The sequence below is a fragment of the Antechinus flavipes genome, chromosome 5 (assembly GCF_016432865.1).
Source record: "Antechinus flavipes isolate AdamAnt ecotype Samford, QLD, Australia chromosome 5, AdamAnt_v2, whole genome shotgun sequence".
Lineage (NCBI taxonomy): Eukaryota > Metazoa > Chordata > Mammalia > Dasyuromorphia > Dasyuridae > Antechinus > Antechinus flavipes.
In genome coordinates this window covers 229966099-230110277 of record NC_067402.1, presented here as the reverse complement: position 1 = coordinate 230110277, position 144179 = coordinate 229966099, and the positions used below count along the sequence as shown (strand labels likewise).

At 36.4% G+C, this 144179-nt stretch overlaps 2 protein-coding genes and 2 non-coding genes across 8 annotated transcripts; all 4 read right to left on the bottom strand.

Annotated features, from left to right (window-relative positions):
- Positions 1-42181: 42181 nt before the first annotated feature.
- Positions 42182-82860, bottom strand: KANSL2 (KAT8 regulatory NSL complex subunit 2). Of its 4 annotated transcripts, none has more exons than XM_051961139.1 (10): positions 82758-82860; positions 81668-81926; positions 73534-73712; positions 72758-72872; positions 68297-68464; positions 67900-68062; positions 66768-66864; positions 62287-62540; positions 50959-51078; positions 42182-48336 (listed from the first exon to the last, which is right to left on the bottom strand). In XM_051961139.1, the coding sequence occupies exons 2-10, from the start codon at positions 81916-81918 to the stop codon at positions 48199-48201; spliced, it is 1485 nt and encodes a 494-aa protein (XP_051817099.1). In that variant the 5' UTR covers positions 81919-81926; positions 82758-82860; the 3' UTR covers positions 42182-48198. The 4 variants fall into 4 exon arrangements, 3 of the variants coding, with proteins under 3 accessions (XP_051817099.1, XP_051817098.1, XP_051817097.1); XM_051961138.1 differs by lacking the exon at positions 82758-82860 and adding an exon at positions 82186-82751; XM_051961137.1 differs by lacking the exon at positions 82758-82860 and having other exon boundaries at positions 81668-82179.
- On the bottom strand, positions 52391-52526 carry LOC127539509 (small nucleolar RNA SNORA2/SNORA34 family). Its single transcript, XR_007947944.1, has one exon. It is a non-coding gene; the product is annotated as a small nucleolar RNA SNORA2/SNORA34 family (small nucleolar RNA).
- LOC127539511 (small nucleolar RNA SNORA2/SNORA34 family) lies at positions 66535-66671 on the bottom strand. Its single transcript, XR_007947946.1, has one exon. It is a non-coding gene; the product is annotated as a small nucleolar RNA SNORA2/SNORA34 family (small nucleolar RNA).
- A 22373-nt stretch (positions 82861-105233) lies between the features above and the next one.
- CCNT1 (cyclin T1) lies at positions 105234-131238 on the bottom strand. Of its 2 annotated transcripts, XM_051963436.1 has the most exons (9): positions 131045-131238; positions 128780-128861; positions 116109-116237; positions 115030-115090; positions 112832-112894; positions 111862-111907; positions 110457-110620; positions 108924-108994; positions 105234-107019 (listed from the first exon to the last, which is right to left on the bottom strand). In XM_051963436.1, the coding sequence occupies exons 1-9, from the start codon at positions 131194-131196 to the stop codon at positions 105631-105633; spliced, it is 2157 nt and encodes a 718-aa protein (XP_051819396.1). In that variant the 5' UTR covers positions 131197-131238; the 3' UTR covers positions 105234-105630. The 2 variants fall into 2 exon arrangements, with proteins under 2 accessions (XP_051819396.1, XP_051819398.1); XM_051963438.1 differs by lacking the exons at positions 115030-115090; positions 128780-128861; positions 131045-131238 and having other exon boundaries at positions 116109-116206.
- Positions 131239-144179: the final 12941 nt, after the last annotated feature.

Genomic DNA, 144179 nt, shown 5'->3' with positions numbered 1-144179 from the left:
AAATCAGTTCCAATAGAGCAGTAATGAACTGAACCAGCTACACTCAGTGAAAGAACTCTGGGAGATGACTATGAACCATTACATAGAATTCCCAATCCCTCTATATCCACCTGCATTTTTGATTTCTTTCACAGGCTAATTGTACACTATTTCAAAGTCCAATTCTTTTTGTACAGCAAAATAACTGTTTGGACATATATACATATATTGTATTTAACTTATACTTTAACATATTTAACATGTGTTGGTCAACCTGCCATCTGGGGGAAAGGGTTGGGATACAGAGGGGAAAAGTTGGAACAAAAGGTTTTGCAATTGTCAATGCTGAAAAATTACTCATGCATATATCTTGTAAATAAAAAGCTATAATAAAAAAATAAATGTTTGGTAAATCCATTTGGCCTTGAAGATTTTTTCTTAGGGAGTTGGGAATAGCTTGTTTTTTTCTAAAGAAATTACTCTTCTGTTTATCTGTGCAATCTATGTTTTTCTAAGTATTCAGCCTTCATTTAGATTATCAGATTTATTGGCATATAGTTGGGTAAATAAAATGTTACAATTTTATTTCCTAATTATTACTCTTATTTCCTCTTCGTTAATGAAATTTCTTTTTCATTTTTGATGCTAAATTTGATTTTTTTTATTCAAATTAACTAAAGACATCGATTTTGTTGGTTTTTTTCATAATACCAACTCCTATGGGAGATCATTTTATATCCTGCAAATTTGCTAAAATTGTTAAACTAATCCCCCATAAATCAGCATTTCTATGTGTTACAGAGGCATCCTAATCCCATATATATGGAGATATATATACATGAGTTATACTATATTCACAAGCTAGTTTTAATCGAGTTTTCAACTTGTTTATATGATCTCCTAATCACACACTAATCACAATTGTTCCATTAAGTTAGTTCTTGTTTTAACTCATATTTATTCTTTAAGAGCTTGTGAGATCTGTGAATTGGATAATCTGAATAGATTCTGTATAGATAGCTGAAACAGCAAGTTAATCAATAATTATTATAGTTGCTAGATAGAACTCCAACAGTAAGTTAACACATCTCCATTTCCTATTTCTATTGTTTTCTAATTTTCTTTCAATGCTATCCCAAGCCTGTTCACCTGCTGACCTATACCAATGGTGATTAATTTTATTATGTACCATCAAATAGAGTGGATATTCAATAAGAAGAACCACAGGTAATGAATTAGATATACATTGGGGTAAAACCCAATTGTAACATTTTATAATATATTCTCCTGGAACATTCATGATTTGGATTCCAGTGCCATTTTTTAAAAACAGTATCTGTAGTTAGAAACATTCATGGATATTTTATGTATGCCTGTATAGTGTATTTATGAGGGGCCTAGAACATCATGTAATCCTGTATGTGAGATGTGAAAATTTGTCCCATCATGTGAAAATTTGTGCCATCTTAAGTCCCAAATACAGTGTAACAGGGGACCCATCCAGACATTGGATAATTTGGAGTCCATTCACCAACCAGTTCCAGTTCCTTCCAAAACCAATGGGGCCCAAAGTCCTCTTGGGGCAGGGGTGATGAGATCACAGGGGTGATCTTTTGAAACTACTTCCTGCTGAGAATGGATGTAGAGCCGAGTCACCTACTGTGTCCCGCTGTATTTTGGAGGAGGTGGTAAGCTGGAACTGATTGAAGTATCCAATGACTCCTGGAAGCTGGTCAATGTAGCTGAAACTGACCAAATCTAGAATAAAAAATCTAACAAAAAGAGGTTAGGATAATATGAGATAGAAAAACAAGCCCACAATGACTGCTATAAGATGTAGAGGCACCAATATATAGATTGGCTAGCAACTTTTCATGTAAAGAAATATATTTGTTTCATAAGACACACAATACATACAAATTTAAAGATGTTTCAGCTTTAGTTTCAAAAAACAGTAAAATAAGTTAGGCTTTATAGTCAATCATGTTAATTGTTCTTACATTATTTTTGAAACCTTATTTTATACAGACATATCTAGTAATAGATGACATTTACCAAATTATTTAGAATATAATGACTATTTTCAGATTGAAATTAACAAGATATTGTATAATTAAAATGTGTTCATTTGTCTTCTATTGACCATTTGATCAGATTATAGAAATTTGCTATAAGAGGAAAATACAGGGGTATGATTATAATACCATCAAAACTGCTCTTCAGGCCTCAGCCTGGGAGCATACACATGGTCAGTTAAAGCATCCTTAGCTCAGTTTGATATCCAATTATAGCCTGACTCAAGAATAATCAAGGAGACACAACTGGGGAACTGAGTCAAAAGAATCCCACTTTGAGTGGAGACCAAGGTTGTCCTCCCAACTCTTGTGCAGATACAGACCTGCACTTGTAACAATCCAGGATCAAATTTCTGTGAATAGCTTATGATATTTCTCTCAAGTGCTCAAGTTACTGACCTAATGATCAGGCAATCAAATTCAAAACTCATTATCAGTTATAGTCCCAAGAGATTTTATCTCTAATATTAAATTCTACTAATTGCAACATAGGGCTAAATAAATGATTTTTTGAAAGTTCGCCAGAACTTACACACATAGATTTTAAATTGTTTTACTCATCCTGGAGCAAATAATCATTAAACAAGCTTAGGTTCTTAGTAAACACTTTTCTTGTTTAGGAACTATACATCCTAAACAGGCCCATTGCTCAGGACTAATGATCTTACCTTGATGGTTTCAAGAAAAGTGCCAAGCCTAAGAAATAGATTAGTTGATCAATGGAATAGATTAGGTTCAAAGGACAAAATAGTCAATAATTTTAATCTAGTGTTTGACAAACCCAAAGACCCCAGCTTTTGGGATAAAAACTCACTGTTTAACAAAAATTGCTAGAAAAATTGGAAATTAGTATGGCAGAAACTAGGCATTGACCCACACTTAACACTGTACACCAAGATAAGGTCAAAATGGGTTCATGAACTAGGTATAAAGAATGAGATTATAAATTGGAAGAGCATAGGATAGTTTACCTCTCAGACCTGTGGAAGAGGAAGGAATTTATGACCAAAGAAGAACTAAAGATCATTATTGATCACAAAATAGAAAATTTTGATTATATCAAATTGAAAAGTTTTTGTACAAACAAAACTAATGCAGATAAGATTAGAAGGGAAGCAATAAACTGGGAAAACATTTTTACAGTCAAAGGTTTTGATAAAGGCCTCATTTCCAAAATATATAATTAACTCATAAGAAATCAAGCCATTCTCCAATTGATAAATGGTCAAAGGATATGAACAGACAATTCTCAGACAAAGAAACTGAAATTATTTCTAGCCATATGAAAAGATGCTCCAAGTCATTATTAGAGAAATGCAAATTAAGACAACTCTGAAATACCACTACACACCTGTCAGGTTGACTAAAATGACAGGGAAAGATAATGCGGACTGCTGAAGGGGATGTGGGAAAACTGGGATACTGATACATTGTTGGTGGAATGTTGAATAAATCCAGCCATTCTGGAGAGCAATTTGGAACTATGCTCAAAAAGTTTTCAAACTATGCATACCCTTTGATCCAGCAGTGTTACTACTGGACTTATATCCCAAAGAGATTTTAAAGAAGGGAAAGGGACCTATATGTGGAAGAATGTTTGTGGCAGTCCTCGTTGTAGTGGCCAGAAACTGGAAATTGAGTGGATGCCCATCAATTGGAGAATGGCTGAATAAATTGTGGTATATGAATATTATGGAATGTTATTGTTCTGTAAGAAATGATCAATTCTGATGGATGTGACCCTCTTCAACAATGAGATGAAACCAAATCAGTTCCAATAGAGCAGTAATGAACTAAACCAGCTACACCCAGCGAAAGAACTCTGGGAGATGACTATGAACCACTACATAGAATTCCCAATCCCTCTATTTATGTCCACCTGCATTTTTGATTTCCTTCACAGGCTAATTGTACACTATTTCAAAGTTCAACTGTTTGTATACAGCAAATTAACTGTTTGGACATGTATATGTATATATGTATATTGTATTTAACTTATACTTTAACATATTTAACATGTATTGGTCAACCTGCCATCTGGGGGAGGGGGTGAGGGGAAGGAGGGGAAAAGCTGAAACAAAAGGATTTGCAATTGTCAATGCTGAAAAATTCCCTATGCATATATCTTGTAAATAAAAAGCTATATAAAAAAATTTAAAAAAAAAAAAAAAGAAGAAGAAGAAGAAAAGAAAAGTGCCAAGCTTAAAAATTAAAGGGAGTTGACAGAGAGTTGACAGTTGACTCTGTGTCATACTGATATGGCTTTCACCTCCTCCCTCTTTTTCCACACATAGTAATTTAATTTACATAGACTCAGAAGTCATTTATCTCAACATTGGCATTGTATGTTGGTCACATTTAAAAACCCATATAAAGTTATCAAATATGAAGCAATTGTACCCAATAAAGCAGATAACATATAGCTTTTATGCTAAGTACTTTTGCAATCATGTGATCTTCACAACAACAATCATTATTAGTTCTCTTTACAAATCAGAAAACTGGGAGAGATCGAATAATTTGTCATAACTTAAATAGCTAATATATGTGACTGAAACAGAGAATGGTGGGCTTACCAAAATTTGGGATAAATGATTTTTGTGTGTATGCAAATTAAATTAAGCAAATTCAACTAGATTAAAGCTTCACCAGGACTAGGAGGATACTTCATAAAGGAAAGAAAGTCTGTTTCTCTTTCTTCTCCCTTCTCTCCTTCTCTGACTACAGGTCTTTCTCCCCTCACACTGCAATGCTAGATGCTGCCAGGAGTACCCGGATTTTTCCCAAGCAGTTGCTGACAGTCCCTGCTTAAGGCTGGGGTAATCTGGTGCCAGGATCTCCCTTTGGTGGTAGTTTTCAGGTGTCAGGGCTCAGAGAATGCTGACCATGGGGCCTGATCATATTCAATTCCCATTCCCCCAAAGCTGGGTTGGGGAGGTGTTTGGGCAAGGTTTGTGAGAGGCCCTCCCAGCTGTTGCCACTTACCCCATTTCTACGGGTGAAGCAGAATTTGAATTTCCCTATCATTCTTCATCTCTTTTCTTAATCTTATCTGAGATGAGGGTTAGAAAAAAAGAGGGATTTGGGCTATATCCATCTTGTTAGCTATCCTTACAACTGATATACTCTCAGGATTCTGGGAAGTAGTGCATGTTGAGCGATCAATGTAGAGAGGTTCTATACTTAATATCTTCTGGGTGCTTTCCCAATGGAGTAGAAGGACATTTCAGACAAGATACAAGTCAAAGAGGGGTTAGTAAAAAGTTGCTATTTTCCTAGTTGTTATTAGTTTTTATTTTTGTTTTTGTTTTTTGCAATCTTACAACTAGTTGCCAAATTTCTTAATCATTTCTCTCAAAACCTTGAGAATCTGCTATCATTTTTGCACTTCTATAATTTTAATTAGTTAACTTTATTTCTATATCCTCCAGCTTGGCCAGAACTGGGTTCCACAAAAAAGTCAGGCTTTTTCCTTTTTTTAAGGTGGGAATTAAGGATGTTCTTAACATCCTTTCCAGGTAATAAAATGTAGCTCACAGAACAAACATAACACAGACATTCTGTGCAGAAACACAGACAGACAAAAATGACATAGAATTAAGACTGTTCCAGCTTTGCCAAAATCCAAAAATTTGAAAAATAGTATCAACTCAGTTATTAACACTGTGCAAACATAAAGCATTCTTTTATACAATAGAAACAATTAATGTTAAAAGAATCTCATTTAACCACCAGGGGGTCCAGGACTGGGACTGTTTCTATGTTATTAATTACATAAACAGCATATATAGTATCTGAAAAAATACTACGTTTCTTGAACATTATACAGTGCAGTTATAATTGCATGTAACTCATTCTGCTGTGTAGATTCAAATGGGGTGTTAAAAACATATTTAGTAGATGGAATATATATAAAGAGGTTAATTGTTTATTAGTAGTACCTGAAATTACCTTCTGCTGCTTGCAGCTGATCCTCAGACTTTTTTGAATTAGGTTAAAATCTCTTAAAATTTTGAATAATTTTATCAATTCATGTATTCCCAAATTCAAATACAGTTTTATCCAAGTAATATCCTCCAACAATTTTTGATAATCATTTAGAGTAACTATATTTTAAAATTGCAACTATCTATATTCTCAAAACCTTCACCACTCTGAATTTTTAAATATTTTTTGTACTTTTTTGTAAGGTATTATTAGTAACTGTGCTAACCTCTACCCCTTTTTTATTAAAATATTGTGATGAGGAGCGGCATAGCAAAGAATACATATTTTCCCCAAAGAATCAGAATCTCTACTCTAGGCACAACCCATAACCCTAGCAATGACTGTGAACTGCATCCTAAAATGAGACTTAGCATACTAGAAGGAAGATGACCTGATACTCCAGTGGGGAAAAAACATATATTTCCATATTATCAATAATCCCGTGAGACACCCCCTTGGTGTAAATTAATTAAATCATGTCATTAAATCGTGTACTGTCAACAAGTCAGATTTAAGGTTATTGTTTGGAGGCACCGCTTGAGGGGGGATAAGGCAAAGTGCAGCTCCCATTGTTTGACAGTTCTGGAGCTATCATTCTATCATTCTGAGAGCGACATTCAGAAACCCAATATCTGCCCTTCCTGCATTTTGTACATAAAGTCAAAGGTTTACCTGCTGAATTGCGATGAAGTACAACTTTCTGAGTAGTACAATTTTTCCTCATATGATCCAATTGTCCACAATTATAGCATCTATGAGTATTTGAAAAAATTTTGAGATTGAGATTTTTCCTGATTTAGCAGAGCAACCATTACAGCAGTTTGAACATTCCAACACCTTTGGATCATTTCTACTAAATACATTTTTGGTTTTCCCCCAGCTAATGCTTTCTTACAATAGGCATTAGCATTTTCAAGGGTAAGTTGTTTCAATAAAATTTAAGCTGCTTCCCCATGCTGATTGAAGGCTGAATTGCCATCATTAAGGAATTGACAAAGTCAGCAAAGGTCTCATTGGGTCCTTGCATAATTTTTGTGTAAAATATCCCACTGTCCCTGCCATCTGATTGATTTTACCCTATTCCAATTCAATATGTGTACTATATTGATATCAGCTGGACAAAAATCAATGTTATATCTTATATTTTATGTCTGATATCTTATATTTTATATTTTATCTGATATTTTATATCTCAGTCCTTTTGTTAGCTTGGTGATAAACTACATTTATCTCTTGCTTACCTTCTTTTTCTTTAATCATTGAACTCATCAAGAAGTCACTTTCCTGCTAGGTTACTCAAGTGCCTATTCTAGGCACCAACTATTGGAGTCCAGCTCCAGGGAATACCAAGAATGTAAATATGAACTGAATATTTCACAAGCCAGGTGGAAAAAAAATGCTTTGCAATTTTTTGTTTATTAATCTGAGAGCTAGAGTTTATATAATTTTAAGCTAGAATTGCATTAACACCAGCTACCTCCAGGTGGCACTATGTACACTCTAGGGTTAATGTACCAGGGAGCTTCAAATATTTTAAATAGGGGGCCAGTTCACTGTTCCTCACACTGTTGGAGGGCCGGACTATAGTAAAAACAACAACTTTGCTTTGTGCCTTTAAATAAACTTCATAGCCCTGGATGAGGGGGATAAACGTCCTCAGCTGCCGCATCTGGCCCGGGCCGTAGTTTGAGTTCCACCTTAAGTTAGGAGTATCAAGGTATCTATCATAATAGGGTCAAAAATAACAGTAACTATTAATAACGATATTTGTCAAAACAGTTTAAACAGCATGGTTCTGCTGCTTGTTCCTGTCACATGCATTCTCCATCAAGATTAACCTAAATTTATCTGGAGTATGTTTTTCATTCATTGTTAAGGGAGATGGTGAACCAATGCTTTGAATTATTTGATCTTACAGAGAGCAGGTCTCAAGTAATACCTGAATTAGACTCTTACTGTACTTATTTAATACTGATCCTCTACAAGCAAGTTGTAAAATGAATATTATATGAAAATGTCAAAATATTCAGTTCATAACATGGAACAACTATGACAAGACATCACATCCATACAAAGTTATGCTATTTATTATATGCATTAACAATGGAAAGATGAGTTCCCTATTGGAACTCACAAATAACCAGAAGGAAGGAACCATTAGAGGGAAGAATGCTATGAGGTGCAGACTACCTCAGAAGGGGCTTAATTCAACAAAAAATCTTCATCATAAGCATACTTTTTATAGGGGAAACATAACAGTATGTGAATTCACACAATTTCAGGGGAGGAAGGCAAAGAAAGACAGAAACAAGGATTTATATTGAGATGTTGAGACTGCTTTGAATATACTAACAAAAACAATCTGGGAAAGCTTGGGTTCACATCATAGATATCTTAAAGATGCTAATCAAGGCAATCTAGGCATATTATGATTGCCTTACCTATAATAATAATTATTGTCTGGGATATAATGTCTGGGAAACTTAAGTTCCAGCATGAGTGTTTAAGCATTTCCTGACAAGGGAAGAGAATAAGCTAGTTTCAGAATTCACATCAAAAAAAGACTATTACTTTTCTTAAATGGTGATACCAAGCTTATGGAGACTGAGAGTAAAGAAGGCAGAGGGGAAAAAAAAAATTTTTTTTAATGTGGATTTACACTAGGAAAAAAATCTTAAATCTTCATTTACATGGAAATATTTTAAAAGCATAAAAGTGATAAAGAAACCTGTAAAAATAGGTTGGCTTCTTCTATTTGTTCTTCAAACATTTAATTTCCAGTCTACATTGTTTTACATGCCCAGGTTCTAATTTAGGAATTTCTAAATGAGGCTGAAGATCGACTGATTCTTCTTCCAATTGTCTTTTAACCATTTCCAGGATGACATTTTTCTTTTGCAAGCTTTTCATAGAAAACTCTTTGCCAAGATTTTTAATCAACACTGCGAGCCATATATTTTTGAAGATATTTCTTCCACCTGTTGTGTAAGATCTTCATTCTGTTTCTATAAAATATCAATTTAACAAATTATACAAGTAAAAGAAAAGTCTTTCAATTTAAATACTAATTTTAAATTATTTGCAAATCAGTTGTAATAAAATGTATCATTATCCTTCCTTACAGCTACAAAATGTTTTTCCTAAAATGATTATACCTAATTTACAAATCCAAAGCAAAGGTAAACTTGAAGGAAGAAACCATGAAGTTACATTACTAGTTTTTATTTAATCTTTGACCCCATATTTTTCTTCTGGGTTTTCTCATTTTTCATGTTTTTTCCCCTGCCCAATTCTTAGCACACAATGAGCAGATACCAAGAAAATGCATAATAGATGGTTATCAAAAAATCCTTACACCTTGCCTTAAGTATAGAGCAAACATAGACCTTAAAAGGAATTTTGGGGAAAAAGATTCCTTTTTTATCATTTTAACAGGAACCCAATCTTCTGGGAGTGAAGTGCCAAAGAAAATAATGTGTTTCTCGTCTACAAAACTCTGGTAAGAGTACCCTAGGTATACACTACATTTCCCAGAGATTTTGTTTGTAGTTACCTTCTTCCTGCTCCCCAAGTGCTCAACAATATAAATCAACAAGCTTAGAAGAATTTCTTCCTGTTTTCTTGTAGTCTCAGGAGTTAGATGACTGATTGAAATAAGTGATTAAAAAAAAAATATATGACATTACTGAGTTCTAAAGAGCACAAAGTCAACAAATGTTAAGTCAATTATTTTTATATTGACGAGAACTGCAAGACAGCAAATTAATGATAGTAAAATAAAATATTTCTAAGGAGTCAATTGTCATTATTTTAAAATACAAACAACAGGGTTAGAGTAGCAACTCCTAGTTTGCATATGTGAAAAATTCACAAGGACGTTCTCTTTGTGAAAAGGTACCTTTATTTATGTTTAGAGACAAACTGAAGAGGCACCAGGAGGGGTAAACAGAAATTTGGAAAAGCAACATTTAGCAAAAAAAGATATTTGGAAGATGCCATTAAAGGAAAATGCCATTAAAGGAATATGCTACACTGTGAATATACTATTGAATGGCAGGCTAAATCCATAGAGGAACTGAACAGTCTAACCAGAGTTAGCAACAGTAAGGAGAAAGATCTTTAAAAGATGCTATGGGGAGGGAGAGAGTACCTCATAACTGGCTTAGTCCTAAAAAATATCTTAACGAAAATCATCATAAGCACACCTTTGACCTAATATATGGTCAAGGCGAGCTAGAGGATTTGCTAAGTACCATGCTAAATTAGGCAACTGACTTAGCACTTTGTAAGGATTCTAACAGCTAAGGAACTTGAATGCAGCCAAGAATAACTTACCCACCCAAAATGAGCTTTTTTTTTCCAGGGAAGAAGATGGACATTCAATGAAAAGGCGAATTCCATCTATTTCTGATGAAAAAAACAAAACTAATCAAAAAGTTTGATCTCCAAATATAGGACTCAAGAGAAACATAAAAAGGTAAAAAGAAATCTTGGGAACTATGTTTCTGTTATGAGTATACATAAAGAATAAATGTTTAATTTGGTTTTACTATTATGATATAAAAAGAAGCTAGAAGTGGAAAGGAAATTGTACCACAAAAAGGGAAAAGTGGAGATACTACAACACATGAAAAGGCAAAGGAAACCTATTATATCTGAGGGAAAGAAGGGAGGGAGAATGTGGGGTGATTTTCTTCTTTTAAAATATAATGGTTGATATGAAAATATGCTCCAAATCATTATTAATCAGAGAAATGCAAATTAAGACAACTCTGAGATACCATCACACACCTGTCAGATTGGCTAGATAAGTCAGAATTGGCTTATCAGGGAAAGATAATGTGGAATGTTGGAGGGGATGTGGGAAAAGAAGGATACTGATACATTATTGGTGGAATTGTGAATACATCCAAGCCATTCTGGAGAGCAATTTGGAACTGTGCTCAAAAAGTTATCAAACTGTTCATATGCTTTGATCCAGCAGTGTTTCTACTGGGCTTATACCCCAAACAGATACTACAGAAGGGAAAGGGACCTGTATGTGCCAAAATGTTTGTGGCAGCCCTGTTTGTAGTGACTAGAAACTGGAAAATGAATGGATACCCATCAATTGGAGAATGGTTGAGTAAATTGTGGTATATGAATGTTAAGGAATTATTGTTCTGTAAGAAATGACCAGTAGGATGAATACAGAGAGGATTGGCGAGACTTACATGAACTGATGCCGAGTGAAATGAGCAGAACCAGGAGATCATTATATACCTCAACAATGATACTGTATGAGGATGTATTCTGATGGAAGTGGATTTCTTCGACAAAGAGATCTAACTCAGTTTCAATTGATCAAGGATGGACAGAAGCAGCTACACCCAAAGAAAGGACACTGGGAAATGAATATAAACTGCTTTCATTTTTGTTTTTCTTCCCAGGTTATTTATACCTTCTGAATCCAATTCTCCCTGTGCAACAAGAGAACTGTTCGATTCTGCACACATATATTGTATCTAGAATATACTGTAACCTATTTAATATGTATAGGACTGCTTGCCATCTGGGGGAGGGGGTGAAGGGAAGGAGGGGAAAAATCAGAACAGAAGAGAGTGCAAGGGATAATGTTGTAAAAAATTACCCTGGCGTGGGTTCTGTCAATAAAAAGTTATTAAATAAAAACCTTAAATTCAAATGCAGAAAGGCAGAAATAGTAAATGCATCCTTTTCAGATCACAATGCAATGAAAATTACATTCAATAAAAATCCAGGGGAAAATAAACCAAAAAATAATTGGAAACTAAATAATCTCATCCAAAAGAATTATTGGGTGAAATAGCAAATCATAGACACAATTAAAAATTTCACCCAAGAAAATGACAATAATGAGACATCATACCAAAATATGTGGGATGCAGCCAAAGAGATAATAAGGAGAAATTTTATATCTCTAGAGGCCTACTTGCATAAAATAGAGAAAGAGAAAGTCATTGAATTGGGCTTGCAACTAAAAAAGTTAGAAAAGGAGTAAATTAAAACTCCCAGTCAAACACTAAACTTGAAATTCTAAAAATAAAAGAGAGATTAATAAAAGTGAATGTAAAAATATTATTGAATTAAAAAATAAAACTAAGAGTTGATTCTATGAAAAAAACAACAAAATAGATAAATAAATAGATAGTAAATTTGATTAGAAAAAGAAAAAAGGAAAATCAAATTGTTAGTCTTAAAAAGGAAAAGGGAGAACTTGCCACTAATGAAGATGAAAATTAGAGCAACAATTAGGAGTTCTTTGCTCAACTTTATGCCAATAAATTCGATAACTTAAATGGAATGGATGAATATCTTCATAAATATAGCTTGCCCAGATTAGCAGAGGAAGAAGTAAATTGGTTAAATAAATTTTAAATAAATTGGTTAAAGAGTCCCATTTTAAAAAAAGAAATAGAACAAGCTATTAACCAACTCCCTAAGAAAAAATCCACAGGACCAGATGGATTTACATGTAAATTCTACCAAACAGTTAAAGAACAATTAACTCCAATGTTATATAAACTGTTTGAAAAACTAGGAATTGAAGGAATCCTACCAAATTCCTATTATAACACAGATATGGTACTGATACCTAAACCAGGTAGGTTGAAAACAAAGAAAGAAAATTATAGACCAATCTCCCTAATGAATATTGACGCAAAAATCTTAAATAAAATATTAGTAAAAAAAAAATTACAGAAAACTATCCCCAGGATAATACACCATGACCAAGTCGGATTTATACCAGGAATGCAGGGCTGGTTCCAATATTAGGAAAACTCTTGATTGACTATATCAATAACCAAATTAACAAAAACCATATGATCATCTCAATAGATGCAGAAAAACATTTGATAAAATCCAATATCCATTCCTATTAAAAACACTTGAGAGTATAGGAAGAAATGGACTTTTCCTTAAAATAGTCAATAACATGTATTTAAAACTGTCGTAAGCATGATATGTAATGGGGATAAACTGGAACCATTCCCAAGAAGATCAGGAGTGAAACAAGATTGCCCACTATCAACATTACTATTCAATATTTTATTAGAAATGCTAGCTTTGGCAATAAGAATTGAGAAAGAGATTAAAGGAATTAGAGTAGGTAATGAGGAAACCAAATGATCACTCTTTGCAGATGATATGATGATATACTTGGAGAACCCCAGAGATTCTACTAAAAAGCTATTAGAAATAATCCATAAATTTAGCAAAGTTGCAGGCACATAAATCCTCAGCATTTTTATACAACACCAATGAAATCCAACAACAAGTGATACAAAGAGAAATTCCATTTAAAATAACTGTTGATAGTATAAAATATTTGGGAATCTATCTGCCAAAGGAAAGTCAGGAACCACATGAGCAAAACTACAAAACACTTTCCACACAAATAAAGTCAGATTTAAACAACTGGAAAAATATTAAGTGTTCCTGGATAGGCTGAGCAAATATAATAAAGATGACAATACTACCTAAACTAATTTATTTAGTGCTATACCAATCAGACTCTCAAGAAATTATTTTAATGACCTAGAAAAAATAATGACAAAACATATGGAAGAACAGTCAGAAATGTCAAAAGGTGTGAATTCGGATATCTCATACTAAACCCTGAAATCTCCCAAATGTGTGAATTCCAATGAGTAAAGGTGTGAACACAAGCATTGTATCAATTAGTTCTATTTAGTACCTTGTTTCAGCTCCTGTCCCAAACCATCTCCTTGTAAGATTAGAACAAGGATACTGAACCATGCTAAATTAGATAATTATTGTCTCTATCAACTCTAATGACTTAACAATTTGTAAAGATTCCAAAAAGAATGAACATAGTGTATATCTTACTTGCATCAGAATTGGCAAGGAAATTTCAAGGGAACTAATGAAAAATAAATCAAAGAAAGGCAGCCTAGCTATACCTGATCTAAAACTATATTACAAAGCAGTGGTCAACAAAACCATTTGTTATTGGCTAAGAAATAGACTAGTTGATCAGTGGAATAGGTTAGATTCACAGGACAAAATAGTCAATAATTATAGCAATCTAGTGTTTGACAAACCCAAAGATCCTAACTTTTGGGATAAGAATTCACTATTTGATAAAAACTGCTAGGAAAACTGGAAATTAGTATGGCAGAAACTACGGATGGACCCACACTTAACACCGTACACCAAGATAAGATCAAAATGGATCCATTATTTAGGCATAAAGAACAAGATTGTAAATAAATTAGAAGAACATAGGATAGTTTACCTCTCAGACTTGTGGAGGAGGAAGGAATTTGTGACCAAAGAAGAACTAGAGATGATTATTGATTGTAAATTAGAAAATTATAATTATATCAAGTTAAAAAGCTTTTATACAAACAAAACTAATGCAAACAGGATTAGAAGAGCAGTAATTATAAAGGGCTGAAACTCTTGAGTCAATTCACTGAGGTCAGACAACTGACCACTTAAGGCTAATTATCTATTGGACAATACTCTATAAGCATATGCTTGGAAAACGTATTAGTGTCCCTGTTTTCCCACATCCTCTCCAACATTGTGCATTATCTTTCCCTGTCATTCTAGCCAGTCTAACAGGTATGTAATGGTATCTCAGAGTTGTCTTAATTTGCATTTCTCTGATTAATAATGGCTTGGAGCATCTTTTCATATGACTAGAAATAGTTTCAATTTCTTCATCTGAAAATTGTCTCTTCATATCCTTTGACCATTTATCAATTGGAGAATGGCTTTATTTCTTATAAATTAGAGTCAATTCTCTATATATTTTGGAAATGAGGCCTTTATCAGAGCCTTTGACTGTAAAAATGTTTTCCCAGTTTATTGCTTCCCTTCTAATCTTGTCTGCAGTACTTTTGTTTGTACAAAAACTTTTCAATTTGATATAATCAAAATTGTCTATTTTGTGATCAATAATGATCTCTAGTTCGTCTTTGGTCATGAATTCCTTCCTCTTCCACAGGTCTGAGAGGTAAACTATCCTATGCTCTTCCAAGGATATGAACAGATCAGATGATGAAATTGAAACTATTTCTACTCATATGAAAGAGTGTTCCAAATCACTATTGATCGGAGAAATGCAAATTAAGCCAATTCTGGGATACCACTATACACCTGTCAGATTGGCTAAGTTGACAGGAAAAGATAATGACTAATGTTGGAGGGAATGCGAGAAAACTGAGATGCTGGTGCATTATTGGTGGAACTGTGAACGGATCCAAATATTCTGGAGAGCAATTTGGAACTATGCTCAAAAAGTTATTAAACTGTGCATACCCTTTGATCCAGCAGTGTTACTACTGGGCTTATATTGCAAAGAGATATTAAAGAAGGTAAAGGGACCTGTATGTGCACAAATGTTCGTGGCAGACCTTTTTGTAGTGCCTAGAAACTGGAAATTGAATGGATGCTATCAATTAAAGAATGCCTGGGTAAATTGTGGTATATGAATGTTATGGAATATTATTGTTCTGTAAGAAATGACCAGCAGGATGAATACAGAGAGGCTTGGAGAGACTTACATGAACTGAGGCTAAGTGAAATGAACAGAATGGAGATAATTATACACTTCAACAACAATACTATGTGAGGGGGTCCAGTGGATAGAGCACCAGCTTTGAATTCAGGAGAACCCAAGTTCATATCTTGCCTCAGACACTTGACACTTTCTAGCTGTGTGACCCTGGGCAAGTTTGCCTCAGCAAAAAAAAAAAAAAAAAAAAATACTATATAAGGATAAATTCTGATGGAAGTGGATAACTTTGGCAATGAGAAGATCCAATTCAGTTCTAATTGATCAATGATGAGCAGAACCAGCTACACCCAGAGAAAGAACACTGGGGAATGAATGTGGACTGCTTGCATTTTTTTTCTTCCCAGTTATTTTTACCTTTCTGAATCTGATTTTTCTTGTGCAACAAGACAACTCTACAAATATGTACACAAATATTGTATTTAAGATGTTTAATATGTATGAGACTGCCTGCCATCTAGGGGAGGGGGTTGAGGGAAGGAAGGGAAAAGTTGGAACAGAAGTGATTGCAAGGGACAATATTGAAAAATTACATATGCATATGTTCTGTCGAAAAAAAAGCTATAATAAAAAAAAACTTAACTAGATCCAATAGAAAACAAAGCTATAAGAATAATTGGCATGTTTAAAATATACAATTCACCTGAAACTTCAGAGAAGGCCTTGTAATATTCTTAATTGGTTTTCTGATGGTCTCTGGGAGCAGCTTTCGTTTCAGTTCAGTAATCACAACAAGAACAGCCAGATGTTAAAGTCCAGATTCTTTATTATCTCCTTCCTGGGGCAGGGAAGCATTCTGGAGAGACTTTCAGACTCTCCTTGTTCTCAGTGGAAAAATGCAGGAGGAGAGCCTGCCACCAGGAGCCTGACTGAAGGTGGAAATGTGGAAATGAATCTCTGTCTCCTTGGCTCCAAGAGTTTCTCCTTTGTGGCTCTCACTCCCTGCTTATATGCTCTACACTGAGTATAAACCAATCATTATATCACTAGGAAACCATTATTTGTTGTAAGATTAAATCAGTCATACTGAACTTAGAGAACTATTAAGCACAACACTAAACTAGATAACCATTGTCTCATCAATTCTACTTAGTTAGTACCTTGTAAGAATCCTTGTTTCAAGTTCAAAGTTTTGGCCCATTACATCTCCTGCTTTCTTTTGTTTTAGAACATAAGGTGGTCATTCTGCCTCACTTCTCAAGGAGGTGAGAACCCCAAAAAAGGAGATGATCATGCCTTCTCTGACTCTTCAAAAAAGGGGTAAAAGCACCATAAAAGGAGGTAATCACTTCCTCCCTGATGTCTCAGGAAGGGAGATGAAAACACCAAAGGAAATGGGAACTCAAATCAGATTAGCAGGGTTTCTGAAGGGTCTCACTTGAAACAGGTATACATAAATCCATCAGCATAGAAGGTATTATACATAATTACATAAATTACATAAGCACATAGCAATATAACATAGACTAGTAGTGATGCAACAAATAACATGAATCAACCTGAGGAATTATACATGTCCTTAAGTCCTAGAAATAGTCCAAAACTACTCTATTGTCCAATACTTCACATGTGTAGGGAATCCAATGATTCCTGCAAGTTTTGAATTCCTGACAATTTTTCATCTCAGGGAATGATTCCTGCTGGTTCTGAAGTTTTGCAATAGTCTTATCAACAATTTTTTATCTCAGGGAATCCAATGGTTCCTGCTGGTTTTGAAGTTCTGTAACAGTCTTATCATGTCTCAAGGAATCCAATAATTCCTGCAGGTTTTGAAGTTTTATAACAGTCTCATCATCAGCCATGCTCTTTCAATGTCAGATGTTTCTTAGGTCTTCTCCTTTGTTTCAAGGTTTTTCTCTTTTTCTGTCTCTCTCTAGGTGTTCATTGGACCCATCTGATTCCTTCTCCATCTGTAGAAATACAAGCAAACCCTTTGGATCCTGGCCAGAGGGACATGTACAGGGCCGTGATGCTGGAGAACTACGAGAACTTTCTATTTCTGGCAGGGCTTCCAGTAACTAAACCAACTGTGATTTCTCGGCTGGAGAGACATAAAGCGCCCTGGCTATTAAGGGAAGAAGACCCTAGATGTATTTCTAAGGATTCCTCTGTTGAAAAAAGAGAATATGAAACCAAGGAGTCAAATCCACCAACAATTTATGAGTGTCCCTATTTTCCCATATCCCCTCCAACATTTGTCATTATCTTTTCCTGTCATTTTAGGTGTGTAGTGGTACCTCAGTTATGTTAATTTGCATTTCTCTAATCAATGATTTAGAGCACCATTTCACATGACTAGAAATAATTTCAATTCCTTCATCTGAAAATTGCTTATTCATATCCTTTGACCATTTATCAGTTGAAGAATGGTTTGAATTCTCATAAATTTGTAACCCCATTATGCTTTAAAGATTTGTAGGATCTAATCAGACATTTGTTTCTTCTCTTCCCATTAGAATATTAGCACTATCTGTCTTATTGGTCAAATAATTTGGTCTTTCTAAAGTCTTGTACATTTCTGATTCTGTACTTCAACTTTCATACTCATCTCTAAGTCTTTTCATCAAAAATGTTCCAAGTTCTTTAGAGTCAATTTTCTGACCATAAGATTATGTCCAATTTTTCACACTATTAGTGGTTGAAGGTCCAGGTCTTTTGCCTTTTGACATATTGTATTCTAAGGTCTTTGGTTCATAGTAGAAGCTGCAAGGCCTTGTGTAAATATGACTGTGGTTTCTTGGTCTTTGAATTGCATCCTTCTGGATGCTTTCAAGACTTCTTTGATGTGGATGTTCTGAATCCTAGTTTTTTCTGAGGGTCTTTGAGGGTGATTGGATGGTTCTTTTTGTTTTTATGCTGCTCTCTGGTGCTAAAAGGTCTGAAGTTTGTTTTTTTTTTTTTAATTTCATAACATCTAGGATCCAGAATTTACTGGGTCCTTACCCAAGAGATCTGTAGCTACCCAAGGGCTTTATCAGGGGGTTCTCTAATTTCCCTGACTTGGGACATAAAAACCTTGAATGGTTCCTCAACAGTTGTTGAGTAAATATGAGTAATGAATGCATTTCAAGCATTATGCTCAACAACCTGGAGATACATGATGGAATGTCATATGTGGGACCATGAAGAAGGCCATTCTGTCTGGATATGGAACTCACAAAGGAAAATAATAATCAATAAGCCTGGGGAGCTGGGTTAGTTCAAGTCTGTGAAATACTTTGCAGGCCAAGCAGAAGAATTTGTACTTGATCTCACGATATCTAGTCAGGGCCAGGAGCATGACTGAACCCTTTAGCTGACATCATATAGAAACTAGTTGGAGGAATCCAGGGGGTTTAATCTATAGAAAATTTTAGATTAGAAGAGACGAGGATGGTTCTGGAAAGTTTAGCATAAAAAAGAGGAAATCACCATTGTTCTGCTTATTTCCAGAAGGAAGAATCAGGAGTCCCAGAAACAGGTGGTAGGAATCAAAAGGATTGATTTCATGTAAGGAATAATATCTTATAAAATCTGTGTTTTTCAGAAACATAATAAATGGCTCAGATTGCTCTTCCCACTACACATCTTTTGGGCAGCTAAGTGTTACAATGTATAGAGCACTGGGCTTGAAATCATCTTCTTGAGTTCAAATCTAGTTCAGTTACCAACTATCTGTGTGACCTTAGGCAAGTCACTTAAACCAGCTTGCCTCAGTTTTCTCAATTTTAAAAAAGTTGGAGAAAGATATGACTAATATTTTTGTAAAGAAAATTCCAAATAATGTCATTAACAGTCAGAAATGAACAAACAAAAATACAAATGGTGACCTATAATGTTTGGGCTAGCTTTCTGGAGAGCCTTTCAGACTGGCCTTGGTCTTAATGGAGAAATTCAGGAGGAGAGCCTGCCACCAGGAACCTGACTGAAGGTGGAAATGAATCTCTGTCTCCTTGGCTCCAAGAGCTTCTCCTCTGTGGCTCTCAGTCCTTGCTTATATGCTCCACACTGAGTATAAACCAATCATTATATCACCAGGAAACCATTATTTGTTGTAAGATTAAATCAATCATACTGAACTTAGAGAACTATTAAGCACAACACTGAACTAGATAACCATTGTCTCATCAATTCTACTTAGTTAGTACCTTGTAAGAATCCTTGTTTCAAGTTCAGAGTTCTGGACCATAACAAGGCCTGAAAAGGAAATTGAATCTTTATATTTCTAAATTGAATCTTTATATTTCCTAATAGTATTACATAGTTCAAAAAAAATTTATATATAAAATTCTTAACCTGATTGTGGAAATTAGATCATATATACCACTAATCATATTTTCACAAGAAAAGCATGTTTCAAATTGTATCTTATAAATTGCTAACCAGTGTAAAACTTCATGTTCTATATTATCTGACTCAAATGATACTTCAAAATGATCCCTCACTCTGTTAGTGCATATGACAGTCAAAAATCACCAATACTGTTCATCATCTCTTTCATCTTTTTTTTAATCAATGGAATTTGCTATGTGAGGAGAAAAGCAGGATAAAGTAGTACTCTGTTTGATTTTTGTATGAATCATAAGGAGCTAATTGTATGATAGGTTGTCAAAACCAAGTTCAGAATTAGTCAGGTGAAAAATTTTCTTATTTACTAAGATGGGGATAGATCAAGATAATCTCACTTTTCAAGGTCATTTTCTCAACTTTTTTGGAGATAGACACCCACCTATAATAGTCCTCAAGACTGCTGGGGTACATGATATTGCTCTTGAATGATGAGCTAGTAATTTTATGCAGATTCAAGACACTTAAACCTGGCTTCAAGACTTAGAATAGCAAATAGAATTTGAAGTCCCAAGAGACTCTTCCTCAAACAGCAAAATTCTACTAATCATAGCCTAGAGATAGATAATAGTTGTTTTCCTCATATATTAACCTCAAAATCTCAACTGGAATTTTTTTTTTTCTGAGGCAATTGAGATTAAGTGACTTGCCCAGACTCAGGTCCTCCTGACTTCAGGATTGGTGCTCTATCCACTGCACCACCTAGCTACCCCTTCACCTAGAATTTTTAAAAACTGTTTACAAATTTGATTTATTTGCAGCCATCATTCCAACTATCACTCCCCCACTCCCTTTTCTGTAAATGAAGCCAAAGGAAAAACCTCAGACTATTTCTAGAATATTATGGGAAGACAAAGAGATGAGATTTTCTTAGCAGAGTCCATGTAGACAGATAGGTATGCACAGTTGCCTTGGTGAAAGCTATGGTGGCTTTAGAACTAAGGAATAGTTCAATCTTGGTCAAAGAATAACTTTAAGCATTTACAAAAGAAGGTTCTTACTGTGAACAGTAAGTCATCAAAAAGGGCTACAATTTAGCAGATAGGCAATGTGACTTTAAAGGCAAGATAATTAAAAGCTCCACAGTTAAACAAGTATCTGCCATGCAAGTTGTCATTTGGTGTATTGAAATAACCCACTCTTACTTATCTGTTGTGTGTATCCCTTATGAACTAAAAAGCATACCTCTGGAGAGGTGAACCTTACCTTGCTCAGTTACTCAGAAACAGGAGACCTGATTAGCATTGTACTGCTCTTTCTACTTCTTCACATACATAGAGAATAGTTGGTTCAGTAAAGGCATTAAAAGATTTAATTAAAAGATTAAGAGGATTTCCAAATGATCCCAACAGACACCCAATTTACTCCACTTTGTGTGCAAAAAGCCCTAGTTCCTCAAATCACAATGCTGCTGAGTTTTCACAGTACCCTCTCAGTAGGATTCATCCCAATGGACTTCACAGATTTTCCTAAGAGGATTTTAGCAGGCTTTTTCTCCCATTATTTACTATGCAGAAAGGCAGAAATAGTAAATGCATCTTTTTCAGATCGTGGTGCAATAAAAATTACATTCAATAAAAACCCAGGGACAAATAAACCAAAAAGCAATTGGAAACTAAATAATCTCACCCTAAAGAATTATTGGGTGAAATAGCAAATCATAGACACAATTAATAATTTCACCCAAGAAAATGACAATAATGAGATGTCATACCAAAATGTGTGGGATGCAGCCACGGTGGTAATAAGGGGAAATTTTATACCTCTAGAGGCTTACTTGCATAAAATAGAGAAAGAGAAAATCAATGAATTAGCCTTACAACTAAAAAAGCTAGAAAAAGCCCAAATTAAAAATTCCCAAACATTAAACTTGAAATTCTAAAAATAAGAGGAGAGATTAAATAATAAAAATACTATTGTATTATTGTAAAAATAGTAAAAACACTGTTGAATTAATAAATAAAACTAAGAGTTGGTTCTATGAAAAAACCCACAAAATAGATAAACCCTTGGTAAATTTGATTAGAAAAAGGAAAGAGGAAAATCAGATTATTAGTCTTAAAAATGAAAGGGGAAAATTTGCCACTAATGAAGATGAAATTAGAACAATAATTAGGAGTTACTTTGCCCAGCTTTATGCTAATAAATTTGATAATAACTTAAGTGAAATGGATGAATACCTTCAAAAATATAGCTTGCCCAGATTAACAGAGAAAGAAGTAAATTGGTTAAATAGTCCCATTTTAGAAAAAGAAATAGAACAAGCTATTTATTAATCAACTCCCTAAAAAAAATCCCCAGGACCAGAGGGATTTACATGTGAATTCTATCAAACATTTAAAGAACAATTAACTCCATGCTATATAAACTATTTGCAAAATAGGGAATGAAGGACTATTATTACATAAATTGGCATAACCCCTGTAATGTCCTCTTTACAAGATTGTGATAGACTCAAATGAGGTAATATAAGTAAAATATAAGCAAAAGTGATTTGAAATCTTTAAAGAGCCCTATGTGAAAATGAGCTACTATTAGCAGGTTATTTTAAAGATACAGTTTGGCCACCAGGACATAACATAAGTTAATCATTATAATTAGCTTTAAAGTTTAATACTCAAAGTTTGACCAATGAATTGCTATACAAACCATGGTACAGGAACCCAAAAGGGTATTATTTCTGGATGCCTGCAGTATTTTCTCCTTGATATAATTCTGAAATCTAGATACAATATTTTCATTTTGGAGTTTGTTTCAGGGAATTCCATGGATTCTTTCAATGGCTATTTTACCATCTGGTTCTAGGATATCAGGTCAGTTTCCCTTGATGACTTCTTGAAAGATGTTGCCCAGAATCTTTTTTTCATCATGGTTTTCAGGTAGTCCAATAATTCTTAGATTTTTCTCTCCTGTATCTATTTCCCAGGTCAGTTATTTTTTGAATGGGGTATTTTACATTTTCTACTATTTTTTTTTGTTTGACTGAGTCTTGATATTTCATTGAGTCATTCATTTCCATTTATCCAATTCTAATTTTTAGTGAATTATTTTCTTCTGTTTTTTTTTCCATTTTAGCAATTCTATTTTTCAAGGAGTTGTTTTCTTGTGCCATTCATTTTGCCAAATCTATTTTTTAAGAAGTGGTTTTCTTCAGTATATCTTTTTACATTTCACCAAGTGTATTTTTAAGGAGTTGTTTTCTTCATCTAATTTCTATGTTTCCTTTTCCAAATCCTCCTGCAAAACACTCATTTCCTTTCTCCATTTTTTCTTCTAACTTTCTTTTAAAATCCTTTTTTAAATCTTTCAAGAGAGTTTTTTGAATTGGAAAGCAGCTCAAAGTCCCCTTTGAGGTTTCATCTGTAGGCATTTTGCTTTTAGTGTCCTCAGGGATTGAGTTCTGTTCTTCCCTTCAATATATGGTCACAGCTTTTTTTTTTGCTTTTTTGCTCATTTTTCAAGTTTGAGATCTGCTCCTAGGGCACAGGGGAAATTATCTTGAGCTTCCTCTAGAAGGTGACAGCAGCTTCACACTGTGTTGGGGCCAGTACTTCAGGCTTTCCCACTGTGCTGGGTGGGTCTGGTCAAGTTCTGCCTGTTATGCTGGAGTTCAAGAGCTCACTATTTGCCTTTTTTGGTTGCATTGGAGGTCCCACAACTAGTCTGCTGATCCACTGGCTTCTGAACCAGAATAGAGTAGCCAACGCTACTGTATTTTGACTAAGATTCTCCCATTAGATTTCCTGCATGGGGCTTTTTTGCCCTCAGTTTCCCTGTACTGCACCTGCCCTGGGCCAGATACCCTCCTGCCCAATTGAGATACACCTTTCCTGACCCAAGATATCTTTTACTGGAAATTTATTACACTCCAAATATTTGTGTATTCTGTCACTTCAAAACCACTTCAGAGTCATACTCTAGTGTTAATTCCAAGGGAAATCAGGAAGAGCTCAACCAAAGTCCTGTCTATTCTCTATCATCTTGGCTCTGCCCCACAAAAGGGTATTATTGAGCCATGAAAAATAACAAATACAAAGAATCCCAAGAACACTTAAAAGATGTTGTAGGAAGGAACCCAGAAATTGAATGGATCCCCAATAATTGGAAAATTGTTCAATATGTTATGGTATATTATTGAAATGGAATATTATTGTTCTATAAGAAATGATTAACAGGATGATTTCAGAAAGGCCTGGACAAGCAACGAGATTATGTGAGGATCATCTGGGATGTACTTGACTCTTTTCAACATTGAGTTGATTCAGGCCAGTTTCAATAGACTTGTGATGGAGAGTCATCTGCACCTAGACAGAGGACTATGAAGATTGAATGTGGATCATCACAAGACAGTACTTTCACCTTTTTTTGTTGTTTGCTTGCTTTTTGTTTTCTTTCTCATTTTTTTTTCCTTTTTGATCTGATTTTTCTTGTGCAGCATGATAATTGTGAAAATATATATATAAGAATTGCACATATTTAACATATATTGAATTGCAGTCTAGGAAAAGGTGTATAAAGAAAAAGAGAAAATTTTGGAACAAGGTTTTTGCAAGAGTGAATGTTGATGACTATACATATGTTTTGAAAATAAAAAGCTTTATAAAAATTGAAAAAATAATATTAGGAAAAGAGATTACAAAATTATCATTTTTACATATGATATTATAGTTTACTTAGACACCCCTAATGAATCAACTAAAAATTCAAAGTGATTAGTAATTCAATAACTACATATGTTTGTTATTTTTATTTATGAGATAAGGGTGAAGTTGTGGCAATTAAAAAGAGAAATGATAATATTGGGGAGAAAGGAGAAAAAAGATATATGAACTAATACAGAGCAAGAAAGAATTGGAAAAACAATATTCACAATTACTACAACAATGTAAAAACAAAGAAACCAATATTCACAATTACTACAACAATGTAAAAAGAAAGAAAATTACTACAACAATGTAAAAAGAAAGAAAAGAAGGAAGGAAAAGAGAGTGGGGGAGAGGAAGGAAAAAAGGAAATTTCGTGCTATGTAATTTATATGGGAAACTAGCAGCATGAAACATAGCTTATATTGTCATTTATATAGGTTGATACATTGGTTAATATTGGAGAATTTTTTTTTCCTTTTTATCTAAACTATTGTTACAAAGCTCCAAAGAATGGGACAGAAAGAGTGAAGGACATGTTCAGAAATGAAGGTGGCAGAAAAGAAATATAGAAGCAAAACTTCAAAAACATGGGCCTTTTCTTCAAGGAGATCTGTAGTGTGACTATTCAGGTAACTACTTCAAGAATGACTCCCAGAACAATAATGACTTGTTTCTTTTTCATTAAAAATTTCATTTTGGAGGAGATATTATTCAATGCTCATGTCCTGTGCCTTCCAATAAATTTTTAAGTATCCATTATGCATAGGATAGGCATGAAACTTCAGTGTCGTTTACAGGACTGTGATTCTTTATCCCTGATCTATATTTTCCAGTGTACTCCTTTCTAGGCTTCTTTCTTGATAGGAATCACAATGTCTTGATACAGTTACAATAGTGAAATTATTACTAGATGAATGTCTTTTGCAGTTTCTAGTTTAAGGATACTTTGGAATTAAGAGTCAAGATTTCTAAGGATTTAAATCTAATTCTGACAGGGTGCAGAAGTCAAACTTGCACATTTTCACTGGCATATTAAGGTCAGGGAGAGAGCGATACCTTTAAGAATTGTCTCTGTTACCTGAGAAAATTGAGGAGTGGAGGATAGCCAAAAGGCTGTTGGCTCAAATGATATCATTTTCAAAAGAAACATCAGGTACTCTTGACAAGTATATGTAGCAAATAATATAATCTGACACATCTCAAACTAGATTTAATAGGTGAAGGACTCAGAAAATTGTCTGAAATGGAATCTAAGAAATAATCAAGGTTTCCAAATGAGGATAAAGAACTTCTTGATTAAAAATGTCAAAAGTATTTAGATCTATTATAGATCTCTAAAGGATAGATTCCATACTCTATGAAGAAAATTCTGAGAATAGAGCAGATATTTCCAATATCAATAGCTTCCTTTTTTTAAAAAAAATTAATCTACAAGAAACAGAGACACCAAAAATAGAATAGGGGATCAATAGACTAGGTAAGGTACACAAGATAAAATAGTCAATGACTATCATAACCTATTGTTTAGTAAACTCAAACACTCCATCTTCTTAGATAAGAACTAAACAAAAATTCTGGGAAAACTGGAAAATAATATGGCAGAAACTAGGCCCAGGACAGCATCTCACATCCTATAAGACGAAAATGGGTACATTATCTAAATATAAAGGGTGATACTGTAAGCAAGTTAAGAAAGTAAGGGATAGTTTACCCATCAGATCTTTGGAGAAAGGAAGAATTTGTGATCAAAAGAAATAGAAAACATTATGAAATTTGACTACATTAAAAAGTTTTTGCACAACAAAATCCCTGCATTCAAGACTGGAAGGGAAGCAGAAAGCTGGAAAGAATTTTTACAGCCAGTGTTTCTGAAAAAGACCTCATTTCTAAAATATAGAGACAAGTCAAATTTATAAGAATACAAATCATTCCCCAATTGATAAATAGGCAAAGGATATGAACAGATATTTTTCAGATGAAAAATTAAATCCATCTATAGTGATATTAAAAAAAATGCTTTAAATCACTATTGATTAAAGAAATGCAACTTAAAAAAACTTTGAGGTACCACCTCATACCTATCAGATTGACTAAGAGGACAGGAAAAAATAATGCTAAATATTGGAATGGATGTGGGAAAATGAAATATTAATGTATTATTGGTAGTGTTGTGAACTAATCTAGCCATCCTGGAGAAGAATTGGAACTATAGTGTTATGGGCCAGAACTCTGTACTTAAAACAAGGATTCTTACAAGGTGTTAAACTCAGTGGAATTGATGAGACTATGGCTATCTAGTTTAGCATGGTGATTGATAGTTCTCTAGTTCAGTATATGTACTTGATATAGTTCCACAAGATTCACACCTATGATAATGTAATTAGAATAGAGCATATAAGCTGGGACAGACTCAGAGACAGATTCATTCCATTGTCCACCTTTGTAGTGACTGGAGGATGAAGCACAAGCCCTTGGACTCAGAGACATTCATTCCATATTCATCTCACACCACCTTGGTGACTGGCCTCACTGATACACTTGCCCCATCAAGACTAAGGCTGATCTGAAAGGCTCTCCAGAAAGCTGCCCAGCCCCAGGCAAGGAGAAAATAAAGAATTTGGACTTTATCCCTGGCTATTCTTGTGGTGATTATTGAACTGAAATGAAGACTGGTCCCAAGACCTCCAGAAAACCAACAAGAACACTACACTATAGCCAAAGGGCTATTAAAATGTGTATACTCTTTGATCCAACAGTGCCCCTATTGGGTTTGTATCCCAAAGATATCATAAAAGAAGGAAAAAGATCCACATGTTCAAAAATGTTTGTAGCAGCTCTTTTTGTGGTGACAAAGAATTGGAAATTGAGTGGATGCCCATCAATTGAGGAATGGCTGAATGAGTTATGGTATAGGAATGTAATAGAATATTATTATTATATAAGAAATAATGAGCAACCTTATTTCAGAAAAACCTGGAAAGAATTATATAAACTGAAGCTGAGTCTAGAGCCAAGCAGAACCAAGAGAACATTGTACACAGCAAAATTCCAAAACAATTCCAATAGACTTTGAATGGAAAATGCCATCTGCACCCAAAGAAAGAACTATGGAGACTGAATGTGGATCAGAGCATACTATTTTCAACCTTATATTTTGGGTTTTTTTTCTTTCTTGAGAAAGAACCAAGTTTTTTACAGTTGATCATTGCACAATCTTGCTGTTAATGTGTACTCCACCAACAATGCATTAGTGTTCAAGTTTTCCCACAGCCCATCCAACATTGGATTTTTTTCCTTTTGTTCTGATTTTTTTTCCCCAACATGACTCATATGGAAATAAGTTTTAAAATGATTGTAAATGTATAGACTATATCAGATTACTTGCTGTCTTGGAAAGGGGGGAGGTAAAAGAAAGGAGAAAAAAAATTTTGAAACTCAAAATCTTATAAAAATAAATGTTGACCATGTACTTTAACATGTTTAACATGTATGGGACTGCCTGCCATCTAGGGGAGGGTGTGAAGGGAATGATGGGAAAAGTTGGAACAGAAGTGTTTGCAAGGGTCAATGTTGAAAAATTACCTATGTATATGTTTTGTCAATAAAAAGCTATAATAATAAATAAATAAATGTTGACATGCAAACTTTAAAAGTGATATATAAATGTCAAAAAAAAATCCATAATTCCCTATTACCTTTGAATAAAACACAGATTTTTCTGTTAAAAATAATTTTTTAAAATGTTAAAAATCATCTTTAAATGTAATTGGAAAAATACATATAATTAATTTTTTTAAAGAAAAAAATAGATACCAGATAAAATTGAAACAAAGGTAAAAATGACATTATGATTCCTTATGCATTGGAGGCATGAGGTTGAGAAAGGGTGACTTGAATTGACCAAATAGTAGACTGAATGAAGACACTCACTTTATTCTATTAGGTTCATTCATGTGGGTATTCTTAATCTTGCTATAATCTCTTCTTCCTAACCTTCCAAAAAACCTCCAGAGAAAGATAAAGCTATGCTGTCTCAAAGAACATTATTTGGAACATGATATATGTACCAAAAAAAACTAATCTTTCTTCTTGTGTAGAAATTCTTTTTAATATACTCAGGTCCACTACAAAGTCATAAATGAGAAATTCTTTGTCAATAGCATGGTATCACTAATGGATACAAGTTTACACTTCCAAAATTCCTGATACTCTCATGGAACAAGAAAAAAAAAAAAGTTTCTTCAATGGAAAGATCTCCCTCTAAGTCTTCCTAAAAATAATGTCTTTTTTCATAATGAGAAATAAGGCATTGCCAAAGGCAATGTTTAAGATTAGAAAGGTAGGAATGGGCCAATTTATGAAAGACTTGGAGTGCCAAACGAGTTCATATTTGAACCAAGAGATAATGGAGAGGCACTGAAGTTTCTGTCTTCATCTATAATAACATATACATTAGTGTTTATCCAAAAAAATCCACCATTAAGACCTCATTTCTAAAATATATAAAGAACTGTGTCAAATTTATAAGAACACAAGTCATTCCCCAATTGATTAAATGGCTAAAAGATATAGATAATTTTCAAAGAAATTAAAGCCATTTCTAGTCAATGCTCTAAATCACTATTTGATTAGAAAAATGCAAATTAAGACAATTCTGAGGTACCACTTCACACCTTTCAGATTGGTTAAAATGACAGGAAAACAAAATTGTCAATGTTGGATGGGCTGTGGGAAAACTTGAACACTAATGCATTGTTGGTGGAGTACACATTAACAGCAAGATTGTGCAATGATCAACTGTAAAAAACTTGGTTCTTCTCAGCAATCCAAGACAATTCCAAAGAACTTGCCAAAAACAAACAAACAACACACGCCATCTGGATCCAAAGAGATAACTATGGAGAATGAATGAAAATCAACACAAGCTATGTTTGGTTTTTTGTTTGTTTGTTTTTTCCTCTCATGGTTTATCCCATTTGTTCTGATTTTTTTTCTCCCAAAATGATTCTTAAAGAAATGTGTATTTTTTTAAAAAGTTAATGTGCATGTACAATGAGGAAAAAAAAAAAAAAAGCTGTTTGAGCTTGACTGTTTCTCAGTTTGAGGGATTGAAAGAACTGAATTTTTTCTTTGCAGCTGTAAGGAAATACGATGAGCTTCTGATGATTCAAAATATAACAAATCTTTCTTCAACAATCCCCATCTATCTCCATTTTTGCATTGAAAACACATCAAGTTATATGTGATTTAATTTGGGAATCTTAGTGAATTCTTTGTAGAATTCTTTACTTCCTTCTCCTCTGCAAGATGGATTTATTTTCATAATCTTTCTGCAACCTTATCATGAGCATTATAATACTATATGATCAAATATCCTAAGAAATATCTTGGAACCCAGGACAAAATCAGTTCTGCTTGATTCCTTTAGGACAAGAACCACCTTCCCATTTAGCTGCAAATTCTATCTTTAGATTTCATTTAAAATAAGAATATATCAAAACTGATACAATTCAGTTTCAGTCAAGTGCCAAAAGCTGTTTATCGATGATAAACTAAACATTAATTTAGGGTACTTGTGCCCCTTACCCTTTTCTGTTTCAACCATGACCACTGAAGAATCGGAAGGGAGCCACACAAGAATGAAGCTGTTTTGCATTTTCTGTTTCATGGGTTGCTAAATGACCTGATTACTAGTGATGAGCCTGCAGTGAGCCAACTGATCTATGAACAGCAAAGCATTGCTGGAACTCTACTTCAAGCCATTTTCCTATGTGGTAGAATCTGCCAGAAATTGAACTACAATAGAATACTTTTACAGATAGCTTATATAGCTATAGGCATATAGTTAAGTGTACAGTTCATTACCTCTGCACACAGTGTAAGTGTGTATATGTGTGTAATTATATATGCACATATATGTGCATGTATGTATATAGGATTTCTACTAAATAGTTTATATATGTATAAGCAAAGAAGTTTGCATATCAGTATTTAAAGTTTGTTGAATTCAATAATTTGACATCTTAATCATATTTATGATATTGATTTAGAGCCCTCAAAGAAGGGCTTCTTCCAAAGCTCCTCCAGACAAGTGTACTCTTATTGAGAAGTTCCAAACAGTAGAGAGAAGTATCAATGGATAAGGCAAAATCCCAAAATGTAAAGTGTTCATGGTAGAACCCAGACGTGAATGCTGATAATCCATCTCCATTACCAGTAGGAACTTATAAGCAAATATATGACAATGAGAGCATAATAGGGAGATTTGGGAGAGTGAAGAGTGACTTCTCTCTGCAATGCTCTGGGAGCTCAATTATGAATCGTTTTACATTAAATTTAACCTTGATTCACTCAAAATTAAAGTTTGATGAACTACTGGCCTCCAGTATCTGTAGCTTTAGGTTAGATTTGTGATAGTCATTTTCTTTTTTGTTTGTTTGTTTGTTTTGGTTTTTTGGGTTGGTTTTTTTTTTTTTTCTTTTTTTTTTGAAGCATGTGCAGATTTAATTTTGATACTCCATAGGTACAACCTAAGGGAAATCCATACTTAATGTAAATTACATCTGACCTAATAAATTTCTTTTTTTTTTTAACTTTTTAGTGAAGAATAATAGGTAATTTTTTTACATTATCCCTTGCACTCACTTCTGTTCCGACTTTTCCCTTCTCTCCCTCCATCCTCTCCCCTAGATGGCAGGCCGTCTTATACATGTTAAATATGTTATAGTATATCCTAGATACAATATATGTGTGCAGAACCATACAGTTTTCTTGTTACACAGGAAGAATTAGATTCAGAAGGTAAAAATAACCTAGGAAGAAAAACAAAAATGCAAGTGGTCCACATTCATTTCTCAGTGCTCCTTTTCTGGATGTAGCTGATTGATCATTGATCAATTGGAACTGAATTAACTCTTCTCTTTGTTTAAGATATCCACTTCCATAAGAATATATCCTCATACAGTATTGTTGTTGAAGTCTAGAGATCTCCTGGTTCTGCTCATTTCACTCAGCATATGATAGTCATTTTCAACAACTGATTATAGTCATCTTTTTTCCAAGCAGGCCATGTCAACATGTGAAATTCACAAAATCAATGAATTACTGTTGGATGGTGCGATGACCGCATTTAGTACCCAGATTATATTAAAATCAACCAGAGTCAGAATAAGAGAAAATCCTTGAGCTTTATTCTTTGCCGAGGTGAAGGGGAATGGCGATAGGAAATGAGAGCAGTCACAACATGACTCCAGCCAGCAGTGCCTCTGCCTCTCTCACTCCACCCACCAAATCATCTCCATATCATTTCCTATACAACACATCAAAACTTGCACAAAGAGTGGGTGGGGCCATTCTTTCTCCAGGCATATATTAATAGAGTATTATCCAATTGCTATTTAACCTCACGTGCTTGGGATCTCAGTGCATCAACTCGAGCTTTAGCCCATTACAGGATGGAACTGTATTGAGATTATACCTGGTTGGTAAAACTATGTGAGATCCTGAAGTCATCCCCTAATTGAAAGTTCAAATCACTTCTAAGCATTTGAAACTCAGATTCTGACGAGTTGGTAAATGACACACTTCTAGATATCAAATTAGGATTGTCATCTAGTGTCAAAGAATGACACAGAATGTTATCCAAACCAGAGCATGCTATCCACAATGGTTTTGCCTTTTAACATTTGTCCTCCAAGGTAGATTATCTCCTCAGAAACTGAATAAATATTGAAGGAGATGGTCATTTTTTTTTGGACTCTAGCTTCAATAGTTAACACTAAATAGATTGCTCTAACTGAAGAATATGATGCATCTATCCCCACTTATCCACAGATGAAATTCTCACCTGCCTGCTCATGTCACCAGGTTCTGTGTCATTATTAGCACAAACTGTAGTCATTATCAGCACAAATCTGAAGGTAATTGCTAAAGTAATCCATGAACAATCCACAATTCCCATGGCATTGCCATCAGAAACTTTATCTCCAAGAATGAAAATTAGATATTGTCAGCAAGTTTCCTCTGGATTGAAGGGTTTTACTTGAAACAGGTATACATAAATCCATTAGCATGGGAGGTATTACACAAGCACATAATAATATAACACAAGCTAGTAGTGATGTAACAAACAACATGAATCAACATGAGGAATTATACATGTCCTTAAGTCCTAGAGATAGTCCAAAACCAATCTATTGTCCATTACTTCATGTGTCAGGAATCCAGTGATTGCTGCAGATTTTGAAGTCCTGCAATAGTCTTATCATATGTCAGGAAACCAAATGATTCCTGCAGATTTTGAAGTCCTGCAACAGTCTCATCATGTCTCAGGGAATCCAATGATTCCTGCTGGTTTTAAAATCCTGCAGGACATGTTTAATGTTCATGAGTCAATTGCCGTAACTACCATGCTCTTTCAGTGGCACATGTAGTCAAAGATGGAACCATCTGATGTTTCTTGGGTCTTCTCCTTTGTTTCAAGGGTCTTCTCCATCTCTCTCTGATGGACAAGGCAAATACAGCTCATTGGCACTCATCTGATTCCTTCTCCATCTGTAGAAATACAAGCAAACCCTCTTCCCCAAGCAGTTAACCTATTTGGTTCCTTCCATTCATCACTTTCTGGATCCCTCCACATCACCTGGAGGTTATCTAAAGACAATAGAGGTGCTCACACTGGACACTGCCCTTCTGGTGGGTTATAAAACCTGTCTGCCAGAGGTAATGCATCGTTATCAAAAATTTAAAAATTAATGGTATAGAGAGCTAAATTTAGAAATTCTCTAGGGCTACCTGTGGCTTCCCGTGGCTCCCCCTTTCTTTTGTTTTTGGAGAGTATCTTAATGCCTCTATTTCTCCTCTCTACTATTGCCTGACCTTGAGGATTAAAAGATATGCCAGTAGTGTGTAAAATCTGATACTGTGCACAAAAGTGTGGAAAATGTTTAGAAATATATGCAAGTCCATTATCTGTTTTTATTGCTTGTGACAAATTGCAAAAGCTTATATAAGGAATTCAGTGACCGCTTGGGCAATCTCTTTTGCTGCTGGTATTGCAAAAGTAAATACTGAAAAGGTGTCTACTACAACATGAATAAAAGACAGACAATCAAAAGATTTATAATGGGTCACATACATTTGCCAAATTTCATTGGGTCTCAAGCCACAAGGGTTCTTCCCTGGAAGGAGTGTAGGAGCATGGAAAAGAAAGCAAGTTGTACAAGCTTTTATTATGACTCCTAACTTCCTCTTTTGTTATCCCAAATTGCAAATGTAAAGCTCAAGCAGTCTGAAATATTTAGAATGAGATTCTTGGGCTGCCTAAAATAAAGGAGTATTGGCTAACATGGTTAGAAGACTATTTATTGCCTTTGAATTTCCATAAAAAAATAGAACCTGGAAGTTACTATGAGAATGGACATGCAAGATATAAAGCTTACCTGGATACTTTCTCACTTGCTCTTGAAGTTCCTTAAAGAGTTGATACATGGCAGAGCCAAGATGGCGGAGCAGGCAGACACGACTCTCTAAGCTCCTCTCATTCCCCTCATAACCAACTATTTAATCCAGCCTCAAAAATAACTCTTCACTGCTTAAATTCATGAAGATGAGAAGCACTACAACTTACCAGCCGAAGTCAATTCGGAAGCTCGCCAGGAAAGGTTTGTCCTGAGGGGCCAGGAACAGACTAGCACAGGCAGCGAGAGGCTAGCGTCCTGAGCAGACCAGGGGCGGGGGTGATTTCTGTGGCTAGAGAAGTTATGGAGACGATGCTGCTATAGGCTAACTGCTCTGCCTTGACTACAAAGCAGTAAAGTGGCAGAGAAATTAAAGCCTAAAACAGAGAGTACTCTAAAAAAGCGCCAGAACCTAATGAGATCTCGCTGTAACCCCTCAAATCTGGAAGTGACTCAGGCAGACTGTAAGGCAACCCTGTAGCCACGTCCTGCAGTTTGAGGATTTTGCAGAGGCAGTTACTAATCTGCACGGCAAGGGGGAACAGCCTGGGCAGCCTCTAATCTGCAGAGTCGGGGGCTTGGCCTGGGGCAATAGAACCTCCCCAGCTGACTGCGCTTCCCGGGCAGACACTTCCGGTCCCAGCAAATCCATTCACTGCTCAGCTGCTAACACCCACAGCCCCAGGGCAGGGTTTGGCTTGGGAAGTGAAACTCTCACTGCTAAGTGTCTAGCCCCAGGGCAGTCGTTATCTCACACAGGAGGGGTTCTTTGCAGGGCACTTTCCCAGCTCCGCCCTGCAGGCCTGAGTTACTTTCAGGTGGGGAACTCTTTCCCAGAGCATTCCAGTACCTCACTGCTTTTTGTAGCCGGCTGGCAGGACAGCTACCCGTCCATATACCTTTCACTGCTCTGCAGAGGAAGCTGGTAACCTCCTGGCCCTGAAGGCAAACCCTACAGTCTTTAACACAATGAGTAAAAAGAAAATAACTCACGAAAAAAAAAAAAAAAAAAAAAACTTAGTAAAATGGAAAAAAATTCCATAGAGCAAAACAACTCAATTGGACATACACAAAAAGAAGTAAAAAAGGCTAATGAAGAAAATAACTCACTAAAACTCAGAACTGAACAAATAGAAATGACTGATTCATTGAGACATCAAGAATCAGTCCAGCAAAACCAAAAAAATGAAAGATTGGAAAAAATGTCAAATATTTACTTGGAAAAGCAACAGACCTGGAAAATAGATCTAGGAGAGATAACCTGAGGATCATCGGACTACCAGAAAATTATGATGAAAAAAAGAGCCTAGATACTATTTTACAGGAAATCATCAAAGAGAACTGCCCAGAAGTAATAGAACCGGAAGGGAAAATAGGCATTGAAAGAATTCATCGAACACCTTCTGAAAAAGACCCTAAAATAAAGACTCCGAGGAATATTGTGGCCAAACTTCAGAATTTTCAGATTAAAAAAAAATTTTTACAAGCAGCCAGGAAAAAACAGTTCAAATACCGAGATGCCACAATAAGGGTCGTGCAAGATCTGGCTGCTTCAACATTAAAGGATCGAAGGGCCTGGAATCAGATATTCCGAAAGGCAAAAGAACTTGGAATGCAGCCAAGAATAAACTACCCAGCTAAGCTGAGTATTTTTTTCCACGAAAGAAGATGGACATTTAATGAAACAGAGGAATTCCATCTGTTTCTAAGGAAAAAACCAGACAAACAAAAAATTTGATCTCCAACAACAGGAATCAAGAGAAGTAGAAAAAGGAGAAACTAGACAACATAGTAAAGTAAGAGAATACAGTTCAACCCAACTCCTCCTACAACTACTTCAACAAAGATGAGAAATTGAAGGATACACTGCAAGAATCAAGTGTTTCATTCAAGTCCTCTATCTTCAGAGTCGATGTTCTTTTCACTTGCCATTGTACTTCCCATGGTCAGGCACACTGTAACATGCCCTTGACTCCTGTGCCTCCAAATCCTGTATTTGGAGTGACCAAATAAATGTCTCCTCCCCAACCCACTCACAAAAAAAAAAAAAAAAAAAAAAAAAAAGAGAGAGAGAGATGGAGCACAGAACCTGGAGTCAAGAAGAACTGAATTCAAATCTAGCCTCACATCCTGCCTAGCCCTGGACAAGTCATTTTACCTCCGACTATCTGACAAAATGGATCCACTCGATCCACTAGGGAAGATCTCTGCCAAGAAAAGGCCAAATGGGGACAACAAGGGCTGGACATGGCTGTCACAACCGGGCAACAACAACCAGAGAGAAGTTTTCCTGATGCCAGGCCCAGCCTTCTAGCCACTGTGCCACCCAAAATGCCCTTATTAATATGCCTATTAGCAACCTTTGTGTTATATATGTTTATTTTAATATGTGCCTATTAACACTTTTCTGTTATATATTGTGTTAATTTTAATATGTGCCTATTAACAATCTTTGTGTTGTATGTTATATATTAATTTTAATGTGTGCCTATTAAAAAAAATAAAATGAAATCTACAAAAAAAAAAAAAAGAATTGATTCGAAGCTATTATTAGAAGCTACAAATTTTATTTGGGCTGTGGCAATTCTTTGTACTACACCTACTGAATAAGTCAAATCAGATGTTATATTTATATCTCCTGGATAATAAGTAAGAGCTAGCATGATTGCATACAATTCATTCCGCTGAATAGATTGAAAAGAAGTTCTGACTACTCTCTTTATAGTTGTCATGAGAGTATATAGCACAAATGTTATGTTTGGATGCATCTGTAAAGATGTTTGGTCCTTTAAGAGACACCTTAGAAACCTTTTCTTCAAAAATCCATGGTCAATTATGGATAGCCAGGTTATCTTTAATGGGGACTCGTGTAAATTTGGGGCTGTGGCCAATAAAATTTGCCACTCTGGGATGGTTTCACAACATAATTTGTGCATTGGTATGAAAGGTATAAATCTTGTCAAGTCTTATACATATAATTGTACTACTCGCTTAATGGTCTTTAATAAAATTCTAGCCACAAGCACTGGGTAAGGAGTAAGGCTTTATTCTGATTGTGCTGGGAGGTTCACCCACTCTATCACAGTCTCCTTGATGAAGGACTGCTGTGGGTGCCTCTCTAGTAGCAAAAACTGCTATTTCCAAGGGTTTTTGAGTAACTGTTTCAACCACATTGGATAAAGCCAGTTCAACTTTTCTCAAAGCCTCCTGAGCTTCTTTTGTAAGCTGGCATGGTGAGTTTAAAGCACTGTCTCCCATTAAAATGTCATATAATGGTTGCAATTGATAGGTAGTCAAGACTAACACTGGACGCATCCATTGGATATCTCCTATCAATTTCTGAAAGTCATTTAAAATGTTTAGCTTCTCTGTTCTTAAGGAAAGTTTTTGTACTGTAAACACCTTAGGGTATACTTCACATTTTAAATATTGAAAAGGCACATGCCTTTGAATTTTTTCAGGTGCTATATGCAACTTGTAGTTCCTTAGTGTTTCTATGGTAATTTGTAGACATGCTTCTAACATTTGCGCTTCAGGTGCAAACTCCAAGATATCATCCATGTAATATAACAATATAACTTTTGGAAATGACTTTCTTACTGGAGTAGAAGCAGCAGCCACATACATTTCACACATAGTAGAGCTATTTTTCATTCCCTGTGGCAAAACTATCCATTCATATCTTTTATAAGGCTTAGCTAAACTGGATACTAAAAAGGCAAATCTTTTCATATCCTTCTTATCCAGAGGGATAGAATAAAAACAATCTTTAATGTTTATAATGCAAAGAGGCCATTCTCTAGGAAATTTGAGTAGGAAATGGAAGTCCAGGCTGAAGAGTTCCCATAGTTTCCAACTGTTCATTTACTTTTCTTAAATTAGTCAACATCCTCCATTTTTCAGATTTCTTTTTTAGAACAAATACAGGAGAATTCCAAGGTTGTAAGTGTCCTTGGTCAAGTTGTTCTTGTACTATATCTAATAAGGCCTGAATTCTATCACTTACTAAGGGCCACTGTTCTACCCGCACTGGTATATCAGTTTTCCATTAAATGGGAACAAGTGATAGTGTAGGCAGGCCTTCAACAGCAGCCCTGCCTAAAAAGCCTAAGTACTCAAATGTAATCCTGTTGTAGATTGATCCATAGATGGATATTTTTTCTACTACTACAAAAGAAATAAAAACTCCTGTTTGCACCTTCAAACATCTATCTCAAAGGGTTAGCACTAACTTCAGCTGCTATTGATCCTCCTAAGCCAGACATATATATGTCTGCCTTAATCTTTGGTCAATGACTGGGCTAATTGGCACATCTAATGATTGTGCAATCTGCATCCTATCTATCAAGCCTTCCAGGGAGGGGTATGCCATTTACATACAGAGTGAACATAGGTCAGCTGTAACAGCTACAATCCAGAATATTCTTGGATTCTATTGTTGGGAGTCAAAATCTAGGCAAATATCACCAAATTGCCAATTAGGAATCTCTATCACTAAACCTGATGCTACTTCTCTTGGGTGATAGAACACACATTGTCTACCTAATAGTGACAGGGATATTAGTTACACATTCCCCAGTTTCCCAAATCAGTGTGTGGATGGACACTGTTTTGTAAGCACACTCAGGAGGTGAAATGGTCAAGCCTACTGTGCCTAGAAACAAAGTTGATCCTTAGACTGGAAAAAAAGAGTTTTCACCTCTCCAGGGGATATGTCAGTAGTCGCAGCTGCATACAACTCCATTCCCCCCAATTGTAATCTCTTTCTCCCATCAGGTTGCTTTTTGGCTGACTGACCGTCATAGTACTGAACTTCTAAAGACTCTCTGGGTATAACAAAGGCTGCCATGGTGCTCTAAGTTTCCCACCCCCACCCCACCCCACCCCTGGGGCCCTGGAGCTGGGCCCAGCTTCTTGTTTCCCTGAATCATTCTACATTCTGATGTTCAATGGAAGCCTTTGTTGCATTTTGGACATAGGGTTTTGGGTCTTGTTCTCTGTCTTCTCCACCAACATTGAGCTTTCAGATTCCCAACTTTTATCACACTGAAAGCATTGATGAGTCTCTCTGGAAGTCCCTTGCCAAAAGGGATCCTGTCTCCCTGTGTTCAGATCTTGAAAACTCTGCCATCACAGCCTGGGTATAAAAGGTATGTGTCCACTGTGGCATAGTCTTATGATCTCAACTAAAAGGGCATCCTTGTATAGTCCTAGTATAATTCTTCTACAAACCTCATTAGCATTTTCTTTAGCAAGTTGTCTTATTTGTTGTTACATTTTCACCAATAGTTCATATGACAGCTGTCTTCAAACATTCCACGAAATCAGTAAAAGGTTCATTTGGACCTTGTGCTATTTTTTTGAAGGCTTCCCCTTTATGTTGTTTTCCTGGGAGTGTACCCGTGCTTTCATAGCAACAGAAGCAATTTGTTCATATGCTATCAAACGGTAATTAGCCTGTGCTAGTGTCTGCATAAAGACCTAAACCTGCTAATTGATCAGAGGTGACTGATATATTAACTCCAGGTTGCCTATTTCATTGGGCTTGTATTCTACAATATTCACTATACTCAGAAAGCCACATGTTTTGTCCAGATTCTAAACATGTCCTTGCTATAGATTTCCAAACACTAGAGGTTAAAACTTCAAAAGCCAAATTCTCTAACATCTTAACAATAAAATGATGTAGACCCATAAAGAGTGCAGGCCATTTTCAGATCTTTGATAATTTCTAGATTAAACAGAGTATATTTTCTTTTTTCTTGACCTAAAGAGTTAAACTCTTCAATCACAGGATATGCTTCTATTTTTAAATCAAATACATTCTGTCCTTCCTCTTTAGCTTTAATTAGTGCCCTCTGTAATGATGTCATAGGGAGTAGACAAAACTGCTGTATGGGTGGTACTGACCCAGATTCTAAACATGTCCTTGATATAGATTTCCAAACACTAGAGGTTAAAACTTCAAAAGCCAAATTCTCTAACATCTTAACAATAAAATGATGTAGACCCATAAAGAGTGCAGGCCATTTTCAGATCTTTGATAATTTCTAGATTAAACAAGTATATTTTCTTTTTTCTTGACCTAAAGAGTTAAACTCTTCAATCACAGGTTATGCTTCTATTTTAAAATCAGATATATTCTGTCCTTCCTCTTTAGCTTTAATTAGTGCCCTCTGTAATGATGTCATAGGGAGTAGACAAAACTGCTGTATGGGTGGTACTGACAGTGTCACTGCACTTTCCCCCTCCTCTTTTTCCTCCTCCTCCACTCAGGAAGGGGAAATTGAAGGGCAATCAAGAGATAGAGAATGCTATAAGGTCGCCTGCTCAGATGTAATTGAGCTGAGAAAGTGAGAAGCATCATACCCTTTATTTTATCAGCGCTGTTCTTTTCCAATTCTCCATGCTTTTCAGCTGCTTTGTCAATACCATCCCACTCCTGCCCTTTATCCTCACACTTCCTTGTAAAACTTTTCCTTTTTTTAAACCTTGTGGGATTCTTTAAAGCCAATTGTATTATATTGTACATAAGGAATATTTCTTCAGGAATTAAATCAGAACCCATAGCTTCATAATATTCAATTAGTCGGTCTCCCATTAGTTCCCACATATCTGGCTCTAATTTTTCTTCCTTAGATAGACAAGGAGACATACATTCTAATATATTTAAGAGTCCAGTGATCTGCTTCCAAGTTACCAACAAACCTTGCTTCTTTATTAACTTAACTATGCATTTTGCATATTTCCCTTGGGGTGGGGGAGACTCTTTTCTTAATATTTGCCCCATTTCAGCTAAAAATAAAAGTGACTAGTTTGGCCCTTACCAAAGTTTCCTGCTTGTCTATTTTTATATTCATCCTATTTTCGGATCATGGGGACTCTCCACTGAACCCACAATCGTGTTAGTCGAACTGCTGAGTGTAGGTCCTTATATCCACTTTCGGGTGCCAAAATGTAACATTCAGGCTAGTTTTCTGGAGTTCTTCCAGAAGGGCCTTGGTCTCAGCAGGATAGACACCATGAGAATGGTCAAGAATAGAGGCTATGCTAAGTGAAATGAGCAGAACCAGGAGATCATTATACACTTCAACGATATTGTATGAGATGTATTCTAATGGAAGTAGATTTCTTTGACAAAGAGACTTAACTCAGTTTCAATTGATAAATGATGGACAGAAGCAGCTACATCCAAAGAAAGAATACTGGGAAATGAATGTAAACCATTTGCATTTTTGTTTTTCTTCCCAGGTTCCAATTCTCCCGGTGCAACAAGAGAACTGTTCAGATCTGCAGACATATATTGTATCTGGGATACACTGCAACATATTTAACATATATAGGACTGCTTGCCATCTAGGGGAGGGGATGGAGGGAGGGAGGGGAAAAATCGGAACAGAACCAAATGCAAGGGATAATGTTGTAGAAAAATTACCCTGGCCTGGGTTCTGTCAATAAAAAATTATTATAAAATTAAATTAAAATAAAAAAAAAAAAAGAATAAAGGCTAGATTCTTTATTCTGACCCAGTCTTGATCTTAGTGCAAGAGGCATGAGAGCCACCACAGGGCTGGTCAAGATAGAATGTCTATGTTCTTAGCCTTCTTAGCCCTTATATACCTTATTGTAATTACTTTACAGCATATTATGTGTGCTTAGAGAACCATTACATCACCATACTAAGTAATAAGCATATATGTGTCCTAGAGAACCATTATCTTATCAGTTCCACTGAGTTAACACCTTGTTTCAAGTATTCTCCAGAGTTCAGGCTCTCTACAGAAAGTGAAATGAGAAAAATGTGATTTTTATCTTCTGTGATGCTGGGGAAAATCTCTTAACCCTTTTTATCTTTTTTCTTTAAAAACTTTAAGAGAACCACATAAATGTCAGTTATTATCATGCTTCAGTTTTCCATAAGTTCAGTGGTACAAGAGTTTGGTAAACAAGTGCCTAAAGGACATCATTTACTCTGGAATTGCATGTCCTTTGATCCAGCATTTTGATAATACTACTAAGTCTGTAATCCAAAGAGACTGTAAAAAATGGAAAAAAACATGCAAAAATGTTTATGGCAGTTTTGTGGTGGCAAAGAATTGGATATTGGACACAGAGTTACTCATCAATTGGGAAATGACTGAAAAATACGGTACATGAATTTAATAGAATATTAATGTTCTGTAAGGAATTATGAACAAGTGGATTTCAGGAAAATCTTGTAAACATTTACATAAGTTGATGCTGAGTGAAGAGAGCAGAACTAGAGAAACATCATTCACAGCAACAGCAACATCATGCAGATGACCAACTTTGGTAAGACTTTGTTGTTCTTAGCAATACAATGATCTAATTTAATTCTACAAACAGAAAAGGCTACCCACAGACAAAGAACTGAGGCTGAATGTAGATTGAAGCATTTTTCTTTTTGTTCTGATTCTTTTATAACGAATAATGTGGAAATGTTAATATGATCGGACATGTATAACCTATATCAGATTGCTTATAATCTTGGGAAAAGGGGAGAGGAGGAAGGAAAAAAAAATGGAAAATCAAAATCTTTATGTTGAAAATTAGTAATTTTTTTTAAAGTGCTAATGAAGGTAGTTTACCTGTGCCATAACTAAAACTGTACTATAAAGCAGCGGTTACCAAAACTATTTGGTACTAAGAAAATAGAGTAGTCTTTCAATGGAATAGGTTAGGATCACAGGACAAGATTGTCAAACACATGATTGCTATAATTATTGACTAACACAAAGACTCCAGCTTTTGGGATACGAACTCATTTGACAAAAATTGCTGTGAAAATTGTCAACTAGTATGGAAGAAATTAGGGCTCAACTCACACCTAACACCACATATCAACACCACATAAATGGGTTCATGATTTAGACAGTGATATAAGCAAATCAGAACACAGGATAGTTTATCTCTCAGATCTGCGGAGGAAGGAATTTGAGTACAAAGAACTGGAACTCATAATTGAACACCTGATAGATAATTTTGATATTTAGTTAAAAAGGTTTTGTACAAACTAATGCAGAAGAGATCAGAAGGGAAATAATAAATTGGGAAGTCATTTTTACATTAAAGAGTTCCGATAAAGGTCTCATTTCTAAAATATATAATTGACTCAAATCATGAGGTCAATTTTGAGATGAAGAAATTAAAACTATGGGCATGGACCCACACTTAACACCATATACCAAGATAAGATCAAAATGGGTCCATGATCTAGGAATAAAGAACAAGATTATAAATAAATTAGAGGAACATAAGATAGTTTATCTCTCAGACTTGTGGAGGAGAAAGAAATTTGTGACCAAAGATGAACTAGAGACCATTACTGATCACAAAATAGAAAATTTTGATTATATCAAATTAAAAAGCCTTTGTACAAACAAAACTAATGCAAACAAGATTAGAAGGGAAGCAACAAACTGGGAAAACATCTTCACAGCTAAAGGTTCTTATAAAGGCCTCATTTCCAAAATATATGGAGAACTGACTCAAATTTATAAGAAATCAAGCCATTCTCCAATTGATAAATGGTAAAAGGATATGAACAGACAATTTTCAGATGATGAAATTGAAACTATTATCACTCATATGAAAGTGTTCCAAATGCTTGTTTTATTTTATAAATAATTTTTTAAAATAGGAGGAAAAATAATAAATTAAACATCAGAACTGAAAAAAAAAAGTGTTCCAAATCATTATTGATCAGAGAAATGCAAATTAAGACAACTCTGAGATATCACTACACACCTGTCAGATTGGCTAAGATGACAGGAAAAAATAATGATGAATGTCGGAGGGGATGCGGGAAAACTGGGACACCGATGCATTGTTGGTGGAGTTGTGAACGAATCCAACCACTCTGGAGAGCAATCTGGAATTATGCCCAAAAAGTTATCAAATTGTGCATACCCTTTGATCCAGCAGTGTTTCTATTGGGCTTATATCCCAAAGAAATACTAAAGAAGGGAAAGGGACCTGTATGTGCCAAAATGTCTGTGGCAGCCCTGTTTGGAGTGGCTAGAAACTGGAAATTGAATGAATGCCCATCAATTGGAGAATGGCTGGGTAAATTGTGGTATATGAATGTTATGGAATATTATTGTTCTGTAAGAAATGACCAGCAGGATGAATACAGAAAGGCTTGGAGAGACTTACATGAACTGATACGAAGTGAAATGAGCAGAACCAGGGGATCATTATACACTTCGACAACGATATTGTATGAGGATGTATTCTGATGGAAGTGGATTTCTTTGACAAAGAGATCTAACTCACTTTCAATTGATAAATGATGGACAGAAGCAGCTACATCCAAAGAAAGAACACTGTGAAAGGAATGTGAACTATTTGCATTTTTGTTTTTCTTCCCGGGTTATTTTTACCTTCTGAATCCAATTCTCCCTGTTCAATAAGAGAACTGTTCAGTTCTGCAAACATATATTATATCTACGATATAATGCAACATATCTAACATATATAGGACTGCTTGCCATCTAGGGGAGGGGGTAGAGGGAAGGAGGGGAAAAATCAGAACAGAAGCGAGTGCAAGGGATAATGTTGTAAAAAAAAATTACCCTGGCATGGATTCTGTCAATATAAAGTTATTATAAAATAAAATAAAATATTTTTTAAAAGAAAAAAAAAGAAACAGAAAAAAAAACTATTATCTAATCATATGAGAAGTGCTCCAAATCACTATTGATCAGAGAAATGCATATTAAGACAACTCTGAGATACACATCTCTCAGATTAGCTAAGATGACAGGACAAGGACGAATGTGAACTGTGAACAGATCCAGCCATTCTGGAGAGCAATTTGGAACAATGGTCAAAAAGTTATCAAACTGTGCATACCCTTTGATCCAGCAGTGTTTCTATTGGGCTTATATCCCAAATTAAAGGGTTTCAAATGTACAAAAATGTTTGTGGCAGCCCTTTTCACATTGGCAAAAAACTGAAAACTGGATGGATACCCGTCAAGTGGAGAATGACCAAATAAGTTGATATATGAATGCTATGGAACATTACTGCTACAAAAAAAGGATCAGCAGGATGATTTTGAAAAAGGTCTGGACAGACTGTTGTGAACTGATACTAAGTAAAATGAACAGAACCAGGAAATCACTGTACACGGCAACAGTATTATACAACAACCAATTCTGATTGTCTCTTTCCAACAATGAGATGTTTAAAGTCAATTTCAATGACCTAATGATGAAGAGTCATCTACACCCAGAGAAGGGACTGCAGGAACTAAGTGTGGAACTAACATAACATTCTCACTCTTTTAAAAAATTAAACTTTTTTTTAAAGGTGTTAGGATTCTTACAAGGTGCTAAGACTGTAGAATTGATAGAGACAATAATTATCTAATTTAGCATGGTTCAGTATGATTTATCTGATCCTCCAAGGAGAAGTTATGAACCAGAACTTGAAACAAGGTACTAAGTGGAACTGAGGAGACAGTACTTAAATCTAGTTTAGGACTGATTTAATCCTACAACAATAATGGTTTCCTAGTGATAAAATGATTGCTGTATACTCAGTGTACAGCACATAAGCAAGAAAGCTCTCAAGGCCAGACACACAAGCCCACTAGAAGCTCCTGGAGGAGGAGACAGATTCATTCCATCTTCCACCGTTGTGCTGGAGGCTGAAGCTGGCAGAGTAAAAAGGACTAACGGCAGGAACTCTTGGAACCAAGGAGAGAAACAGGCTTCTAAGAAAGCTAACCGGGCCCTAGAAAGGAGACAAGACTTGGAAAGAGACAATAAAGGATTGGGACGTTAATCCCTGGCTGCTCTTGTAATTATTGAACTGAAACTAAGGCTACCTCCAGAAGTCCCCCAAGAAACCTGTTCCCAGAGAACACTACACTTTAAGAGAAGAACATTACAAAAAGGACCATAGATTCAATCAGGTTTTCAAGATCAGAAAGTGAGATAGTTTTAAAAGTAGATCTCGCCAAAGACAAAGTTGTATTAGTAAAGAATGGGATGGATCTCAGAACCAAGATACATGTCAACTCAAGAATATCTGCATAAATGTGGATAAGCAGGGATACCCAGAATATTTAATATAGACAGAAAAAAACTGACAATCTTTTAAGTGCCAAGAAATTCTCAGCCTTTGCCTCAATTTTCAGTTATGTAAATAGGCTAAGTTGTAGAAAAAGTGGCTGGTAAAAGAATGAAAATTTTAGGTCTATTTGGATTATTAATTTTAGTAGCAATGGTCAGAGATGGGGTTAAAATAAATTCGGAATTATATTAAAGGCTGGAATAAATGCAGTTGGAACTACCTTAATATTCATATATTGCTTTAAAACAGAAAACCATCAATAGTATTATGCACAACATGTACTGGGAGTTAAGGCAGGTGAATGGGAAGGACCGCATTTACTTTGGAACTACATTTCTTTAAATAAAGGGGTAGGGAACCTTTTTTCTACCAAGGGACTTTTGGTTATAACATCATTTGTGGGACATACAAAATTATCAACTTAAAAATTCCAGCAGTGTGAAGTGAGCAGAACCAGAACATACACAGTAACATGATTATCAGCTATGATAGACTTAGCTCTTTTCAACAATGTGGTGATCAAGACAATTCCAAGAGACCAGGGATAGAAGATGTCACCCACATCCAGAGAATTGTAGATTCAATGTGGATCATAACATAATATGGTCATCTTTTTTTGTCTGCTTTTTCTTCTGGTTGTTCTTTCCTGATTGGTCTGATTTTTCTTGTACAACATGACAAATACATAAGTATTTTAAAAGATTATACATTTACAACTTGTATCTGCTTGCTGTCTACTGGAGAGGAGGGAGATTAAGGGAGAGAGAAAAAATCTGTAACATAAAATCTTGCAGAAATGTATATTGAAAATTATCTTTACATATATTTGGAAAAATGAAGTACTAATCAGAAAAAAATTTTTACAAAATTTTTAAAAACTCAAGCAATGGGATGTTATACCTAATTTTCAGATCATCATCACCTGTGGTTGCTTTGGCAGGAACACACTAAATGATTTCAAAGGCCTTTTATGGCCAAACGTTCCCCCTCTGTTTTAAACAATGTCTTTTTCCAACTGTCATTACTATCTGTTGGCTATAGAGACTTAGAAAATTGACCCCCAACAAGTAGACAGTAGAAAAGAAGAACAGAAAATGATTATGTTGTCTCTTTCCCTAGCAACATATGCTTTTTGCTTTTGTAATCTTTTCTAACACTGACAATTCTTAGTAGATCCCACAGGCCATTGTTCCCATAGCCATTCTCTTAACCCAAAGTAGTTTCAATACTATAATTACATACAGACATAATTCTGTCATATGTGTGGGTATGGGTGTTGTATATATAAAAACAGGTTTAGAAAATAGGTAATTTTCTTTACAATAAGGTTTTCACAAAGGCTATATGCCAGTATGTCTTTTTCAATCAGTGGCAGGTAGCCCTCTCAAATACAAAATTATTCAACTAAACCCACAACTCACATTTCAAGTAATAAGACTTTTTCATTTTCAACACATTTTCTTTCTTTTTCTTTTTTAGATCATTTGATAAGAAATTCTATACAGAAAATTTATATTTTATCTTACATAAGGTGACCACTACAGAACTCTAGAGAGGTTAGAAGCAGGAAGCTGGAAGGGTAAGAAGGGTTTGATTCTGCAAACTGTCCACAGCTGAATTCCTTTTGGGATGGAGGGACCTGGATATGCCCAGTTTAGCACTCAACTTGGACGAAATATCAAAAAAAGCTAGAAGAATATAGGGTACATTTTCCAGTTTCAGTCTTGTCATACTGGCTACCCAGCTTGTTTCCTAGTCAATGTTTTAGGATGCCATTATTAAGCTATTTTCTTCCTCTTGGACACAAACTCATTCATTGATCCCCAAGAGGCAGAATTATGTACAATTTGCTCAATTTAAAGAGTCACCCACAGCTGAGACAATTGTAACTCTATTCTCAAAACAATTTTGCTTTATGACTGACTATACATATCAGCTGCTCAAAGGGGAGAAAATAAGTCAGCCTGGGTCCTCTCTTTTGGTGAGGAACAGTCAAATTTTTCTTAGGGAAATGAAGAATTCGCACTCTCCCAAAGTCAACTTGTTCTCAGTAGCAACTATCAGCTGATAGAAATATGTTCTGGCTTCCCATTTGTGGCAACCACTTCACATCCAGGCAATGGTGCAGAAATTGTGGTTTCTTCAGGATTTTGGGATCCCTGTGACCTTGGCACACCTACTGCGATCTGTACTTGGTTCTATTAATAGAAAAACACAACTTGGTTAAGAATTCAGTCCCTTAATGAAGTGGGGAATTGACTTAATAAAACAAATAACAAAAAGGGTAACAAAATGTCCTGCGCCAAAATTCAGAACATCTTCCACACCCAATCTATACCCCAAGCTCTTACACCTTTTGGCCATTTTTCTGTCATACCATCCCAAATTCAGCAGATTTAATCTCTACAATGTGCTGGAGGAACTAAATCACTTAACTGTGGAATTCCAACAATAGAACTATGATGTCATGACTAGCAAAAGTCCACTTAACTCTACCCTGCAAGCCCTAGAATGTAAGCCATGCCTCACCTCAGCCATTTTTCCTTGCCATGCTATCAACAAACATTCCTTCACTTCCTTCTTATTTTCTACCTTTCTTTATCTCTTAATCTGGGAGGAGTAACAAATTAGTTTATCTTTGCTTCTGGAAAGTCAATTAACTTCACAATTGCCTGTGCTTTCTATAAACTCCAACCTTCTAAAGTCACCACTTCCCTATGTGTGTTGTTTCTACTAGCTTATAAAAACTCCTTGAAGTCAAGGACTGTCTTGCTTTTTTATTTGTATCCATAGCATTTAAAACAGTGCCTGGCACAGAATAGACATTTTATTAAATTACTTAAATTTATTAAAGGCTTTTGCATTCCTTGATTTTTTGGCTTTACCATCAGATTGGTAAAAGATCCTTTTTCATAGAACCCCCAAGTTCTTTGAGAGCTCAGCTCAAATACCAGTTTCTATGCAAGACTTTCTCTGATTTTCCCAACTCTTAATTTATCTTACATTTATATATACTTAAGAGATGTTTTACATATACATGTACATATATGTACCCATTGTTTCCTTTAATAAGATTATAAACTCGGGACAGCTAAGTGGTTCAATGGACAGAGCACCAGCCCTGACCCAGGTTCAAATATGGCCTCAGACACTTAACACTTCCTAGCTGTGTGACCCTGGGCAAGTCACTTAAACCCATTTGCCTCAGCAAAAAAAAAGATTTTAAGCTCCTTGAGGGTAGAGACTATTTACTGTCTTTGTATCCATTACTCAGCAGAGTTCTGGATATACAGTAGGCAAGTACATCAAATGATACAAAAATGCTGTTGGAATTTTATTTTAAAATAAAAATTTTCATCCTATCTTTTGTATTCTTTACCTCATGAATATAAAAAACCCCACTACGTTAATGTAATTTGGTTCAAGTTGTTAAATTCCAGTACTTTTTCTTTTCTTTTCTTTTCTTTTTTTTTTGGAAGCAACTGAGGTGAAGTAACTTGCTCAGGGTCACACAGCTACTAAGTATTAAATGTCTGAAACTAGATTTGAATTCAGGTCCTTCTGGCTCCTGATTTAGTGTTCTATCTACTGTGCCATTTAGCCACCCCCAATTCCAGGATTTTTAAGTGTGTAATAATGCTTGTTAATTGATAACTGACTTTTTCAATGTCCTACAATATCAATCATACCACTTTGCAATTTGTCTGAAAACAACAGTATCTGGCTATTGTATACCTTCTATGAAAGGCTTAAAAACTTGAGAAAGACTCTACTACTGTTAACTCTACTACTGTTAACTATCATCAATGCCTGGAGCTTAATAAATGTTTGCCAATTAATGAATCAGTATTGGGTCATTCCCGTTGTTGTTATAATTTTATTTGTTTCTATGTTAAATAAATGTAGTAACAATATTTATAAAGTCCTAAAGTTTAAGGCTTGCAAAACACTTTACAAATAATTTCTTGATCCTCATAATGATCCAATGAGTTAAGGTGATGTTAGCCCCATTGTACAAAAAAAAACTGAGAAAACTGAGGTGGAAGGAAGATTTGACCAAGGTCACAGAACTAATAGAAATTGGAGGCAAAATATGAGTTCAGATCTCTCTGACTCCAAGTACAATATACAAAGTCCACCATTCTAGAGTTTCTTAAAATTGCTTCCACTTATGACCCCCTTTTACCTGAGAAATTAAGTGACCCTAGATATGTAGGTATGCAAGTCAAACAATTTATTGATAATCATAATTTCATGACCCCATATTCAGTTACAAGTGAACCACAAGTGGGCATTGCACCATGTCACTACCCATACTTAAAAGTAAAAGGTGGGGAAAACTCAGTTGCCCATAAACTCTCTCTTTCTTTTTCTAGATGACTAAAGAAAGAATACGCAATAAAAAGACATAAAAAGTAGTTTGAGGAAAAGTCTTTGAAGAAATGATCATAATACAAAAGGATTCATATATAAATTTGAGAAGTACACTTAAATAAATATCTTTTAGCTGATTCAAAAAAAAATAAAAATTATAAATTTTAAGTTCTTTGAATGCAGGAATTTTTATCTTTGGGCTCGCAGTATCTAGTACATTAGTTTTTATGTCTTGTGGACTGATTAGAAAGGCAAGTACAATTAATGAGGTAAAATTCATTCTAGGTAGCTTTTAATCTACCTGTGATGACATCCCCAGGGAGCTAGATGGTGCAGTGTGACAGAGCATCAGCCCTGAAATCAAGACATTCCCACTCCCCAATGTACAGCTTGGCCAGCACTGTTACTGCATTTGAGACACTTAGCTAAAGGTGTTTTTCACTTGCCAGAATATCCACAGGAGCTTCAGCAATGTCTTTGATTGAATGATCCTCCAGAGTTAGTGAAGGGTCAAAGAGCAAGGGAGAAGGAGGGCACTGCATTCCATCACCCACTACATCCAAGTCCTAGGAGAGGGGGGAAAAATACCACAGACAAATCTATCAGTAAAACCAGGGAAACTGTTATCATCTAAAGGGAATAAAATAACCTCTTTTTAACCAACTGTAGTCAACCCCTAATTATTCTCATTGACTTTTTCGACAAGAAATAGAATTTGTTAAAAACCTACCGCCAGCTTACTCAATACTGATTTTTTTTTCCCAACAAAGATGGCAATCAACAATAAACCAAAAGGCTAAAAGGAAGAAAAACAGGAAGTACTGGAGATTAGAAAATGAACTGCCTTTCCTAATTTGTGATTTTGGTTCAAGACATATATACAAGACATAATATTATATTTCACAAATAGTAAATTCAACAAACACGTATTAAGTATCTCACATGTATACTGTCCCTGGTACTAGGCAAGGTTCAAAGTTTATAGGTCTAATGATAATCCTTGTTCACAGAGGATTTATAATCTTATTAGATGACACAAAGACAAATATTATGCCACAAAAAAAACTTAAGTTTTTTGGATAAAAATAAAGTATGAAGTGAGATCAAAGTCAATATTCAGAAAAGGTTTCCTAAAGAAAATGCCATTTGAGTTTCTATGTGTACAAAAGCAACAGCCATTTAGAACTTAATAAGGAGAAAATTACTGGCACAGAAAAAATATAAACAAAAGAAATGGAGGTAGAGAAAAGGGGGTATGTAAATCAGATGGTATAGAAAAAAGTATGGAATAAACATAGCAAGATAAGATAGAGAGAATACATAAGTAAGGAAAGTTTTCTCATTGGGTAACAAAAAGAACAATGACTAAAGAAGATCTCTGAGACAGGGAGAATAGAAGGTAAAAAAGATAAATTAAGACCCTATTGAAATAAGCCAAAGTGGAGGAGTCATGAAGTTATATATTGGAGTAATGGAAGCAGAAAGAGGATGCAATAATTACTAGGTGGAAATGAAAGGCCTAGGTAATTGATTAGATATGTGAACAAGAATTCTAAAGATTGTTAATTCAAAACCCAGGTTTGGTTTGGTTTTGAATGGTAGTGCCATTAAGATAAAAAATTATAGAGTGAAAAAGAAAAGCAATATTAAGGGAATATTTGCAAAAAAAAAAAATTTAAAGAGTTATAACACATTGCCTTAATGATGGTAACAAAAGCAATAAGAAAATGAAAAATATTTTCACATATGCCTCATAGATGGCACTGCATAAGAATAAATGTTTGCTGAATTAAATTGAAGAATTTTTTCTTATCATCTTTAATCTTGATTTAATTTTAATTTAATCATTTAATCTTGATCCAAACAACAATTCACAGATTTTGTTTCTTCCAACTGAACTGGTCATTCCCCACTAGAGATTTAGAATGACCAACAGACCATAGGGAGACAATCTTCTAGGCTCCTGTTTGAAACCAATAGTTACAACAAACCATTGGTCTTGATTCAGGGCCTGTCGTAGGCATTGCAAAGACTGAGATATTAAGAAGAAAAGTTATTTGCCACTTTTCTCCAAGGATTTCCATTCCAACAGCAAATTTTCCCCTTTATATAGTGAAAGCCAAAAACAAATCAAGGGTCTTTACATATTTATAATCACCCTGTATCCCTAGTCCCTCAAAATGTTCCAGTTTTATCATGAACTTCTATGCTCTATCTTTCAAGTAACTCTCTTCTGTCATTGTTGCTTTTTTACTTTCTGGTCCTTGATTTTACATCACCTTCATTTCTGAAAATATTCCTCTCTGATCAGGGAGTCAATTCCTTCTAACAAATAAAGGAGGAAAAGCAGTTCAGCAAAATTAAACAGCATATCAAGATTGACAATATATGCAAAATTTAATACCGATAGTCACCCACCTCGGCAAAGAAGGGAAACGCATTTTCTAATTTCTTGTCCCAAATGATTTTAAAAGAACCAATTTCTTTTGATCTATAATTCTTTTAGTTCACAAGTCATTTTGCCAAAGATATTTTTTTAATGGATCAAAAGGACTCCTAGTTAGTGAATGACATATAATGAAATGTTGGCCTTAAGTTTATATAATTTATAGAATTTTCCCCTGCTTTTTTTCAGTGTGTACAAGCATAAAGATTAAACATTGTGTAAAGAATAGCATACCCCAAAATATAGGAGCCGGCAATTAAATCTAAAGTATCAGATGCCTATACACAAAGGGGGGTAGGGGAAGTATGAGTAATAAAAAAAAATTTACTAGGGAGTCTAGCCCACAGGATCATATTTGACCTCACAGATAGCACTGGAGTAATGAGTTATCATAACCAAAATAGAACTTTCAAAAATATGTTATTCAGTTAAAAAAAAGAACAAGTTAAATGCTAGGCAGATACATAAGGAAATCCAGAAATCAGTGGAGTTATAACTGTGATGGAGGGGAGAGGAAAATCGATTAAGACAGCAATAGAAATATTATCTTTAGAACATACTATCAATCACATGGACAGAAAAAAATGAAGCATTCAGGAAGCAGATCGCAAAGTACAAGAAACTGATTGCTATGATGGAAATGAATCTTGACATGAAAGCTCAAGAATTTGCAGTAGAGAGGAAGAAAACTGGGCACAGTCTAAAGTATAGCTTATATTTTGGGGTAACATATCAAAAGAATAGGTAGGATTCCACAGACTAAAATTTTATAGAGGAAGTCAACTCAAGTGAGATCCTCAAAACTTAAATTTCTAAGACACAAAGAGGAATAATTCTGATTAAGAGAAAAAGGAAGAACTGTGACATGTAAAAGAACAGGAACTCAGAAACTTAAGATATTTTTTAAATGTGTACAAAAGGAAGACAATAACACAAGACAAATATAAAAGAATGCCACAGTTCTGAATGAGAGTAAGGTAGGTGAAAAAACATACAGCAAAAATGCTTTTTTTAAGCCATACTAGGGTGAAAATTGGGATCAAAGTAATAAAACTGGCTATCAGTGGAAGAGGATGATTAAAAAAATAAGACCAGAGAAAGAATTCTTAATTTTACTTTTTTTCTTGCCAAGGAATATGAACATTGGTCAGGAAAGGACATCATAAGAATAGCTACTAAAAGTTGGTACTCAAGATAAGTAATGAAAGTAAAAGCCTTTAGCCACCTTCAAACTCTAGTCAATAGGTCCAAGGAACTAACCCTAAAGTACCAATAAAAATCAAAGATGTGGCTGGTAAGTCATTGTTAAGTGATCTGTGAATAGAAGAGATACCCCACTGGATTGCAAAAGAGCAAACTGCCAATTTTTTAAAGAGAACAGAGTCTGTAGACTACTGGCTAATGAGCCTGACTTTAATTCCTGGTTAATTATTTGGATGCTTACACTTAAAAGAGGAAGGAAAGATTTTTAAAGACCCTGTATGGGTAGTTTTCAAAGTTATGAATAAGGAAGAACAGAGAATACAAAACAGAATGAAAGAATGAATCAATCAATAGCATAAAATGAGGATACAAATACAAAAGCAAGACAGTTCCTACCCTCAAGAAGCCTAATTCTGGTAAACGAAAATAACGTATAAGGTAGTGACTATATAAAGATAATTTGGTGCAGGAAATAACAGGGATAACAGGAAATGGAGTCATAGGGCAGCCAAATGACATGTCCTTTTATCAAAACAACAGTATTGAATAGTATTGAAACATCCGATTACTACTCCAAGAGCAAGAGATGGAAAGGAGGGGAGGGAGACACATTTCCTCAGGGCAAGATGGCCAGGGTACAGGTTGGATGGAATACAGAGCAAGATCTAAGGTCTAGAGGTGGCTAGATAGGAATATAGTGGGCCATGTGCATTGGTTCTGGCTGACTCACCAATCAGAACAGCATGGCCCCAGGGTGGTGGTTCCAAAGCAGTGTGGATTAAGTCACCCAGGGCATGTCTCAGGAGGTCCAGTGGTCCAGAGTGAGCAGCAGCAGGACAGATGGCAAGGAGATGGCCAGGGTAGACGGTCAGATGGGATGTGAAGCATGGTCTAGAGTCTGGGGCCACTAGATAATATGGGCCATGTACGTTGCCGTTGACTGACTCACCAATCAGGACAGCACTGCCCCAAGGCCGTGGTTCCAAAGCTGAGTGGATTAAGTCACTAAAATAGATAATTTCAATCATATGAAATTAAAAAGCTTTTGCAGGAACAAAATCAATGCAAGTATAAGAAATCAAACTGTTGACTGGGAAAAAAATCTTTGCATCAAATCTCTGATAAGATTTAGATACTCGTGATTTATATGGAATTTACACAATATAAGACTAAGAGCCATTCTCCCAAAGAAATTTAAATTCAAAGGATTTGAACAATTTTTTTTAAGAACTGCAAACTTGTAACAACTATATGAAAAACTGTTCCAAGATTACTTAATTCTGGTCTTCCATCCTACAGGAGATCAAAGGCCGTTTTTCCTTCTAAAAAATATGTACACAAAAATATTCATAACAGCAGTTTTGTGATAGCAAAAAACTGGGGTGAAAAACTAAAATGCCATAAATTAAGGAATGACTATTTGTTGAATGTAAATGTAGTATTATACCACAGGAAACAACAAATATAAAGTATTAAGAGAAGCATGTGATAATGTGTATAAACTAATGAAAAATGAAGAGGAAAAAAAACAACAGGAAAAGTTATCATGTATACAATGACAACAGTATAATGGAAAAAACAAAAAACAAATACCAGTCCTAGAAAAGAAAATCTACTTCTCTTCCTTTGTTGGAAGGATGGGAGACTTGCAGATATAAGGATATTATGTACTTTCAAATACAGAAAATATCTGCTTTGTTTGCTATTTTTCTTTTTTTAAACTCTGTTTACAATGATGGCTCAGTGGATAGAGGAGAAAAATCTGTAAATAAAAAGTAATGTAAAAACAAAAGATCTCAATAAATACGAAAAGGGAGGAAGGGAGATGGCTTTGTCAAGAAGAGGGATCTGTGTCTGACCCTCTACATTTTGAACAGTAAATATGTAAAAAGATATATATGCATCCTTAAATTTTCAAATAACACAAAACTGAGACAGATAAGTAACATAAGAAACATTATCATGATTCAAATCATTCTTGAGAGGCTAGCACAACTGGGCCAAATTTAATAACATGAAATGTAAGAGGGATAGTTGTAAAAATCTTATTCTTAGGTTCTAAGTTCTAAGAATAAGAACTCTTAGGTTCTAAGAGTCAACTTTACACATGAGTTAAAAAAAAAGATATTAAACAGCAGTTCATCTGAAAAAGATCTGTAGATCTTAAGGGACTATTACTTCAATGACTACAGCAGTGCATCAAAAATAAATGAGATTTCAGCTTACTCTGAATAACATAATAGCCAAAAGAAGTTTTCTGGTTATATGCAGTTCAGAGCATAATTTTTTAGAAAGAAAACTAAGCTTCAGAGCACTCAGAAGAGGGCAACCAGAATAGTAAAAGGACTCTGAGATCAGATTCAAGAGTAGCTGAAGATTAGAGTGATAAATAAAAATGAGAGGGAAACAAGATAGCCGTCTCTAAATACTTGTCCTTAGAAATGTTCTATTTACTTTGTCAATTAAACAATCAAGAAGAGTTTAATATGCAACTAATATATACTAGATGCTAGACTATGTGCTTGAGAAACGACTGAACAATAGATAAAAATGTAGAATAAAAATGAAAATTGTAGTAAACCTGACAGTAACATCAAATATAGAAAGAAGTATATTTAGAAAGTAATTTTAAACATATTTCCAATACTGTCTGATTCTTAATTTATATTTTAATCTGGATTGATAGGAATAAAGTAATTTATACAAGCATTATACAATTTATACAGCATTCTGCTTATAAATATTTAAAGTTTTCCAAAAGTCTCAGTTCTAAACTATTAAGATTTTAAAAATTAAATGCTGTGGTGTTTCTATTGGGCTTATATCCCAAAGAAATACTAAAGAAGGGAAAGGGACCTGTATGTGCCAAAATGTTTGTAGCAGCCCTGTTTGTAGTGGCTAGAAACTGGAAAATGAATGGATGCCCATCAATTGGAGAATGGCTGGGTAAATTGTGGTATATGAATGTTATGGAATATTATTGTTCTGTAAGAAATGACCAGCAGGATGAATACAGAGAGGCTTGGAGAGACCTACATGAACTGATGCTAAGTGAAATGAGCAGAACCAGGAGATCATTATACACTTCGACAACGATATTGTATGAGGACATATTTTGATGGAAGTGGATTTCTTTGACAAAGAGACCTGAGTTTCAATTGATAAATGACGGACAAAAGCAGCTACACCCAAAGAAAGAACACTGGGAAACGAATGTGAACTATCTGCATTTTTGTTTTTCTTCCCGGATTATTTATACCTTCTGAATCCAATTCTCCCTATGCAACAAGAGAACTGTTCGGTTCTGCAAACATATATTGTATCTAGGATATACTGCAACATATCCAACATATAAAGGACTGCTTGCCATCTAGGGGAGGGGGTGGAGGGAGGGAGGGGGAAAAAAAAAATCGGAACAGAAATGAGTGTCAATATAATGTAATTATTAAATAAAAAATTTAAAAAAAAAAAAATTAAATGCTGTGGAATTATGAACAGGTCTGGACACAAAGATGAGATTAAAAAAGTTCAGAGGCTCCTGGGTATACCCTACACTATAAATAACTTCAGACTTTTTTCAATGTGATAGTTAGTTTTGCTGAACTTTTTTCCTCTTTCTGTATTATAAAATGCCTTTCTAAAGAGGGAGTCATGTAGAGAGCTAAAATAACACATACATGTTTTAAACCAAGGAAAATAATTTTAAAAGGCAGAAATAATGAATCATACCTTCCAGACTTCAACCTTCTATTTTAGATGTCATCCTCCTCTCTCTCCTCACTCTCACACCCCAATGTCCAAGCTGTTGTCAAGTTCTTTTGATTTCACTTTTGCTACAACTTTGATATATTCCCCCTTCTTTTCTAACACTACCACTATTCTAATGCAGGCCTTCGCACTTCACTTAGTCTATTTTCAATAACCTCTTGGTGGGTCAGTTTACCTTAAAGTCTTTCTTCATTCTAATTCTTCTTCCATTTAGCCCCCAAAGTCATTTTCTTAAAGCACAGGTTTGACTGATCATGCATTTCCCTACTTAATAAAACTCCAGTGGCTCCCCAGCACTACCAGTAAAAAACATATATCTCTTATTCTTCCTATTATATACTCATCCACACTGGCTATTCCACAAACAAGACATTCCATCTTTCACCTCTGGGCATTTTCTTTGGCTGTCCCCCATGCCAGAAATGCTTTCCTTATCTTTACTTTACTTAGTAACTTCTGTTTTCAAGTTCCGACCAAAATCCCATCTTCTTCAGAAAGCCTTTCTCAAGCTCTCTCAATTACAATATCTTTCCCCTCTTAATTATGTCCCATTTTTTCATGTATGAGACTTGTTAAACTTATTTGTTTACTTAATGTCTACACCATTAGACTGTAAACTCCTGGAGGAAACAGACTGTCTTTTTGTCTTTGTTGTATCCCCCTAGAGCTTAGCACACTTGAAGAAAATAGGCACTTGAAAAGTGTTTATTTAACTGATTTGATAAAACAGAAATCATCAATCACTTTATATTGGTTTAAAAAAAATACAGAAGTAGATCAAAGCAACAAATTGAAGGAAGAATCAAAAATAATGAAACTCAATAAACTCATGTCTGAAACCATGAATTAATTAAGAATGAACTCCCTATTTGATTAAGAGTTTCCGGGGAAAAGAGGACTAAGAAGACTGAATGTAAATCACAACATAGTATTTTCAGCATTTTTGTTGTTTGCTTCTTTTTTTTTCCCCTTTTTGATTTGTGTGTGTATGTGTGTGCGTGTGCGCAGCATGATAACGCGCAGCATGATAAATGTGAAAACCTATATTGGATTACTAGCTGTCTAAGGGAGGGGTAAGGAGAAGGGAGAAAAATTTGGATAACAAGATTTTGCATAAATGTTGAAAACTATCATTCCATGTATTTTGCAAATAAAAGGCTATTACCAAAAAATTTTTTTTAATTTCTGGGAAAACTGAAAATCGTTTGGCAAAAGCTGAGTTTAGACCAACCTCTTACAGTATTTTACAAAACTGCATATGACTTTAATATTAAAGGTCATAAAAATTAAAAGTAGATCATATATTTTTCACAATTTCACAACTATAGAAAGATATTTTCTTAACCAAAGGATAGAAGCAATTACAAGATAAAATAGATAAATTACATGAAACTGAAATGCACAAAATTAATGTATGTAGAATGAGAACAAAAATAATCAAAAGTTGAGAATAATCAATGTTTTAGGGATTGTTGAAAGAAAGCTACACATGCATTTTTGGTAAATGTGATTTAGTAAAACCATTCAATATAAAATCATGCAAAATAACTATTCACTACTAGGCATATACATCAAGGAGGAGATCACTGATGAAGTCCTTATATGCACCAAAATATTTGTAACATCACTTTTTGTGGTAGCAAAAAAGTAAAAACAATGTAAATGCTCATAACTGGAGAATGGCTGAACAAACTGTGTTACACAAATGTAATAGAATGTGTTATAAGATAACACAAATACCCTAACTACAGAAAAGCATGGAAAGACTTAAAATGATATAAAGTGAAATAAGGTGAGCCAAATAAACAATATACATAAATAATTAGAACACTGTAAATGGAAAGAACTGAAAAACAATTGAAAATGAATGTTGAAAAATTACAAAGCACAAACACAAATCCAAAGAAGAGAAAAGGAAAAACACTTCTCTCCCCAACTTCTGCTTTTTATCTAAGCATTTCCAATGGATGTCCACCATACCTGGAATGATTCTCCCTCCTCACCTCCACCTCTTGGCTTCCTTTCATTCTTTTAAGTCCCTGCAAAAATTCAACCTTCTACAGAAGTCTTTTCTAATCCTCCTTAATTCTAATGCCTTCTCTGTTCATTATCTCCACTTCATACTGCATATAGCTCATTTTTATATGTACTTCTTTGGCCCGTTAGATTATTAGACGCTTGAGAACAGGAACTATCTTTTGCTTTTTTATCCCCAAAACTTTTATCCCCAGTGCCTGGCAAACAGGAGGATCTTTATAAATATTTAATTGAAGTTCACGGCTGTGGAACATTACACATATTTTCAATGTGATCAATTTGTTAACTTTTTTTTTTCCTCTTCCTCTTTTTCATCTTTTTCCTTTAAAAAATATTCTTTGTCATAAAGGATAACTTTAGGATGGAGAAAATACAGAATAATTTCAATAATAGGAAAAAAAATCAATAAACTTTTTTAAAGAAAATAATCTTTTCAGAGCAACTAGGTGGCTCAATGAATAAAGTTCAGGCTTGGAGTCAGGAGGACCTGGGTCAAATATGGCTTCATACACTTGACACTCACCAGCTTTGTAACCCTAAGCAAGTCATTTAATTCCACTGTCTTTTAAAAAAAAAAAAAAAACATAAAACTCTTTCCAATTCAGATAGGATTTATATTTGCCTCCTGGAAAAACAGGGTAATAGTTCATTATATAAAATAAAAAACTGGAAAAACTACTAAATTAATTGTCCTATACAAAAGATAAGGGAACTAGGGAATATACAGAAAAGTAAATATGAATTCAACAAACACCAATTTCTCTGTAGACTAGTAAATTGTCATTTTAGTTTACAAATCAATCTCTGTATGAAAATGATTTGTCTCAATCATTTTTTAGAACCACTGAGATCCCAAATATAAATTCATGACCACATGCCAGAAGAAAAGTGATTATTCTTGATCATCCTGAAACCAAAAGTAAAATTAAATGAATAGTTAATATCAGCATATATCACCATCTACTCAAATTGCTGAAATAAAAGTACTGAATAAAACTGGATTGGATGTAAAGAAGTTTCAGTTACGTTTCAAATGTTTGGCAAAAACAAGCATATTTTCTAGATTTCTACTTATCAAGCATTCCCAACCATCAGATAATCCTACAGATCTACATAAACAATCCCATCCCCACTTCATCCCCACAAAAACCAATAAGTATAAAAGTCTTCATCACAGGAAACAGCAGAAACCCATGTTATACAACAAATTCCTTTATTATGAACTTAAAAAAAAAAAAAAACTACATAACCAGAGTATATAAAGGAAAATATAATGAAGAAAGTCAATGAAAGTTGATTTAAGTTGATCAACTTAGGATCAAATTTATCAATGAACAGGAGCACAGGAAATAGGTTAAGAAGCAAGTTAGTTTAAGGAATACTGATCCTTAGACTCAATTAATATAGTGAGAAAACTGGCTTACTTTGACAGGTAGTACTAAAAGCCTGTAAATGGTAATAGCAAGGATGTGAGTCACTTGGAAAGTTAAAGGAGCAAACACATGGAGATTAAAGTTCATGACACAGATACGATAGGTTCAAAACCAGAGCTCTACTATATAAAAGTGTAGCAACAAATTTAAGATAACGAACAAACTGAAGAACTGTTTCAGTGAAACAACTTCTAGGTAATCAATACACAATAAAATCCATTACTACTAAAATTATACACACACACACACACACACACACACACACGTAAGCCTAAATGCTACTTGAATTCAACTACTAAAATGTTTATTATTATTATAGGCAATTTGAATTCAACTATTATATTCTTTATTATAGGCATTATATTGGTAAAATTCCAGTGACTCTTTCACCTTTCTATATACTTGGTTTTTTCAAACTCCCTCAAATCTAAAATTATTCCTCCTTCCAATCAAAAAGGCATACAAACAATATATTCAAGTAGTTGGCAACATTTTCTAAGGGCTTCCTGTAACAATCTATGTTGGCATGATCAGTTGCCTGAATTTCATACACACACACACACACACACACACACACACACACACCAGGTTATAAATATCATGCTATTTAAAAAAAAAAAAACTCTTAAAAAATATTGTCCATATTCCTAGTCTCAAAAGGCCTGGCTTAAAGACAAGTGCAGAATATGTTCACACAACTCACACAACTCAAAGTTTCCCTTAATATCTACTCATTATTTCTTTGGTATTTGAGTAAATAACTCAAATAAATCAACCATCAAAATTTAATGGCTACTTTGTAACCACTTTTTTGATCACAAAGGATAAGATTTTCTCCAAAATTATGGAGAATTGGCCAAGAAAAGCAAATAGTTTCTCCAACTTACATCACTGAACTCCAGAGGTAAACTCTCTGTAGGCTGAAGTTCAGCAGCACTCAAGTACATATCCATGGGGACAGCTTCCAGTTCATCTGGCACAGAAAGAATCTGCTCAGGCTTATACATTTGAGGTGGCAGCTGAAAATGCAGGGGACAACAGGGATCCTCAGAAAGGCTTACAGGAACTGGTTTATTGCAGGGTACCTCCTCAAAGCCCTGACACCACTTGAAGAGAACCTGATTGGTATCCTGACAGATATCTGAAAAAACAACAGAAAGAAACAAAGTAGAAACCAATATTCAAAAGACAGAAATGTATCCCTTAAAAAGTTGAAACTTGTCCAGGAATAGTAAATGATAAAAACTGAGCTATACAGTACCAAATACTATTATATCTGACAGAAGACATCAAATGACATGAGAAGTGGCTTTCAAATTAAGTAATAAAATTTTGCTAGAACTTCATTTTCAACTTCTCTCTAAGGATTCTATCTTGTCAAATGGAAGGTTTCTGCTCTCAGAGATACATAAATGATATTTGATCATAAATTAATTCATAAAGGACAAAAAAAGCAATCAATATTCAATTTCAAAAAATAAAATTTTGAGTAAAGAGAAGTTAATATTTCTAAAAATTTATTCTTATTCAAAGCATATATGCAAATTTGTTTCTAGGCATTACTATAAATGGGAACAATTTCAAAGGATATCATTTCATATTACTATTTTTCTCTCTAAATTGAGTCAGAATCTAAAATTACAATGACAGCAATTCTAATATTTACACAGTGCTTTTGCTAACAAAACTCTCTCACCATTATGTACTCCTCCACTAAATTCAAAAATGTTCATTTAAAATTAAAATGGCTGCTAATAACAAGCAACCATTCGATTAGCAGGATGATTCAGAAAAGTATGAAATGCTAAGAGAAGTGAGTAGAACCAAGAGAACATTGTATACAGCAAAAAGATTATGTGATGATCAAATGTGATGGAGTTGGCTCTTTTCAAAAATGAGGTGATTCAGGGCAATTCCAATAGACTTATGATGAGAGAGTGCCATCTGATCCAGAAATATGACTATAGGGACTGAATGTAGATCACAAACATAATATTTTCTTTTTTTTTTTTTTTGCTTGGTCCTTTTTTTTCCTTTCTCATCTTTTTCCTTTTTGATCTGATTTTACTTGTGCGACATGACAATGTAGAAATTATATATAGAAGACTTGCACATGTTTAAGCTATATTGGATTACTTGCTGTGTAGGGGAAGGAAATGGCAGAAAGGAAGGGAAAAAAATTCAGAACACAAGATTTTGGCAAGGATGAAAGTTGAAAACTATCTTTGCAATAATTTTTAAAATAAAAAGCTATTAAAAAATTTTAAACTAAAAATTTTAAATCACATTGCATATTCATTTAATCTTTGACCAACAAATATGAGCATAAATATAAATAGGAGAACCTTAATTATGCTCTGAGTACTATTAGGTTATGGGTACAGTTTCTCCCTTCTTTTGTCTGCATAAAGAATAGAGGTACCATAGGACTACTCTCTTGTAGCTCTAACTCAACAATCTATTAACAATATATTCTTCACTTTTGGCTCAACCAGAAGAGTTAGATAATGTCTCTCTTTTCCTAAAAAGATCCATAACACTAAAATTTTTCTATATTTCACAGATAGTAATTTTAAGTAATATCAGCCTATATTCCCGAGTTCTTTTAAAATAAAAAATTTAAGATTTATAGCCAAAATCTAGAATAGCAACAGTATGTAATTTCAGGAAATAGTTCTCTACCATTGCCTTCCAATACAATCACATTTTATGAAGTTGCAGACAGACAAAAAAAAATTGTGTATATGCTAACTCAGCAATACCATTATTAGAATGGTAGTAGTTGTTGAAATATATTTATATAGTCCTTATAGGTTTGTGAAGCACTTTACAAATCCTCACAATCACCTTGGGAAACAGATGCTGCCATTAACCCCATTTAACAGAGGAGGAAACTGAGGCAGAAGCTAAATGACTTGTCCAGGGTCACTAAGTGCCTGTGGCCACATCTGAACTCAAGTCTTCATATTCCAGAACACCCAGCAATCTCAGTAATACTTATATTATACTTATATCAATAATAATACTCAATAATATAAATAGATTAAAGAAAGAAGAAAAGTACCTATATGTTCAAAAACATTAAAAGCAGGTCTTTTTATAATGGCCAAAAACTAGAAACTAAAGAGATGCCTATCAATTGGGAAATAGTTTAATAAATTACGGCATACAAAAGTAATAGTACTATTAGTGTTATACCTAAGGAAAAAAAAAAAAACTCATCAAGTTTCAGAGAAACCTGATAAGATTTATATGAAATTAAAGAGAGAAATGAGCAAAACCAACAGAAAAATTTGTATTACTGAGCTATCCAATAAAAGACAACTTCAGAGAATCCCGAGTAGTATGAATTAATGCAAAGGGAAATAAGTACAACTGGAAGAACAGTTTGTGCAAAGACAACATTTTAAATAAAGCCAACTTTCAAAGACTTTAAGAATTTCTATCAATGCAGAGACTAACCATTTCTCTCAAGAGCTATTCTAAAACATTAATATTTCTATAACAGAAAAATAATGGCTTCAAGGTAAATGAGGCACTTTTTTGGACATGAGCTCTATGTTGATTTGTTTTGACTATCTGTTTGTAACAAGGGTTTTGTTTTCTTTTCTTTTTTTCTTTCCATTTGGAAGCTGGGAAGTAGGAAATATAGAAAATAATGTTGGTGATTTTATTTTTAAATCAAGGTTTAAAAGCTACAGGCAGAGGTGAAAGTAGGTACACACCTAAGTTGGTAATAAAACTCGGGGGGAAAAAAAAGAAACCAAACTGATCTAACTGATTGATAAAAGCAAAACTTGTCATTAAATCAACGTAATGCTACATTATTCTTGTTTGATTTTAAGTAACTAAAGGGCACTTTTTTCCCAAACTGATAAATATATGTCATGTTTAATTATTTATACTACTTTTTAAAAATGAAAACTCTTTCTATAGTACAAACCAAATCAATTGCCTATATTATGTATCTCACCTCACTAATTTACTTGATGATGGCAAAGATACAAAGACTATTCAAAATGCAAGCTATAATCTTAGATTTGGCAATGAGATTTGCAAGCATCGTATAAAAAACTACGTAATTCCTTTTTAAGCAAAATTTTTAAGCAAAATTAACTCATTTCATTAACAACAAATGTCATAATGCTAAAAGATTTTCTTTCATAGCATGGGAAAAAAATCTATCACTGAATAAGTTTCAACTTCTTTTACTTTTGATCTAGTGCTCTACCCCATCAGATGAGTGAAAAAAGTTAACTCATAATCAAAAACAGTCACATATTTCTAGGGGATGAGAAATTAAGTACATAACTTCTTGTTAAAGAGCATAAGGGCAGCTAAAAAAGAATATTGACTACAAAAAGAAAATTACTCAACATCCCATTTCATTTTTTAAATAAGTCTTGATAGCCTTTATATCACCAAACAAGCAGTTTCTAGCAGTTTGTCCCTTATACGTAAAAACAAAAGGTATAAAGCAAAAATTTCCATACCCAAGTATTTTAAGATGTTTCTCCCCATACACACACCAAAAAAAATAAAATAAAATTTAGCTCAGAATTTTGGGTGAAGAGTTAAAATGGAGGAACACTGAGAAAGTTTCATTAGTCCATTTTCCATATTCTTTGGGAAGCAAAAAGTAAAACTAGGAAAGAAGGGGAAAGAATTCTATCTCATAATTTTTGGATCAGGAAGTTCTCAACCAGGTAAGTCTTACACACGTAATAAGAAAAGACAGTTTTCTACTCCACTGCTACATAAAGACAAAATGGCTCCTCTAAGTTGGTTGTGCAGTTCAATGATACCTTAGAGTAGGGGTCCTCAAACTTTTTAAACAGGGGGCCAGTTCACTGTCCCTCAGACTGTTGGAGGGCTGGATTATAGTAAAAACAAGAACTTTGTTTTGTGGGCCTTTAAATAAAGAAATTTCATAGCCCTGAGTAAGGGGGATAAATGTCCTCAGCTGCCCTGCATTTGGCCCGCGGGCCATAGTTTGAGGACCCCTGCTTTGAGTTTTTTATCTATCCACAATGATTTTATGCTGTAATTTTTCCATTTAATAACAGGTCTAACATTCCATTAAAAAATGAATAACTCTTTTATTAATACATGAACCATTTCATTATCACTAATTTGAGTGTTTCTTCCTAATGAACTGACCATTCTCTATTATCATTCTGAAATGGCAAGAAAACCATAGGATGACATTTTTTTTAGGCTCCTGTTTGAAACCAATAGTTCCAATAATCTGTTGGTCTTGTTTCAGGGCCAATGGAAATCAGCAATCTTGAAAATAAGAAAGCCAATAAACACTAAGGCTCACTCAATCTGGCAAATCATAAGCTAAATAGACAAGGTAAAAACATACGATTCAGACAATGCCTGGTCATAGGGAGACACTGGTTGGAACAGCGAACATCATCAACAAAAGCCAAACACCTCTGACTGGAACGGGTAGTATGTGCCTGAGAAGAAAAAAGAATGAGTCATTCAAAAAAATAATGCAAGATCATAATAAAAGACAAGTAAAATTACATATAATGGAAGTCCTCAGATAAGAATTAAATGAAATGTTCCCCCCAGACACTTAAAAATTCTGAATATGGTTAAAAATTGTGTTATTCCTTTTAAGCTCACTACTGGTAGAAATGGATTCTTTCCCTCAAAAGAAGGCAAGTTTTCCCTCAATAAACAAATCAGGAACTAAAAATAAAGAGTTGGGACTCCCTCTGGAAAGCAAAGAGGCAAATGAATGATATTACCAAGGAGATAATGCAAACAGAGAAGACAAGATGGCTAAAGACAATTTCTGGGGGAAAATCCACGTTAAGAAGATAAAGACAGACAACTGTCTGGAGATGTAAAGAAGTTACTTAAGTCCAAAACTGTTCCAAACTTCTATGGTTCTTAACATTCTTTAAAAATAAGATTGAGATGTTTGGCCCTCAAGTCCAAACATTAAATGATAAAATATTAGAACTAAAAGGGGGAAAAAAAGGACTGAAAGGGACTTTCAAGATCTTGTATAAGATTAAGGAAACAGACCCAGATGAGTTAACTGCTTAAGTTCACACAAAATTTAACATATCTTTATAATAAAACTAAGGCACACTTTACTCACTCAACCTCTTTCATTCAGTATGTGTAATCTGAAGCTAATTTAGACTACTATGTATCTGACTAAGCCACAAAGACAAAAATCTGTAAATCTACTAAAACACATCATGGCATTAACATCAGACTTAAATAAAATAAACCTAAAAAAAAGATATATATATAGCTTTTCGGCTTTCAGGTCAGAAAGGAAGCTTTCCACCTCATTGATTTGTCCATTAAGTCAAATTTCATCACCAAGATTAAAATGAAATACTTCAAAGATTGTCATTTCTCAAAATCAGAAAATGTTGCATATTATGAAAAATGTATAAATAAAAATAAAGCAATAAGGTTGACCAATGGTAACCATATGTAAATAGAACTTCTAAGCAAGCAGTAAATACCTGTTGAGCAGTCCCATCTGTGGCCAGCATTCTGCGTTCTTTTAATTGTCGGTGTAGCAGGGCCTCCACACCATAGCGCTGGCGGTAGCGCCGAAGACATTTCAGCTGCTTTAAGCTTTCACGCTCTTTCGTTAAAAGTCCCTCTGGACCAGTCAAAAGGCTACTACCTGGAAAGACAGTCAAAGGACATATACATTCCCCCTGATAATGCTACCCTGGTGTACCTTGGAAGACATGATCCTAACCTAGCAGGAATAAATAAAGAAAATGCTGGGGCAAAGATGAACTAGAGTATTTAAACAAAGTCATTCTGTCACATAAGACCCAAAAAGCAATAAAATTGATCACAATTACATTTCTGGAAAAGAAAGTCAATTTCTAGGAGCTGGCACACTACTTGCCTAAAGTTTCATGTTCTGCTTTGCGGTTATGTAAATAATGACGTTTCTTCTCTTTCAATAGATGTTGAAGTCGTTTGAATTGGTCAATGTATAAAGACTGTAAACGAATCAGTTTCTCACGCATGATCAGGGCCACCTCTTCAGCTGTATAGACACCAGCATGTCTAGAACAAAAGAGTAATCAAGCAGAGAATAGGTAGAGTGGCAAACCAGCAAAACCCAATAATCTTTTTTTTTTTTTTTTGAGGGGAGAAAGGTGAAGAAGCAAGACTATAAGAATTTTTTATCTCTTTATCTGAATTATGTCATTTTAATGAATCAGTCAATCATCCAACAAGAATTTATTAAATACAAAATAAATTGTAGGCCAGGCACTGCAAGCCCTGGAACCACGATTAATATAAGCAAAAAAGAACGACAGTCACTGCCCTGAAAAGGAAAGAGAGGACCATGATGGAGAAGGTCCAGTGAGAAATAAAAAGAAGGGATCTAGTAAAGGTGGAGAAGGTACTTCCAAGGTGTAAATTCCAGGGCTAAAGGGATTTTGAGACAAAAATATTTTAGAACATGGTAGAAAGTCTCAAATGCTCAAGTTCAGATAGCTTTATGAAATATTATTCTCTTTTTTTTTTTTTTTTTAAAGGAGGCAGTCAAAGAGAAGCTAGGTAAGAAAAGAATGAGAGGAACGGGAATTCTGCACTACCACCTGCCAAATGTTTATACATAGGCTCACTTGGAATACAAGCAAAAAATCCTGAGACTTTACTCCATCAATACTATCAGACCACCATAACTGAAGCAATGGAGGAACAGTTAACAGACCCTACTGAGAAGTCATGAAACCATCCTTAAAAAAGAGTCAAGGAAAATTGCATGACCAGCCCCAGAAAGAAACCAAAAACCCAAAGAAGATCCAATCAATATTAGTAAAAATGAGGAGGCTGCAGATGACCTCAGTTGGAAAACAAGTAAAAACCAAGTTTGATGAGGTATTTGCACAACAAAAATGAACTTTAATGCAAGAACATATAGAAATTTGGGGTTTATCCTCTTTATCTGCTAATGATGGTAGTTCTTTATATCAGAAAGAACACAGCTTAGATAGACAGGTAATTGAACCCAAAAAGTTTATGGCCATGAAAAGAAAAAGATTCCATAAAGAGGATGTTTGTTAGAAGACTGAATTCTGAATTTCACAGAAGATAAAATCCAGAAGTCTTTCAGAGATTTTAGAGAGACTGAATCCATCAAACTTACAATGAATCTAAAGACACACAAAAGTAGACAGTTTTATCACTTTTAAAGAAAATCCCATGGCTATAATTTTCCCAGTAAATGAGGAGGTTACATCATTGCTTAAGAAAACAGGATATGGGAGTAGAAATGAGCATCTGAAGTATGAGAATTGAATCATTGAAAGAATAGTGATAATTAAACAAAGAAGTTAGACAATATGAATTTATACTGGATTTGGTTGATTAAGAGTTGTCTTGAGTTCTTCCAGATGTATGGAGTAGTAACTAAGAAGGGATCTGAAGAGGAGAAACCAGGATTGAATAGTGGCAGAGTATGAACTCTAAAATAAAATGGGGACAAGGAATTTAAGGATCCAGAACAATGCAGAATTGAACAATTCAACTAGGTCATGATTAAAAGAAGGAAAATGAGGTCAAAACAATCTTCAAGGATTGGGTAAACAATGAACTGTGGAAAAACTTATGACTTCAGTGAAGATGACATTTAGCTTCCAAATCCATATACTGGAATGTATGCACTTGTTTATTTTTATATAAAGAATTAAATTTTGGGAGCAGAATGCTATTAGAAAAACCTAGAAAGTCCTCTAGGCTCAAGCAAAGTGAAATGCTTTGTGTACATAGTGATAGCATAGTTGTGTAATAATCAACTGTAATAACTTAGCTATTCTCAGCAATACAATGATCAAGATTACTTTGAAGTACTTATGATGAAAAATGCTACCCATACCTAGAAAAAGAACTGTTTGTGTCTGAATAAAGACAGAAACATACTTATTTTTTTTCCTTGTTTTTTAAGGGTTTGGTTTTTTTTTTTTTTTGGGGGGGGGGGGGCAATGGGGAGAAAAATCTGTTTTCTTTTGCAATGGAGATGTTCTGTACAACTTTATGTGGGTGTTCTCAATGAGAGGTGTAGAGAGGAAAGGAGAGAATCTGAAACTCAAAAATTTAAAAACAAATGTAAAAAATGTTTCATATGTAACTGGGGAAAATAAAAACACTAAAACAAAGAATTTTTTTTTAAGATCCCATTAAGAAGATTTTAGAAAAGAAATGCCACAATGCTGGTAAGAGTAAATGCCAGGTATCCCAATTAAACTAAGTATTACCAGTGGCAGTAATGCAGCTGTGGGGACAGCCAAAGAGGCTGAAGCAGAGGGAATTGAGAAGATGGAGAAGTCAGCAGTAGTAACAGCAACAGAGAGAGTAGAGAGTAGAGAGTACTGACAACTAAGTCAAAGTCAAAACTGGAATCAAATCAAAATTATGATAACTATTTGAATCAAGGATTCAAAAGCAACCAGGAATAAATCACCAAGGCAAGGGTTACAGCAAATTTCAAATTCCTCTTATGGTTTTATAGCAATGAACTGACTAGTTAACAACTATAGTCAGAGCAGAATAGAAAGATTTCAACACTTGGTTGTGTTATCAGAATAATAATAAACAACATTAAAATGGTTCTATGGGGTATGCAACAACAGACTCAGCACAGAGAAATAATACAAATACTTTACAGGGAAATGCATTAGATGGACATTAAAATTAACTGTGAAAACTTTATAAGGCTTATTCAATGGGCATTTTATTTAAAATTGGAAAAGATCTTTCATGTTGAAGATCTACACATTTCTAATTGTTAGTATATGGTATATAAACATACATCTTTTAAAATATATTAATAAATGATTTAATAGATTAAATAGCAATGATTCCACAGGCCAGCTGGAAGCCTAGCTCAGCTTCTGCATAGCCTCTGCAACTTTCCAGTTTATGCAGATGACAATACCTCCTTTTTGACTTTTTAATTTTACGATTTGTATAAAATGGAATCATTAATTTTACTTCATTTTTGCTATCTTTTGGGAATCTACTATATTGTTAAATATTTTATGTGTCCTGATTACCATGAATGGATATTAAGCTTTTCTAGTTTTTGAAAAAAAATTTTTAAATACTTCCTGCAAAACAAAAAGCACTTTTCAAGTGTTTCTACACTCCATAAAGCAAGTAATGATACCATTTGTTGTTGTATCAGTTATGTCTAGCTCTTCATGACCTTATTTGGAGTTTTCTTGACAAAGATACTGAAAGAGTTTGCCATTTCCATTTTCTGCTTATTTTATAGATGAGGAAACTGAGAAAAACATCACCGAAGCCAGATTTGAAATCACAACCATAAGTCTAACTCCAGGCCAAGCACTCACTCTATTGCACCACTTAAGATGTCTCATAATTTTCATTATATTCACTCTAAGACAGATGAGATCATGAAATATCCACTAACACCTTCAAAATATTAATAAGTCTTTGACATTGTTTCTCCATTTATTAAAAAAAAAAAAGCAACTCACTATTTATAGAAGCATTTGTCATAGTAGCAAAGAAATGGAAATGAAGTAGATGCATTTTGATTGGGGAATGCTAAAAAAAATTGTGCTACATAAATGTAATGAAGAAATAATAAATATGATGCAATACATGACAAATAGAGAGGCCTATGGGAAGAGTACATGAAGTAATGCAAAGTAAGCAAAATACAACAGCATCATAAAGACAAATCATTTTGAAAGATTTAAGAAACTGATCAACTCATTGACTAACCATATGCTATCCACTTCCTAACAGTCAAGATGAAGAATGAGACATATATTTTTGGACACAGTCAATGAAGAAATCTGTTTTACTTGAATAGTTAAGTTTCTGTGACAGATTTTCTTTTTTTATCCTTTTCAGTGGCTGGAAAGAAAATGTTTGTTAGTTGAAAAAAAGTTAAATGTTTTTAAAAAGCAGAATTAGGAAAGCAAGTGATATATAATGATTACAAAGATAACAAGAAACAAACAAAAATGAATCCTGTGAAGGCCTAAGTGATCAACCCTTTGACTAATCACATGCTATCTACCACCTCCTAACAACAGTCAAAAATAAGTATGAATAAGTATATAATAAATTCAAGATGTAACTTTCAAAGATATTCTTTTCTATTTTTCCTTCTGGCCTCTGTTTTCTTTTGCACTTTATTTTTTAAATGCTTCAGTTAAGCATCTGAGTAGAAGGTTCCACAGAAATGTTCATTCCTCAGGCATGAAATAATTAGCAAAAGTAACCTTACAGGCCTCATGGTAAGATCTGCTTTACAGTTTAGAAAACTGTCATTAACTACAGAAAACATCCAAAAATAATATAGTTGCAACTTACTTTAAGGGGTCTTCTTGATCGCTGTCTATACTATCAGCTTCACTATCAGGATCACCTCTCCAGGTCTGATCCACAGTCACAGGCTCCTGATCCCCATCACTCCAACTGTCTTCATCTGAGACAAAAAAAGGAATACAGTCATTAAAACTTCACCCCTTTATAATTCTACTGCAACTGTAATACCAAAAGGTCTAAATGATTTTAACAACAAATCAATTTCACATAATAAAAAGCTCTTTAGAATCAAGTATTTTAGAAATGAGTGAATGAAGCCACCAAAAATACATCACAAATCACAAACATTGAGTCTAACTCCAGAGCACTCTCTATGGCACCACTTAACCCATCTCATAATTTTCATTATATTTTTACTCTAAGATAGATGCGATCATGAAATAGCCACTAATACCTTCAAGATATTTTAATAAGCCTTTAATAGGGTATCATATAAGGAGGTCAACCACTTTCTGAAAAGGACAGGAAAGCCAACTTCCTAAGCAATGTTGTCTCCTGAATTGACCAATTCTTTTTTTAACAAAACCAGTAAAGCATTAAAAAGCTACTCCTTTATCAATTTAATGAAATAGAAATGAAAGAAAATTAGTTTAAGCACAAGTGATGTCTCTTTAAATTCGAAATCTTTGAATCAAAAATCTTTGAATTCTTACCAAATATTTGCTAGCCAATGTGCAAGGTAATAAACTAACAGTATGAGCTCTATTTTTCCAATCTTAACGAATCTACTCTTTTTGACTTTATAGAAGGAAGACCCTTACCCAGAATTCGGCTGGCTTCACTGCGACTACTTTCTGGAGTCTGGGAACCGAGTTCAGTCTTAGCATATGAACTCAACTGGCACAAAAGTGTTTCACTCATGGGTCCAGCATTGTTTTTCTTCATCTGAGCATGAAGTGCCAGGGCATTCCTACGGGCATGTTCTGCACAGAAGGATACACTGAAGAAATAAAACAAGAAAGGAGAAAAAGTTACCTCTTAAAGCTTCCAAAAGTTTCAGAATTAAGTCCTTGAAAATCACAATCCTTAAAGAACTTAATATTTGACAAAACCTGATGGGAAAACTAGGAAATGGCACAGCAGAAACTATACCATGTACCAAGATAAAGTCAAAACAAGTACATGATTTAAACATAAAGGGTGATCCTATAAACAAATTAGGAGGGCAAGGATATATAGTTTAGGTCAGATCTATTAAGAAAGGAAGAATTTATGACCAAACAAGAGATAAACAGCACTATCAGATATAAAATGGGTAATTTTTATTTTGTTAAATTAAAAAGCTTAGCACAAACAAAACAAATATAACCAAGATTAGAACAAAAGCAGAAAGCTGGAAAACAATTTTTTCAGCAAGTATCTCTGATAAAGATTTCATTTCTCAAATATATAGAAAACTGAGTCAAATTTATAAGGATAAAAGTCATTTCCTAATTAATAAGTAGACAAAGGATATGAACATGCAGTTTTCAGAGGACGAAATTAAAACTATCCATAGTCATATTAAAAAATGGTCTAAATTCTCAGACAAAGAAATTGAAACTATTTGTAGACATATGAAAATATGCTCCAAATCATTATTAATCAGAGAAATGCAAATTAAGACAACTCTGAGATACCACTACACACCTGTCAGATTGACTAGAATGACAGGGAAAGATAATGGGGAATGTTGGAGGGGATGTGGGAAAACAGGGACACTGATACATTGTTGGTGGAATTGTGAACACATCCAGCCATTCTGGAGAGCAATTTGGAACTATGCTCAAAAACTTATCAAACTGTGCATACCCTTTGATCCAGCAGTGTTTCTACTAGGCTTATACCCCAAAGAGATACTAAAGAAAGGAAAGGGACCTGTATGTGCCAAAATGTTTGTGGCAGCCCTGTTTGTAGTGGCTAGAAGCTGGAAAATGGAAGGATGTCCATCAATTGGAGAATGGTTGAGTAAATTGTGGTATATGAATGTTATGGAATATTATTGTTCTGTAAGGAATGACCAGCAGGATGAATACAGAGGACTGGCGAGACTTACATGAACTGATGCTGAGTGAAATGAGCAGAACCGGGAGATCATTATATAACTCAACAATGATACTGTTTGAAGATGTATTCTGATGGAAGTGGACCTCTTCGATAAAGAGAGCCTTAATTGATCAAAGATGGACAGAAGCAGCTACAACCCAGAGAAAGAACACTGGGAAATGAATATAAACTGCTTGCATTTTTGTTTTTCTTCCCGGGTTATTTATACCTTCTGAATTCAATTCTCCCTGTGCAACAAGAAAACTGTTCGGTTCTGCACACATATATTGTATCTAGGATATACTGCAACCCATTCAACATGTAAAGGACTGCTTGCCATCTGGGGGAGGGGGTGGAGGGAGGGAGGGGAAAAATCGGAACAGAAGTGAATGCAAGGGAAAATGCTGTAAAAAATTACCCTGGCATGGGTTCTGTACTATCAATAAAAAGTTATTTTTTTAAAAAATGGTCTAAATCACCATTAGAGATGCAAATTAAAACAACTCTGAGGTAGCACCTCATACCTATTGGATTGGCTAATATGATAGAAAAGGACATTGATAAATGTCCAGGAAGGAGGGAATGTTGTGAGAAAACTGGGATACCTAATGCACTGTTAGTGACATTGTGAATAGGTCCAAAAACTACATAAAACAATTTGGAACTATGCCCAAAGGGCTATAAAATTATCCATAACCTTTGATCTCACAATACCATTACCAAGTCTATCCCAAGGAGAAAACAAGGGGTGGGGACTTATTTGCACTCAAGTATTTACAGCAGCTTTTTTGGTGGTGACCAGGAATTGGACACTGAGAAGATACCCATCAGTAGAGGATGATTGAACAATTTATGGCATGTGATTGTAAAAGAATATTACTGTGCTATTAAAAAAATGACAAACCAGATGATTTTAGAAAAACTTTCATAAATTAGGGCCAGCTAGATGACACAATGGATACAGCACCAGCTCTGAAGTCAGGAGGACCCAAATTCAAATCTGGCCTCAGACACTTAACACTTCCTTAGCTGTGTGACCCTGAGCAAGTCATTCAACCCCAAATTGCCAGGGGGGAGAGGGGAGAGGAGACTTTCACAAATTGACACAAAGTAAACAGAACCTGGAGAACACTGTACACAGTAATAGCATTATTGTACAATGATCAACTGTGAATGACTAAACTATTCTCAGCAATACAATGATCCAGGACATTTCCAAAGCACTTATGATGAAAAATGCTATCCACATCCAGAGAAAGAACTAATGCAGTCTGGATGCAGATTGAAGCATGTTATTTTCCACTGTATTTTTTTCGTGGTTTTTTTTTTTTTTTTTTTTTTTTTTTTGGTGATCTTTCACAACAGGGCTAATATGGAAATGTTTTGTACATATATAACTTATATTAAATTACTTACTTTCTCAAGATAGGAAGAAAAGGAGGGAGAGAATGTGGAACTCAATATTTTTAAAAAGTGAATGTTAAACATCAAAGCTATCTATAGTCATAAAAAAAAAAATACTCTAAATCATTAAAGATGCTAATCAAAACAATTCTGACCTTATACCTAATAAAGAAAGGAGAAAGAGAGAGAGAGAAGAATATGAATAAAATTCAAGCCAACCACAACAAAAAGAGTGAAAATGCTATGTTGTAATCTACCCTCAGTTCCCACAGTGCTCTCTCTCTGAGCATAGATGGCTCTTAATATCACAATATTGGAACAGGCCTAAATCATCTCATTGTTGAAAAGAGACACATCCATCAAAACTGATCATCCTATAATCTTGCTGCCATGTACAATGATCTCCTAGTTCTGCTTCAAGGCAATTTCAATAGACTTGTGATGGAAAGAGCCATCCAGAGAAGAGAGAGAACTATGGAGACTGAAAAGTGAATCTCAGCATAGTATTTTCATCTTTGTTGTTATTGCTATTATTTGCTTGCTTTTTCTTTCTAGTGTTTTTTAATCCTTTTTGATCAGACTTTTCTTGTGCAGCATGAAGATATGTTTAGAAGATATGGAGATATGTTTAGAAGAATTACACATGTTCAACCTATATTGAATTGCTTATTGTCTTGGGAAAGGGAGGGTTTTTACTTCAGAAATTTTGGCCCCAATCTCTTGCTTTATTTCTTCTTTCCTTGTGGAAAATCCATAACTTTTTTTGTCTTTGCATGCAATTATTGATTTTTTTTTTTGGTAGATCTGTTGATCTTATAGCATAATTCTCATGCCTTCTTTGATTCAGCATTCTCGTTCCTACTTGGGGCTTTGTACCAGCACCAGGTTTTGATCCCTGCTAAATGTTTATTGAGGCTGACCCTCAACATATGTCAACTGACCTCTAGTTATTAGGGTTAGGTCTTTCTTTGATCTTTTTTTTTTTTTTTTTTTTTTTTGGGTTAAGGCAATTGGGGTTAAATGACTTGCCACTTAGCTGCCCCTCTCAATGATCTTTGACATTCTGAAGCAGATCTTAAATTTTTTCTACTCACAGGATCCTTTTTGCTTGAGAAATTTGTACAAGACAAATTATTTATAGTTAATATAAATAGATATACAAATCAAACATTTACTGTTAATAAATCATGGGAGCAGCTAGATGGAACAGCGAATAGACCATCCTTAGAGTCAGGAAGACTTGAGTTCAAATCCTGCCTCAGACATTTAATACTTACTAGCTATGTGACCCTAGGCAAGTCACTTAATTCCAATTCCAATTACTTCAATCAAAAAACAAAACGTAACAACAGCACACAAATAAATCATAATTTCACAACCCCCAGTTAACAAGACCCCATATGCGGTCAAAAACCACAGTTTAAGAAGCTGGAAGCTCGATTCTAGTGTTCTGGATCTTAAAGGCCCTCTCTGGAGTTTTAAGACAAGAGTATCAGGAACCTCAGAGGCCCTAGGTTCAGGACTCTCCTAATCTAAGCATTAAAATATCTTACCCTTCCTATTCTTACTGAAGCAGGATGTAATCAAAGATGGCCCAAGGGAGTCTGTAGCTGTGACTGACATTCCCACTCAGAAACGTGCATAACTAAGACTAGGAACACAATAATTAGGAAAAATTCTAGAAAAATGATAAATACCACAGAGCCAAGCTGTTCAAAACATAAGTCCAGAAGAAAAGACTAATAACTTCACTACCATCTAAAAGCAAAGTCATCAGATTTGCCATATATTTTATGGGAATTCCTGGAAGAAAAAAAAGCAAAAGTTTCAAAGAAAAACATATAAATGAAATGCAAGGAAAGGAGAATAAATAACAATACAGAAGGTACAAAACCTTATTCAACTAATAGTCCTTGAAAATTACATTAAAAGATCATGGTTTTCATTTTACATATTCCATTTCATCTTATATATAAGTATACTAAAACAATTGCCAAGGTCATCTGTAAAATATCTGACTCCAGGGCCCAGCATTCTTTCCACTGTGCCACCTCGCCTGAACTAAGGTAAATTAGGGAATCAATGCAAATCTTATAAATCAACAAGACTTAGCAACTGAACAGATTGGAGGAATGTTGAAGGAGACTAAAGAGTTGAGAGTCAGTTAATCAATAGTAATTAACAAGGGCCTGATTATGTGCCAGTCATAGTAATGAGAGTGGCAAATCTGAGTGAACAGAATAGTTGACAAATAGTTAACAAAAACAGGAAAGTTAGGAAGAGAGCTGGGTTTTAGAGAAATGTTTTGGACATGAATCTGATGTGCTAATACAGATTCCAGCTCAGAAGTAACAGAAGAGTCATCTGGAGAGAAAAGAATTTATTCCTATAGGGCTATCACTGAAAGTGCACAGAAAGAAGAAATAATGATGCAAGACAGAGCCTTGAGGCATCCTCACAATTTAAGGATAAGGCAGAGAGATACTAGCTAGATAAAGCAGGAGTAAATGCAAAGAGAGGGCAGTGCTATAGAAACCTACAAAGTTGTATCAGTGCTGCAGTGTCATCGCTACCAAAAGGTGAAGTTTAATGAAGATTGAGAAAAGGCCCCAAGATTTAGGGTCCCAGAATGTACATGCATGTGTGTAGGTGCATACTCTCTTCTGAACTAAACTGTGAACTCTTTGAGGGAAGGAATTATGTGATTCATTTTTGTATCCCTGATAGTGGCTAGTAGAATGGTTTTTACCCATTAATTGAATGAATGAGAAAAGTCCACTCAAAATATGATCTTATAAGAAGCCTTCTTAGATTGATTCTACTCCACTTGTATTTCTGTACTTGCTAACATGTTACTTGATAATTACACCTATCTGCCACACTAAGATCATAAACTCTTAATAGGAAACAGCACTTCTAATCCCTTCATATCCTATCCAAAGTGTATCATTCCTCACATAGCAGATACTCAATTTCTAATTAACTATTATAGAAGTATACTAAAAAGATGAGAGGGAATGATCTTAAATTACACTATGAAAGAATGATATGAGAATCAAGAGATATTTTTAGTAATAACTCTTAATAACATTTCATTGTGGTATAAAACTGATTCCGATTTTTACAAAATAAGCTTTTCAAATTGGAAAAGCTTTGAGGTCACATCCAACAGACCATGTCCAATTAGCCAGTAATCAATAAAAAAGACAAAAATATCATAAAGGTCTTCAGTCATTCCCTTACATGTCCTATCCACGTTAAAAGACATGGTCCCAATTTGTGCTGCAATCTCCTGTTACAATCTCCTTACCTCAAGTCTCTTCCCATTTTAACCCCTTCTCCATTAGGCTGTCCAGCTGATTTTTTTTTTTTTTTAAAGCACAAATCTGGTATGACCATTATCACTTCCCCCTTGCCTGGTCAATGAGCTCCAGTGGATCCCTATTTAACTCCACAATCAAATATAAGCTTCTTTATTTGACATGTAAAGCATCGATTCATGTATAATCAGACTCCTTCCTCTGTTCCCAAGTTTCTTTCACTGACCAGGTGATGTTCCATCTTCTATCTTTGTGCCTTTGCATTCACTATTTCCCATACCTCGAATTCTCTGCCCCCCTCACCTTAGCCTCTTAGTTTCCTTAGCTTCCTTTAAAAGACTCTGTGCAAGTCCCCCCCCCCTTTTTTTTTTAAGTTTTCTCAAGACACTTCAGCTACTGCTACCTTCCCTTTGAGAACTCCCTTTGGCTTCTGTCTACCATGAACAGTAAATACCTCCCAGATACCTAATTATTTAGATGCCATCTTCTCTACTAAAATGTACATTTCTATAGAAGGAATTAATTGTGCCTTTCTTTGCAGTCACAATATTCAGCACAGACCTTGCCACATAGTCATTTAATAATGCTTCTTGATTGACTGATGTTAACACTGTCCTGAAAACATCATTGCAAGGTAACTTAGTTAATTCAACATAAACCTCACTAAAATTCATGAACCCTTTTCTGAAACCTTCAAAGCCTTATTTATAACATCATTTCCATGCAACTAACTGCCCCTCAATGTTGTTTTTATCCAATTTGTTGTTTACACAGAACTGTACATTAGTTTACATTAGTTCGTGGTTGTAATTTTTGTGCCACAGTACTGCTGAACCTTTTCCACTCCTTATTTAAAAAAAAAAAAAACCTTAATGATATTTCTTGCTTTGATTATTCCTATAACATACTTGCTTCTCATCCTTATTACAACTTCAGACAAATGCGCCCAACCCCACCATGTTAAGCAGGGAATAAAAAGTAAAAAGCATCACTGGAAAAGGACAAAATAGGGCCTTGTGACTAGAAAAAATGGTATCATCTCAATGGAATTATGCTATGGGTGAGAGACCAGTAAAGTAATTTTCAAGGATTGCTTTTTTAAAAAGTGCCAAGTCTCTAAATAAAAAAAAAAAAAATTTTAATGGCAAAAAGGAAAATAAAATCAAAAGGTTAATGTTCATAAAGATCACTTAACTTCATCTGAAAATGGTGAAGCTCTATGCAAAGTCAATACAAATAACTAATCAAAAGAGAGACAGAATGAACTATATGGGTGAATCCATGCAAATCAATTAGGACTTCTGAAAAAAAGGCATTTGTCTTGATATAGATGAAGAGCATTATCAATATATACAATTAAGGTATCTCAATCAAAACTTCTGAAAAGATAGTCTTGACATAATCAGCATTAGCAACATTAACAAAGTACTATATAGCTATATGTAAAACATTTTGGGCACAATATTTCATTTCATTGCGCTGGTTATCTCATTCATAAAAGATACTGTTTAACTATTAATCTGAGGATTGTTCAATCTTCAAGAAAAATACCTAAAATTGTCTCAATAAACATGGTATTGTTTCTTTTAATCAGCTTACCACCCCTATATGCTATTTCTCAGTATGATGCCCACTGAGTAAAATCTAACAAGTGAATTACAAAACCTGAACAGAAAAATAAGTAAAATTCAACACACTACACAAATTGCAAGATCCTTACCATAATCTGTTACTGGCTCACTAATATATTTACAATAACATCTTTTTGGGAAAGTGTTTTTCAAAGTACTTCCTCACATCGTTTTTTTGAGGCTAAGAAATAAATACCTTGACATTAAGAAATGTAGAAAGATGAATGTTAGTTCAAAGTTCATTATTAATGTTAAAAGAGAGATACTTTTTAAAAAAATACTCAGTCCATTCTACTTTTACAGAACACTCTGCATTACGTAATAAAATATTCAACAGCTCCACTGTTACTTAGAAAATAACATAATAATCAATAGCCAGCATGCACCACCTTCAGCTCCCAGTCTCTCTATACCCTTATGTACCACAATGAAAAAAACCACAAGGCTCCTTCCTCAAAGCACCATCCTATCCCAAAATGAAACATTAAAAAAAAAAAAAAAAAAAAAACACATACCCATCTTTCTTCTCAGGCTTAGGGCCAGCATTAGGACATCTCTTTCCATTCTTGGTAGATATGTAGCTGCACTGCTTGAAAGGGGCATTCCTGTCTTCAAGGATATGTTTAATGCAAAACTCTTGCCCTTCGAGACGGGGCTGGGAACATGGGCGGTGTGTGAACGAACAAGACTGGGGCTCCTGAGATCTGGGCACTGGGTTGACGCGCCCCCGATTCGATGGCAGGACGTGGATCCGAATTCTGTTCATACCAACACCTTCGAGAGCAAAGGTTGGGAGGGGAGGGAAGGGAGAGACTCTACATTGAGAGGTCGGGGAGTCCAAGGATCTTTCATAGCCCTGCCCCCACTCGCCGCCAAACCCAGGCAAGCGTCCGCATTCAGATTCCAAGAACCACCCTTTCTCTTCCTCTCCTTCCCTCCACTTCCTTCCTCTCTCCGTGTTTCTACCTCAATCTGTCTCTCCCTGTCTCCCTCCCCCTCCCTTAATAAAAAGGCAAAGGGAAGTTTCACCTACCCTATGTCGGTCTACTAAGGGCTTCCTGCCCCAGGAGTCTCCAAAGAATTCCCTGAGAGCTCGGTGTACCCGTGGCTTCCCTTTCTCGGGGGAAAGGGGGAGGCCTCGCTGAGACGTGTGCACCTCAGCTCTGCTCCCCTGCCCTCACCCTTCCCACGTCCCTTTCATAGGAAAAAGCCAAGGAAGCTCTCGAGGGTATGCCCCCTACCTCCGCCCTGGCTTGCCTTCTCCCGGCCGCGCGAGTTCACCTTCTAGTTCACAGCGCCGTCGGGCTCCCTCCCCGAGGCTTTGTCCCACACACACACACAACCCCAAGCCCAACCCTCCCCCAATCCCGAGCCCAGCCAGCCCACGGAGACTCCAGCGATCGCCATTTTGACCCAGGGATCGGGGCGTCCCGAAAATCCTTTTCATGGGGGAGGGGACAAGCAGGGGAGGAGAAAAAAGTTAAAGCCCCGTCGAAGGCCGCCGCCACTTGAGGTCAATCGCCCAGCCTCGGTGGAGCCGAAGAGAAAAGACAAACATACCACCCGCCCACTAGAAGAGCAAACTGGCCAGAGTCGCCATCTTACCTCAACGGCCTTGCAGATAACTCTCTTGCAGATCCCCACCTACCTCTAGCTTGCTCACCCCGCCCCCTAGCCACCGATTGGATCCTTAGCAAGGGGATACGGCCACACCATTGGCAGAATGCTCACGTCTGTCAAACTGGGAGGGTGTTGCGCCGGGAATAAATAAGTGGGGGGAGCAATCGCTGGAACTGATGTCTCTCAGCAGTTGAGAGTTTATGGTTGGCGGGAGAGACTGAGGATCAAAGATTCGCGGGCTTTTAATAATCCTGGTGAGACCGCGCCAGTTATTAACCGGATTTAGGGCCATAGCTACGAAATTCCGTTTGAAATTTCCCAAAGAAGAGCTGTAGATTCTAACTTTACCTTGGTGCCACAGAATGTTTGTTGACTTGATCGTCCACACTCGGAAATAAGCAGCCTCGAGTAGGATTTAGTGAGCCCGTCTTGAAACCTGGAAACTTGGGAGCAAGCTGCAATTGCTGATGATTTAATATGATTTTGTGGTCCCCTGATTTTAGGGGGGCTTCTGTTCTGTAATAATAAAAATCCTAGATCTTCTGGTTTTAAGGAGTCTGCCTCAGGGACTTTTCCCAACTCCCAATCTAAAAACAACCATTTAATTCTGGAGACCACTCCTCAGTTCATTGCTGACTGATAATCTCTCTGGTTGATGAGGTTGGGCTCCCCTAGATTCCCGGTCAGGGAGCCAAAAATGATGAGATTTGGTGCAGGGCAGGGAGTTGTATGAACCTCCTTTTGGTCGGGACATGTCCTTTGTAAATGAATTTGGGAATCTGAAAAGTTAAAATTGCCAAAAGAAGTTTATTATTAGAAATGAGACATCAGCTTTTTCAAGCTGACTTCCTTAGTGGCAGTGTAGCAGAGAAATGCTCTAACAGAGAAGTCATGATAGAGATAGAGAGGGGTAAGGTCCTGCTAGGGAAATAGGTGAGAGAGATAAAGAGAAGTAACGCTGAAAGAAAATGTCTTTTCATGGAGCAGAGGGTTGCAGTTATGCCAAGGAGAGAGAGAGGTTCCTTGGCATAATTCCTGCTTTTAGATTCTCTGTAAGGAAGCTTGTTATATGGGCAGCTCTTGGTGGGAGCTGGGAGCATTTTGAGTTGGAATCAAAATAGAGAATCTTCAAATTGAATGAATGCCCTTGGATTAATCTCTAACTCAATAGCGTTGGATAGAAATCTCGAACTCCAGCTTAGACTAAGTAGGCGTGGTCCTGGACTCAACTAGTCCCATCCAGACAACAATGAAACCACTTTATCTTGATTTCTTGGGCAGGTCTCTCAGGGGAAAGCTTCTTTGAAGGAGTTTCCCAAACTTTCCCCCCAAAGTCCGAAAGAGTGAGAAAGAATTTCGGGGCTCCCTTCCTCAAGGTTAGCAAGAATTAAATTCCAGTGACCCTCCTCTGTCCTATCTCTGGACCATAAAATCAACATGCCAATGATAGAAAGCTGGATAAAATTGTCCTCTGCCTCTAAGCACTCTGCTAATTGCTTTCTCCTTAATAAAACCTTTGCCACTTAACTTGGAGATCGAGTCTGCCAATTCTTTCACCATACTTCCGACAAGGACCTGGGAATCCCCAAACATTGTTGGGGTGTTTTATTCCTCAACATTGATATATGGCTTGTGAGCCAGTGCAAGTCGCCCAAACTCTCAGCCCTCTAGGCAACTACAACTGAATAAGCCACAGAAAAAGTTTCCATCCATTTTGGTACTTGGATTTTTGCTTTTTATTTTTTTAATGAATTCTATTGTACTGTTCTGTAGATCCCAGAACAAATGCTACAGGTCTTAAGTAAGATCCATGAATACTCAAAGATAGGCTGAATAAACCACACAGGAAGAAAAAAAAGAAAGAATGCAAACTATTTTAATAGCAATTATAATATTTATAAAATACAATATATTACTTCATTTGGTTTTCACAATAATCTAGTGAGAGGAAGAACTTCATTATTTTCATTTTAATAGGCATCAATGAAAGAAGCTATGTCCTGAAGACAAGATCCTGGCTATCCTTTGCAGCAGGATATTCCTTTCCAACAGTAAAGGAAAGTGAGTATTCAAATTTTTTTGCAGCAAAAATTTGAATACTCACTTTCCTTTACTGTTGGAATCCTTACAAACTGCTAACTCATTAGAGTCGATAGATTGTTGATCTGATCTTACAAGAAGATGTTTTAGGCCAGAACCTGAAACAAGGTACTAAGTAGAAGTAATTAGTACAATGCTTATGTTTACACCTTTACTCATCGGAGTTCACAAGTATGCCAGAAACTTTGTAACTTGGTGAATTCACACCTCCCTTAAAGCTCTTTGGGCCAGAGAGCACTATGGGAGAAAACCCATAATCCCTCTCTCTCGTATCCCACAATTCCTCCCTCTTGTATAAAAGAAACAGACAGAATCTCGGTCAAATTTCACCGGAATGACATGAAGAATGGAGCTGGCTGGAGGCTGAAGAAAGCAGAGGCAGAGGCTGAAGGGACAAAACCTTTGGATTTGGTGACATTCGGAGGGAGCTCTTGGAACCAAGCAGAGAGATAGACCTCTAAGCTAACCGGGCTATATTGGAGATAATAAAAGATCTGAACGTTTATCACCTGGCTGTGTTTTGAGAAGAAAAAGCTCACCACATTTTGGCGCCCGAATAGGGACCGACAAAATCCTGATTCCAGGGAAGGCACCCAGAGAGAACTTTTATAATATTTTATAGAAAAACACTATCGTTGAGTAAGATACTCCAACAGTGTTAGAGTCACCAGGTTAGTGTCATAGGTGTAGAGAAAGAATTTGCAAACTCAGTTTGCTCCAGTTAAGGAGCAAAGATTTTTTTAAAGCTGCTAACAGCTGGCAAAGTTCCAAAAAAAAGTTAGCAAAGAACCAGAAGCAGGAAGATAAATTTATAAGAAAAAGTTAGAGATCAAGTGCTTCACATTACTAATATTTTTATGGCTTAGAGGTAGAACTGAGGAATAGTCTTAGAGATAGAGTTGAGAAATGGTTTGTTATACACTTCATATTGTCTGTCTCAGAAATTTTGTTATTACTGACCAACAGATTATTATCTGACAGCCAACAATGTTTGTGGAACTACAATATTCCCAAGCCAGGTGGCCTGAAGGTTATTGCTATATCCTCCCCAGGAACTATACCCCATCATTTCCCTCTCAAGAAGTTGGGACCCAAATTCATTTGGGGCAAAGTGACAAAGATCTCATCTTCTGAAGCTGCTTCAGGTTAATAAATGGTGTAGAGCTAGCCCTGCCTAGTGGAAGGGAGGAGGGAAGACATAGAAACTTGAAGATGGTGGTAGTGGCATACTAGGGTGCCAAGCCTCAGAATTAGATAGATGGTAGTATTCAAGTTGAACAAGTAGTTGGAAGTTGATGGCCTAGAGTGAGTTTGCCCTTATTCATCCAGAATGTTTTCAATGCTTCCAGGAGTCCTGTGAAATAATTGTTTCAGGTCTTTTTTGGACTCACAGGAATATCCAAAAAGATCTGACGGAAAAGAGGTAACAGTAGTAGCACTTTTAATTCTAAAAACATGAGTCCAGCTGGGAAGGCTTCAAGTTTAACTGAAGTTGTAATAGTCAGAATATGATTCTTTCCATTTTTTACTCAGGAAGTCTGTACTTTGGGCTTTCTAAGATTTCAATTATACCATGTCCCCAGATTTACTGAGGTGACAGTCTGAGCATGAGCATTTGTGGGTTTAGGGAGATGTTTATATGCAAATAAACATCTTGGGACTTGGACTAAGCTATGCGGCAAACTGAATAATCAGATACTGTTCTGAATTTACAAGACTGTCAGATGTTAAGAAGGGCCTCCCATACAAAAATTCAAAGGGTACTAAACTTAAAATTCTGCTAAGGTACACAATGTGGACTCTAGATAGTCCTAATTGGAGATTATTCACCCAATTCTCATGAGTCTCCAGGCACAGTTTGACTCACTTGAAAATGTAATTACATTTCTCCACTTTTCCAGAAGACTGATGATGCCAAGCAGAATGAAAATAAGTAATCTTAAATGCCTTAGCTATAACTTGGGTTATTTGAGAAGTGAAGGCTGGACCATTCCTGCTCTATATGAGGTATGATTTATTTTAGTAAACACTTTTGGGTTTTTTCAGTTCTACAAGGAAAGGACACTATCCATTAGTAAAAGTATCCAAAAGAAAAGATTAGTAAAAAAAAAAAAAAAAAAAAAGTAGTTTGAAGCCTGTGCAAGGGGATATATGTGTAAAATCTATCTGCCAATCCTCCCCTGGGTAGGTTTAATAGCCCCTTCAATATTTACTTGGGCAAAACCCAGCAGGCCTAGCAGATCTGTCTAATTGTTTCTCCCAGATTGTGACCAGTAAAAAGTTTCACAAGGATTTGGAAGGCATTCTTTCTCTACTCTGTAGTTTCCACTGACTAGCCTCTGGGATTCAAAGGTGGTCTGAAGGTGGTTGAAACCACACAGAAGGGGGAAGAATGTATCCCCTTTCTTTAGCGAGGGCCTGTTCCTGGAGGGTATGAGGGAGTGTAAGCCTTGAGGAGTTGGAGAAATCAAAGGTGTCAGGCAGTAGCATGGGCAGCTAAATCTGCAAGCCTATTGCCCTTGGTCTGGAATGAGCCCCACTTCTGGTGTCCTTTACAAAACATAACAGAAACTTCTTTAGGTGCATGGAGAGCTTGCAGCAATTGTGTACTCATTCCTTTCCCTGATTCTAAAGCTCCAATTAAGGCAATGGGTTCAATCTGATCAGGACAGGGTAGCGGAGAGGTGTGGCAGGACTGGGTGAAAGTTTTCCTTGTTCTCCAAGGAACCGAGTCCCCAGTGAAGGAAATTCGCTTACTGGAAGGCTGTGATAAAAAGGGCTTTTACTGTTAAAGAGACACCAAGATAAAGGCTTCCTTGATGGGCAATATCATTCTCAAGAGACAAGTGATTTTGCAAAGAGACATTTTCTGAAGACCTATTTTATACAGGAATCTAAGAATAAGCAAGATCATTTGAAGTTTGTATATTTGAAGTTCTCTGGAGATTCATCTTCCTATTTCTAGTGGGTGTAATAATATTTGAGTTTGTATATGAAAAGAGACATTCTCTAGAGACTCATCCTGTCTCCAGAGGATGTAAGACTATTTGAGTTTGTATAACTTTTTGTTGGTGATTTTACATAACTTTATAGGGCTGTCTCAGGTCAGAGTGTTGCTTTCATCAGATCCTCTGGGCAGAGGTCCCAGGGAAGAATGGCTTAGCCTCCAAGGTGCTATTGAAGCTCACCACAGAATAACCTGCCTTCCTTTCCCCATTTTCTTTTTTTCTTTCTTTCTTTTTCTTTTTCTTTTTCTTTTTTTTTTTTGGCTGAGGCAATTGGGATTAAGTGACTTGCCCCGGGTCACACAGCTAGAAAGTGTTAAGTGTCTGAGACCAGATTTGAACTCAGGTCTTCCTGACTTCAGGGCTGGTGCTCTATACTATGCCATCTACCTACCCCTCCTTTCCCCATTTTCAAGAAAACTGGATCCATCACTAAATTATTCACTGTCTGGGTTGTCCAGAGGAATGTCCCTCAAGTCAGGTTGACTGGAATAGACACTATCTCACAATTGTGAATAACATCAACTGACTGACTACTGTCAGGGAACAGGATGGCAGGGTTGAGAGTATGGCACACCCAAACAGTCAAGTCAGGGTGTCTAAGAGGAGATCCTGATATCTGGTAAGCCTCCCACTAGCAAGCTACTGATAACCTTTGGCTTCTAGAATGCTTTGAACCCAGTGGAGAGTTGGAACCTCCAAGGTGTAGGGGTCCTCAAACTTTTTAAATAGGGGGCCAATTCATTGTCCTTCAGACTGTTGGAGGGCCGGATTATAGTAAAAACAAAAACTTTGTTTTGTGGGCCTTTAAATAAAGAAACTTCATAGCCTTGGATGAGGGGGATAATCGTCCTCAGCTGCTGCATCTGGCCTGCAGCCGTAGTTTGAGACCCTTGGCAGCCTAAGCTTGGAGGCTTCCTCAATTAGAAGGGGTGTAGCAGACACTGCTTTAAGGCAGGAGAGCCACCCCAAGGACATCAAGTCAAGTTGCTTTGAGAAGTAAGCAACAGATCTGGGATCAGATCCCAGGGACTAAGTTAAGACTCCAAAGGCTTGCCCCCACCTTTTATCAATATACAGAGTAAAAGGTTTTTCTAAATTAGGCAGGGCTGGCACTGAGGCAGAGGTCAGTTTAGCTTTCAGGATCGTAAAAGCCTTGGTCTAATCAGGGACCCAGTCAAAGGAAAGTGTCTCAGGACCATGAATAGAATCACAGAGGGACTTGGAAATAATCCCAAAATTAGGTATACAGATTCTACAAAATCCATTCATGCCCAGGAAAGTAGTTGTTAATGTTTCTTTGAGGCAGTGACAAGATTACCTGTTTCCTCTCCACTGTGAGCAAAGGGGAGGTAGGAGCTAATTCATTTAAGTATTCCCCAATAGACTGACAGGCAATGTGAACCCTAGACAAAGATATTTTATAGCCTCAAGAGCCCAGAAAGCTAAAGGCTTTTATGGCAGCAGCAGAAAATCCTCTTTGGTTGATCAGGATGTCAAAAACATACTGGATGAGCCTGCTATTAAGCAACTCCAGATCTCTTCAATCTTTAGTCAGTGCCTATCCAAATAAGTGAGGGCTGTCTCAGAAGGTCTGAGAGAGTACTGTCCATGTTAATAAATGGGGATTAGGTTCCCTCTGATTTGCCTATTCAAAGGCAAAAAGAGATTGTGAGTGGTATGCAAAAGAAAGCATCTTTAAGATCTAAAATACAAAACCATTGTGTATTCCCTAGGATTTGAGTCAGGGTAGTACAGGAACAATGGAAAGAATAGGAATAACTGCCTCATTAACAGCTCTGAGATCTTGTACCATAAGGAATTCCTCCCATAGAAGATAAGAGTATTACAGGGAAACTAAAAAGGAACCAAAAGCTTGTGCTTAAGAAATTTTTCAATCGGGGTTGCAATCCCTCTCTGGCCTCTGGCTTTATTGGATACTGGTGCCTGTGAGGGAACATTGGGTTCTGAAGGTATACTAAAACTGGAATGGCATGAGTAGCCTACCCAGAAGTTCCTTGGAACCAGACAGAAGAATGTACTTCCCCTCCCAGATTTCATCTGAAATCTAAGAGAGCTTTGAGAGAAGCACAAAAAGTGCACCCAGAGGTCTGAGAAAGGAAAATTGGGTCCCCGATTTCACCGTCATCACATCCCAACAAAGAGGCAGGACAGGAGGAGATAATAAGAAAGGAGTGTTTGAACAGGTCACCAAATTAGCAAGGCAGAGAGAAGGTCTCCAAACACTTTCTAAGTTTTCCTTCAATTCCCATCACCCTATGTAGGGAAGGAGCAGATGAGGCCAGAGTAGCAGGACAGAACAGAATGTGAGGCTCCCCTGTCAAGGAGAAAATCAATGGACTTACCTATCACATGAAAAAATTACCCTGCAGTTGGACATTGTGATGGAGTAAAGGGGTGAGAACTATCACTCCTGGTGCTGAAGAAACTGGAGGACAGGATATTGGGAAGAGGTGACTAGACTCCTCTGTGAGCAATCTCTCTTCCAGTGCTCTTCCTGTTTGCAGTTAGGGCATGGACCTGGGAGGGTATCCTGGCAGTGGCATCTGAAGCATAAATAGGAATTGGCTAAAAATTGAGTCTGTCCTTTGTTCCTCGATCAAGCCTGATTTGCTGCAGCTTTGTCTCTATTGTTAAACATTCCAAACGCTGTTTCCAACAGTTGTGTCTGGGAGTTTGAGGACTCATGGTTAACTTCTGCAGCTTCTTCCAAATATCTGGGGCAGAATAACTAATAAAATGCATGTTGAGGATACTAGTTCCCTCTGGAGTAATGAGGTTCAGGTTAGTGATTACCTACAAGGCACTCCTGAACCAGGGCGGGATTTTCCTCAGCAATTTGGGTAACTTCCTTAAGTTTTTCATAACCTGTTTCTTAATCGCCTTTTTCATGCCTTCAGTAAAGCATATTAGAAAATGATTCCTTCTCTCTGTATCTCTACTTCCCTGCTGGTAATCCCACCTAGGATTTGCAACTTGGATAGCAATAGTCGTTGGGAGGTGTCTACTAGAGGAAGCGGAGGAAGAGGAGGAGGAGGATTCAAGTCATATCATCCTGAAACTTCTGGGCTAAGATCCAGTTTTTCTCCTCTCTGGTACAGCACGAGGAGATAATGATATTAATAATCTAAGATCAATTGAAGGGAGATGGCTTTAAAGCCTTCAAGATATTTAGTCCTCAGAGGGGTCCTCGGAGTAACAGCCAAGTTTTTCCTTAATCTGGGAAAGGTCTGGCATTGAAAAAGGCATATACACCCTAAGTGTTCTACCTTAAGAGTCTGTTACTTCTCCCAATGTTTCTAAACTCCCAGAGTTTAGAAGGGGTGGCTGAAACAAGATTCTGAGTTTGAGAAAAAGAGAACAATTGAGGAGGGGGAATCAGGTTTCAGAATCAGGTTCAAGAGGTGAGGTCCAGGGGCCTCATGGGAAGTGGACTGATTTGAAGAAACATTGTTATATATAAAGTCCAGATTTTGATAAGGGGTGGTCTCGGAAGAGATTCTCAAATCTCCTCATAAGGACTGCATGAGGGAACAAATGGGGGATCCCATGTCCCTGGAAGAATAGAAAGGAGGTGATCTGGGAGGTGTCTACTTTGAATTCCCCTCCAGTAAATTTTACCAGCAGCATCTTGCAGTGCTATCTTAATTTAGGCTCTTGAGACAAGGCCATAAAGGCTTGGACATATAAAACTTCAGTCCACTTGCCTTATCTGTGGCAAAACAAATCAAGCAGCGGGCTAGTGTTAATGGATCACTAATGAGCCATCTTTCTTGGTCCTCTAAGATATGTTGAGGCCAGGAAGTATTGCAAAAGAAAATAGGTTTCGTAACTTTAAGATCTTTTAGGCTAAATTTGTCTCTTTTTTAAGAGACCTAAGGGAGAATCCTTAGGTTTGCCAGAAACCTTAAAATTCCTAGTCCTATAACAGCTCATATCCTCTGTGGTCTCAGAAGAAATTATATCAAGAACTGCAAGAATGTCCAAGTCTAGGTGTCCCCAGTCAAGAAAAATTTGCTGAATGTGGGGCTCCTGACAACCAGAAACGCTTTCTTAGTGCTTAGCTATAGGAGTGAAAAGAGGCTTACCTTAACATGGAGGATATAAAATTCAAGGCTCCTCATGTGAGTTACCAAATGTTGAGGCATAAGACATCCCAACAATGTTAGGGTCCCCAGGTTGGTGTCGCATATTCACAAAGAATTCACAAACTCTGTTTACAATTTCTAAATTAAGGGGCAAAGATTTATTACACTGCTAACAGTGGGCTAAGTTTCAAAAGAAGTTTAGCAAAGAACCAAGAGAAGAAATTTACAAGAAAAAGTTAAAGAGATCCAAGTGCTTCATATGATTGAATGTTAATTTAATGGCTTAGAGGTAGAGTTGAGGATTAAGCTGGTATGTACCTCATATTTTCTCAGAAACTGTTATTACTGACCAACAAATTGTTATTTGACGGTCCACAAATGTTTGTGGAATTACAGCACTCCCAAGGCCAGGTGATTTTAGGGATAAGGCCAGGTAGCCTTAATCTTATTGTTATATCCTCTCTAAAGACTACATCATATCATTATCACTCAATAACCTCTTTTAGGGTTCAATCTATATCAGCCAATTGAGATTCTGGTAGTCTGGTGTCTTCTGAGCTCCATCTCATTCCTCTTTCCAGGTTCCATTCTTTTCCTTCCTCAACTCCTGTTTTCATATTGAGAAACTTCAAACATATTGATATTCCCATTTCCAATGACCTAATTATACTCCCTCACACAGAAATAGTCATATCACTATCAAGTATTTAATTTCTGTGTTAATGAGCTCTGAAATTCACTTATCTGATTATAGTCTGTCATTCCAACTTTTCTCTGCTATCAGTCCATTACTCAGTTCTTCATCCCCACTGTGACCTCCATCCTACTAATTTCTTCATCCCTCAGTTCTTTCCCAGCCCATCACTACTGACTGGCCACACTCCTGCACTGGCTATTTGTGAAGATCAAAGAAATATAATTAAGGTGCTATATAAATTCAGCCAAAAATCATGAAGTATCATAATATCCAAGAAATAAAAGTTGTGATTCATGCAAAGGGCAATGGAAAGATATATTATGGAATGAAGACACTATCAATAAAGTGTATAAACTGTTTAATTTATATTAGATTGCTTCCTTTCTAAAGGAGGTGGGGAGGAAAGGAAGACGAAAGAAAAATTTGGAACACAAGGTTTTGCAAAGGCGAATGTTGAAAACTATCTTTGCATGTATTAGGGAAAATAAAAAGCTATCTTTAAAAAAAGTGTATGAACAGTCAAGGTGGTGGGCTATTCTAACAGTTGTACAGTCTGAATACTTCTAAGGTACCCATACATATTAAAAAGGCCAAGAGGAGGGCCCAGTAGATTTCTATGAGAGATTTATGGAAAAATATGGAAAAGATCTACATACAATGAAAAGACAGGTTAAGGCTGCAGTCAGCACAAAAAGAGAGAGCCCACAATAACATAGATCAACAGACAACACATGGATCCATTTGCCAGGTATAAAGCCTTTTACAACCTGGCCCCTTTCCAGCCTTAATATGCTGCTTCCTTTTATGCACACTATAAACAAATCAACTTGCTTTTCTTATAGATCTTTAGAGGTCCATAGCCCTCCATTTCTATGGAGTTGTTTCCCATGTTGGCAATGAACTGCCTCATTCCCTCCCATCCTCACCTCAGCTCAAACTCCACCTTTTATATTGTAAGGGTGAGTTTAAAATTACTTCATCTGATTTTGGCACTGATACTTTAGGAGAGAATACATTTCAATTAATCATTCAAATCATTTCAACTAAATTCAGAAAAAATCAGTAGAAGACATTGGATGAAGTGTAATAATGCCAAAAAGAAAGTCTGTTCCAATGGGCTGGGGATTATGGTTATGCCTCAGGGACATTCAAAATTATCAATTTTGAAAATGGAGAAAAATTCCAGAAATTGGAGGATGTGACTTTTCCAGCACACTTCTGATGAGCAAAGATAGAAGAGTAGAATATCTAAACTGAGGGAAGTCACAAGAAAAAATCTGCTCTTTCCACAATATCCCTCCCAATGCTTTTTTATTCATATAACAATCTCCTGTTTCAATTACCCAAGAGTTTCCTCCCCTCCCCCCTACAAATTAAGTAAGAGAGATAGGAGCTGCGTCTAGGGCAAAATATGACACCGATACTACCACCACTGGCATAAGGAGTGGGTGAAATGTGAAACTACAGCTGTCACCATTTGAAAGGAATGAAACTTGATGAGGTGTGTGGGTTGAACTACAAAAATAATTGGGGTTGCAGCTGGTATTGTGAGGTGTCTCAAATGAACTTGTAGGCTTAGACCACCTCCAAATCAAGAGGCAGAATTTATGATTGTTGGAAGCCCACTATGTTCCAAAAGTTAGTGATTAACAAAAAGAAGGAAGCAGGATAAACTTCCTAGTAGAATTTGCTTTTAACAAAGAGATGGGAATAATGACTTCATGCCACAAGGGAGGTCAAATTTCTAATGAACTGGCAATTAGTAAGGGGGAAGGAGAGGGTCTTATATAATAAAGGAATGTGAGGGGAGGCGTTGCCCATCTATAGCCTGCCAATTGTTGTAACAGTGGGATCTAGATAATTCCATCAATGCAAGGAATTCAACAAAGGCCCACTTCCATTTAGATAATCTAATCAATTTCTCTCTTTACTTGCCAGTGAAAATAAAATTAGCTTCCCGATTGTTTACAGTAACTGTGAGAATTCTACAAGGATCCACTGCAACAGAGGCCCACTTCTACCAAAGCCCCTGTCCATCCGTCTATAGCTCACTTGGTAGCTAGCTACCAAGCACCTTGTCTTTGGCTTGAGTCTTATTCACTCAGTCAGGATGCTTAGAAGACTAGGCCTTGGTATATAAACATGGGAGTCATCAATGTAGAGTTAATTAAACCCACAGTAGCCAATGAGATAACCAAGAGAGTAAAGGCCTAACCATGCCCAAAGGGCTATCAAACTCTGTATAGCCTTTGATCCAGCAGTGTCACTACTAGGTCTGTATCCCAAAGAGATCATAAAAAAGGGAAAAGGACCCACATGTGCAAAAATGTTTGTAGCAGCCCTTTTTGTTTGTAGTGGCAAGGAACTAGAAACTGAGTGAGTGTTCATCAGAGAATGGCTGAAGAAATTATGATATATGAATGTTATGGATTATTATCTATAAGAAATGATGAATAGGATGATTTCAGAAAGGTCAGGACTTACATGAATTGATGCTAAGTAAAGTGAGTAGAACCAAAAGAACATTGTACACAACAAAACAGGATTATATAATGATCAGTTCTAGTAGACTTGGTTCTTTTCAACAATGAGGTTCAATTCCAATAGACTAATGATGAAGAGAGCCATCTGCATCCAGAAAGAGACCTGTGGGGACTGAATGTAGATCACACATAGTATTTTCACTTTTTTTGGTTGTTTGCTTTTTTTCCTTCCTTTTTCTTTTTGTGCAGCATGATTAATGTGGAAATATGTTTAGAAGACTTGCTCATGTTTAACCTATATGAGATTACTTATTGTCTACAGATTTGGGTAGTAAGAAAGGAGGGAGAAAAATTTGGAACACAAGGTTTTGCAAGGGTGAATGTTGAAAACTATCTTTGCATGTATTTTGAAAATAAAAGGGAGAGTAAATGGCCAGGAAAGAGTTTTGTGGGATATCCAATGTTGAAGGAAAGTTATAATGAACCAGCAAAAATATCTTAAGAGTAGTCAGATAGGTAAGAGACTATGAGAAAACAGTTGCTAAAATCCTGGAGAACATGGTTAGTGGTGTCAAATATTAAAGAGAAGTTAGTTATAAAAACTGAGAAAAGGTCATCCAATTAAGCGATTAAAAGATTACTGATAACTTTAGAGTGAGCAATTTTCAGGTGATCCACTTTGAAATCAGATTTGCAAAGGACTGAAAAGTGAGCAAAAGGAGCAGAAGCAAACCTTTTCTAGGTGTTTGGGCTGAGAAAGGGAAAAATAAAGAATAAATTGAGGGGAATGGGAGGTTTGTTTTATTTCCTTTTTTTTTAATAGCTTTTTATTTACAAGTTATATGCATGGGTAATTTTACAGCACTGACAATTGCCAAACCTTGCCACAAAAGAGGTTCCAATTTTTCCCCTCTTTCCCCCCACCCCCTTCCCTAAATGGCAGGATGACCAGTAGATGTTAAATATATTAAAGTATAAATTAAATACAAAATAAGTATACATGACCAAACCATTATTTTGCTGTACAAAAAGAATCAGACTCTGAAATATTGTACAATTAGCCTGTGAAGGAAATCCAAAATGCGGGCAGGCAAAAATATAGGGATTGGGAATTCAATGTAATGGTTCTTAGTCATCTCCCAGAGTTCTTTCACTGGGTGTTGCTAGTTCAGTTCATTACTGCTCCAGTGGAACTGATCTGGTTCATCTCATTGCTGAAGATAGCCAGGTCCACCAAAATTGATCATCATATAGTATTGTTGTTGAAGTATATAATGATCTCCTGGCCCTGTTCGTTTCACTCAGCATCAGTTCGTGTAAGTCTCTCCAGGCCTTTCTGAAATCGTCCTGTTTGGTCATATCTTATCGAACAGTAATATTCCATAATATTCATATACCACAATTTATTCAGCCATTCTTCAATTGATGGACATCTACTCAGTTTCCAGTTTCTGGCCACTACAAAGAGGGCTGCTACAAACATTCTTGCACATAGAGGTCCCTTTCCCTTCGTTAAGATCTCTTTGGGGTATAAGCCCAGTAGAAACACTGCTGGATCAAAGGGTATGCACAGTTTGATAACTTTTTGAGCATAGTTCCAAATTGCTCTCCAGAATGGTTGGATGTATTCACAATTCCACCAACAATGTATTAGTGTCCCTGTTTTCCCACATCCCCTCCAACATTCTGCATTATCTTTCCCTGTCATTCTAGCCAGTATGACAGGTGTGTAGTGATATCTCAGAGTTGCCTTAATTTGCATTTCTTTGATTAATAATGACTTGGAGCATCTTTTCATATGGCTAGAAATAGTTTCAATTTCTTCGTCCGAGAATTGTCTGTTCATATCCTTTGACCATTTATCAATTAGAGAATGGCTTGATTTCTTATAAATGAGTCAATTCTCTATAATTTTGGAAATGAGTCCTTTATCAGAATTAGACAAATCAAACCACAAAACAAATCAAAGAGGTAAATATAATATTAGAAAAATTAGGTATGATAGATCTTTGGAGAAAACTGAATGAAGATAGAAAGGAATATACTTTCTTCTCGGCAGCTCATGGAACCTATACAAAAATTGCCCATATATTAGAACATAAGAACCTCAAAATTAAATTCAGGAAGGCAGAAATAGTGAATGCTTTCTTTTCAGATCATAATGCAATAAAAACTACATTCAACAAAAAGTTAGGGGTATATAGACCAAAAAGCAATTGGAAACTAAATAATCTCATCTTAAAGAATGATTGGGTGAAACAGCAAATTATAGACACAATTCATAATTTCACTAGAGATAATGACAACGATGAGACATCATACCAAAATTTGTGGGATGCAGCCAAATCAGTAATAAGAGGAAATTTTATATCGTTAGAGGCTTACTTGAATAAAATAGAGAAAAAGAAGCTCAATGAATTGGGCTTGCAACTAAAAAAGCTAGAAAAAGACCAAAATAAAACCCCCCAATCAAATACTAAATTTGAAATTCTAAAATTAAAAGGAGAAATTAATAATATTGAAAGTAAAAAAACTATTTAACTAATTAATAAAACTAAGAGTTGGTTCTATGAAAAAACCAATAAAATAGATAAGCCTTTGGTAAATCTGATTAGAAAAAAGAGGGAGGAAAATCAAATTAGTAGTCTTAAAAATGAAAAGGGAAAACTTTCCACCAATGAAGAGGAAATTAGAGAAATAATGAGTTACTTTGCCCAACTTTATGCCAATAAATTTGATAACCTAAGTGAAATAGATGACTACCTCCAAAAATATAGGCTTCCCAGATTAACAGAGGGGGAAGTAAATTGCTTGGATAGTCCCATTTCAGAAAAAAGAAATAGAACAAGCTATTAATGAACTCCCTAAGAAAAAATCCTCAGGACCAGATGGATTTACATGTGAATTCTACCAAACATTTAAAGAACAATTGGCCCCAATACTATATAAATTATTTGATAAAATAGGGAATGAAGGAGTCCTACAAAATTCCTTTTATGACATGGACATGGTACTCATACCTAAACCAGGTAGGTTGAAAACAGAGAAAGAAAATTATAGACCAATCTCCCTAATGAATATTGATGCTAAAATCTTAAATAAGCTATTAGCAAAAATACACTATGATCAAGTAGGATTTATACCAGGAATGCAGGGCGGGTTCAATATTAGGAAAACTATCAACATAATTGGCCATATTAATAACCAAATTAACAAAAACCATATGATCATCTCAATAGATGCAGAAACAAAGCATTTGATGAAATCCAACATCCATTCCCATAAAAAAACATTTGAGAGTATAGGAATAAATGGACTTTTACTTAAAATAATCAGTAGCATCTATATAAAACCATCAGTAAACATCATATGTAACAGGGACAAACTGCAATCATTCCCAATAAGATCAGGAGTGAAACAAGGTTTCCCACTATCACCGTTACTATTCAATATTGTATTAGAAATGTTTTATTTCTTTACAAACGATTAGAAATGAGCATATTTATAGGCAGTAGAAAAGCAATCAGTAGATAGGAAGAGAATGGAGAGTGAAGGAAATGTTTGAAGGGGTAATTTGCCAGAGACTGAAGATAGGATAAAGGGTACATATAATAGGGGTTGACCTTGGTGAAAAGAACCACATTATCAGAGAATAAAGTAAAAAGGAGGATGGGAGATTATGTCATGGGATTTTGAGATATAAGAAGAATTTCATGACTAACAGCCTATTTTCTTGAAGTTTAAGATAACACTCCTCAGCTGTGAGGTTTGAGGGAAGGATGATGTTGGATTTTGTGGTATGACACAGCCACTGTGGGGAGTAAGATAGTAAATCTTTTAAGGAGGAGTAAAAAGATTTTCTTGCTTATTAGAAGTGTCATGTTGAAATAAGAAATTTGATGAAACAGTTTCACTTAATGACTTTCTCGAGCTTCATTCATCAACATCAATAGAAACAGCAGATGGTGAGGGAAACTCGGTCTTTAGAGTTTAGTGGGGAATGAATAACAATACCATAATGGGGCAAGGGATAAGAGTATGACAGAACACTAGAGAAATTTAAGAGAAGTGAAATTATAGCTCAGTTTTGATGCCAGATATAAAAATAACCATGCTTACTTCTGTATGTTTCCAAACTTTCTTGGCATATTATCAAAGTAGTTTTTGTTTTCTTTAAATCTATTTTTAGTTTTTTTGGAGGTAATTTGGGGTTAAGTGATTTGCCCAGGATCACAACTAGTAAGTGTTTGACAGCAAATTTTTAAAAAGGTCTTCCTGAATCCAGGACAAGTTTTCTATCCACTATTCCATCTAGCTGCCCCTAAATGTTATTTTTAAAAGTCAAAATGTGCTCTAAAGCTACATAGCTTAGTATAGTAGAGCTCCAAATCATTAAGACCTGGATTCAAGTCCTGCTTCTGATTAGTACCAGGTAAACAGGGATAAATCCTTAATGTTTTAGTCAACTCTCAAGATAGCAGAGAAAGTACTTTGGTAGAGATAATTTCCTCATCTTAAAGAGTCCCCTAAGGAATTCATAGGTCCAGTCTCGAAGCTGAATATATTAGTACAGTACCAGGCTAATGTTAAGAAGGGTCATTAAAGGGTCCAAATCTTTTCATCTAAGAGCACCTTGTTTCTGAGATGATTTAAAGAGTCATTACATTCAATTACAATACAATTCACAACTGAAATTTTTCTACTTTCTCTTCCTCCTTTACAGGTCTTTACTCAGTTAACTCCACCTTTCTATTCTAGTCTCTTATAGATTGTACAATTTTGAAATTTAAATTCCTCATGATTTTACCCAATAATAGTCTTGTTTCTCTTAATTCTTTCAAAGGCAAATGACAAATGCAGAGTCAGTTGGTCATAATGGTCATACACATTTCTGTAGGATAATACTTAGCAGTCTATAATTTCATCAGTATAGATTCGGCTTCATCTACCTCTTAGCATCTAGTTTCACTAGCTGCCATGGACAAAAAAAAATTGGTGAATCCACAACCAATTTTCTTATGATAGGCTTACTTTACTAAGTTTGTACTCAAAAGCCTTTCCAATTTGATTAGGTAGGACTAAAACAGCTTTGCACTCCCCTGAGAAATCTTCAAGAATCCAGTCATATCACATCATGATAAAGTGTAAGAGTGGGATTTACTGGAGAATATTACACAAGAATAAATATGCAGCACATAAAAGTACAAGGCATCTAAGAGGAGCAATGGACTGAGTGCCAGACCTGGATCAAGACTCATTTTCCTTAATTCAAACATGACCTCAAATACTTAACTAGCTGAGTGATCATGGGCATCAGTTTCCTTATCTGTAAAATGAGCTGGAGAAGGAAATGATAAACTACTCCAGTATATTTGCTAAAAAAAATCTCAAATAAGGCCACTATGTGTCAGACATAACCAAAACAACCAAACAACAAAAATATAAAATTACAGAAACTTTGAAATAAAGAGGAATTCATGTTATGACTGGGACAGTGGATATTTATCAATAATTACACACACACATAAACAGCACAATCCAATTACTCCTTTACTTTTAGCATTTATTGTTGTGGTGGATAAATACAAATAGAGAAACATACTTGACAGCAAGTTATCAAACAACTGATAGCCAGACTATAAAATGTATACAATTTAAAAAATTTCTTTTGTACAAAGAGCTCTTACTATAATGGTCATTCTTGTCCTACCATTCACATACCAGCAGAAGAAATACAAGGGATAACATCCCAACTGATGTATCCCTAGATGGGTACATGCAGCAGAATATGTATATGCTGCAGAAAGGGCTCTTAAGAACTATCTAAAGAAAACACATAAAAGTCTTACCACAAAGTAGTACCTGAGTGACAAAGATCAGTAAAGTGTTGCAGGGTGGAGGGTGCTCTTTTTGTTTTTTGGTGTTCTTTGGTCTGATATGGGGGGGTCTTCAGTCAAGATGAATCTGAGAAAGAATAGTTTCAACTCCAGAAACTTAGTGTTAGGCTGCTGTAGTCTTTAGTCTGGAACATGAAACAAATTATCATTTCTCCCCAAATAATTCCAGTATACTACAATTACTAATCAGTTCTGTAGCTCTCCACCAAAAAGTACCCAAATATCTAGAGAAGCACCTATTTGCTCTGGCATCAATTAATTAATAGAGCTTTCACATGCTGTCAAGCATCCTTCTCCATGCTCAACATGGCAATATAAAACCTGAGTCAGTCTTTTCTGACATTTCAGTAGACTATGGTTAACTCATATAGGGGAAGGGAATTGGTTTTTTAGTAAACATTATTCTCTTATTCTTTCCCTCTTTTCCCTCTCCTCCCCAATTCCAAGTTTATATTAAATAGTTAAGAAACATTAAAATGGAAGGACTCTTTCACTTAAAAATTACCCCAATTCTCATCCCAAGCCTCTCTATACATTAAGGAGAATTACAGTACAAAGTTTGAAATTCAGGTCCACAGAGGGGCACAAGGACAAAATAAAAATCAATGGTGTGGTGCAATATTAATATTTTCTTAACATCAGGAGCAAACATTTGAAAACTTGGTGTTAAAAGCAGTTACATGAAATTTTAGGAGGTATTGAAGTCACTGATAATTCAGTGGAACCATTACACGTGTCTTTCTCATTACTAATGGATTGCATAGACCATAAATCTCCCCCATACCCTGAAGTACATTTGTATCCCACCCTAAGAACAGTCTCCCTTTCCTATCATAAATATCAAAGTGCCAGCAAAAAGAGTTTCTGAATCAGTTTCTGAGAGATAAACATTGTTCCATTTAAATCCAGCTTTACTGTGATACAAATGCCCCCTCTAATTCTGGGCCCTAAAGTTAGGGTTGTTAAAGGGGTCAAGAATTTGTCATTAAGCTAATTAGAAAGCTTAGACACTATAAAAGATGTTATCATGATTTTTATTTCAGTATCTTAATCCACAGTCTTTAATAAAGACTAATAAGCTTCTATCCTTTTCATTACTGATCAGATTTCAGCATTGACTAACTAGGAAGATGAACTCATAAAGATGTACTAAACTAAAACTAAGAATCCATTAAAACAATGCCAGCTCACCTAATAGAAAAGTAAAGTTATATGTAATTGAAGCCTGGCAGAAGCTTTCAAAAGAAAACTGATACCTAAGTGGAAAGAGTAAAAACAAATCTCCAAAGTGTCTTTTACAAAGACAATAAAAAGCTTTCCTAGGGGATGTTAGTTCATAAAATAGCTTTAAGATGCTATTATAGCAACGCTGAGATCCGGTGGGAGAATTTCTTCTGTCAAGATGGAGTGAACTGAATCACTTTGAGAAGTGATTTAGTTGTACCCATGCTTCAGACCTCACTCACTGATCCTTATGTTTAAAAACCTCAGGCAAATTTTTAAAAAAGTCAAACATCCAAATAGTTTTGGATCTACAACTCCTCAGTCCATGCTCTGTGGGTGAAGGGACAGAGGAAGAGTTAAGGCAATGAATACAGGGGGTGTGGTGTAGTTCACATGAAATGAACTTGGACTATTGCATAGATCTGCAACCAAGTGCTGCAGGTAGCTCTCACTGAAATCAGGACCAAGCAGGCACTAATACTTCTATAATTAGAGACCGCTCTAGACTGGCCTGTATGAGCAGTAAGCTACTTAGAACATACCCAAGATAATACAGTTTAAGGCAGAAAGAAGGATATGTTTATGACCTTCCCTAGATACTCTGTTCCAGCTTAGTCCTTTTATGAAAGAAGTCACAATAACATAACCATGGTATAGTACAAGCAGGTGTGGATAAGTACCCCTAGGGTGGTACTGAGCATGGAAGTCTGATGAACAAGTAAAAGGCCTAGCACAAACATTACTTGCAAAATTAATTCAGTGATCAACACCACCAAAGCTGCAGATGCTAACTAGATGGTAAATGTCTTTTTGAGAAGGTTAAGAAGGAAAGCACTTTCCCTAGTTCCCATGCCTCCTCCCAAACCCTCAAAAGCAAAAAAAGAACAAAAAGAAACTTCTAAACAAAGTTTAAACAAATTGGGCAAAAACCTCATAAAGCAACACAATCTGAATTTCCAGAGATGGTGCACAATTGTGTGTCTGTATGTAAAATTGAGTATTCTAATATGTTTAATCATTGAAATGTTGGTTTACCAACAGCTTAGCACCACACAGAAAACACAACATAACCAAAAAGCCACCAAGTGCCGGTCAAATCAAGAAGTGTTAACAGTTTACAGGTCCTTAAGAGTTCCTCATTTTACACAACACAAAGCAAGCAAAATTTAAATAGGCATAGAGAAACAGTGCAAGAAATCCCAACTACATATGAGACTTTACAGTCTAATTCCTTCAGGAAGACTAATTCCTTAAATTTCTTCTACTGGGTCAGTGTTTCTCTCTCCATATTTCTAATCATTATCATGTCAAGCTTTCACAACTGACTCCAAACTTGGACCAGGCAAATCATTCCTAACAGGATTCTTCAGATGTAAGCCTCCTCTCTAAGGTAATAGATGCAATTCCTGTCTTCCTTACCTGCTTCAACAAAAACAAAAAAATTAATTCTTCCTTAAAAACATCTGGTGCAAAGGATGACACATCTAAAAATCCAAGACTATTTCTCAAGATACAATGAAAATGTACATTGCATCTTTGGTCAAGACAGCACTCCAGCAAGGGTATGAAAGCTTCATGTGATTACTGCAAAATTTTTCAGATTAGGAAGATATTTGCTGGAATTTAGTTTGGGGTTCTTAAAATAGCTACTTCAAAATAAGATATTTCTCTTTGCCAAATATGTTGACTTTTTAAAATGGAGCTTCAGGGTCAGTAAGAATTTTTTTTTAATAAATCATCTTTAAATTTAAAAAAAAAAAAAAACAAAAAACCTTCTTACAAGTTCCTTCCAGAGTTCCCTGGAGCCAGAGACCCTGAGTATGGCTCAAGTTTATGGATAGGCTTAGCATGCCTGTGTCCATGGCACATGCTGGTTTATCCAAGTAACCACACTCAAATGGCCCCCATTTAGTTTAAAGGATACACCTGACCCTATTTTCAGAATTTCAATCAACATACACTCTGGGAAGCTGTTTCCTTTCAACAATCTAGATGAAAAGCAAATCTCACATTCATAATACTTTTAAAAATATAGTTTTCTAAATTCCAAATCACAATTCCACCGTTTTTAATATCCTCCAGTGTTTATTTTCAGTCCCCAGATCAATATATATGGACTGGATTTTGCTAGACAGAAAATGGTATTTACAGATATATTTTAGCTTCCACAGGAAAGCATGAAAATGTTCATATATGGAAGCTTTTCAAAGCCTAACATGAAAAAACAATTCTGCATAAAAGGTTAGCTTGTTCCATCCCTCTCCCACTCCAACTTTTATTCTTTACTTCACAGACTTAAAATGGAGGGGAATAAAAATAAGTTTTTAAATAGAATCCGTAAAGTTAGGACAATGAATGGATTGCTGAGAAGGCTTTGACTAGAATTTAGTGAGATGCTGCCACATATAAATTCACATTCTATCACCTATTACATCATACACAAATGGGAAAATACTAAACAAAATCCACTCTCTCTTCCCTTCCTGTTAAGTTTTGATACACTGTACTCCCTCTAGTAAAAATTGCTTGAGAGAAAGGAAGGCTAAAGTGAGGTGAAACATGATTTTTAAAAATGTACATATAAAAGAAAAATAAATGCACACACACAAACCAAAAGGTCTCAACACTTCAAACTGCCCATGGCCTATCTCTGGACCTAGGACTTCTCCCACCCAACCCCAATCCTCTCCCTTGAGCCAACGCTTTTTTTTTTTTTTTTTAATCAACCCAGCAAGACTCAAAACCCTTCCCCAATTCATATATATATATATATATATATGTATGTGTGTGTGTGTATGTATATATACACATATATATGTATGTGTATGTCTATGTGTGTCTAAAAACTTAACATATAAGTTATTTTTAAATTACTTTTTAAAAGATTTTGACATGTTTAAATACTTCCTCTCTTTTGATATATTAAAACCCCAATAATTCCACAAGTTTTGTTTTTTGTTTGAAAGAAAAATTAATTTTTAGTCCTGACAGAAAAATATGGGGGTTGGGAAGGGGAAAATAACCACCACCACCAACCACCCAGCTGAGAGACACAGGAGCGGAGAACAGAGGAAGTGTCTTCAACCCTTCACAGCTTTAAGGAATTCTCACTTCTCTAATACCAGTAAAAACTATAATAAAATAGTTATTTCTGAGGCAGTGGATATAATAACAAACATCCTACCCACTACACCCTCCCTTCCCTGGCCAAAAGAGGGTGACAAAAATTTTATATATGTAATTTTCTTAGTCCAGACTCAGTAGTAAAAAAAAAAAAAAAAGAAGAAGAAGAAAAAAAGAAAAGAAAAAAGAAAAAAGGGGGGAGGGGGCTTTTCTTTTTTGTTTACTTAGGAAGGGGTGGGAGTGGTGGGGGAGGTTCTGATGGTAGAGGAGGTGGTCGAGGTTTGTCTAAATTGCCTGCTCTGGAAGGGACTCCACTAGCACGTGGATTCAGATATTCACCATAAGAGTGAACAAATTCATAAGCAGAGGGCTGCGTGGGCTGCATGCCTTGGGCACTAAGCAGTGAGTGAAGCATGTTAACTGTGTCCTGATAGTCTATTGTTTGAGCTGTGTTGTGTCCATTTGCTCCAGTGGAGCCTTTGTCCGATTTCACATGAGGGGCTCTGGAGAAGGGGAGGCTGCTTGTTTCTGAGCTATGCCCAGGCAATTGTGTCATTGCAGGAAGAGTGGGGAAGGAGAAAGTCACCGAGGATGATTTAGAGGTCTTGCCAATTTTGGCAGGGTGCTCATATATTACTCCAGACTCCTCAGGAAGGGGCCTTTTACGGGCTGAACTAGAAGAGGAAGAGGAAACAGACAAGTTGTAGGCTTTGTGGGCCAGGATGCTTGGCTGGCTACTATGTTTCGAGTCACCCAGTCGCTTGTTTCCAGCACCAATTGGGAGTTGGGAGTGGGAGTGTTTGTGTGAATGGTGATTGTGGTGGTGGTGATGATGATTTGATGTGTGGACCTTGTGCTTCTCCTTGTGTTCCCGGGTTTTTGCCCCAAACTCATCCACAGAGCTATGTTTATCAGCTGCTGTGTGAACTTTAATACGCATTTTTATCTCCTCTGGTTTTGCAGAAAGGGCTTTATCTCCTCCGCCTACCATGGGGATTCTCATTTTGAGAGCTGCTTTGTCTGCCTTTTCCAGACTAAGGCGGTCTGGGTTTTCAGAACTTTCCATGGGAATTTTCAGAATGACAGAGGAGTGGCTCTCTTGCTGAGCCAAGAGATTCTGGGCAGCATAAGCATACTGTGATTTCACATTGGCCTCCATGTTTTCCAGCTGTCGCTTTTGAGCAGCAAGCTCCTCAGCATGCTTAGCTCGATATTCTTTCAGTGACACCTTTGCAGCTGGTGCACTTTTGCTGCTCTGCTTTTGAGAAACAAATGCAGCTGGGTCCTGCTGCACAGAATGGTCAGCTCCTATAAGTGCTAGATGCTCATTAGTCCGATGACCCTGAGTGGATTCCAGCTTGTGGGAGTGCTGTGAAGGCAGCCAGTGCTCAGCCTGCAACATCTCTACACTGCTTAAATCACTGGGGGACTTCTCCTTAGCTGGGAGAGAAGGCACGGTGCTTGTTGTGTTAGAAGTTGACATGCTCATTAAGCCTGCAATGTTCATATCTGAAGAGCTCCTGGAGATCATGCTGAGGATTGCCTGCTCTGAAAGAGAGTCATCTTCTCCTGGATCACCTGATTTAGATTTCTTGGCTGCCTGGCAAGCCTGAAATTAAGCAGATGACAATTAAATATGCACTCCATATAAATCTATTATATGAAAATAAGGACATTATGTGACTTGGGTTAATGGTCTTGAGTCCAAATCTGATATATGTAAACAAGACAATTTGCTAGAACCTTCCCATATATGTATTTATGTGTATATAAGTTATCTTCCTCAATAGAATATAAACTCTTCAGGGAATATGAAATGTTTCATTTTTTAAGTTTGTATTCTTAGCAAGCAGCACAGTTATTGCAACAATATAGGTAAAAATGCTTGTTGAGTGAGTTATGTCTCTCACAAGTGACGATCTTCATTGGTAAAGGTAATTTCTTACTAGAGTTTCTGCCTAAGAAAATCCAACTCAAACAAAAGTGAAGTGATTAATAATCTTAAGTACCTTTAAGGACTCTGCTGCATACTTAGATGTGACAAAGACATATTGCTAAGGGCTCTAACAAGTAAATCTACTCCTTATGGTATTATCATTAGTATGGTCTAATAGGGGATTAAAAAAAAAAAAGGCAGAGTGGGGAAGAGGAATCAGATATTTTAATTCTAAATGTCTGACTGGACATTTAATTTAAGCATCAATTTTCTTCTCTGGAAAATCAGAATAATAATTATACTACATATGTATATTACATACCCCTATATATACTACATATATTTATATAATACTCATAATATCTACTACCTCCTGTTCAAATGTAATTTATAAAAGTACTTTTAAAAAACAATATTGGGCATTATTATTTCAACATTTAGCAGAGATTTGTACAAAGCAGAAGCCCAATAAATGTTGAACAATAAAATCAATATTTTTAAAGATGGAAGTCAAACCACATAAACTTATACCAGAATGATCAATATATAAGGAACAAAAACAACAAAAGAAATGAAACTGAATGCTGGGGAAATTATAATGACCAAGTCTGCCTCAAAGAAGAGAGGTGAAGGAGGAAGAAAGGGACTATGATGTAGAACTCTCTATATAATGTCAACTTGATTGATACATCAAGTTTTCTTTCTTTTTTAATTGTCATAAGAGATGGAATCTTAAGAAGGAAAAAGGAAGTAGGGAAGAGAGAAACAGATGGAAAGAATATACTAGAAAAGGGAGACAGTAATAGCATAAAAGATAAGAACAAATTTCAAGGAAAATCAAACACCAACAAATTTAACTCAATATAAAGAGCTGTTTGTAGAGAGGTACATGTAAGGTATGAGAAGGTAGGAGGGGGAGTACAGTTAAGATGAAGCCTAGAAAGTAAACATTTCTCTCCTGTTATGCATGACACATTTCCCCTCAAATTTTTGGAATCACCTAGTTATGAAAGTGTTTCAGAGGAAATTAATGAGATGACTTCAAGATTCCTTCTAAATGTAGGCATCTGAAAGGCAAGTTGATTTTTTAAAAAATGAAATTAAACTCACATGTGTCAGTTTGTGAAATGAAACATTTGAAATCAAATTTTCCATTTGAATAAAAAAAAACTTCCTTTCACACATAAAGTTGGAATCTATAAACAACTGAATTTTGCTAACATCCATTTACAAAAGTATACATGGCTTCTAACAAAATAATCTTCAGCAACCGATGGCAGGTTCTTTTTGTCACAGCATTTAATACAGGACACTCTGCACTCAATGACTATTCAGATCATTGTCTACTGGATGACTGCCCCACAACTGTTCAATTATATAATATCAAAAAATTCCCACTACTACTCAGTCCCTGATTTCTACACCAGGGCACAAGTTATGTAGCTGAAGTCACAATTATTGCATAAGTAAAAAATGGGAAATTCCAAGCTCATTCAATTTCTGTGATCTAATGCAGTCAAAAAAAAAAAAAAAAAAAACTGGCTTTAGTACATTAGACTCATAACAATAACACTCACCCTCCAATTTCGAATGCGCTTGAGCCTATTAGGGGTTTTCTCAAGGATTTGTAGAAATTCGTGCGTCAGTTCTGTGAATTAAAAAAAAAAAAAAAAAACATGGAACACTCATAAAAACATAATTAAAACAAGGTGATTTCAGTTTTTTGGTTAGCTTCATCTGTGCAAAAGCTAATGTAAAAGTACGGTAAATGTGTTCTAAAATCTGTGTTAAATCTCAACTTAAAAGTTATATGATCTTGGGAAAAGCAACTAACTTCTCTGGGTTTATTGGGAGAATTGGTCAGGAAAGAAAAGGGCCACAACTCAGATATGTAATTTCATTTAGTATAAAAACTCCATCAGTGTAAGAACATCAATTAAAATGCAACTTTTAGTCTAGAAAGGTGCCCAAAGCACTAAGCAGCTATGAAATTTGGCCCTGGTCAGCCAGATGATATGTATCAGTCTACTTGTCCTCAAAACAAAAAAAAAAAATACTAATTATCATAATAAGGCTTTCTAAAATATTAACAACCATTTTTGCTTACCTCATAGGACTTTTGAAATTATCAATAAAAATTTATATAAGCTATAAAAGGACACTATCAACATAAATGACAGTTACAACAAACTTCATTATCAAAAGGAACCTAAGAGAAAAACTTAGGGCCACTAAAACTCAAAAGCTTGATAAAGACTAGAAACATCTAAATAAATAAAGACTAGAAACAAGTAGCTAGGAAATCATAGGTATAAGTAATTTCTAAATAAGTTTCAGTAACAGAATCAATTTCTCTAAAATTTCTTTAAGTAATTTGAAACTACGCTAAACGGCTATCAAATTGTGCATACCCTCTCCTGGGTCTACATCCCAAAGACATCACAAAAGAAGGAAAAGGACCCCACTTGTGCAAAAATATTTGTAGCTGACCTTTCTGTAGTGTCAAGGTACTGGAAACTGAGTGGATGCCCATCAGTTGGGGAATGGCTGAATAAGTTATGGTATATGAATGTTATGGAATATTACTATTCTATAAGAAACAATCAGCAGGATGATTTCATAGAGGCCTGAAGAGACTTATATGAATTGATGCTAAGTGAAGTGTACACAGCAACAATAAAATTATGTGATGATGGACTTAGCTCTTTTCAACAGTGAGGTGATTCAGGCCAATTCCAATAGACTTGTGATGAAGAGAACCATCTACATTCAGAAAGAGAATTATGGGGACTGAATGTGGATCACAACATAGTATTTTCACCTTTGTTGTTATTGTTTGCTTGGTTTTTTTTTTTTTCTCTTTTTCTCATTCCCCCTCCCTCCCATCTGATTTTCCTTGTGTAGCATATGTGTAGAAATATGTTTAGAAAAATAGCACATGTTTAATCTATATTGGATTATTTGCTGTCTAGGGGAGAGGGGAAGAAGGGAGAAAAATTTGGAACAAGGTTTTTCAAGGATGAATGTTGAAAACAATCTTTGCATGTATTTTGAAAAATAAAAAAGCTATTATCACAAAAATAAATAAATGTTCCTTCTCTAAAACTTACCATCGAGAAGCTCCAGGGTCACTGTAACATCCACATACTCCCACCAGTGTTTCCCATCACTGGAGACTGGGATCTCCCAGTTGGACCATTTACAGGCCAGGTGAATGCAGACGCAAGCCACCACAGGAGGTGTATACTGCAGGCTAAATGTAGTCAAGTGCAGGCTGATACCAATCGGAGGGAGAGAAACAGAAAGCCATGAGCTCTCAAGCCTGAACCCAAAATTTTCTGCTAAATAAACATTGGGGAAAAAAAAAACAGGTAAAAATGCTCAGACTCAATAATCATAATGGTCTTGCCATCAATTCACCTACATGCAAGATTTGAAGTTTCCCCCCCCTTTTGCTCAAACCACTTCAAATTTTGTTTTCCTGATAATGTGTCTACTGATTGACATTGCTAACGCAAACAAAATAATAATCTTTCTATAGCTTCAGAGAGGCTAAAACCATAATCTAACAAAAAACAATTGGTTGGATTCCTTAGACGCATCCAATTGTCAAAATAAATTTTACTTAAGCTGAAAACAAGTTTAGATTTTTGGGACAGTTAGTAGGACACTCCTTTTGGCTGACCTGACATTGTCCTGTATATAATAAAATGCTAGTCTCTTAATCAACTTAAATTCCTATGTTCTGTGACCCATTTCAAAATTATGAAACCTCCCATGCCAGGGGCATGTGAATAGTAAATAGCCATGATCAGGGAGTCCTCAAACTACGGCCGCGGGCCAGATGCGGCAGCTGAGGACGTTTATCCCCCTCACCCAGGGCTATGAAGTTTCCTTATTTAAAGGCCCACAAAACAAAATTTTGTTTTTACTATAGTCCAGCCCTCCAACAGTCTGAGGGACAATACACTGGCCCTCTATTTAAAAAGTTTGAGGACCCCTGGGCATGACCTTTCTGCCTGTGTGGGTCAGCCAATGAGTTGGACAAAGGAGATGAAAGAAAGATATAATCTTGTGATGGTTTTGAAAATGGGAAAAAAAGATGTAAAACTTTGTAAATAAATTCAAGCTGTTTATAAACAGAAATGATTCTCAATGAATCCAGAATTTATAAAGAACTCTAGAACAATGTTTCTGGGTTTTTAGAGCTCTTCTCAAAGAGGTGATCCAGCTGAGAAGGCTATACACTACTATCAAGTTCTATAAAACCACAACAAAGCACTAGGGAAAGCAGAGTACTCTATGGAAAGTGTTCAGAAAATACAAATTAATTAACTTTTCACATCACACATTTTTTGACAAAAGTTATTCTGTGACAAGGTAAATCTTCTTGGATCCAATGTTCCCAAGTCTCAAAACCTGAACGTTTGATCCATTTCTGTTCCTAGAAGGCAGTTATCTCCAACCCAAAGAAAACCCATCTCACAACATAGGAAAACAAATGAAAATAAAAACCTGTTGGTTGCCATGAAGTAGGAAGTTTGTGCCAAATCCTTGCTTGCTGTGGACAAAAAATTGGAACAACAATATGTTAGCTGAAAATATGATCCTATTTAGGAACTAGTAAGAACAATTTATGGGAAAACCACTTAACAAATTTTTACTATGAGCCCATTTTACATAATCTTTATGCTAGAAAGCATAACTGAATAGAAATATGGATGTTACTGAAAGAAAACTATATGGACCAACATTTCCATAGCAGCATTCTGAAGTAACAAAATAGTTGCTTATCAACTGGAGGAAGAGATGAATAGTGGTATGAATGAATAAGAATGAACACAAGAAATTCAGGGAAAAATGGGAAGACTTATGAAGTGATACAGGAGGAAAGCAGAATCAAAAGATTATACAAAGTGACTACAGTAACAAATGAAAATAATACTTAAAGGATAGCTGAACTTGTATTAATTGCTATGGATAATCTTGATTCTTGAGAAGAAATACATTTTTCTTATTGGCAGAGAGGTGGTGGACTAAAATTCTTTATAGTGCTTGACACCTAAGGTATCAAGGCTTAAGGTTTTCGGATAGATAGATGGAGAATGGTGCATATGTTTTCACTGCTTTGCTAATGAGTTGTTTCCCCTTTTATAATGGAGGATTCACTTTAGGGGTAAGAAGGGAGAGGTATTTAGAGGTAAAAGATTAACCAAAAAAAGGCATCAATTTCAATTTTTAAAAAAATTTAGGAAGAATCTTTAAAATTTACCTAGGGTGGCCTTCTTGATGACAGAATAGACTTGGTAACTTTCTAAGGTTTTTACAATTTTTGACTAATAAAGTTCAGCCAGGCCTTTTACTTTAATTCCTGACGAATGTATGCAACATGCATAAAAATGCCATTATGAAATATTATCCCTTACTGTATTTATCCTTTACCATAACAGGATCAAGTTAGAATTCTCAATCTTAGATTCCTTACCTCGGACAAGTTGTGTGCACTTTACTACATGCGTGTGTGGGTGGTCAATTGTTATTTCAAAGCCTGAAAAAAAAATGTAGAAAGAAGAAAACTGGTTAACAAACAAAAAATATTAAATACATTTTGCACCTCTTGCACCTGAGGCAAGTAAAATGCCTCCTTCCCCTCCCCAAAATAGTTGTTCAGGGGAACAAGAAGTCCAAAGATAGAAATTCTTCTCTATGTTGAATTATCTCCAGAGCTGATTTAATGCCTAGTTATAAAATTGAAAGGCCATTGCTGTCTCTAGTTCTCCAAGTAATTAAGAACTTCTTCACTGTTGAAACTCCACTGAAAACAAAATAATTTTTAGTCACAAACATAAGAACCTAGTGTAAGGGCCTGGGCAGCAGATGGGAGGAAGGAGAAAGGGCAAATCCCTGGCATATACTTTCACAGAGGAAAAAAACAAAACAAACCACACCATAAATGATAGTCCCCTTTCATTTCTCCATTTAAAATTTAAAATAAGGTGTAGTTTTTTTTTTTTCCTGAAGTGAAACTTTAATCCAAAGAAAATTGTTTCAATGTACTATTTTATCCTTTTTAAAATCCACTATAAATGGTATTATACTTACCATTTTTATATACAATCAATGCAGATTTTAGTGGATGAACAGTATTTTAAAATTTGATTTTTAAAACAATTTCTAAGTTTTGTATTACTGTATTGTGTATTACACATATTTCCTCGATCCAGGTATATCCTTAATAAGGGAAAAGTTGCACTATGGAAACTATTTTTATGTCAAATATTCCATGGGATGAGATAATAGAACTATTGGTTACTATGGTCTTTATATCATGAAGAATGAATAGAGCATATTAAAACTCAAAAAGTTATAATCAACTATAACCTGGCCCTTAAACAATTAACATGCTATATAAAATAAATAGCTTTGTATCAGCTAAAATCTTAGTCTTTAGATTTAAAACTGCACTGAACCTTAAGAGACTACAGAGTCCAACCCCTTTATTTTACAGATGAGGAAACTGAAATTAAAAGAGGTTCTGATTTCTACAGGCTCATGAAAATCTATTAAATATTTAAGATAGGATCTGAACTTAAAAGTCTTCCTAACTCCTAGCCAAGAGCTCCAGCCATTGTGCCACTTAGTTCATTGTTTCTGGATAAAGACAGAGCAAACTAGTCAAACGATGGAACTTAAAAAAAAAAAAAAAAAAAAAAAAAAAACTCATACTATTTCAATTAAAATAGTTTCCTTTAACATCCTATGTATTTTATTTTATGCAAAAACATTGAGAAGGAGACCATAGGTTTTCAGAAGACTGACAAAGAGGCTTATGAAACACAAAAAAAGGTTACCCCATATCTAGTCCTATGAGTGAATAATTTATGATTTCAGTTCAATATACCTTGTAGCATTATTTGATTAGAAAGATAATCTTTCTAAATATGATTTTAATTGTCTTAAGGCAAAGCTTAAAGGCATCTTCCATTTTATAACATGACTGAAAAAAAAATCTATTGGATTCATAGAAAAATAGTACAATCAACTTTTCAACAACACATATTTGTATGGCAAAATATACCACATAGCAAATTTGTCTCATGATACAGCACAGGGAAAAAACCCTGGTTTAAACCAAAAAAGAAGGAGGAGGAGGAGGAGAAGGAGGAAACTTCAGATTCAAAGACCTAGTGAAATATTAGATCAGCTTTTAAAGATTATAGCATTGAAGATAAAGAAGAAATCTCAGTTCTGTTCCAAATGCAACACCTATATAAAGTCCCTTGGCCTCCAATTCTGCTGTCCAGGCTGGTCACAAAACCCAATAGAAAGATTTGTTACAAATTATAGACAAACATCAATATCCAGAGCCCAATGGCCAAACAGAACACAAAACCTAGAGGAGAAAACCAGACAGGTTTTATAGACCTGGATTCTTTTTTTTATGCTGCCATTTACCAAAAGACTAAAAATGCATATTAAACCTGAAAATCATATTAAATGTAAATATGAACCACAAAGCCTGTAAGGAATCCGTTGTTTGAGGTCTTGCTTTTTCAGGGGCCAGGTGTATTTATCCTTCATCTGTGGAGCAGGACATAGGTTAGGTTAGGCCCTCAGCTCTGCAAACTCTTCACAGTCTGGGTGAAGCCCACAGGTGGCAGCCCGTCCGCTTTTAAAACTTACCCAGGGTCTGCAGTATTATGCTCTCTAGAATGACCAGGTCTTGGACTTGTTGCAGGTAAGCCTGGGGTTGAGAGGACAGGCAGGTTACTCACGAGGAGGCACTCTATAAAGCCTGAAGAATTATAACAATCGCTCTTGGGATAACCAGGAAAAACAGGGAGTAGAATCTTTATCCCATACATAACACTAGAGGGAATTATTCAAGATTCCCCTAAAATGAGAGGGCCAAAAGCTAAAATAATATTTTGTTAAAAGATGACTAGTCCAAAAGCTTTCAAGGGTTCAATTAATTTCCCAGAGTAGAGTCTAAAAATATTTTGGCATATAAAACATTACCAAAAGTGAACAAATTTGCCTCAGTTATTTTACTGCTAGATAGTTTTCTTTCCCTTTTAGAGAGAGTGAGGAAAAATGTTTGTGAGGATTGAGTGATGTTATTTAATACTCCTCAGAAGACTGCCTGGATGACAAGTGACATGAATAGTGTAGGAGAAAGCACACCTGATTGAGAGCCAAAAAGTTTGATTATAGACTCAATTTTACAAAATGACTTTATAATCTTAGGCAAATCTTTTTCGATGCCATTTTCCTTTTCAATAAAACAAAAATACCTTTCCCCCCTTCTCTTTGTGAGATCCAAATGAAATAAAATATTTTGGGGAAAAGGAGTTTTATCCTGCTTATGTGGGCAAATGGTAATCAAGAAGCCTTAGAATAGAGCATATTCACAATTTCCAACTAAAGCTATTCTGATATAGAATCTAAAGGGAGAGGGCTAGAGAAGACAAGTCCATGACTTGGAAAAAACACTTAGGGAGATGATGCAAAAACCTACCTTTTTCCACATGGTAAAGAAGAAAGCCCTCATTTCAGAACCTATTTAAGTATCATTACCCCACACCTGCCTCCCTCTGACCACTAAAACCAATACAGATGTGCTCAATTTGAGGAAACCCATTATAAGAAATTCTAAATGTTTAAGATTCATTCAGAGATTCCTTTAAAAGTCAGTGCTCATTGTATAGTTGAGATAATTCAATTTATATAAGTAAGTCACAGCTAAAAAGACAATCATTTACCTCACTTCTGGTGTCAGGAAGTGCATCCAGAGGGTGGAGGCAAGCATGCGCTACCTTGATTACATGTTCTAGTTTTCGTGGTTGTTCCTCTACTTTAGCTGCCAGAAAAAGGGCTGCTGGAGCAACACTCTTGAAAGGGAGAAAAGAGAAAGATGTCATTTATTTCTAACATCAAATTTACAAAATTAAACAAAAGGGGAAAAAAGTAATCTCATGTCACTTTTATAAGTGTTCCTATTGGCTGCATGAGAAGCTACTTTTAGTCAAGCATTTAAGGGCAAGCTGTAGAGAAAAAAGTATTTTTTGTTAAAGCTGGCTTTCATATGTATCTCTTAGTCCTGACACACTTATCATTATCTCAAAATTCTAGGCCAGAGGCAGCTAAGTGGCACAATAGATAGAACACCAGCCCTGATGTCAGGAGGACCTGAGTTCAAATTTGGTCTCAGACACTTATCAATTCCTAGCTGTGTGACCTTCAGCAAGTCACTTGACCCGAACTGCCTCAGCAAAAAACAACAACAAAAAAATTGAAAATATATAGGTAAAGCAGGAAAAAACCCAAAAACCTATGAATAGCTTATGAAAATCCATGTCAAGAAAAGCTGATGTCAAAGTAACAATATCAAATAAACTATTTATTAAAGACTGCTGTCAAAAATTCTCACTGTATATGTGCATATACACAAACATACAGAAAGGGAGAAGAAAACCTTTGTATAAATATGGAAACATGAAAACAGTATCTTTAAATATAATAAAAAAGATGCCTTTTTTCATCTAAAGAGTAATTTTTTTCCCCCATTTTATGATCAATACCAATAGTTTGGGTTTGTATTTGGAATTCTAAATTTTTAAAAAAATCCTAAAGTATTGTACAAGAAAGTTGTACAGCAAAATAGTTTTGTATAGTGTTCTTTCTTCTATTTTTAAACACTAGCAATTACTTCAGTAGTCTTTCTCTAGTTTAGCATATTTTTGCAAGTCAGAAAAACCTCTTCATATGGCCTAAATTTGCTGAAACAATTATCAGGCTTAAAACTCTTTGATTTGTGCCACTATCATTTTCCTTATTCAGTCCCAACTACATGTGGCCTTCTTTGTTCCATTAATCTCATCCCAAACATGAGCTGCAGGAAGACCTTGAGCAGATTAAAAAAAAAAAAAAAAAAAAGGAGGGGGAAGGGGAAAAAAACCCTTTTAAAAGCAACAAAGACATTTATGGCTTACATTGCACAAACAAACAGTCTTCTATTATCAATTTTCTAACCTCCATGCTAACAAAAATATCATTGAACTAAAATAAATCAAAAAAGCTAATTAAATTACATACTGATCATATTTGACTTTGGAACATACTCTTATAAAGTTAGTTATCAATTTTACTCAATTTACATGATAATATATATTCCTGAATAAACTAAATGAATTAAACATTAAAATTACTAACAAGTTCACTATTCACAAAGATATTCTGAGAATTTCTTCAAAATCAAAATCTATTCATTAAATTATCCATTTCTTTTATCAATTTAATATATTAGGTTTGTTTAAAACAGGGTACAGAGATATAAGGGGTTTTTTTTTGAGGCGGGTGGGACATTTAATTCATATACTATTTTGTTTTGGCTTATATTAGTTAATATAATTGACTAATGACATTAGTTAATATGACTAATTGATAATAACACATACTGAGAGATGGCAAGGGGGATATGGATCAACTGCATGCTGATCAGAAGGAAAAATTAATTTAAGATTATTCCTTGGGTTATAGTTAACCCAAAAAGGATATAAAACACAAGAAAACCATAAAAAATTTGCAATATATATTTAAAAAAAAAAAAAAAGAAAAGAAAAAAAAAAAAAAGCAACTGTTCCCTACCCCCATCATTTCACCCGAAAAATCTTTTAATTATTACAACCAGGATTAAAATTTTAATTCAAGGTCTGCATTTTTCAACTTATTAAGTCATTGTTATTCAACAGGGGCCCTGAAATTCCATCAAGCCAATTCCTCAGAAGTCATCCCATCCAACTTCTGCTATGCCACTACCTAGAACTTTTATTGGTGTATTTTTCCCTGCCTGAAGTGTCCACTCTTCTTTATTAAAACATATTTTATTTCCAAAATCACTTCTTTCTGGCAATTTTCCTTCATTAAACTCTACAAAAAATTCAATTCAATTCTTATCTATGGTTCAAATTCAATTGTAACAAAACATAGTGCTAAGCAGGCCTTGCACATATGAGAATTAAAACAAAAGTTCCATCCTTCAAGGATCATTTAAAATATTTTGACTATTTTATTGGGACAATCAACATTAAGTAAATAAATACAAGGCAATCTGAAGAGAAAAAGGGAAGAAGCCTCAAAGAGGAAATGAATTTCAGTCATGGGGCACAAGAAGCAGGAAATGGAATTTCTGGTACAAGATAGAACTAATAAATGAGTTAGTTTGGGTTTGGTCTCGGAATGCATGAAAAAGAGTGATATGAAAGACAGATTCATAACAAACTGTGGGGGCTTTAAATATCAAACTGAAATCCTAGAGACAAGAAGGAGGCATAGAAAAAAATGTTTAAAAGGACAATTAACAGTGTTCTAAATCTGGATGAATGCAAGGTGAAGGAAAGGGTTGTTAAGGTAAATCTAAGTTCCTATAACAGATGCTTTTGGATATGTTTAATGAAATATTGATGGGATTTACAGATAAAGGAAGTTGAAGATGAGAGATGGACACATATATTTGGAAGTCATCTGTAACAACTAGGGGAATGAATAGATTACAGAGAGAACAAACAGAAAAAAAAAGAACTCAGGATAGAATCTTAGAGAGAGATGTCAAATGTTGATAATGAACTAGATTAAAATGGAATTGAAAACTATTTCCCAACAAAAAATACAAATATATGGCCACAAGGATCCTCGTCGATACCACTGCATTAGAGAAAACTCAAATTGAAAGAGTATAAATGAGTCGAGCAAAGGAGATTTAAGGGTACTCAACTAAGAGGAGAAAAACACTTGTCACAAAAGCCTAAGGGAGGAATAACTGGGACGAAGTGTTAATGGTGTCCAAACAAATAAGTTTATGTGGGTAGAGCCCCAAGCCTGAAGTCAGAAGTACTGGACTTCAAACTTGACCTCAGACACTTAACACTTATTAGCTATGTGACAAGGGGCAAATCACTTAACCCCAATTGCCTGGCTTGTTTCCTTCCTTCCCTCCCTTCCTCCAGTCTATAAAATCAAAAGATACTGAGAAATAAAATTGGACAAGAACAAAAGCCAATAGATAGCAATTAAAGTTTTGTTTTGCTTTTTTTGGAAAATAGAAGTTTTGATCAAATGGTAGGGTTGGAAGACAAATTTCAAGATACTGCAACAAAGGGTGAGCACATGAAAAAAGTGAGTGAGCAATTATTCCAAACCTCATTTTCACTCTAATACTCCATACTTCCTCTCCCCCTTACTTCAGCTGAGAACTTTCCCTCTGATTTCTTGGGGAGGGGGAGAGGGAGGAAGGGGTGTGTGTGTGTGTGTGTGTGTGTGTGTGTGTGTGTGTGTGTGTGAAATGTGACCTCTCAATTTTTTGAGCCTCTCAAAACCCCATGAGCTAACCTATTACTCCTTTCCTCAATCTGACAAAGAAGTGGCCCGTGGCCTACTCTTCTACATAATACTATCATCTCCCATTTTCTATTGCAGAAATTATCTGTAGTCGATTCTACTGTCCTTCCCCCACCATTCTTTAACCTTTATCAATTAATCCTTTCCTGATGCCTTCAAATATTTTTAAGTCTCCTCTAAACCTTTAAAAAAAAAAAAAAAAGAAAGAAAAGAAACTTCATTAGATCCTACAACCCCTCAAGCTATCATCCTCTTCCTTTTTTTAAACAACTTGAAGTGTCTATACACATTGCTTTCACTTCCTCTCATTTTATTATCCCAGCTTCTAATCTGTTACTCAACATAAATTGTTCTCTCCAAAGTAACTAATGATCTGAGTTTTAGTCCTTATCCTCAACACATCTGCTATGTGACACAACTGACTATTCTTTATTCCCTGAATAGATTTTCTCTAGATTTATGTCATTCTCTTCTAGTCTGCCTATACGTCTGACAACGTTTTCTCAAATGTTCTTTGCTGGCTCTTCACCCACACCATGCTCCCTATTTTCCAAGGTTCTGTCTCTAATCCCCTATTCTCCCTACACACACTTTCACTTATTAACTTCATTGGCTCCAATAGAGCTAGTGTATCATCTCTATGCAGAGGACCCCTAGATCTACAGATTAAGCCAAAAGGCTTAATGTAGTTTAAAAGATTTTGGGGACATTTTTATCTGGGACTTGAATCCCAGTTTCTTCTCCAAGAATCCTACATCAGCAAATCTCTGTTGGACATTTCAAACTAGATGCCCTGGAAACATTTTAAATTCAATATATTTAAAACAAATACTTTCCTCTTCCACACTTCCTATATCTGTCAAAAGTATCAACATCCTTCCAGTGTTTCAAGTTCCTAATTTTGACATCAAGTTGGACTACTGACTTTCCCTCACCCAACAGTTTTCAAATATTTCTGTTTCTATAATATATCCATCACAAAATTTCTTGAATCCAGACCCTTCAACTCTTGACTGTAACAGTAACAGCTTCATTGATTTCCCTGCTTCTTCTCCTACTACCTTTAGTGTAGCCCAAATACAGTAGCCACTTATTTTCCTTAAGTGTAGATCTCACTATGTAATTAACTCCAGTGGCTTCCTAATATCACTAGAATATAAAACTCCTTTGTTTAACTGTTTTAACCCTACACAGCCTGAATTTAACCTCATCAAACACTAATGTCATGATCCAGCTAATCTGTTTCTCATTCACAACAATCCACTTTACAATTCTTTGCCTCCTCAAACCTAGAAAATAAACTCTGAAATTTCACCTCAGATAGTCCCTTTCTTCCTTTATGAAGCAACTTAGGCACAAAAGCACCAAGCTTTCCTGATCCCTACTAACTGCTAAGTGTTTTTTAACTGCTAGTGTTCATTGTCCCTAACTATATTGTATTAACTACTTTGTATTGTATTAACTACTTTGTATAAATTTCTAACTTCATATCTAACATTGTATATTTTTCCATGGTTTTATTGTCTCCCCATCTTCCACTTATAGTGAATAGAGCTTGTTTAATTCTACCATGTAAAAACAGTATCTAACACATAAAAAGTACTTAATACTTGGCTAGGTGATTAAGTAACTGATCAGAATGACAGACTAATGGAGAGTCTCAATGGCAGATTGGTAAATAATAACCACAATGAAAGGGTAGTTTAGAAACAGTGGTTAGGATAAGAGACACATAGTTATAGAGAGAATGTCTAGGAGGCCAGAACTCAGATTTCTGTGAGTAGAAGATGAAAGTATTTGAGAGGAAAAATTCTAAAATGAAAGGAAATTTGTCCATAGATAGAAGATTCCAGAAGGCATAATGGAAGAGAACAAAGGAGACTAAAGACAGCTTGTTTCAAGAAGTGCACATAAAACACTGAGAAATGAAGTGGGATACAATATTACTAGTAGGCTTATATCCCAAAGAGATTTTTAAAAAGGGAAAGGGACCTGTATGTGCAAGAATGGTTGTGGCAACCCTCTTTGTAGTCGACAGAAACTGGAAACTGAGTGGAAGCCCATCAATTGGAGAATGGCTGAATAAATTGTGGTATATGAATATTATGGAATATTATTGTTCTCTAAGAAATGACCAGCAGGATAATTTCAGAAAGGCCTGGAGAGACTTACATTAACTGATGCTGAGTGAAATGAGCAGGATCAGAAGATCATTATTTCCTTCAACAACAATACTATATGATGATCAATTCTGATGGACGTGGCCCACTTCAACAATGAGATGAACCAAATCAGTTCCAATAGACCAATAATGAACTGAACCATCTATACCCAGGGAAAGAACTCTGGGAGATAACTATAAATCACTACATAGAATTCCCAATCCCTCTATTTTTGTCCGCCTGCATTTTTGATTTCCTTCACAGGCTAATTGTACACTATTTCAAAGTCCGACTCTTTTTATACAGCAAAATAACTGTTTGGACATGTATACACATATTTTATTTAACTTATACTTTAACATATTTAACATGTATTGGTCAACCTGCCATCTGGGGCAAGGGGTGGGGGGAAGGAAGGAAAAAATTGGAACAAAAGGATCTGCAACTGTCAATGCTGAAAAATTACCTATGCATATATTTGTAAATAAAAAGCTATAATAAAAAAAAAAGGAAGAAAAAAAAAAAAGAAAAACAAATGAAGTGGGATGAATATAGCATGAACAAAAGTGGAATAAGAGGAGAGTTACAAAGTGAGAAGACTAACCTAGTTGGAAGAAAAGGTTTGTATCTGGACTTTATCACATAAACAAGAAGCTGCCACTAAGGTAATAGGCCAGAAAAATGCTTTGATACAACTTTTATAATGATGAAAAATTTAAAAATTAACCTAAAATTAAAGATCTAATAAGCAACATTATAGAAGATAAGCAGAGGAAAAGCTGAGAAAGTATAATAGGAAAGTAACTAAAATAATTTAAATTTAATTTTAATACTTGTTATATTTTAAATTTCAAACTGTCTCTTCCCCTAAATCCACACTAGAGAAGGTCACCATCTGACAGATGTTTATACATGTAAAAACCATACTATACATGACTCTCAGTTCTCTGAAGATAGAGAGCATCTTCATTCATAGGTCCTTTATAGTTGCTTTGAGTATTTTTAACATTCAAAATGTTAGTCATTCACACTTCAAATGATACTGTTGTTACAGTATACACTTTCTCTTTATTCTGCTCATTTCACTGTTCATTATTTCATGCAAATACCCAACCAACTCATCATTTCTTATGGCACACAGTAGTATTCCATCACAATCATATACCACGACTTGATTAGCCATTCTCCAATTGATGGATAACCCAATTTCCAGTTCTTTTCCACCACAAAGAAAATTGCTATATTTTAGAACATATGTTCTTTTCTTTTATCACCTTGGGAAAGATGTAATAATGGATAGTTTTATAATTTTTTGAGTATATTACACATTGCTCTTGAAAAATGGATGGATCAGTTTGTAGCAGTCCTCTTTGCAGTGGCCAGAAACCGGAAACTGAGTGGATGCTCATCAAATGGAAAATGGCTGAATAAATTGTGGTATATGAATATTATGGAATATTACTGTTCTCTAAGAAATGACCAACAGGATGATTTCAGAAAGGCCTGGAGAGACTTACATGAACTGATGCTGAGTGAAATGATCAGGAGATCATTATATACTTTAACAACAATACTATATGATGATCAATTCTGATGGACCTGGCCATCTTCAGCAATGAGATGAACCAAATCAGTTCCAATAGAGCAGTAATGAACTGAACCAACTATACCCAGTGAAAGAACTCTGGGAGATGACTAAGAACCATTACATTGAATTCCCAATCCCTATATTTTTGCCTGCCCGCATTTTGGATTTCCCTCACAGGCTAATTGTACAATATTTCAGAGTCCGATTTTTTTTTTTGTATAGCAAAATAACTGTTAGGACAGGTATACTTATTTTATATTTAATTTACACTTTAACATATTTAACATGTATTGGTCAACCTGCCATCGGGGGAGGTGGGAGGGGGGAAAGAGGGGAAAAATTGGAACAAAAGGTTTGGCAATTGTCAATGCTGTAAAATTATCCATGCATATAACTTATAAATAAAAATTTTAAAAAGAGAGAAAAAAATAACTAAATTAAAAAAAAAAAGGAAATTCCTATCAATGTTTTAGTATCCCAATTATTTCCATTTCCCCTCCAACATTTGTCAACGTTCCTCTTCTTTCATTTTAGCCAATCTAACAGTTCTGAGATTTTTCTAAATTATTTCAATTTGCAGTCTAACCAATAATAGAGCATTTTTTAGATAACTAGTTTTAATTTCTTCATTAAAAAAAACTGTTTTGGGGCAGCTAGATGGTGCAGTTGATAGAGTACAAGCCCTGCAGTCAGAAGGACATGAGTTCAAATCTGGCCTCAGACACTTACTTCCCCAATTGCCTCAGCCAAAAAAAGAAAAAAAAAGAAGAAAGAAAAGAAAGAAAGAAAAAACTGCCTGTTCACATCCTTTGACCATTTATCAACTGAGGAATGACTCATATTCTTTTAAAATTGGAGATGAGACCTGTATGTAAGAAACTGTCTGAAATCTTCCTCCCCCTCAACTCTCTACCTCCTTCAAATCTTGGTTCCATTTAATTTTGTATCAGTTGCTTTTACTTTAATATAATCAAAATTATCAATTGTGCTTCCCAAAATGCTATCTTTTTTAAGAGATAAATTCTTCTTCTAAGTCATAAAATGGATAGGTAATGTGTTCCATGTCCTTCTAATTTCTTTATCTCCCTTGACATGTATATCACATATCCATTTTTACCATATCTTGGTAAACGATATAACTGTCTATCCCCGAATTTTGACCAGATTGCTTTCCAGTTTTCCCAACAAATTTTCACCAAATAGTGAATTTGGAAAACAAAGATAACACTATCAAAGGAAGAAAAATTCAATGCCACTAGCATAAATTGTCACAAAAGTTAATCAAAAGAGATCTTTATTCATCTGCAAGGGCAACTTCAGTGAAATAGGAGGAGGGAGGTAAAGGAACATGGAAAAGCTTAAGAAAGGATTGGGAGAAATGCAGAAAAGCAGGTATAGACCATTCTTAGAAATCTTTTAATGAATGGCAAGAAGACCAATAGCTGCAGAGGACAGCAGGGCAAAGGAAATGCTGTTCTTCATTCTGCAGAAGAGGAAAATTTAAGGTTTACCTAAGGGAAAAAGAATTTCATAAATGCCTAAACAGTTTGGCTATGAAAAATTCCTATAACAATTTCCAGAAACATTTACTTTCTTAAAGGGGAAAAAGGTTCAAAAAGCTTACGTTTTTCCCAAAATAAAGCAATGTCACAAGATTCCCTCTTAGAGGACATTTAGCTCATTTAGACGATAAACCCCCTCATTTGATGGAGAAGGAAACACTCAGGGCAGTTAAGTGACTTGTCCAAACCAGATTACAAAAAGTAGTAAATGAGCACCAGAGGTAGAATGTCCAAATCCTGATTCTACCCAGAACTCTTTATAATATGCCACCCTGCTTCCCCTTTATCTTGAAATACCTTGGGGCAAATGATTCAATATTTTTCAACTAGAAATAGGAGAAAAGATTCTTTTCCTCAAACACTGTTTATTATGGACTATGCAGTATAGGAGGAAAAGTTTAAGGCCGAGTTCCTGAAAAAGCTACTAATCTGTTCCTATATCCTTCATCCAGCAATACCATAATTAGTTACACCATGAAGAGTTACAAGAGCACAAGGATTCACATATATAAAAACATTTATGACAGCACTTTTTGTTATAGCAAAAAATTAGAAAAGAGTGCCTATAAGTTAAGGAATGGCTAAGAAAATTATGATGGTATGAAAGAAATTGAAGTAATGAAAGGGACAGATTCAGAGAAACCTGTTGTTTTTTGTTTTTTTAAAGAGAATAGTCAGGAATAAAGTCCAAAGTCTTTATTGTTTAAAAAAAAAAAAAAAAACACAATAAAAACTTTGGACTTTATTCCTGACTTCTAATGGTGATTATTCTGCTGAAACTAAGGCTGGTCCCAAGGCCCTCCAGAAAGCTAGTCCAAACATTACATTTTAGCATCGGAATGATGGAAGTAAGGAGTTACACTCAGCAGTTCGACAAGAAATCCTGAGTTCAGTGGAGAAGTCCCTGTGACCCGGAAGAGTGAGTTCAAAAATAGACAAGCAGGAAACTCTGGTAAGGGCTAAACTAGTGCTTCAGCTAAAATGGGACAAATGCTTAGAAAAAACCTTTCCCCACCCCAAGGGAAATGTGTAAAATGCATAGTTAAGCTAATAAAAAACCAAGGTTTGATTGAAACTTGGAAGCAGATCACTGGACTCTTAGAAACATTATAGAGTACATGTCTCCTTGCTTCTCTAAGGAAGAAAAATTAGAGCCAGATAAGCAGAAACTAGTGGGAGAGCAACTAATTGAATATTCTAATGATAATGGTCCTGATACAATTCCTGAACATTCTATATATACAACATAATACAATTGGCTTCAAGGAATTACTTAGAATAAGGAAAAAAAAGAGGAGGGGGATGGCACTGACAAAGTAGCTGAAAAGCATGAAGAATTAACATGAAGAAAGGAGGTAAGTATAATAGGAGACATTAGGGCATTCCCCATCTCATGACCCTTCCCCCTCAATTTTCCCTTCGTGGGTGGAAGGAAGAGGAGGAAGGAGAAGGGCAGTGACACTATCAGCACCACCCATGCACCAGCTTTGTCCACCCCCTATGACAAGATTACAAAGGGCACTAATTAAATCTAAAGAGAAGTGACCAGACAGGTTAACTGCTTGAGGTAGAGTTTGCTTATATCTCTACAGATGGAGAAGGAATCAGATGGGTGTCAACGAGCCATATTCGCCTTGTCCATTGGAGACAGAGAAGACCCAAGAAACATTAGGTGGTTCCATCGCTGACTATGCCCACCACTGAAAGAGCATGGCAGTTATGGCAATTGACTCATGAACAACAAAAATTGTTGATAAGACTGTTGCAGAACTTCAAACCCTGCAAGAATCATTGGATTCCCCGAGACAAAATGCAGGACTTCAAAATCTGCAGGAATCATTGGATTCCCTGATACATGAAGTAATGGACAATAGATTGGTTTTGGACTATATCTTGGCTGCTGAAGGTGGTGTATGTGTCATTGTTATTTATATACACTCCTTCTAGAACTTATGGACACATATATTCATATTGTTTGTTATAGTACTACTTGCATGTATAACTCATGTTCATTAGATCACAATGAGCCTGTGCCAGCTGTGGGGATGGCCACCACTACTAGCCTATGCTATATTGCTATGTGCTTGTGTAATACCTCCCATGCTAATGGATTTATGTATGTCTGTTTCAATTTTAGCCCAGAGGAAACCCACTAACAATATCTGGTTTGATTCCCCATTTCCCTTTGGTGTTTTCATCTCCCTCCCTGAGAACTCAGGGAGAGCATGATCACCTGTGTTCTAAAACAAAAGAAAGTGGGAAATGTAGAGGACAGAAACTCTGAAAAGGTATACTTAAGACTCAGTATGACTGATGTAATCTTACAACAAGATATTAACTCAGTGGAATTGATGAGATAACGGTTCCCTAGTGATATAATGATTGGCTTATAATCAATATGATGAATTAATGTAATTGTAATAGAGTATTTAAGAGACCAAAGTCAGAGCAAAGTCAGAGACTGTGATGTGCAGACTGCTGTCTGGCAGAGATGAAACTGTAGACTAGCTGACTGACTTGAGACTGCTGGGGCAGACTGGGAGACTAAAGGAGACAATAAAGACTTTGGACTTTACTCCTGACTATTCTCATGGTGATTATTCTGCTGAAACCAAGGCTGGTCCCAAGACCCTCCAGAAAGCTAGCCTGAATATTATAGAAACTTGGGAAGATTTACATGAATTGATAAAAAGTGAGTAGAATTAGGAAAACATACATGTAATGACCCAAAAGTTAACAAAGATTAAGAACAATAGTTATCACTGACATAACTCTTAAGGTTTTTAAGGTACTAGACAAATATGATCTCATTTTATTTACATATACTTATATATATATGTTTATTTATATTTAACAACCCTGGGATGCAGGTAGGAGATAGCTGAGGAACCTGAGGCAAAAGTTAAGTGACTTGCCCAAGGTCAACCATTTAATTATCTTAAGACTGGATTTGAACCCAAGTCTTCCTTACTCCAGGTTTAAAGAATTATCAAGTATGTGAGGTAGGATTCAAACTCAGTTCTTCATTACTCCCAAGTTCAGGTCTCTGTATTCCTAGATCTTTCATTATAAGTAACTCATTATGCTCTCCCCAATATTAAACTAAAAAGTTTAGTGCTATATCCTAAACATCCTAGTTTTCTATAACTTAGCATGGTTTTCTAGAATTTACTTGAATTAATTTCAAATCTCTTCATATTCTTAAGCAGTAGTCTTAGGGTTGTACACAGGGTTAGCCTACACTAAAGACACTGATTGAAACACATTGAGGAAGTCACTTAACCTCTCAAAGCTCTTTAAGAATAGATGATGCTGATTTGTCAGACCAATGCAAGAGCTTTTTTGTATAATGAAATCACAGGTCCAGTCTCTATCTCCTCATTTCTATTTAATATCTATTTATTATTCTCTATATTGTGCAAAGTACATGTCTTAAATTTATCTCTTTCAAGCTTTAGTGCCCTGCTAAGAATTTGTTGAATTGAAACTGAATTAGAATTATTATGTACTTTTCTTCCAAATCATCTATAAGTTAAATAAGATCAGGTACAGAGAGTACCAATGCCAAAGACACTGGGTTGTTTATACTTCTCAATCAAATGACAAACTATTTGTAAACCATTTAGCAAGTGCCTTGGATACAGTAAGTGCTAATAAATAATGCCTGTTCCCTTTCCCCCTCCATCTATAAAGTATCCCTCCATCCTTTATAAAACCATACTCACATTTCGATGGAATTGTGTAAAAGACTGGACCATGTAGAATCGATGCATGTATACAATGGCAGTGTTGATAGTCAGTTGAGAGCTAAGAGATTTTAAGTCAAGTCAAAATGTAGAGACCAAAGTTACCATAAACAAATAAATAAAATAAATATAAATTTATATAAATAAAATATAAATATAATTCTTTCTGCATGAAAATATGTTCTTTTAATAGGGTACATATGAAAGATTAGATTAGGATGGTCCTGGAAGAAAAATAAAACATCAAAGAAAAATAGTTCTGAAGATCCTCAAAAAGCATAGCAATAAATGTGACATATTTAAAGAATACTGGGATATTAAAACACTCCTGACTCATCTCGTGCCATGTCAAGAGTCACCTCTCTGGCCTGTTTTTTCTTTCTGCTAGCAATGAAGGGAATAAACTTAAAGATCTCTAAAATTCCTCCAAACTATAAATCTATAACCTATAACTTAAAAGAGGTCAAAGAGATTTTTCATCTATTGGGAAAGTTCAAAAGTATTTTTTAATTTTCTATTCCAGTTAATTTGTAGTTATGTTACATTGCAAGCTCGAGATTAGAAAAACTTTTTCTTGTAATTTAAAAAGTCTAGCAGGATTCTGTGTACATAGTAAGCACTCCAAAACTATTCAATAAATGAATATATAAAGAATCAGTCAAGGTTTTTTATTCTTCAAACTCCTATTAGGGGGATATTCACAGTACATCATTTCCAAGCAGAATACTGTCTTTCATCAATATTTATGCCAAAATCTGTTTTATCCAGGCAAATTACTTTTATGTTTTCAAATGTAATTTACTTATGAGCTTTTTTTGGGGGGGGTGGGGGTGGAGAGGAGTGCTAGTAAATCACTAAATACATGTATACATATGATATGCATACTGACATAGTGAATAGAGAATAGACTCCCTGTCAGTCTTAGTTCTTTAACAGGTGGATCACTTAAAGCTTTTCATGCTTCCAGTAACTCTAGGACACCTAAGTTATAACTACAAATTACAGAAGGTAAACGGTCCATGATATTAAAATTCTGTGAATCTGTTATATAAAAGCACCATTAGATTTCTCATACGGCTAGAACTCAATCCATATTTGTGTTTGAACAACAATTTCAACCTAGTTTCTTCATCCAGACTGTCCCAGACATTCAATTATCCATTATAAGTATGCATCTAAAAATGGTGAGGTCAGCCAGCATACTTTCCCATAATAATTCTATCAAGAAAAAAAATGCCTTAGGAATCTGACAAGTTTAGAACAGAATTACTTTCAAATGATGAAGAGATCAACCATAAAGAGATTTTCCCTCACCTGTTTTTGTAATCTAAAAAGTATACTTTCAATTACTAATTTGATGTTATTAAACCCATCAACAATAGAGTATGAATTTTCCTGACTAATATAATTTTTCCCTCTTGTGAATAAAGGTACGAACTTGAAAGACTATCCCATATCAGGCATAAAGTAAGTACATAGAAGTATCAAGGTGGCAATGAAAAGTATTGGATCTATAGTCAGGAAGCCCTGAGTTCACATTAATAAAAAAAAGAAAAAAGTTTAATGCCAACAAACATTTTTTGCAACATTAATTTAGAATTAACCTGAGTCCAAATGAGAACCATCACAAACATAAGTTATACAGGAGTTTTGATCCTTTCCACTGGTGGAAAGAGTAGGCGCAAAGACAAAATTTTGAAGTCAGATCAATGCCTAAAGCACTTAGGGCACAAATTCTAGTCTACCATTGTAAGCAATTCCTATTTAACAATTCTACTTCCTAACTCAACCGTGTTCCCATTCTCCCTGTCTCATCCTTCGACATACCTTCAACAAAAGGTAATTGAAGGCAACCAAAGCTTTGGAAATCCCTTTCACTCAGTTCCCGTGGAGTAGAAGCAGGCCAATTCTCCAAGGCCGAGTGTGGGAATGCAGTACAAAGCTTTTAAAAAAAAAAAAAGTCAGGAATAAAACGCATAAGAGGGCCGGAAGGAGACACTGGGTCTGGGGAACTGCACACACCGCGAGAAAAGTGGCTGGTGGCCGTGGAGCGGGAAATGATTCCGCTCTACCTCCCCCACGGAAACAGTGTCCTAATCCTCCCCATGCTGGCATCCTGGGCCTACTCAGCTTTTCCTGAACCCGCTCCCAGTTTCCATGTTCCTCAATCTCTGATCGAACCCAAAGCCCAAGGCCCAGCGGAACGATCCCAAAGCCTAGGCCGCGGCGCAGTAGTAAGGATACACATTGAGACGCTGCCCCATGTCCTGAAGCAGATTGGCTGCTTGCTGCCGGCAATAGAGCTCCTTGTCCGGGTCGATGCCGGCACGACGGGATGGGCTTTTCTCCAGCTGTTCCCGGGTGAAGTACCAGCGCTTGGCCGAAGCTCCCTCCATAGTGCTTCACCCAGGCGGCGGCGACGGCGGCGGCAGCAGCGGCGGCGGCGGCGGCGACGACGACGACGTCGGCGGCGGGGGCGGGGGCGGGGGCGGCGGCGGCGGCGGCGGCGGCGGCAAGCACGTCCCGGCGTCAACTGCGCAACGACGCACATATGCGAGACGTCGGAGCGCGCGGTGACGCACATCCGATTCCATGACCCGAAGAGCCCCCGGCAAAGAGAGGGACGGGCGGGTACTTCCGCAGAGCGCCTTAATTTGACCTCGGACCAGGGCGGAAACCTAGAGCGGATTGGTTAACCCCAGGGCGCAGGTCTGAAGACGAAGAGGTGTTTAGTGGTCTGGAGTTAGGAGATCCCGCCCCAAGTCCCAGACTCTGCGCGAGAACGGATTCGGGGAGGAGCGACGGTTATGGCGCGCTCTCTTCTTGCTTGAGGAAGAGGCGGGGCGTGGGAACAAGGGTGTTGTTTTTGTCTGCTGGCAATGAGGCGAATGTGGGGAGGTTGGAAAGTAGCAAGTTTTAGGATTGTCTTGGTGATTATTTTTAGTGGTTTTCCACTCACTTGTGTTAACAGCGACCCGCGGGGCTGCCGGGAGGATGCGTTGGGGGCCCCGCCCTTTTTCGTTATTTTTGCACGGAGATGTATAAAGGACCTTGGAAGTCACGTCCCTTAGAAGAGGGTGGCGGGTCTAGTGCTGAAGCAATGCTGACCGTGCCAATGGGATCACCTCCTGGATCGTAGGATCGAGACCTAAAAAAAGGGGCTTTAAGAAATCTTAACGGTCTCTTCCGTGAAGTATGGCCTATCCATAGTCACTTGGGTCATCCACCTAGTGGAGCCAGGATTCGTACCCAGTGGCTAGGATTCCAGGTCGCGGGCTCATCTCATCCACAGGGCCCATGCATAGTTAAGTTCGTGATATATATATATATATATGACAGAGGAGGAAGAGCTACTTGGATCATGTTTTTAAATGTGAATTTTAGTAATGACGATGGAAATTATGTCTGAAAAGGTGATGCCGGGATTTGGGGTAAGACATTTTCTGACAGAGCTGGTGCAGAGGGTAAAATAATAAGCATAGGGAGTAGTGTGGAAAATACTGCTTTTTTATAAATACAGAATTATCATTTTAAAAAAGCGTTCTTCCCGATCTGGAGGCATTTGTTTTCTTATTTCAAATGGAATGTGTCACCCTACTTTTGGGGCAGTGTTAGGATTGCAATTCAAAGCTGACCCAGGGTTAGCAAATTCCTCATTGCAGTCTATCACTTAAAATGATATTAGAATAAAATTGAAACTCCAATAGGGACTTTAATGGTCATCTTTAGCGAGGAAAATTACATGTTTGGGAAGAAAAAAAAAATCAGGTGAGGTGTTCTGGAAGCCAACCAGAACCAGAATTGATGTTTGAATTTTCTTTGTGATCATTTACACTTAAAGAACCGGCAAAACTATAAATGGGATTTATTTATTGTTTTGTCGATTGTTTGAACATAAGAAAGTGATAGCAAATATGCAGAATAAATGTGAAAGAATGGTTTCATTTTTTTCCCAAAAAGTCTGGTGATCAGACATTTACTCTTCCTCACATCCTATTCTTAGGCACAATCAGGAACAGGGAATCATTCGGGGCTTGGTCAGGGATTCTTGTTCATCTCTATTCAGAAAGTACCCTTCATCACTTCCAACCTGTAGGACCTGTCTTTGTAAGTATCCTTGAAGATTTAGGAAGAAAAGATTTTGGAATATAAGTGTTGGAATAAGCGGAAGATACTGTGATGTTTGAAAGAATTCAGGCTCAAATCGGCTCCAGGCAAGAGCATTTATTTATGTCCCAAGGCATTCTCCTAAAAGGAATCTGGCAGAGTGAGAAGAGAGATTATTTAGAGAAGGGGAAGCAAAAAAACAAAACAAAAAAACAACGAATTGCACTGAGCAGGAAAATTGCTTGATCCCAGAGGAGATTTTGCATACATATGGACATATTTCTGGTGAGATATGCATGGGAAAATCCGGAAAAAAAAAAAAAGGTAAAAGGCCCTTTTGTTCTGATAAAGTTCATGAGTGAGAGAAAGTAACAGGATTATTGAGACTGGTGTAGCTGCCAAGATTCAATCTATAAAATCAGATTTTTTCAGACCACTAAACACCTCTTCCTCTTCAGGGCAAGAACTGACCCTCTTGATGAGGTCTAGATTTGGAGTATCTAAATGAAATTAGGGTTTAATTGAGGTCTAATGGCCCCAAGCTTTATCTTTTCTATAGCAACCTGTCTAGAGGTTTCTAGGAAGGTGAGACAAAGAAACTTTGTTGACCTGCAGGAATTTGTCTGCCCAGGTGTCCTTGGTGCCCAGACAACTCCAAACCCGAGCCTTGCTTCGTGGGAGTGATTTGGTATGGATCGTGGCAGGAAAATGGTTTGGTCTCCTAGTTCTCCAGAACACCAAGTTAGGGCGGGTTCGCAGCGAGTAATGCTACACAAAAGGCTGTGATAAGAAAAGGCACTTTGTTAGAGACACCAAGATGTTCTCTTGGTGGGCAATGTCAAAGAATTGCCAAAAGACATTTTCTCAGGGCTTACTCTTATACAGAAACAAAACAATTTGGGTTTTGCATCTGAAAGGAACATACTTGAGATAGGGTGTAGGAAAAAGAGTCTTTCCCAGGGAATGTAAGTTTTGCATCCAAAAGGTGCATAATATGTGGGAAGAGAGTCTTTCCCAGGGAATGTAGGTTTTGCATACAAAAGATGCATAATGTGTGAGAAGAGTCTTTCCCAGGGAATGTAGATGCTCTTCTGGGCAAGGCTGTATTGCCCTCATCTCCCCCCTCAAGTAATAAACACAAATTCTTTTGGAAAAGGGTCGGTGGTCTCAAATCTTATGTATCTACTTCCTGCTGGAAATGGTCGTAGAGCTCAACCTAAAGGGGGAGAGAAGCGAGATCTGAAAGCGGCAGCCACAGTGTCCAGTGGATGTGGAGTTTGCCCATCAGTTATCTCAGGGTCCCCAGGTCGCAGGAGAAGTTGGAAATTCGCAACTGGTAGCCTAGAAGAAACAAATCTCACAGGCAACCTGAAAACACAAGGACCGAATATGAGCAGAAGGATAATCAAAAGAGGGGTTAGTATAGGTGCCAGTAGGGACCATATCCAGGAGTCCCATCCAGAGGAGGACTTGGCGGGGTGTGAGAAACTTGAGTTGTTAATATACATGCAGCAAGAGGTGTTTACCAGAGTAGAGACACATCCGCTGGAGGCTAGAAGATAATCTAAGGCCTTGCGATTATCCAAAACCATATTAGCCAACGAGTCAAGAGATTCCTGAATCTTCCTCAATGAATGAGCCGTTTAGTTGGCAACTTGGTGAACTGTGGCTGTCAGGTTGGAGGGAACGCTTTCATGCTCTAAATATCCAACCCAAGGAAATAGCATCCCAGCCCCTTTCTTCAAGTACCACAGAGTATTCTTCCAAAATCCCCGTTTATGTCCCCTGAGAGGAATGGGGGCTGCATCTGGGGCACTGGCATTGTATACAGTGAAAGGGGTAATCAAGTGGCCCAAGGTGCAAGACCGGTAGTGTTTGAAGGGCATCAAGCACAGGGTGGAGAGAATCACAGGTGGGAGTGGGTTCCAATCAGAGGCATTTCTCATAATAGGCCTCTGAGAGGTGCTGGAGGGGGATGGGGAACTTACTTGCAAAGGAAGGCTTATCCCTTAAGTGCACAGACAGCACCTGAAGTTAGATTCTGAAGCAGTCTCCTGGTTGCTTAGCCCCATGGATGAGTATAATCACAAAGCATTCTATGATTTGGGAGGTTAGTATCAACGAATACCAAAAGCAGTTTAAAACCTCTTTAACTGTCCTGACTCAGTTTCCCTCTCTGTTTCCTTGTACAAGTTTCCCTTCTCCCAGTTTTCTTAACCGTTCTGTCTCAATCTCTTATAAATTAGCAAGATAAAAGAGTAGATCTCCTGACTCTCTTATGGATTTACAATATCCCTTAAAATATTCCAAGATAACCCACGATATCTTTACTTCTTTGTCTCCGGATTTTTTAGGGTTTTATGGCTTCCCCTCCCTGATAAAAACTTTCCCTCCCTTTCTCTTCTTTGTCTCCAAAAAGGTATTTAAGAAGTTGGGGTTCCTCCATTCATTGCTGGAGTATGGCGGCTGGCAGTTGTATGCTGGACTCCTCCAACCCTGGGACCAACATGAATTCCTTGGTCCCAGTATACTTATCTCTGTCTGACTGGATAATTCCAAATGAGAGTCTTGTCCAGTCAATCTTACTCTCCCATTAATAAAATATTAAAACTCTCTAATCTCTCTCCTGCCTCAGTTTCTCCCACATTACAATTGGTGGTCTGAGGGCGTTTGAAACTAACCGGAGGGAGAAAGACTGTACCCCTGTTCCTCTGCAAGAGCCGTTTCCTCTGGGATATAGGAAGGAATAAAAGACTTAGGCAGTTGGGGAATTAAAGGTGCCACAGTCAGTGGTGAATGGGCAGCACTTAGCAGCTAAGTTCTGCCAGCCTGTTTCCCTTGGCCTGAAATGAATCTCCCCTCTGGTGCCCTTTACAGAATATGACCGAAACCTTTCTGGGTTCACGGACAGCGTGCCATAGGTGCATAATTTCTCCCACATGTTTAATGGGAGAGTTTTTTGCTGTCAACAAGCCCCTTTCTTTCCAAATAGCTCCATGAGCATGTAAAATATAGAAAGCATATTTGGAGTCAGTGTAGATGTTGCCTCTCATCCCCTTCCCAAGTTTTAATGCTCTGGTTAGTGCTATGAGGTCTGATTTCTGTGCAGAGGTGCCAGGAGTCAATGGCTTGGCCTTCCGGCTGCTGTGAAGAGACACCACAGCATAGTCCGCCTTTCTCTCCCCATTCTCAAGAAAGCTAGACCCTTCTGTGAACCACTCCCCGTCTGGGTTCTCAAGGGGGGTGTCCTTTAAGTCCGGTCTGCTAGAGTAGACAGTCTCTATAACTTCCTCACAATTATGGACAATCTCTTCTGATTGAGAGATGTCAGCGAGGAGAGTGGCAGGATTTAAAATGTGACAGACTTAGAGGGAAAGGTCAGGGGTATCTAGGCAGGAGAGCCTGGTATTTAGTAAGCCTCTCACTCGAGAGCCACTGATGCCCTTTAGCTTCTAAAATGCTTTGGACTCTGTGTGGGGTCAAAACCTCTAATGGCTGACCCAGAGTCAGTTTGGAGGCTTCCTCAATTAACAGGGCTGTGGCAGCCACTGCTCTGAGACAGGAAGGCCATCCTAGGGAAACTGAGTCCAGCTTCTTTGAAAAATAAGCCACGGGTCTGGGGTGGGGCGCCCTAGAAGCTGAGTAAGGTCTCCCAATGCCTGTCCATGCCTCTCATCTACATACAGAGTGAAAGGTTTCTGTAAGTTAGGCAGGGCAAGAGCAGGAGCAGAGGTCAGTTTGGCTTTTAGGGTTTTAAAAGCTTTGACCTGCTCCGGTGCCCATTCAAAAGGAAGGTTATCAGGATCTTGAATAGAATCATAGAGGGGCCTGGCAACAATCCCCAAATTAGGAATCCAGATCCTGCAGAAATCGGCCATGCCAAGAAAGGTTCTCAGCTGCTTTTTTGAGGCAGGTTCTGGGAAGCTTAAAATAACCATTTCCTCTCCTCAGTTAGAGATCTAGAGGTGGGGGTGAGATTGTGACCCAAATATTTGACTGACTGGCGGGCCTTTGATAGGGAGACTCTGTACCCCCTTGAGGCTAGAAAGTTTAAGGTCTTTGTGGCCGCTGTCAGAGACTCTTCTCTGGTCGGGCTACAAAGTAATATATCATCCACATATTGTATAAGATTGCTGCCAGACAGATTAAGGTCCAGCAGATCTTTAGCTAGGGCTTGGCCGAATAAATGTGGGCTGTCCCAAAAGCCCTAGGTTAATACAGTCCAAGTTAGTTGATGGGGAAGTTCCCCTGGCTCAGCCCATTCAAAGGCAAAAAGGAATCTCGAGTCCTCATGCAGAGGGATACAGAAAAAGGCATCTTTAAGGTCCAGGGTGGAAAACCATTGTGTATTCCCTGGAATTTGTGCAAGAATCGTATATGGGTTGGCCACTATGGGATGGATTGGGACAACCGCTTCGTTTAAGATCCTGCACTAGCCGATAATCTCTGTTCGGCTTTCTGACAAGAAGAATTGGAGTATTACAAGGGGAGTGGCAGGGAATCAGAAGTTTGAATTTGAGGAACTTGTCAATTAAAGGCTGCAGCCCTATCCTATCTTCCTGCTTAATTGGGTATTGGCTCCTGTGAGGAAATACACTAGGATCCCTTAATCTGACAAGGGCTGGACTGGCCTGCATGGCTCTCCCAGGGACGCCCTGCTCTCACATGGAAGAGTCTATTTCCCCCCAGATTTCACAGGGAATGTGGGGGTGGGGGGTGGGAAGGGGGTCTGGAGAGGAGTGCACAGAGATTATTTGGAGGCCTCACCAGAGAGAACTGGGTTCCCAGTTTCATCATCAAGTCCCTATCAGTCAATGGGCTGGGAGAGGAAGGGGTAATTAAAAATGAATGTGGAAACAATAGGTCCCTGAACCGGCAAGGCAGGGGGAAGGTTTCCAAACAATGTCTAAGTTTCCCTTCAATGCACATCACCTTATGGGGGGAGGGGTGAGTAAGACCCGAGTGCTTGAGCAGAACAAAGAAAGAAGCCCCCGTGTCAAAGAGGAAAGAGACTGGCATACCTCCTATGTCCAAGGTCACCCTGGGCTTGGCTTCACTGATGGAGGTAGCAGGGCCATAGCCAAGCCCAGGGCCCGTCAGTCCCAGCCTGGAGAGGCCTGGAGGGCGAGGCTGGAGGCCATGGTCCTCCCCTTTTCCAGGCAGTCACTCTTTCAGTGTCCTTCCCGTCTGTAAATGGGTTAAGGGCCTGGAGGCTGGCTCTACTGAGGGCAATTTCTTGTCCAATGACCTGGCTGATTGCACCTGAAGCACAAGCTTTGGGGACTCTTGGAAATAGCGACAGCCAGAAACTTGGCATGCTTTCTGTTCCTTGCTCTGACTTTTTGGTCTTCCTCCCAATCCCTGTTGTTAAATACCCCAAAGGTGATTTCCACTAATTGATTCATGATAGTCTCAGGCCCTAGTTCCAATTTCTGCACCTTGCCATCTGATATCTGAGGAAGACTGACTGATAAAATGTATTCTGAGGACAGCAGTCCCCTCTGAAGAAGTGGGATCTAGGTTAGTATATTTCCTAATGGCTTCTACGAGGCGCCCCTGAAATAAAGCGGGATTCTCATCAGCTGCTTGGGTGATTTCTCTCAGTTTATCGTTATTCACTTGCTTTTTAATCCCCTTTTTCATACCCTCAACGAGGCAAGTTAGGAAATGATCCCTTTTCTCTCTATCCCTGCTCCCCTCCTGATAGTCCCACCCAGGGTCTGCGACAGGCACTGCTGCAGCCCCTGCTTGGTATCTGCCAGGGGAGGTGAAGGCCAACTCGTCTCCATACTTCTGGGCCAGGTCCCAGATCCTCTTTCCTCCTCTATGGTACAACAAGAAGAGAGAAGGATGTTAACGTCTCCCCAGGACAGATCGTACTGGAGAGCAATAGCTCTAAACCCTTCAGTGAACTTAGTGGGATCCTCAGACTATCTGCCCAGTTTCTCCTTAATCTGAGCAAGATCTAACATGGAGAAGGGCACCTGCACTCTAAGTGCGCCCCCTCCCCCCCCCCCACAGGGTTGGCCACTTCCTTTAGGGGGCAAAGTTTAGAAGAGGTCCTCGACCCAGAGTCCCGAGCCACAGCTGTAAGGCAATCAGGCTCTGGAGGAGGGGGAGGAGGGTGGAGGCTTGGGGTCAGGGTGGCCAGAGGAGGAGGAGGAGGAGGAGGAGGAGGAGAAGGAGAAGAAGAAGGAGGTGGTGGCGGTGGTGGTGGTAGTGGTAGTGGTGGTGGGAGCAGGAAGAGAAGGGAGTACTGCTTCTTGTCCGGGAAGGGCTAAGCAATGCAGAAGCCTCAGCCCCAGAGTCTGGCTCTGCAGGAGGGGAAGGAGGAAAAGGTCAGATAGTGTGGGATGCTGGGTCCTCTGTCTGGTAAGGAGGTGACTTTGGAGGCGAATTAGGAGCATCCTGCAGAGGGCCGCGAGGTAAGGCATTTACTCTCTGCACCTCCAAAGGAATAGAAAGGAGAGAGTCATTCAGAGGAATGGCTTCTTTCTCCATTTCCTCTACAATAGCCAGCAACATCCTGCAAGTTAACCGTGATTCAGGATTTTGGGAAAGGGCCATGAAGGCCTGGACATAAGGAATTTCCATCCATTTCTCTTGTTTCTTGTAAAACAATCCCAATTCTCTAATAGTAGTGAAATTGATAGAGCCATTAATTGGCCATGCCTCGTAGTTGTCTAACTTATAGTGAGACTAGACAGTGTTACAAAAATGGATGAGCCTTTTCGACTTTAAGTCTTTTAAGCCAAATTTGTTCCTATTTCTCAGGAGTTAATCCAATGGAGAATCTCTAGGAATGGAAGAGAAAAACTGACCCATTTTTGCCATAAGCCCGAACAACTTTGCAATTCTCAAGAAAGGTGTCAAAGAAAGGCCCTCTCTTAAGAAGACAATTCGTCCAAACAAAAACAGGATTTTATCCCCACAGGTCCTATGGGTGACTAATTTCCTTGACCAGACTCCCCAAGTCTGTCAGCAGCTTAGGGGAACCATAGCTGCCCCCCGCTATAGAAGAAATTATAGTGGCTTCTTACCTCAGTAATAAGACATTCCCGTGCAGGGCCACCAAATGATGAGGTATGGATCGTGGCAGGAAAATGGGTTGGTCTCCTAATTCTCCAGAACACTAAGTTAGGGTGGATTCACTACGAGTAACGCTACACAAAAAGCTGTGATAAGAAAAGGCACTTTATTAAAGAGAAAGACTCCAAGATGTTCTCTTGGTGGGCAATGTCAAAGAATTGCCAAAAAGACATTTTCTCAGGGCTTACTCTTATACAGAAACAAAACAATTTGGGTTTTGCATCTGAAAGGAACATACTTGAGATAGGGTGTAGGAAAAAGAGTCTTTCCCAGGGAATGTAAGTTTTGCATCCAAAAGGTGCATAATGTGTGTGAAGAGAGTCTTTCCCAGGGCATGTAGATGCTCTTCTAGGTGAGACTGTATCGTCCTCATACATGGAAGGCCACCAATGATGACCATGATGAGGGCAAGGCTCTCTGAAACAGTTCCACCAGTGATTTCCTCCCCCCCCCCCCCGGGGAATTTGAACTGTCCCCCACTATAGAAAGGTGATGTGGTGGGCTTACCTCAGTGAAAAAAATAAAGGATTGCCAAGGAAAGGTGGTAGGAATGGGTGTGTTCTCCACTCAATAGTTCCACAGTATTCATATTCTATAGCCCCTGGGCTCCTTGAGCTGTAGTGCCAGAGAAACTGAGGTAGAACTGTGACACAAGAGAGCCAAGGGAGAATTTGTCAGGGACCAAGTATAAAACAGAGAAGAAATCTAGAGAGAGCTCAAGAAGAAGACAACAGGAAAGACAGACCTCTTTCCTTAAAGGTGTTGACTAACAGCTTCAGTTTCTCCCATTGACTCATTTCCTGCTGCAGTCAGGGAATTGAAATGGACAAAAGGACTAGCTCTCCTTTCTGCTGTACTTCAAAGGCCTCGGGCTAGCAGAAGAAAATTTGCTCAGCTACATTAGGGGGCTTATTTGGCACTTCAAAGGGCCAGATCAAAAATGCTCCTAAGGGTATCTGTTCCAGGAGGGTGGTCGCCTAACCCTGATCCCTATCTATATTAGAACATCTGTCCCGGTGGATTCTCCTTTCATTCCTGTAAAAACCCCAATCTCCTGTTGTAAAACTCGAGTCACTGTTTAATGTTAAAATGTGACGAGCCAAATAGAAATGATTATAAGGCTGTCCCTACTTCAGTTGGGCACGGAACCATTCCAGAATCCTATTGGAGGTCCGTCCTGGCCATGCACACCATCTAGGCCAGTTACAAATAAATTATTTCTAAATTATGAATTACTATGGCCATCTTGAATTCTATTGCCCGGGATATTTCACTTGGAGGTCCCACCGAGATAAGCCTTTGGCTCGGTCTGAGGGCCAGTCCCTCTCCCTGGAGGGCGAAAGAGATTATGGATCCTAGGGGATGGCCACCGAGAGACTTTCCTCGGCCTTTAGTGTTCAGTAATCTCTTTTCTGCGGACCAGGAGAGTGAGACCCAAATTTGAATTCGGTCCAAAATTGGCATAAAGCATTCTAAAAGCCAGTTCTGGTTATTTTGAGGGGCCCCTGCAGCTGCAGTTGCCTAACTATCCTGCAGCCACCTGTCTGGTCTGTTGAGTACTCCGGTATCTGTGCAAGTGGGCCTATGTACGCAGTGTTTGACCGTGACCCTTGCTGGCTCTTCATGGGACGCCATCATAAGAGTCCTGACCTGGTTCTGGAAGACTAGTCTGTATGTTCTGTATGTTCTGTGTGATTTGTTTGTCTGTTTTGTTGGTTGCTATTGGTTGTGGTCTATGTTCTATGTGTTCTGTGTGATTTGTCTGTGTAAAAGCTTTGTTAACAACGTTGCAACGGTGTTTAGTTTAAAATTGTGATTTCTAACTTTTAATCTGTTGCACTAATTCATAAGCAGAAAGCAGCAACAGGATTAAAAAAATGTAAAATGGAGATCTGCGTGTGTCTGTGTGTAAGTGTTTGTTTGCTTTGCATTTTGTGTTCTGTGTTAAAAAGTTAGCAAGCTTGTAAGAGATAAGAATTCAGCCTCTGTGTTGCAGGCTTAGAAAATATCAAGTTTGAAAAATCTTTCTCTCTCCCACTCTCTGTCTCTGACTGACTGCAGCAGCCTGTGAGAAAAAGGGAGAAAAGGGAGAGAAAGGAAGAAATAAAAAAAAAGAAAGAAAGAAAGAAAGAAAATAGATTGAAAGGGATTTGAAAGTTTGGAAAGTTAATATACAGCAGTATGCTGACATTTAAAGAAAAGAAGTTTGAATGGAATATCTAGGCAGATAGGTAGAGAAAAGCACTGTGCTCTGTGTCTATCCCAGTCTTTCCCAGAGTGCCTCTGTGTCTGTCCCAGAGTGCTCTCTGGCCCTAAGAGGTTCTTGTTTATATGAGCACTCTAAAGGTGTGAACACAAGCATTGTTTCTATCAGTTCAGTATACTTAGTACCTTGTTTCTTCTGGCCCATAACATCTCCTTGTAAGATCAGATCAATCATACTGAACCATGCTAAATTAGATAATTATTGTCTCTATCAACTCTAATGACTTAACACTTTGTAAGGATTCCAACAATTGCTGTCATCAGTGTCTGGAGGATTGCTGACATCTGGCTGGTCCCTCTGGGCTGTTGTCTGGTCCTTCTCTTCTTGGATCCCCAAGTCACGGATGTTTCTGGTAGGGATCCCCCACTCCTCTGCTTCTGGGTCTGCGTCTGGAATAATAAGCCCATACCCGGGACCCCAAACCTTGACCCAATCCGGGCCTTTCCAATGCCATTTAAGCCCTTTCGCATTACTTTGGAGAGAGGGCTCTTATTCTTGATGGCCAGTCTATTAGTTAACTACACTTTCTGCATGTGCCAGAAGTGTATTGCTGGGATAAAATCCAAAGAATGTGAAAAGTGTAAATAATATCACCACATCTAAGCAGGTCTGTGTCAGATGGGTGGAGGACCTCGTAAACCCCAATACTCCTTTTTCTTGCTTAGACAGGAGCATCTTGAGAGTACGATTAGCCCATTCAATAATGGCTTGTCCCATACGATTATAGGGGATACCAGTGGAATGGGCAATGCCAAATTCAGTGCAAAAGGACCTTAAATGATGTATAAGTTGGTCCATTATCTGTCTTAAGTGCACATGGAACTCCTGCAATGGAGAAGCAATGATAAAGATGGCTGATTACATACCTAACTGTTTCTCCTGAATGGAGTGAAGCCATGAGAAATTGAGAGTGTGTATTCACTGTTACATGGATGCACTGTCTTTTAACATGAGTCACATCCATTTGCCCGAAGGCATTGGGTGACTCACCATGAGGATTTGATGCAATATTTCTTGTACCAGGATGAAAAGGAGCACAAGGAGTGCAATGATGAACAATAGCAGTATCTAATAAGAGTTGAGAAAGAGATTAAAGGAATAAGAATAGGCAATGAAGAAACCAAATTATCACTCTTTGCTGATGATATGATGGTATACTTAGAGAACCCCAGAGACTCTACTAAAAAGTTATTAGAAACAATTGCAGGATACAAAATTAACCCACATAAGTCATCAGCATTCTTATATATCACTAACAAAACCCAACAGTTAGAGTTACAAAGATAAATTCCATTTAAAGTAACTACTGATTGTATAAAATATTTAGGAATCTATCTGCCAAGGGAAAATCAGAAACTTTATGAGCAAAACTACAAAACACTTTCCATACAAATTAAGTCTGATCTAATCAACTGGAAAAATATTAAATGCTCTTGGATTGGGCGAGCACATATAATAAAGATGACAGTACTACCTAAACTAATCTATTTATTTAGCGCTATACTAATCAGACTCCCAAAAAACTATTTTGATGACCTAGAAAAAATAACAACAAAGTTCATATGGAAAAACAAAAGGTCAAGAATTTCAAGGGAATTAATGAAAAAAAAAATCAAATGAAGGTGGCCTAGCTGTACCAGATCTAAAATTATATTATAAAGCAGCGGTTGCTAAAACCATCTGGTAGTGGCTAAGAAATAGACTAGTTGATCAATGGAATAGGTTAGATTCAAAGGACAAAACAGTCAATAACTTTAATAATATAGTGTTTGACAAACCCAAAGATCCCAGTTTTGGGGATAAGAATGCATTATTTGATAAAAATTGCTGGGAAAATTAGAAATTAGTATGGCAGAAACTAGGCATTGACCTGCACTTAACACCGTACACCAAGATAAGGTCAAAATGGATTCATGA

Coding starts and splice junctions, on each gene's coding strand:
- KANSL2 (XM_051961139.1), bottom strand. CDS start 81,918: ATGAACAGAATTCGGATCCACGTCCTGCCATCGAATCGGGGGCGCGTC. Junction 72,873..73,533: donor TGAAGCCAGCCGAATTCTGG/GTAAGGGTCTTC, acceptor TTTTTGTCTCAG/ATGAAGACAGTTGGAGTGAT. Junction 48,337..50,958: donor AAGCTCCTGTGGATATTCTG/GCAAGTGAAAAA, acceptor TTCTATTAATAG/AACCAAGTACAGATCGCAGT.
- CCNT1 (XM_051963436.1), bottom strand. CDS start 131,196: ATGGAGGGAGCTTCGGCCAAGCGCTGGTACTTCACCCGGGAACAGCTG. Junction 110,621..111,861: donor TACTTCATGGCAACCAACAG/GTTTTTATTTTC, acceptor GATTGGTATCAG/CCTGCACTTGACTACATTTA. Junction 108,995..110,456: donor GACCCTGGAGCTTCTCGATG/GTAAGTTTTAGA, acceptor TTTAATTCACAG/AACTGACGCACGAATTTCTA.